Genomic DNA, 144179 nt, shown 5'->3' with positions numbered 1-144179 from the left:
TTCCACAAAATTTTTCACCGTTGAGAAAATTCACAAAGAAAAGCCGGAAAAACTATGTCCGAACTCGTGGAAAATTGAAAAAAAAATTTTTTGAGAAGGTAATTTCATAAGCTACGATCGCTGAAATTTTTGGAATGCACTTAATTTTCGTTCCTAAGTTATGGCAGATTTTGTGAAAAATGACCAATATAGGCTTACATGGTCATGTGTGTATGTGTGTGTGTATGTGTTCAAAAAGGTCACCTCATTTTTAGATAGTAAATGTGAACCAATTTCAACAACCGATGGTTCATTCGATGGGGTATATGGTCCCATTGTTTCCTATTGAAAATGGTTCATATCGGTCCAGCCGTTCCGGAGTTATGGCCTTTTAGATGTTCCGGACCAGTACCCCAGGATGGGGCCAGATATGAAATTGCAACAAACTCATGCATGCAACCCTTCAAACCGCGGCATTTTCGATTATCCAATGAACGGTAAGCAGGAAAATAGTCGCAGACTATATCTGAACCGGTAGTGTTCAAGAACCGGTTCCGGGTGTCCTGCCGGAAGTGGCCAAATATAAAAGTGAACCAAACTCATACATGCGACACATCAAATCGTGGCCTTTTCGATAACCTAATTGTACGGTTAGCAAGAAAATAAGCTAAGCCCACATTAGAAACTGGTAGTGTTCCGGAATCGGTTCCAGGTGTCTCGCCGAAAGTGGCCGAATGTAAAAGAGAACCAAACTAATACTCACGACACATCAAATGGCTTTTACTTGGGAAAACTAGTAGTGTCCCGGAATCGGTTCTCACAAATCGGTTTGATGTGGTCAAATGTAGAGGGGAACCGAACCCCATGCATGCGACACATCAAATCGAGGTTTTTTTTTCCAAAGGAGCGGAACCATTGTCACGAGGTCGCATATGCTCTTGGGCTTCGCGGATGATATCGACATCATCGGGATTGACCGTCGGGCTGTGGAAGAGGCGTTCATACCTTTTAAAAGGTAGATGGCGAGGATAGGACTAACGATTAACATCACAAAGACCAAGTACATGACTGCTGGTGGTCAACGTGTCGGTCTAGCCGTGGTAGTGATGACAAAGTGGTGCTAGGTGGTGAAAAGTTTGATGTTGATGAATCACTAATTGTACCAAGTATATAAAGTGATGAATATAGTGAAGCGAATAAAACACGGCTGGCTGCGATGGGCTGGGCACGTAGCTCGTATGCCGGAGGAACGATAAACTAAAACCATATACAGCAGAGAACCAGGTGGCTTTTGCAGTTGAGGAGGGCCTAAGGGCTCTAAACGATCAGGGTGACTAGAAGCGATTGGACCGAGACCAATGGAGGCGAATGCTTCATTCGGCGTAGGCTCACTGAGGTTAACTGAGGTAGGTTAACTGAGAGAACTGATACTTTCAGCTTTGCCTATACGTTGAACATAACGTCGGAATAAGTGCCCCAATTCGATGATGACCTTGATACAATTCTTGCTTTTCTAAATAAAGTATTCTCAAGATTCAGAAATTCGTAGGTGGTACAGTCCCAGTTCGCTGTTATGAGAATTTCCTCCTTCTCGTCCGTTACCAAAGCACAGAGATTTTCGGCTGATCACTGACATGTCTGTGGCATATCTGGCATGTCTGATTACGTTGACGGAAAGATCATGAGTACATATTCGACGTGAAAGGCACTATCATCACTAGGTGGATTAATCTGGTTTTTTTTTTTTCAATTTATAATGGGACGTTTAATTGGCTGCCATTTTGTAATAACCCGCGAAGAAATTTTTGTCGGAATTAAGAGTGGATTTTTTGAAAAAAAAAATCCCAAGAAGTCCCTGCAGGAATTTTCAAAGGATTTTTTTTAATTTTCTGAAGAAATCTCTGAAGTATTTTCTAAAAGATTCTCAGCAGAATTTTCTGAATAAATATTCCGGGAAATATCTGCAAGAAAACTTGCTAGGTATTCGTCTTCGACGGACTTATCAAATGGTCTCAATCATTTGAACAAAATACGTGAAATGATTTTGTACGCCGAATTGGGTAGTGACATTTTTCGGAAATTGACGTCCTCCAGTCTGTGTTCCTCTTTGTAGAAAGGACAAATGACTCAGGCCCTTCAGTCATGAGCTGTTTGAAAAGTTCAGCTGGTTGCTCCATTTCAGCAGCATCACTGTTCTTCAGTGCTTTCGAAACCTTCTTCACCGAATCAAGCTTCGAGTGTTCCACAGCTTTCACATTGCCAATGCTGCTTAACCTTAACATTACCAGGTGCCAACACCAATTTTTAAAACATCTGTAAATTTGTCATAGTTTTTTCCGATTTTGATGAAAATTGAGCATAAGCATGAGTATGAGTATAGATGACCGTACAATTCGTAGTTGCTACTCTGTGATTTACCAGAACAATCGAATTTGCACAAGTAACCAACAAACGCAGCTTGGGAATAGCTACCTTTCTCAATGTGCATTTTCGAGAATTCTAAACTTTATTAAGTGAATACCGGCACCGGCCACGTTCTTACGATTCATCGAGGAAAGGGAGGAATGTTAATGTGAAGTACGTTGCTACTAGAAACCGAGGAAACCTCATCTTCTCCACGACTGTCATTTTGTTAGTGGGGAGGGGGGAAAGTTACATGATTCATGCAACCTTTATTTGAATCAAAACACGTATTCATTCAGACCAAAACATTACACATGCCGATACCGAAGATGACGTACCATTCAAATTATTTTGTGAATGCATGTATGAAAGAAAAATATTTAATAAAAAAGGTGATTTGTAAACTTGTGCCGACACTTGACGTGACGAACCCTTCGACACGTATTGGTTAAATACACGAATAGTTTGGTTTTATAAATCATCAAATAACAAATAGCTATTTTAATATGGCACGAACTCACCGATAAAATTCCATCTTTGGCTCCAGTTTTGATTGCTCCTAATTGGACGTGGCGAGCCTAAAATCCACACACAAGTCGGCACCCATCCGCAATTTTTACGATCGGCAAGCCCGAACCATCACTTTTTACTCATTTGATTTTTTTTCTCTGTAATGTAGGAATAACTGAATCAACTCCCAAGATTCAGTTATTCTTGTGAAAAATAATTGATATTTGCTTTGTGAATTTCTTAAGTAATGCTTTTGAAAATTGTTCAACAATTCTTTTGGGAATTTAGAAATATTTTCGGAATTTCCTTCGATACTGCTTCGGAATTTTCTTCAGTTTGGCAATTTCTTTGAGGATTCCTTTGGCATTTCTTTTTTAATTTCTTCAGTGGTTCCATTTGAATTTGATCAATTTGTTTTGAAATTTCAATGGCAAATTCCATCGGCATTGCGAATTTCTTTGTAAATTTTATTATGATTGCTGCAGTTACTCGCTGTATTACTGAAGAAATTTTGAAAGCTTTTGGAAGCAGTTGGTCAAATTATGGGGTTCAATAAATTGCCAAAAAATATGTCAAAGGAGTAGCTGAATAAATTCTCAAAGAACCAAAAGATTTTCGGAAGCAATTCCCAAAAAAAGGGATTAAAAAACGACTTCCCAAAGACCATGCAGAGTCATTTTTATAGGAATTCTTGGAGAAATCTGGACGAACATTTGAAAAGGGCCTATCTGCTTTTTGTAAACAAACATGTTTCTGTCTCTGCAGGGCCCATCTGCATCCACCCACGCACATCAACACCCTTATCAGAAAGAGTGTTCTTCAAGCTATCTCTTAAGGGTGTTGATGTGCGTGGGTGGATGCAGATGGGCCCTGCAGAGACAGAAACATGTTTGTTTACAAAAAGCAGATAGGCCCTTTTCAAATGTTCGTCTAGAAATCATTCATGGAAGTTCAGAAAGAACTCCAAAATGAATAGCCGAAGAAATTTACAAGCCAATTCTGAAGGAATACCCGAAAGAATTAAAAAAACTACGGTAATTTTTTTTCGACAAAAAAATCTCGAAGAAACCTATTTTACTGAAGATGTGCATGTCTTTTGACTGTGCCATGACAGTGAAAATGTTAAATCAATACAACGTTTCAAATTAAAAAAAAAACTGTCCATTCCAGTATCATTTTCCTAAGAAATTGAGGACGGATCGATATTTATTTACACAATATAATAAACTGGATGCCACTCCCGAGCAGAAAGGAATAGCAACAGCATAATAAAATGTGTTATTTTGGAAAAATAACTGAGTAACGGAAAGAGTTATCTTCATGTTATTTACATAACATATCCTGTTATAAACTTGTCTGTCATAAGCGGCAAAATAACAAAAATTATAACAAAAAAATGTTCCTGGAAGACCTGTTTAATAACATGTTTTGTTAGTTTCAAAAACAACTTAATAACAGCGAATTTTTAGAAAAATTCAATAACAAATTTTGATATGAATAAGTTATTGATAACAATCTGAAAACAAAATTTGCTTTTTTTCTTTTGCGAATAGGAACTACTCCAAAGTCCCATATGAATTAAAATGGGATACGCAACAATAGGATCTATTGTTAAATGTTTCATTCAAAATTGGGACGGTATTGATGTCGCAAGCGATTTATTATCGAAAACAGAGAGAAACAATAGTTTTCGTTTATTTTCCAAACAACTTAAGATGAAAAACTACCGACGTTTTGAAGCCCTTTAATAGGTGGTTCATTGTTTTTAAGATTAATTTTCATTATTACCTCATTGATTGGCACATTTAACTAAATGAATCTAAGTGGGCTCGATGCAGTGAAATCAATAAAAATAAAATGTCTAAAAATAATCAATGGAGTTCTTCTTCTTGATGACTTATTTTTTTTACATTTTTGTCGAAAATGTGTTGTTCGTCCTTGAATTCCACCAGTTGATCCAAAATGTTTCATAAAATGGCTAACACTCTATTACACTCTCTATATTCGTATTCATACGACAGACAAAAAAACAGGTATACTTTTCAAAGTGCTTATAAAACAAAAGGCTGATAAGTTGGCTTGGTCACAGTTCATACGTAATGTCAGAAAGAAGAGGAACTGATGACAAAATAATATTTTCTCTTACAGTTCCTCACGGAATGCTATGAACAACGGAAATCTCGAATGGTGTAGTTTTGATTGCAAAGCTAGTTATGTTGTAATATTAATGATCAAATATTTGTACAGTCTCAATGACACAATAATAACTGAACTTGTACTACAACAAAACATGTTATTGAAATGTAATTTGAAGAAAATAATCCAAGAGCACGATCATAACAAAATAAGATTGCCCAACAGAACATGTTATGGAACGGTGATGACTTAATAAGTTAATAATAACAAACCGAGATATAAAACAGGTTTTATGATTCCGTTGTTATTATTTTGATATTTTCCTCTGCTCGGGCTAAAACTGCTTCCTTCTGGGCACCCCCTAGGAAAAAATCCTAGATACGCCAATGAATATCAGGTTCTTTTCCGTCACGTAGGTCGTTAGCATTTGATCTGGTTTCTTTTTTCCTTTCCGAGCAACGTTCGATAAAATATAATACTCTTTTTTTATCTAACATAGTGTATTTAAAACTATTTTCTCAAAGTTGATAGCTAATCACGTTCCATTCGCAGGCTGAAAAAAGTCCCTAAATCCTTTCAGCCTAATTCAAACAAATGCTCAATTCCAATCAAACACATCCAATAACCCATTCCCAATATCCCAAATCACCCTCATCAGCACCAACCGTCGAGAGAGTATCCATCCCGATCATCAATAACACACTACTCTAGTACATGGCAAACCGGTGACCAGCAACAGCTGGTACGAAACGGAACTTTTTGCTGTAATTTCACACCAGAAAGCATCCCAAACATGGCAGCCTAACGAAGCCCGGCTTCGGATGAAATTGCTCGAATTAAAGTGAATAGCTTCATCGTTAGGATCCAACTAGTGGCTGGCTGGCCGACTGTTGGGTGGTTGCTCAATCCACTCGACTTGAACCACCACCGTCCGTCGACATTGAAAAATGGGTAATTAATGGCACTTTTTCGCTGTTGTAAACCGATTTTGTTGTTCTTGCTGTCATTCTGGCTTTTGTTTTACGTCACTGACTGGATCGAGCCACGCGCGACTGCCTCCGTTTGGGCTCGTGGGAAGATAAACAAATTATTCCAAATTTGTCAGAGAGGACAGATGCTCAAGCGGTGGAGTCCATATTGTAGAGTTACTCATCAAGGATATACTGGGTTCGATTCACATAATTCTCATATAGCAGTTTGCTTTTCTTTCTAGAGAATAGCGTGACATTAAGTCTGCCACATAACGAAAAAATAATAAAAGAAAGCTGTCAAATAATAACTGTGGCAGTACTTAGCTATAGGACACTTCTGAGAAGCAGACTGTGTTCCAATGAGGACGTTACATAAGATGAATATAAAAGATAGCTGAAAAATATCATTTAGACCACAAATAACACCGATTTTTATTGACTTAGCGAACGGTTTTACTTGAACATTCTCACATTCAACTCGTATGCATCACATTAATTTTATCTAGATATCCAGTTTATATTACCAGTCCCGACTCATTTTTCATCTGTCAGGATTACCCCACGCTCATTTCAATTTATTGCGGTAATAAATTTCTAATCCACCTCAATTTTCCTACCAACCATCGTCGTTGTCCTGGGTGATAATCCTTATCTTCATCAAGCGCAACAGCTCCTGTTGTCTGGTTCATTCAATTGCCAAAATCAAAACACGACGTCATCTCGTTTTTCCCATCACGAGGCATTTCCCACGGTAACCCCAAGAAAAACAACCCAATTCAAACTCCGCTCCCTCCACCCCCTCCAGCGCAGCACGCCTCACGGAACCTCTCATGATGCTAATCAGATATTCTGTTTCTGCACCCGTTCTTTCTCTGCTGCTAAAGGATCTTCGGGTGATTATCCCCATCCTGATGGAGGGGAACAAAAGACCGAAAAACACATCCAGCACCGTGAAAATTTAATGGTTTAGCAATGTTGGCGTGATTTAAGATGCGCCGGAGCTTCAGACGTCTTCGCTCTCTCTCGCTTTTATTTGTGGCACCATTGAGAAAGAGGTGAAATAACATTAGCACCATTTTGGTTGCTGTTGTTGTTGTGGATCTGTGAAATATTTAGCAATTGGACCATGTGGAGTGGGTGATCTCCTAGCTGCCATGGTAAATGAGAGGACAATCTGTTCAACAGACACCCGGACAGTAGGCTCAGGTAGTGTGGAGTTGGGGGCCGCCTCCACTAGCTAACGAAAGGTTAAGACTACATCCCCGACCCACTAAACCATTTCCATTGCCGCCAAGCCCTATGTCTCTCTGGGACCACCAAGAAGGCGTTACATTGGAGAGAGGCTATTGCACATCACACCCTCGAGGTTAGTTGCGTAGCCTTGCAGCAGTAAACATCATGACGCGCTCCTTTAGAAGGATACAAACGCAATGTGCTGGCGCATAGCCAGTATCTAGGGTGACCTTTTCACTCCCTTTGTCCTCAGATTGGGGATGGTCGACACCATGCCTGCTTCCAACCCCTCTTTAAGTATCAATAACTGATACCACGCCTCCCTAAATACTCCATCGTCGAAGTATGATGTCTTCCACCTGCGAGTGCTTGTCCTTGGCCTAGCCGCCTATTCCTCTACCCACTGGCTGCTGTTGTTGTAGTCGATACTGTAGCGAACCGCCAGGTGATCACTGTCAGTAACGTCAATGATCGACTCTGCACCGTTCCGACTAGAGGTACTCTTGGTACCGACATTAGCCAGGTCGACATCTAGTATGGCCAGTATTTCTAGCAGGATCTGACCCCGCTGATTCGTGATGTGGATTCCCCATGCCACGGCTCAGGCATTGAAGTTACCCGCCGGCCTGCGCCCTGTCAGCACGGTCATCATACAGTTCAGCATCTGTCACGGTGCTTCATTTACCGTTATTATCAAAAAAAATATACCATCAAAACCTGAAACGCCATTCTCTTTCTTCATCATTCCTACACCTCTGGACAAATTTAAAAAAAAATCGTTAGACGACATTTTGAGTTACGCCCTTTTAAACGGCCTAACCCCTAAAAAATGAGGGTTTCTATAGAAAAACATCATATTTCATAACAGAAGCATGTTTCTGCCATCAAAATTTGTAACGCCATTCTCTTTCTTTATCATTTCAACACCTCTGGACAAGTTTTGAAAATAATCGTTAGACGAATTTTTGAGTTACGTCCTTTTAAAGGGCCCAACCCCTAAAAAATGAGGGTTTCTATAGAAAAACATCATATTTCATAACAGAAGCATGTTTCTGCCAACACAATTTGAAACGCCATTCTCTTTTTTATCATTCCTACACCTCTGGATAAATTTTTAAAATAATCGTTAGACGAAATTTTGAGTTACGCCCTTTTAAAGGGCCTTACCCCTAAAAAAATAGGGGTTTCTATAGAATACCATCATATTTCATAACAGAAGCATGCCTTGAAGTCCGTTACCAAAGTACTCTTGTAGGTCAGACTGCTTTTCTTCACGGCCTCCATCGGGGTAGCCGACTGGTGCTCAAGATTGTTCGTTGGTGCGCTCATTTCGTCCGGGAAACCGTCCCACCGAGCCAGCCGCCAGTAATTGTTTCCGCCTACTGAAGTTCTTCCTGCTGGAGTGGTGTCTTCTCTGAAGGATAATTTGCCGCCCCACCTTGGATCAGCTGCCACTACTTCGCTGTAGCCCCTGTCGTCACTATCGGTTCTCCACTACGCTTTCTCCGGCAGTTGATGATAAAACGTACTACGTCCAACGAGAAATTTGGCCTACGTCTATCACTTGGCTATCAATTGGTGAAACAGCACGACATCTCTGACTTCTTCGTTGGTTTCTTCCGGGATCGTCTTTTGGGTTGGCCACTGACTGCGCTCTTACGGTCGATACAGGAACGTCGATGCGTTGTACTAAGCATCGTCACTCTGCAATGGCGGACCTTGTCTCCACTTTATCAGTGCTTCGGCTTTGTTCAGTTTTCTAGGAGCCATCGCCGATTCGCCACCTTTGTCAGCTCTTGCATTTCGCGAACTGGTGGAGAACGCGATTTGGTATTTGAATCCCAGATCAGTCACAGGACTTTCTCCTTCGCCGTCTGCTTGTCACGGCTGAAAGGCATCGGTGTCGCTGGCTTCGTCTCTTCCAGATTTCACAGAACTTCCAACGTGTTGGATACCAAGTTGTGGATATCTAAACCCCCTTTTTGGTCGAACCGGATTTCACTTCCTCTTCATCGTCGACACTGTTGAATCGATGCAATGGCGACGTATTTTGACCACTGACCCCACCGACACTTCGGGATCGCGGCGAACTCTTCGGCGTTCTAGGTTTCGACGTATTGACCCAAACAGGAGAAGCTAGGTTCGCGGGTCTGTTCGGAAGACGAAACGTTGCTTTTGCCTGTCCTCGGTGGGAATCTGCAGCTGGTTGAACATCTCCACTGTCGACCGACAAAGCTACCAGTCAGTGTTTGGTCGAATCTCGTTTGGAAAGTTTTACGTTGAACACTAAACAGCCTCAGTTTTTAACTTTACCAAATGGACTCAAATTTCGGACGGCTCAGTAAATTCCAGTAATTTTTTAACTATTTTTAACACGATGTATTTGAAAGTATATCCCTCGAATTCCACTCTTTTTCTTCTTCTTCTTCTTCTTTATGGCTCGGGGTTTTCTCGATAGGGCGATGGAAGTGCGAGTGAAAAATCCGGGTTCAGAATCGCGCTACAATATTCGTTGGTCAGTCGGTTTTCTCGGTAGAGCCATGCAAGCGCGAGTGTGGAATGCGGAATCAGATTAGCTTGAGAAATTTCGAATGGCAGACAATTTTCAGGTAAGAGTGATGGGGGTGCGAGTGAAAAATCCGGAATCAGAATTGCACTACAATATTCGTTGGTCAGTCGGTTTTCTCGATAGGGCAATGGAAGTGCGAGTGAAAAATCCGGGTTCAGAATCGCGCTACAATAATCGTAGATCAGTCGGTTTGCACGGTAGGGCGATGGAAACGCGAGCACGAAATCCGGGATCAGTGGTCATCGTGATCAAATAAATCATAATCGTGATGAAGACCGCGACGTGTATTTCCATATAACTAGTGGATCATATCACCTAACAGAGGTGGCTCCTAGATCCACACCTTACCCTACCCTACTAACCACCATTCCTTCCCGTGACAACTGTGGGGATGCTGTGGATTCCACGGTTTCTAGTAGCAACGGTTGTCGAACTAACATTCCTTCCCTTTCCTGATGACCGTAAGGACGTGGCCAGCGCCGTTATTGACTTTAAATAGCTGAACTCTCGAATTGTGCACATTGAGAATGGTTAGCTAGTCCCAAGCTTTCACATTCATTGGCTCTCTGTGCAACTTCGATTGTTCTGGTCAATCACGGAGTAGCAACTACGATGTGTACGGTTATCTTTGCTTTGCTTTTGCTTTGCTTTGCTTCTTCTTCTTCTTTATGGCTCGACGTTCGCATTGGAACTTGGCCTGCCTCTTGGAGCACTTCCACAGTTATTAATTGAAGGGCTTTCTTTGCCTGCCATTGCATGAATTTGTACATTGTGTGGCAAGCCACTATACCCAGGAAGTCGTAAAAATTGTCCCAACTGGAATGGGAATCGAACCCGCCGTCCCCGGATTGGCGATCGATAGCCTTAACCACTAGGCTAACTGGAGACCCCTCTGACTGAATTCCACTTAAATAGGACGCAATTAGTGAAGTACTAATGAGCTGAATTTTTGTGTGGTGAGAGGCAAATTCTCCGTTTCTGTAATAAAATGGTGCAAAAAGCGTGGGTATTATGATTCCTTGTCTAATTTAATGCTGTTTGAGCAAATCTGTGAGTAACTGTGTTGTTGTTTTCTTTATTTTATTCGGTTGTTAAAGAGCCGTTATCTCTTAAACAATAAGTTTCCCAAAGTTCTGCTCAAATTGCATCGAATTAGGCAAGGAATCATAATACGCACGCTTTTGCATCATTTTATTGCAGAAACTGAGAGTTTGCCTTGTCACCATACAACAACTTTGCTCATTTCCTCAAATCTAGTACTTCACTGATTGCGTCCTATGGGGCACGTTCGGTGTAGTACTAGATTTATAGTAATGAGCTGAATTTTTGTATGGTGAGAAGGTCGATTCTCCGTTTCTGCAATGAAATGGTTCAAAAGGCGTGGGTATTATGATTCCTTGCCTAATTTGATGCTGTTTGAGCAAAACTTTGGATAACTATGTTGTTTATGTTGCAAGAAATGGAGAAAACAACAACACTGTTGCCCAAAGTTTTGCTCAAACAGCATCAAATTAGGCAAGGAATCATAATACCCACGCTTTTTGCACCATTTCATTGCAGAAACGGAGAATTGATCTTCTCACCATACTAAAATTCTGCTCATTACTACAAATCTAGTACTTCACTGATCTGTCCTATTCCCTAATTACATATACAGCATTAGTCAAGACATCTTAACGATCTTTATATTTGTTTCCCATTTCAGTTTGCAGAGCACGTGTTCCGAACGTTCGACGCCAACGGCGACGGCACGATCGACTTCCGGGAATTCCTGTGTGCCCTGAGCGTCACCTCCCGAGGCAAGCTGGAACAGAAGCTGAAATGGGCCTTCTCGATGTACGACCTGGACGGCAACGGGTACATTTCCCGGCAGGAGATGCTCGAAATCGTGACCGTGAGTTGATTGGGAAGGGGGAAAATCTGGGGTCTGTTGTGGATGGTATTTCATGAAGCTTTTGATTGATTTCTGATTGTAGGCAATCTACAAGATGGTCGGCTCGGTGATGAAGATGCCAGAAGACGAGAGCACACCGGAGAAGCGAACGGACAAGATCTTCCGCCAGATGGACCGCAACAAGGACGGTAAGCTGAGTCTGGAGGAGTTCATCGAGGGCGCGAAAAGTGATCCGTCGATCGTGCGGCTGTTGCAATGTGATCCGCAGGCGCAGTGAGCAATTCCAAATCTTACACAACCTCCACCATCATCAACACCACCATCACTACCACCACCGCCATCACAACAACAACAACAGCAACAACAAAAACAACAGACACAAACACTACAACAGCAAACTCTTGTTCGGTGTCGGCGTCGCGGCGGCTGTCGCTGGCGTCGGCTTCGGGCCACCAATGCAAATACTTCTACCGCTATTACTACAACAGCAAAAGCAACAACAACAGCAAGTAACTCTAACGCTAATTATGCTAGTGAGGAGAAAGAGGAGGAAGATGAAGAGGATGTGGAAGAACAAAGCGAAGAAGAGCACGATTGGCTAATAATCGATAAGTCGAAAGCGAGTTCGAGTCGCTGTCGCCGCCGCCGCGTTAGCGAACTGAGACAAACTTTGCAAAACGCTAATAGTAACTCTGATAACAAGAAACCTAATAATTATAAAATTTTACTCTTATATAACAATATTTATTGCAAATCACAGTTTATAATTTACAAATTGAGAAAACTGATAAAAAATGTTAAAAAACAATATAAATAAGTATCACAAAAGTTTAAACACAAAACAAGTATAAACTAATAGTAAACAAAAAAAAAGAACTTTAAAGTAAGCCTAAATCGTTGAATCAGCTGAGGATTTTTGTTTTCTAGATATACAATACAAGAGCGCGAGTTTATATGTAAATATTTTTTAAATTGATATTTCTTTTCATCGCTTTTCAGTGTTCTCTCCTCCCCACCTCTTTTTTCCCATATTACGAATGTCATTGATTGTGTAAGTCACGACGCATCTTTCATCCAACACACATAGCCGTTCAATGCGTTATTAGTTGTAGTGTGTTGTCCATATTGATGAGAGAGAGAAAGAGAGAGGAAGAGAAAAACGTGTTATTAGGCGCACTGTTAATCGATTTCGAGATCTATCTTTAGTTTGTATAAATCCTTCGAGCAAAACAAAATAACGAATCGCTTCCTAATGAAATTCAACCGATCTACACAAACATACACAGAGTACACACAAACACATACACTTATTGTAACTAGTAAGACCCCTAGGCTGCTGTTGGTAATTTGATTCGATGCTCTACCCCTTTCCCAATGTAGTTTGAATCGGATTCGCGCGAGTACGTATTTTTAGGCTAAGCAGAGGTAGACAAAATCCGTATTCCCATCACCAGTCCTTTCCAGTTGTATGTTAACTGCTTTACCGGGAGACGTAGGAAAAGTGAGGATCATGATTGAGGAATGTTGATGAATTTTGATGCTCACTTTTATCCGTTCTCCTACTCTTAATGGAATGTTACAAATCGTGTGATACTACCACTATCGGCTTCGTAAATTGCTTTACAATGTTTTAAATGCCTCTCACTTCTTTTAAAACCTATCAGAACAAGAATCAATCAAAGGAGAATGCAATTCATAAGTGAAAAGCTTCCTATTGGTGATACGTCCGATGTAAGGTTGATGTTGAAATGCGTATCTAGAATATAGCATTCTCTTGGGAAATCATCCAAGGAGTCTTCACGATTTCCTCCAGCGGATTCTTCCAGTGATTTCTCCACGAATTTCTTTGGTAATCCCTTCAATAGTCTCCCCAGAGATTCTCCAAAAACTCCAGGGATAAATCTAAGAAATTTTTCAAAGATTTTTACAGGAACAGTTCTAGGAATTTCTTCTGAACTTTCTCCAAAATATCTCCAAATATTTTCTCAAGAACTCTTAAAGGGATTTCTTCATGAATTCCTCTGAAGATTCTCTCAGGGATTCTTTAAGAGATTCCTTCATTTCGAATATGGGTTTCTCTAGGAATTTCTTCACGGAGATCTCCAGAGAATCTTCAAGAAAATAATCCTAGGGGTTCTTCGAGTATCCTTTCCGAAGTTCATTAATTTCTTGAAGGATTTCTCCAGAAATTTCTTCCAAGATTCTTCCACATATTCGTCCAAGAATTTTTCCACAAATTTCCTCAAGAATTACTCCAGCGATTTCATTAGTTTTTCCTATCGATATTCCTTCTGGAATTCCCGAGAGATTCTTTAAAAAAGACTCCTCCAAAGATTACTCCAGGAAGCCCTACGGAGATTCCTTCAGGATTTTTTCAGAGATTTCTTCAGGAATTCTTTCAGAGATTTCTTCAAAAGTACCTTCGGAGGTTAATTCATGAATTTCTTCGGTGATTTCTTTGGAGGTTCCTTCCAGAATTCCTTTGGAGATTCCTTCCGGAATTCCTTCGGAGATACCTTCCGGAATTCCTTCCGGAATTCCTTCGGAGATTCCTTCCGGAATTCCTTCGGAGATTCCTTCCGGAATTCCTTCGGAGATTCCTTCCGGAATTCCTTCGGAGATTCCTTCCGGAATTCCTTCGGAGATTCCTTCCGGAATTCCTTCGGAGATTCCTTCCGGAATTCCTTCGGAGATTCCTTCCGGAATTCCTTCGGAGATTCCTTCCGGAATTCCTTCGGAGATTCCTTCCGGAATTCCTTCGGAGATTCCTTCCGGAATTCCTTCGGAGATTCCTTCCGGAATTCCTTCGGAGATTCCTTCCGGAATTCCTTCGGAGATTCCTTCCGGAATTCCTTCGGAGATTCCTTCCGGAATTCCTTCGGAGATTCCTTCCGGAATTCCTTCGGAGATTCCTTCCGGAATTCCTTCGGAGATTCCTTCCGGAATTCCTTCGGAGATTCCTTCCGGAATTCCTTCGGAGATTCCTTCCGGAATTCCTTCGGAGATTCCTTCCGGAATTCCTTCGGAGATTCCTTCCGGAATTCCTTCGGAGATTCCGGAATTCATCCAGAGATTGCTTCCAGAATTCCTCCGGAGATTCCTTCCGAAATTCCTTCGGAGACTCTTTCCAGTTTTACGTTTTTTAGATTCCTCCAGGAAGTCCTCCGGTGATTCCTTCCTTTTTTAAAGAATTCCAACAAGAATTGTTTCGAACTCTGATTATCAAAATTCCTGGCTCACTACAACGTCTTTAAAGCCCCGATAAAACTTGTAGTATACTAGTCAAATCGTCATTACAACAGAGTGTTACTTTGCAGGAAGCTTTTGGTCTGCTTTTGATTGATACTTGTCTTTTGTTTTTAAACAATAATCTCACAACCGTAGATGACATATCGTGCAGAAGATTGATCCCACTCGTTTATGGTTTTATCACGGTTTTAATTCATGTGATAAAACATGTCGCAAAATCTTCACGGTATGACATCTTTGGTGAAACATGAGTAACTCTACCACCACCCATGGAAACTCCAAGAAGACAGACTTATAGGCCTAAATGATTATCGTCGCGTCGCATCGTAAGAATTTTTCGCTGCCTCCGCAAAGTCACTTTTTGCAAACATTTCGCCCAATCACGATCACGGGAGTCACGATGTAAGCGTGTTGGTGCAACAGCAGCGAAGAAGCGTCAGCATCCGTCAACTCGATTACCCAAGTGCATCTCAATTCTTCTTTAGATGAAAGTTATCGACGATTGAGATGCACTTCTGAAATCAGAGCAAAGACGGTTCGTTGACCGAAGAAGAAGAAGACGGTTGAATTTAGAGATAAGTTTGAACAGTAGAGTCCCCAAAACCTAGATTTTAACGTGTGAGTGTGCTGATTCAATTCTAAAACAAAATCGAAGGATAGTGGCATGAAGGCAGTTTCCGAAATTGTACCGCAACCTCCAAACAAACGTAACACGATGGTGATCCATGTCTTTAATTTTTGTTTTGTTTGTTCTAAGATTGATAGAACCCCTCGAAGTATTTGACGATTCTTTATATATTTATTCAAGTGTATGAATTATCCTTCCCTATTTATTATGTTTTAACACTATACATTACTTATACTTAACAATCGAGAGTCGTCCCCAGACGGCCACATCTCATCGACAACCATTTGATTTCGCTCCCTAGCCATGTGATTGGTTTCAACACCAAAAAAAAATCGGAAGAATTTATATTCAAAATTTATCTCTTACGTAATCATTACCCACTCATTGACACTAAGTGAAACATTCATCTCAAAACCCCTTTGGTTTTCTCAGCTCTTTTTGTGATCACAAACACGCATACAAACATGAACGAACACATCACTATCTCACTAGACAACAGGTATAATAACATCATTAAATAGTTAGTGAACTCAGTGAAACAAATTTAGTTATGTTTTTGATTTCCCTTCCCTTCAATACTTACGTTCGTCATTTTCGAACGCCCGCACCCGCATACACATAAACAGTCCCAATTTTAGTTGCTAAGATAAGAATTAAACAGACGTTTGTACAGCCTTTTGAATAAAATTGATATAATATTTTTTCATTTTATTTATTTTTTCGATGGTGTTTTATTTTGGTTTTTTCAGCAGCATCACTTGAAAGAAATTTTAATCCTTGTTTGGTTTTTGAATTGAATTTCGTTGTTATTATTCTACTTATTAGTTTACATTTCTTAAAAACTCCACTTGTCGTGCTAAATCTTCGATGACAATTTATATCCACCAGCCCATGAGACAAAACCTGAAATTTCTTTGGGAAGCGTTGAAGACAGCCCAACAAATATTATTGCTGTACAACGATGCATAAGCCGCTCTTAAGCTAGATTTTGATAATTTTGACTAAATAAGCTGTTATTCAGCTGCCATTGTTACTTGGGAACTAATGAAATCTTTTGAAGAATATTCAGTAGAATCCTTGCAAAAGATTCCGATTATATGATGTAAAAACAATTCCAAACCTCAACTGTAACAGATCTTTGGATCCACCAAAAATCTGTCTAAGGATGACCCAAGCAATTCTTGAACATAGAGTTACTCTTAGTTGAATATCTTAAAAAAAATACTAAAAAACATCTGAGGTCGTGTTGATGTTATTAAGAGAATCGCAGGACATATTTGTGAATGATTACCTGAATTAACTTCGACAGCAGAGAACAATTTTTGTTTAAATCCTCTATACCAGGAAAAACTTCGGAGGGAATATCTAATATCTTGAAGTAAATAAATTCCTGGAGATATTTTTGGTGTTTGGCGTTATTCAATAATGATAAACCATTGTATAGAAACAATAGTGACTCTTTAATAAAAAAATAGTCACAGTGGAATTACATGGAATATTTTTAGGAAATTTCCGAAGAGGTCCAAACAATCTCCAAATACGGAACAAAAGAAATCCTCAAAAATATACTCCTAATGTTTATGTAGAACAATCTTCTAATTAAAAAAAAAGCCGTAAAAGGGTCGATGCATAAATATAAGAATTTCTTTGAGAATTTATTAAGAATATTTTAGAACACTCTGTAGGAAACTTAGTAGAAATCAATGAAGGCCCACTTAGAAGACCTTTTGAAAGATGCCGTGGAATCTGGGAATTTTGGGTAAAAAGTCCTTTTTTTGCCGAAATTTCAGCGGGACTTAATAAATGTTCCAATAATATTCAATATGTGACTTAAAAACTTTATGCCTAAAGATTGCTATACTGGTTTTGATTTTTTTTATTATAGTAATTCTCTTCGTGGAACCGTTCATTAAGTGTTTTAGAAAATGCAAAAAAAATCCAACTTGCTTGTTATCACCTAGAACCAGCGTTAGAAAGATTGAAATACCTACGAAACTTTCTGGAAATTTTTACAGAAAAATTATTTTAAGTCTCTAAAGCCAGGACACATTTCTGGATGCATGTCTAAATGATTTTGAAAGAGATTGATATAAAAAGTTGTTTGAGTTTTCAATGCCAGGATGAGATTTCTGGAGAATACTTTTCAGGAATCCCTGGTTAAACCTCCGGTATTTACAGAAGAAGCGTTTGAAAAACGATAAAAAAAATTAAGAAAGGTTTTTTAAATTTTTTTTCGTCGTATCAGGTTTTTATTTTACTTTCGATGATTTTTTCAAAATTTATTATAATTTCATAGAGTTATTAGCGCCTTGGAGATATTTCTGATGTTTTGTCTAGAGGTATTCAACGATAAACCCTTGTAAGATTTTAAGAACAATTGAAAATATTTGAATGGATTAAAAAAAAAACGGAAATTTACCTTTTGTCTCAAGAAAGTATTAGAATTTCTAAAAATATACTTTTCGATGTATTTTTATCCATGTATAGTTTTTGAGAATAATCAGGAACTTTTTGCGAAAAACTAGAATTTGATCTTTCGAAGAAAAATCTAAAAGAATTATTCGAAAGATTCTTAAAAAATTTATGGTAGAATTTTAAAAAATCTCATAATGTATACTTTGTAGAAATTCCATCTGTGACCACTCTAAACCCAGATAACCAGTCATCGTATAAGATGTTGCATAAGATGCTAAAGTGGAGGCCATATGCGTGCATGCCTCCATTTAGGCGCATGTAAAATGTACGCATATCGCCTCCACTTTATCATCTTATGCAACATCTTATACGATCACTGATTGACTGGGAAGATTTAATTTAAAAATTTCCCAGAGAAGTTTTTTTTCCAGAGATTCCTTCAGAATTCTTCACGAATCGTTCTAGGAATTTCTCTTCGTATTATTACTGAAATCCTCTTCAGTTTCTTTTGAGAATTTCGGTTTGAATTGCTCCAAGTAAGCTCCTGGGAGTTTACTGTCTTACTGAGTTTCTTCAAGCAAAACCTCCAGGAATTCCTGGAGGACTTCTAAAAGAAATAGAACAACAATAATTTCTAGAGGTAATGTCAGGGCAATTCTTGGATGAATCCTTGCAGAAACTTTTGGAGGAATTCTTGGAAAATCTCTGAAGAAACCGAAGGTTGAATGTTTGGAGGATTTTTGATAGCTATATCTGAAAGTTTTCTTGGAGACATCACTCAAGGAACTATTGAGGGAGTTTTTTGAAAAAAAAAAACATGGAAATTCAAGTGGACTTGAGAAGAACCCCTAGATAAATTCTTGGAGAAATTCTTGAAGGCATATCTTCAACAATCCCAGTAGAATGTTCTGAAAAATACCATCAGACATTCATTTGAGAAAATTTTCTTGGAATTCCTCAAAAAATGACAGCTGGGATTACTCTAAAGTCTAAATATTCTTGAGACTTCCTCAAAAAAGCTCATTGTCCAATTTCCAACAGAAATTACTGGGAACATTCTGAGAAAATTTCTGTAGACAACCTGGGATACCTGGAGGGATCACAGCATGATTTTTTGAGGAATCTCATCCGTAATTACTAGTGTTGGCAGCTTTATTTTCCTAATGACTCTCCTTAAGGAGAAACTTCATAGAATACTAATATGGCTGCCACAATGGCCGACTTGGACCCCTACTCACGTTTTCAAGAGCACCAATCTTGAAAATTCGAAAACAAATGCGCTCGATTTAGAAAAGCTGCCTCTTTTTGCAAGTGAGAAAAGCCAGGATAAACAAGTGCGACTTGATTCGAGGCCTCGTTCGTCAGATTTGTGCCTCTTAAGTTTGTATGCAAAATTGCAATGGGATTTGTTGATGTTTCACCTTAACAAACACGAGAAAGAGAAGGCTTTTGCACTCCCTCTGATCACGCTTTTTCTCGTGTTTCTCAAGAAGAATAAGTGAGAAAAAAGCAAAATTTGCCTACGCCAGTGGCTGCACTTGTATGAGGTATTCCAGAAATATTTCCTGCAAGAATCTTGGGTTCCCTCCAGGAATTTATCCATTAATTCTTTTTAGGATTAGATTTTTAGTTAGAAAGCAGGCTCTCTTTCACTGAGCGTTATTGGAACAAGAAAAAGTAGAAGGAGATGCATTTCATCCCCAGAAGCAACTTTGTGAAACATAAGAAAATACCTAGTATAAGTTATGACTAAAAACCTATTTAAAGGGGTCGTCCACAAAAAAAAAATGACATGTTACTCTTGAAACTGAGTATATAGCGATATTTTGTTCGGAAAGCTTTCCAACAATACCTTTTTGGAAACTTTGCTGAAGACACCAATATTCTATCTTCATTTTTATTATAAAAAAATAGTTTATTTCTGTTGCTCTTTTAGGTGTATTAATCATGGAGGTGAAAATTGCAAAATACAGAGCTACTTTACTCTGTACAAAGAACATTTTTTTTTCAAGACACCATACAGCCAAAGTTAAAAATATGTGAAGAACCAGTTCTAAGTTAGAATATGTGAAAAATATAACAAATTGTAGAAAGATCTTTACTGAAGCATCTCATAGCGGGATGAATGGTCAAAAACGTGAACTTTTTTCAGTAGCGTCTTTAAACGTGATTTTATTGACATGGTGTCTCCTGATGAAAATTTTCTAAAATTAGGACGCATTCCATGGCTTTTGACTTTAGTTCGCAACTTTGCCACAAGCGGCGCTGCAAAATCCAACTTTTTCATTTGATTGTTTTTCGATAAAGTTGAAGATGTACTCAATACAAATAATATCTTTGTCGAAGATACCAACTCTCTATCTATCCTCTCTATTCCCAGGTAACCACTAAGCACTGTTCTGAGCATTAAACAGCTTTCCAGTGCAAAAAAGCTCTATATAAGCATTCCTAATGCTTATAGGCACTATAAACTGTAAGAACTTTATAAAGCCTACAAGCTGTAAAGAAGTTTGCCAGTGCTGTCACAGGGCTTGAAGCACGTGACGTTATCATCAATCAAAAAAGATTTCGACTAAAACAGACTCAAGGCGGTCATGATCAATACATTTTGAACATCGATGTCGGTCGGGATCATTTTTGTTATTGGAATGCTGCTCGGAATGCTGTTGTTTAACTGATAATGGAATCTGGTTTCTTGATATTTTTTCAAGCAATTGTGGTGATTCTAGACACGAGTTGCATAGTTGCGGGCATAGTTTATTAGTTCTTGGACAAACTCCAGATCATTTTCCCATTCTTCTGAAACTCTTCCCGACCATTTATCTAAATATTGCTTCGCCTGCATCAATTCCTACATTCGTCACCACCAAGCTAAATCATCACCCTCCCATATCATTTTGAATCGTCGAAATGCCCAAACTGTTTTGTTTTTCATGGTTTAAATACCAGTTTGATCATACTGTTCCCATGGTGCATTGGTGGAGCAGATGGGAAAAACAACAGACTTGGACTTTCGATCAGGAACTTGGAGGACAACAGCTAGAATCTGGATGAAGTAGCAAAAAAGCAACTTTAATGGAAGCGAAATAAGTTAGAAAAGAACAGGAGATAAACATTTTTTTTCTTTTTTCTTTGTCTCACTTTTGACAACTTTTGTTCCAGAGACTTGGTACGATATTTTGAAGTTGGCCGTATATTAGACGAATAATTCACCAAAAGTGATTTTTAAGCAGCTCTGTAAGAGGATAAAGAATCAATTAGCTCTGTTAGCAAGGTTCTATATTCGACTATAGAGCCGACTTAATGCCAACTTTGCGGCTTAATGGTTACTTGGGTTGTTTCAAGTATTTTATGAATGTACATCAAAAAGTCGTTTAATTCGTATATTTCGAAAAAGTGAAGTTTTAAAAAAATTGAATCGTTCTACAAAGTTATGAAAAAATGTCAAAATAAAAACTATGTAGAAGTGATTAGGGCTCTAATTGCAAGTTGCAAATTTGCAAAGTTTTGCAAATATTTGATAAGAAATTTTGTAAAAGTGTATCTGAAAACTTCTCTGGAAGATTCTTTGAAAAAATATAAATGAAGATCCTTTATAAATATCTCCAAGAGTAGCGTTAGATATAAAAAATAAAAATCCTTGGCACATTGTGAAACTCTTGGCGGAATCTTTGGACGAATCGTTGCCACAAATGGAGTTTTTGGAAGCCATTGTGGTACACTGAAATAAATGTTGTTGTGGAAACTACCTATACATAGTAAAATGATTAAACTTTTTTTTTATGATTCTCAACCGACAACAAAATCTGTGAAGTTCACTGAAATATGATTGAAGTTACAATGCATTACAGTAAATTTGACAAATAGCGTAGCCGCCTTAACAAAAACATTGTTATTTTTTCCTGCACACGCATCTTACAACACTGTACGGTTTTTTTTTTTTTTTTTTTTTTTTACGGTTCAAATTACAATGTCCAATTGTTAATTTAAGATTATTTTTGGTAATGTTAACTATACTGCTAGTTCAATAGACAGTATGTTAGTGGACATAACCGAATTTTTTTTTATCTGCATTAACGAGATTTATAGCCACAGGCTAATTCATCTCGGGGCCCGCACTTTACTCCCCTTCCGTAGGAAGAACTGGAAATTGTTGTCGGTTGAGAATCATAGGTACGATAATATTAATTTTTACTCCGGACCCGAGGTTTCGACTACAAAATTTATTTCAATGTAAATTTTCTAGAGACACCTCGTTGCATCATATAGGGTAGACGCATCAGTTTTGGCCAGTCAGGTTGTAAACGGCCCGCGGGATGTTTTATGACCGGAGTCCGCGCGTCGACTCTAGTACGATCTCGCGGTGTTCACGCGATCTTATCGATAGCTGGTAAACGCCAATAGAGTTCGTTTCCCCAATCTTCCCCCTTCGGACTGACAGGCTGGGTGATCCAGTACCTGCTGGCGGAAGGTTTGACTAGAGAACCGTGTCTCTTTAACAGTTAAGCACTGATTCGTCGGAACGACAGTCGCCAGGCGAGTAGTCCGCAACCGAAGGAAGCGAGTGTTTAATTGTTGTTATGGCGGTTCGACAACAGAGGAGAACCGGTCGTGGATATTTCCTCTTGTCTTTCCCTTCAGACGGACAGGCTGATGTTTTAACCAGTACCTGACAGTGGAAGGTTCCAATAGGGAAGTCTTTCTCTTAACGATTGAAAGCTGACTCATCAGAACGACACCCGCCAGGCGAGTAGTCTGCAACCGAAGGAGTCGAGTTGTCAACCGTTGGTGATAACCTTAGTCTTGGACTTACCCGGAGTTCTTTCTAGAAGGACAAGTTGCCTGTTCCGAGTCTAAACGTAAGATCATGTATTTCGTGGTTGGTTCAGGGTTTTTATAGGCGACTTTCGTCGATCTGGGAGGCTTATTCTAAGAAGTGACAAATGCAGTTCTATCGGAGATCCTATCTAATTCTTAAGATTAGAAAGGGACAATTGTCGTAATTGACTAAATCTAATTTTCTCCCACGAGAAAGAAGCAAAGAGATTTCAACGTTTTAGGTATTTTCTCGTAGAGTATGTCTCTGAGTGCGTAGGTGATAAATTTCGCGCTTAATTAATTTGTTTCTTTCGTTGCGTGGGATGATTACTTTCTATGCGTGGGTTGACGCAGAGACATATTTGTTTTAAAGGGAAGCATTAGTTCGTATTGCGCCTTACCATTAAATCAATGCTTTCCCTTTCTCTTCGTTATGTATCCTGTGCGCGTACCACTCGAATGCGTCAGGCTCAGCAAGGGTCTGCGCTTCGTGCTTATGACGGTTTGGTCCTACGTGCTTGATATGGAAGGGAAAATTGTTAACGATCTTTTATTCTTATGGCCTTTCCCTGTGTCTTCTGAGTTGATGAGGCGGTGCGCCTTTACTTTCTAATGCTAATGTTACCATCTGTTTTTTGTGCTGTAGGGGAAGGGATCGGTAAGGTTCTAGTATGTTCCTTCGCATGGTAAATATGAGTTGCCTTCTTCTGTTTTTGGGTCGTAAATTATGTGCTTATTGGCTAGTTGTTTATTTTCGTTTCTTCTCTCTGTCATTGGTTCGCATCCGATCGCAAATTAATCGTCGCGAATTAACACAGGTGTTTGGCCATAGTGCGTTATTCAGCCTGTTGCGATGCAAATCGGAATACATTTTTTTTACGAGTAGATCCTAGAAGTTAATTATTGTGCCACTTTAGATTGATTGGCAAATCAGCTACAGTTATAGAAATGAAACCAAATTTTAACAGTAGTTTAGTATATGTATTTACTTTATTGATTGATTGATTTGTTTTTATTTAAGAGACTTTCAGTCCTAATATTTATTTCATCGTGGAGCGGACCTGGTGTGATGGTTAGAACACTTGATTATCACGCCGAGGGCCTGGGATCGAATCCAACTCCCGACAAACTCACAAAAGGTGGGTTCTTCCTTCGGAAGGGAAGTAAAACGTGGGTCCCGAGATGATTCAGCCAAGGGCTAAAATTCTCGTTATGCACCACCAATAAATTTAATCTTAAGTTTGGGTCCTTTGGTCTTTCATAGTTCACACTTCATTATTGCCCAGTAGGTTTCAAATGTACGGTGCTCAGGACAGTTTGGTGGGTTCATGTCTTTCGGCATGGTCGCATACCTTTCCAGCACGGTTATGAAGTAGTGACATGAAGCTGATAAACTAGTTGTGTATCAATGGTCCAAATTTGAGAAAGATCGGGCTATTCTACATGAAATTAGAAAGATTCTAGAAAAAGGCGTAATTATTTGATAGCCAACTTTGAACTGCTGCAATGAAATTTTGAGCGTTTATGACTTATATGATTAGCTTTGGAAAACTTTTGACATAACCTAAAATTATTAACACGGAAGAAAATTATAGCAATTTCATTTATTTTATGATTTTTTAGTAAATTGGTCTGATTTAAATTTGCTTCCCAATACTTTTTTTCAATTTATTGCCGGTTATTTAGTTACTTTCTTTCAAAACAAATTCATATTGAAGTCAACCAGAGGGAATTTAAATAAACTTTAATTGACATCTCGAATTTTGAAGCGATGTTGAAATTTTTGATAATCTGGTGTTAAAATAATCTAAATAACCTAAACGCTATAATTTTCTTCCATGTAAACAATTTGAGGTTATGCCAATTTTTTTCAAAGCTAAACACATAAGTCATTATTGCTCAAAATTTCATTGCATTTGGTTTATTGAATCCGGAGATATAACAGTTCAAAGTTAGCTATCGGATAATTATGACTTTTTCTAGAATCTTCCTAACTTCATGTAGAATAGCCGGATCTTTCCCAAATTTTGACCATTGATACACAACTAGTTTATCAACTAACAGTAAAAAATTTAGATTTTTGATGCACTTTTCAACAAGTTACATTTTTTTTTATTTGTGAATTTTAACTTAATGCTATTTCTTCACACTCAACAAGTTACAGCTATTTGACCATTTTTTGAAAAAAGGAAAATTTTGTCTATCCCTTGTATGAGCTTGATTTAAGCATTTTTCTTACAAAATATAGATTGAAACCTTTCTTTTAACATATCGGTAATTGTCATTAGATTATTAGCTATTTTTATAAAAGAATATTTTTCTTAGGCTGGCCAAAACCTGTACTGAATGAAAGTTTCTTAATATTATTAGCTTTATTAGGGAGATTTTCAGCCCGAGGCTGGTTCATCTCCAATGAAAGTTTCTTGAAATAATCTCAGTTGCATAAGATTTTTGATTCCAATTTTTGAAAATGAAAATCCAACAGGTAAATTTTTACCTAATATCACAGAACAGATGTGTATCTTCGAACGAATTTGAAGTTTCCAGGTGGAAGTCGTAAAATTTTCACTTGGAGAACTAGATTGCAATGAATTTACTTGGAGAAATAAAAAATCATCAAAGCGTGCGTCGCTCGCGCCCTATGCTCGCTGTACAAAAAAGCTTGCTTTCCACCACCAGGTTCGCTAGTGTCCAGCAATCAAACGAGCGGCTCGTTTCGCGATGAAGATTCACCCCCGTGCTATTATGGTAATTATTGAAAAAAAAATGGTTTAGTCTGTGGAATGGCTTTTCATATGGATTATAGAGGAGTTCTTTGAATTTCCAACCTCAAAGAAATAACAAAGTTCAAATACACCCGATTATTTTTTTGCACGGGTCTGGTTTTTGCTATAACTCAGTCATTTTTTCACCGATTCTCATGGAATTTTGTACACTCATAGTACTTACCGTTCCTACATGTGTACAAAATTTCACAAAAATCGGTTAAAAATTTACTGAGTTATAGCGAAAACCAGGCCCGTGCAAAAAAAGAATCGGGTGTACTGTTTAGGATATGTTATCTAAGAAATTCAGGAAGAATATCATGGATGGAGAGATAGGCCAACCCTGGCCTCAACCTGTTATACTACTGACAATTTGTCATTGACAAACGCAAACAACAAAAAAAAAGAATGTCATGAACGAACCAGATAAATCGGTGAAGATTTTATGAAGCTTACCCTTAACGGATTCTTACGAAGTATCGAATGTTTTTCTTATTATTATTATTATTTTTCTTTATTATCGAGATTTTCAGCCCTCGGCTGGTTCATCTCGATGTTTTTCTTCTTTTACTTCTTCGTTACGTCCCAAATGGGATAAAGTTCGTTTCTCAGATTAGTTTTCTATGAGCACTTTCATAGTCATTAAATGAGAGCTTTCTCTGCTCACTGTGGTCATTGGCTTTATACGTCGTGCGGTAGACATAAAGATGCGCAATTGCATACTTTTTTTTAACCAAATTCAGCATTTTGTCTGACGAAATTAGAACAGATGAATGTTTGGCCATCGTTTCGATAATTAAAACAAATGCAAGTCTAAAGTTTTTTTGAACAGTCAAAAAGTACCGAATAGTTTGTTAATGTGTGACGACCGTTCAGTACTTTTTTGAGGTTCATTAAGCAACAACATGAAGGTGACGTAGCTTGCCATCCGAGAATTAACGGGTTTTTCTATTAACAACATGTTTCAAACACTTTTATGTTGTCATTCCTTTGTTTTTTTTTTCTGATTTCGAAACAAAATTTTAAAATGTTACGATCGTTTTCCTGCCGTTCGAGAATATTATGTTCGCTGTTAATTCATCCTGCTGGTGTTGGTACCTTCGGTTACAAAGGCCCTTTCCCTTGAAGTTCTTATTATTTAACAACAGAATCTTTGTAGTAACGTTAAATCAACATTTCATGTTCTATTAAAAAAAGTCACACTTTTTATTTCATATGTCAACCATGGAGATCCAATCCCCTATCGTGTTCCCTTGCGCGAATCCAGTGTACAGTGTTCCATTCCGCACGCTATCCTCTCGATGTTATCAATTTTTCCATCAACCAGTTTCCAACTATGTATACATAACAAAACCCATCGTAAGTAAGGACTAGTAATAATTGTTGAAACCAATTATCCCAACCGTTCTAAATATATATACATTATAGTAGGAGTCCATAAGCGTATTTATTTACACGGCTCACTTCACCAAGTGATTACCTTTCAAGTACTAGCAAAACTATTCGTCGAAACTACTATCGAAAATTCCATCAATCCAATCCTGCTGGGATATCTTTAGTGAATTCCATTTTCTTCTCTTCTCGAGTAACCCACTACTACTACTACTACTACTAAGCCTTGGTAAAACTTGCGATATACCAACTCCCATACAACTTCGATATAGTCCAATGTCGAATTTTAAACAATCGTTTGCGAACGAGATTGGAGCAGTTCATCCGTACGAAAAGCAGTTCTGAACATCAAAACTCTTATCCACTAACACGAAGATTAAGATTAAGAACAAGGCCGAAAAGAAAATACAATTGAATTGAATGTACCTCTTGATTATTGGAAACAAAACGTAACAAACCAAAATAAACTTATAGTTAATATTATGTGAGAATACAAAAACAAAAAAACAAATGTGAAACAAATGCTAAGTCGAAAACAGTATGAAATAAGTTCACTATTATGGTACTACGTATGGAAAGAACTAAAACAAGGGAAAAATAATTCGAAAAAAGATACACTCAAAATTTGAAATAACACACTAGATAGTACTTTTGGAAAAGACAAAGAGAGAAACAAAATAACCATTATTAACGTAATCATGGAGTAAATTAAGTTAAAGTTGAAGTTGGTTACAGGAGCTACAAGAGAATGATTGAGACAGATGAGAATCAGAAACAGATAAGCGTGTCGGAATACCTGATCATTATTTTTTGACATGAATTTGCTTTGCCGCCCCACACGGTTATGAGACAAATTGTTAAAAAAAAGAGATCAAGATGAACCATCAAACTTCGAAATATTGTTTTTCCCACCGCTTTAATTTCTGGAGCTTCTCCCTGGTAAACTTATCCATTCGGACTAAATCTCACTCTCACATATCATTTAGCGCAAGTGGTCGATCATCTAGCTATGTCCCCTAACTCCAGTTGTTACAACCTACCTAGTTCTTCGATGATGAACAAATCGAAGCAGTGTTTGTATTGCTCTGTAGACATTGATCGATGCAGTTGAGTTACAACCTAGCACAAATGTTTTCTTTTGTAGGCTCTAGTTAGGTGGATGTAGTCGTATACAGTGCAGGACAATTTGAATGGGTGGTTCCTTATTCCTGATGATTGGAGATGTGCTGAGATTTCTCATGTAAGGAGTTCTGGGATGCAATGGAAGTCATTTCGAAATAATTCCTGTTCTGCACATAAAGTTCTGCAGATAAAAAAACATCAAAAAATGGAATAGTTTCTAGTAGAACCACTAGATAAAAAAAACATTGCAAGGAATAATTTTGAAAGAATGTGTTGAATTAAGCTAGATTGGTTCAATGGAATTCGTCGAATCTAAGAAAATATTCTAAAAGAAATTTCTGAAGATTCCAAATGAAATTTGTAAAGATCAAACAATGTAACAAGAAAAACAATCAGGGTTTTAAGCTGTCGCATATCGTAGGGGAGAGGGGTGGTTCGTAAGATGTATATGTTAAGAAAACGCTCAATTTCTCTTTTTTCAATTCATAGAAACAAAGTTTTTTGGAGAAAATGAAAGAAAGCTGTCTCAGGAATAAAAAAAAAATTGAAGAGGAAAAAGTTTTACGCGTATATTATATAGTCATTCTTCACATAATTGGCCATAACTCAGGAACAAAAAAAAAAGTGCATTCCAAAAACTTAACAAAGCTTATGAAATAACCTTCTCAAAAATATTATTTTTAAATTTTTGTGCGAGCTCGGGCATAGTTTTTCCGGCTTTTTTTTTAATTTTCTCAACGGTGGATAATTTTGTTTAAAACTTTTTCCATTTCGTATTTTTTTTGGATTTCTGAGAAAATTTGCTTTCGTTTTCATTAAAAAACTTTGTTTCTACGATGCTTCGTTCTTGATTTTTTAAAGAAAAGGCTTGTATGACACATTTGGACATTTTTCAACAAAATTGGCCATAACTCAAAAACGAGAAAAAAAGTGCATTCCAAAAATTTCAGCGATTAAAGCTTATGTAATAACCTTCTCGAAAATATTTTTTTGAAAATTTTCCACCAGTTTGGGCATTGTTTTTCGGCTTTTCTTTACGAATTTTCTAAACTGTGGAAAGTTTTGAGGAAAACTTTTTCCAGTTCATATTTTTTTTGATTTATGAGAAAATTTGCTTTCATTTTCTAAAAAAATGTTTCTATGATGCTTCGTTCTTGCGTTATGATTTTGTCAGGGGAAAACAAAAAAAAAATCCATCTGAGTTTTCCGGGAAAATAGGCGACCCTGAATTTTTCTCAATTTGTGGAAAAAGCTTCAAGAAAATCTGAAACCCTTCGGCCCAAACCCGTACGGGTAATAAAAAAAATGTCCTACTATTAATTCAACTAAGGTACTTTACAGCCTGCACACCGATTTTGCAATAAAATTTGATTTTCCATGACTTTCAGAGTGTTCTCCAAATTTGTGTTTTCCATTTATGTGGGTAAAATGGACCAGTAGGATAACCTGGAGAAATTTCGGAAGAAACCTTTCGAGGAATTCCTAGAGGATGCCGTATAGAAAACGGAAAAATTTATGGAAAAATCTCTGCAGGAATTCCTGGAGGATTCCCTGAACCAATTTCTGGAGGAACCTCAGGAGGAATGCCTGGAAAAACTTCTGGAGAAATCTCTAGAGGAAATATTGGAAAAAACCCGTGGAACTATCCCTGGTAGAATCCCTGGAGGAATCTCTAGATGAATTCCTCGAGGAATCCCTGGAGAAATTTCTGAAAAAAATCCTTGAAAAATTCCTCGAGGAATCACCAGAGGACTTTCTGGAGGAATTTCCAGAGGAGTTTCTGGAGGAATCATTGAAGGAATTCATGGAGGAATCGCTGGAAAAATTATTTTAAAAAATCCCTAAAATAATTCCTGGTAAATAACTGGAGGAATTCCTGGTGGAATCTCAGGAGAAATCCCTGAAATTATGTCTGAAGGAATCCCTGAAGAATATCCTGGAGAAATTCCTGAAGAAGTCACTGTAGAGCATACCGAAGAAATTCCTGGATCAATTCCTGGAGGAACTCCTGATGAAATACATGGGTAATTCCTGGAGAAGTCCCAGAAGAAATTTCTGGATGAAATCCTGGAGGAATGCCAGGCGGAACGCCTGTTGGAACTTCAGAAAGAACTCCTGGAAGAATGCCTGGAGAAATACCTGGATAAATTCGGGGAGGAATTCCTGGGGGAATTGCTGAAGAAATCCCTGGAAGATTTCCTGAAGAAATTGCCGTCGTAATTTCTGAAGGATGTCCTCGAGGTATTCCTGGATCAATTTCAGAGCAATTTCCGAAGAAATATCTGGCGTAACTCATGGTGGAATTCTTGAAGGTATTCCTGGAGGAATCCCAGAATGAATTCTTGGAGGAATGTATGGAGGAATCTCTGGGAGAATCCCTATAGAAATCCCTGGAGGAACTTTTGGAGGAATGCCTGGAGGTATTCCAAAAGGAATTCCTGGAATGATTCCTAGAGAATTGTCTAGAGGAATTCCTGGAGGAATGCCTGGAGGAACCCCTGAAGAAATTCCTGGAGACATGCCTGTAGTAATTCCTGAAGAAAGCTCTAGAGAAATTCCTTGAGAAATCTCTAGAGGAATTCCTGGAGGAATTTGCATGAATTCCATGAGGTATCCCTAGAGGAAATCCCTGGAAGAATTTCTGGAAGATTCTCTGTAGGAGCCCCTGGAGGAACCCCTGAATGAATCCCTGGAGGAGAAATTCTTGGAGAAAATCCTAGAAGAATTCCAGGAAGAACCACTGGAAAATTTCTGGTGGAATTCCTGAAGAAATTCCTGAAATTATTTCTAAAGGAATCCCTGGAGAATTTCTTTGAGAAATTCCTGGACCTTCCGAAGAAATTGGACAGTTGGACCTTCCGAAGAAATTGCTGGGTCGATTCCTGGACGAATTCCTGGAGAAATACCTGTGCTTATTCCTAGAGGAGTACCAGGAGAAATGCCTGGGTGAAATTCTGGAGGAACTCCTGGTGGATCTTCAGGAAGCGCTCCTGGGGAAATGTAATGCATAAATTCGGGAATTAAATAGCTGGAGAAATTACCGTAATAACTTCTGAAGGAATTCGCTGAGGTATTTCTGGATCAATTCCGGATGTATTTCTGAAAGAATTCCTCGAGGAATTTCCGAAGATATTCCTGGGGACACTCCTGGTGGAACTCTTAAACATATTCCTGGAGTCCCTGAAGGAAATCCTGGTAGAATGCATGGAGGAATCCCTGGGGAAATCCCTATAGAAATCCCTGGAGGAACTTTCGGAGGAATGCCTGGAGGTATTCCGAGAGGAATACCTGGAGGAATTCGTAGAGCGATCCCTTGAGGATTGCCTAGAGGAATTCCCGAAAGAATGCCTGGAGGAACTCTGGAATAAATTCCTGGATACATTGCTGCAGGAATTCCTGGAGGAATCTCTAGAGAAATTTCTTGAGAAATCTCAAGAGGAATTCCTAGAGGAATCTCTGCGAATATTGCATGAGGAATCCCTAGAGGAAATTCCTGGAAGAATTTCTGGAGGAATCTCTGGTGGAATTCCTGGAGGAATCGCTGAAGAAATCCCTGGCGGAGAAATTCTTGGAGAAAACTTGGATAAATCCCTGGAATATCCCTTGTGGAATTCCTGAAGAAATTACTGAAATTATTTCTGGAGAAATTCCTGAAGAAATACCTGAGGTAATTCCTGGAGGTGTCCCAGGAGAAAAGCCTGCATGAATTTCTGGTGGAACTTCAGGAACAACTCCTGGAGAAATACCTGGATTAATTCCTGGATAGATTAGGGAGGAATTTCTAAGGGATTTTTTTAAAGGAATTTCTGGAGGATTTCCTGGAGAAATTCCTGGAGAAATTGCCGTAGTAATTTCTGAAGGAGTTCCTGGAGGTATTCCTTAAGGAATTCTTGGAGGAATTCCTAGAGGATTGCCTAGATGATTTCCTAGAGAAATTCCTGAAGAAATTCCTGTGCACATGCCTGTACGAATACATTGAGGAGTTCCTGAAGAATCCCCAAGAGGAATCCCTTAGGGAATCTGTGAACAGTATCTAGAAGAAGTCTTGGTTTAATTTCTGGAGTAGTTTCAGAAATAATTCCAGAAGGAATTCCTGAAGGCACGCCAAGAAGAGTTCTTGGAGTCATTTTTAAAATAACCCCTGAAGTTGTTCCTGAAAGAATCACAAAAGTAATTCCCGGGTGAATACCTGGGAGAATTTCTGAAGCAACTCCACGAGGCATTGCTTTGTGAATCTCAGGAGAGTTTTCAGTAGCGATCCCTGGCTAAAAATCTTAAGAAATTCATGTCTGCAGTAATTTTTGGACGAATTATAGAAGGAATACTTAGATGGAGTCCTAAAGGAATTTTGGACATTTTTTTTCAAACAATTCCTGGATTAATTTTTCATTAATCTCTAGTGATGTTTTCTGAAAGAATTTCTGGAAGAAATTCCTGCAGAAATATTTCGAATAATACCAGATGGAATTTTATAGAGCAATCTCTAGCGGAATTGTGGAAGGAATATATGGAGAAATCCCTAAAGAAATCTTTGAGGGAATACCTACAGAAATACATTGAAAGATCTCTGGAGAAATTCCTGAAGGAAACCTCGAGAAAATCACTGGAACACTCACTGGAGGAACCTCTAAAGATATCCCAGGACAAATTCCCGAAGAAATGTCTGGTAAAATTCCTGGATGAATTCTTGAAGGAATCTATGATGGAATCACTGCAGCATGCTATGGAAAAATTCCTGGAGAAATTGTTCATACCCATATAGTTTACGAAACTAGGAACTATAAATCTAAACCAGTCATCAGTCATCAATCTGACATCAGGATGAACTACTCAATATTTTTGGGGCTATCCCTTTGGGATCCCAGGGAGAAAACTCAGCACATTATTTAAAACAAAAATCGACAGATCCAGCATTACCGAATCTTGTCTTTGCGTACTTATGAAGAAAATCGAAAGATTCGCTTATATTTTCACTAATTAAGCAGCATACAGGCATTTCCCTATACTTAGCACATTCCCTAGCACCAACTCACGTTCTAAACAAGCACAGCTCTTCCAAAGTGTTTACATCAAATTTAGATCAGAACTTGTTATCAAATGCGGGAAAAAGCCGTAGGAAAGCGTTGAAATCGTTCTATGCCTATTTGAGAGAATTAGACCTGTATACAACTTTTACTCAGTAGAATTGTGCTGGAAAACAAGATGACATCTAAACAATTCTACGAAGCGTAGTTTGTACATTTCTTACCTTTGTACACATGTAGAAAGAAAAGGCATTCTAGCAAAATTACCCGTCAACTTCCAAACTGTAACAACTTTTACACAGCAAACATTTAGCCACGTGCGACGAGACGTTAGTAGAATTGAAGCTGTTCACTTTTTCCCAACTTGTTTACTGAATCGACCAAATTGCAAAATCAAAAAACCAAAACTGTTGATCATAGACGCTGCACATCAGGCCCTAGAATAGGACTGGACGGCAGTCAAAGGCGTAATCTTTCCATTGAAAAGTGACGTTTAAGTGACAGCATCAGAGCCGAAAGTCGACGTAGCCGAATAGGTAGCCTTACTTAACAATTTTCAACATACATATGTCAGATCACGCAGATAGAACATCTTTGTAATCAATTTGTCAAAATAAGCTGTGGCCTACTTTACGATTGACGGCGGAAGTTGAAGACTTTCGCGAATGATCGTTCCCTTGAGCGGAGAGCCAAAGTGGTTCTCTGTCGGGAATGGCCTTTCTAGAAAGTTCAGCAAACTCTGATGTAAAACAGTTACGATTACTCTTCTTTAACTCGATCGAATCTACTGTTGTTCAACTCTGTAATTGATTGACTTACTCGATAAATAGTGTTAACTAAGCGTAAGCAACAGAAAGTTTTCTCAGAAAGTTCAATCAAGGTAAACACATTGATACTGATATTGAAACCAATAGGGCGTTACGCATACGATTGACAAACCTATAATTGTATAGAGTCTGTATCTGATTGCATGGAATTTTTGAAAAAGAAAACGCTCAATGACGTTAAAAGTAACATTCAACAAAAAGTTAATACATATACTAGAGATGATTTTACACATTTAGCATTAAGCAAATCATCAGTTGCAGTGAATTGGATATTCGACACCATAGGCAATAATTCAAAACAAAATCGAAGAGAAACTCAAACAGCCACACAGAATGAAAAACAATCAAAATAGGAAAATGAAAACACAAACCCAGTCCGTAATGCGATCAAACGATAACAACAAAATAGCAGCAAATACACATACTAAGCTAAGACAAATGGCTATATATCATCGATAAGAAACACATACACACAGCAGTATCCCGTTCAACGCTCATTCTCAAATCATTTCCAGCGTTTGTTTGTATTTTTCTTCTGAATAAAAAAAAACGCTGATGGTACTAACAAGTAATAACTAGAGAAATAGAGACAGCAAATGTCAAACCATCATCTTTCACAACACCTACGATACGGCGCTTGCCACCTATAAACACAAAACAACTAAAATGAAAAACGTAGATAAAAAAAATTAACAATTCCTTCTCCAATCTCTTATTATTCTTCGAAGAAAACAAACAAAAAAAAAACAAGAACGAATAAGGTAACGGAACAGCATTTAGAGTAAAAAGGTTAAACAGAGCATAAAACATCCAAAACAAAAAAAAAATGCAGTTTGAGTGTATCGTGAACCATGGACAGAGGAAGAGAAGAAGTTCAACAAAAAGATATCTAGAGGAAACCCGAAAGTAAATATTATAAAGAAAGTCAGACTAATGCATTCGATTGATGAGATGAAAAAAATGGAAAAATAAAATACAAAGAAAAAAAAACATACAGATCCAGCAGCGGTAGGTTAGCGCAAAAAGGATTGAGTGGAGTGAAAAGGACGAGAAAATGAAGAAAATCAAATAAAAATGAATAAAATAAGGTTTGAAAACTGTTAGTGGGGTGTTAGTTATTGTAAAGAAATGGCGCTTTTTACTTTTGATCTTGATTGCTGTAATGGCCGAAGATGCCAAAACCAAGGATTCTTGATCGCCTGATAGGTAGGGGATTGTACGAATCATGACAGATAAAAATCGTTCGGACAAAATCTATACCAAAATTTCCGCATGACCAGCTTGGTTAGAAAACCATGACCGAATCAACACTTGAAAGAGGTTCCATATGGACCGAAGCACCGGAAAAATCATAAACTTGCGTTTTTGTTTCACATAAAATACTGCAAAGCCAATACTCCGACGCAAAATCTTATCCCAACCAAGAAGCACTATTGTCAATTTCTCGATTTGAGCTTACGCTAACCAAGCCAAAATGAAATAACAACGATTGATAGCTTTAACATTCAAGCACACAACAGAAACAGGTGTTTGATGAACAAATTGAGATTTGAATTAAAAAAAAAAGACGACTTGATCCGGTGGGAATCGGACCCATGACTCCCAATTCGCTAGACGGGGGCTTCTTTCCTCCAAGCTACGGAGCCACTTGACCATCTCCGTTGCTGAAGGCACAGAACTTAATCGATTCCACTAATCCTATCCGATGACTTATCGATCCCGTCCCAAGTAACATTTCGATGACCATTTATTTATTTAGTATTACATCAAATTCAAGATAAAATAATCAACAATATTTCTCCATAACACACGGTTCGTGGCTGCCGTTCTCCATCCTCGGTCACGACCGATGCTCACGCTCCACTTGATCCGCCCATCGTTCTCTCTGCGCTCCACGCCTCCTTGTGCCAACCGGATCTGTCGCGAACACCAACTTTGCAGGATTGCTGTCCGGCATTCTTGCAACATACCCTGCCCATCGTATCCTTCCGGCTTTGGCCACCTTCTGGATGCTGGGTTCGCCGTAAAGTGCAGCGAACTCCTGGTTCATGCTTCTCCGCCACACACCGTTCTCCTGCACACCGCCGAAGATCGTCCTTAGAACGCGTCGCTCGAAAACTCCGAGTGATTACAGGTCCTCCTCGAGCATGGTCCATGTCTCGTGCCCGTAGAGGACCACCGGTCTTATTAGCGTTTTCGACCGCAGTTTCTTCTGGAGCCCCCCAGGTAACCACTAAGCATTTGAATAAGCCGTGTATCAGCCCGTATTATGCATTTAAACTGCTTGCTGCCCTATATAAGCAGTTCGAATGCATAACTGCCTTGAGTTAGCATAAGCTGTGCTACTCAAATGCTTTTGGCTGTTAATTAGCATTTCAACTGCTTGAAGTGTTTTCACTTGGGAGCATTCAGAATGCTTTTCAACTGCTCTTTAAATGCTAGGAGCAAAAAGGTTGGGAGATATGTTACGCATTTGGCAACACATATTGTCTCTCTCTTACAGAGCCTATTCTTCTGTTTACAAATTTGTGCATCTTATTTGTTTCTTCATTTTCCCCTACTCATCCAAAAGCACCAAAGAAAACATTACTGCTACTGGATTGGATTGAGAATTTGTCCATCAAAGAATCACCAATTATTTATCATTTCGTTGGAAAATGTGTGCCGAATAGGTGGATGCTTTGGTGGATCAGAGGATTGTTTGAAAGAGGGAAGAAAGAATAATAATATTCCACAGATATTTAAAAGAAGGGATCGCAATGCTCTACTACAATGAAACATCTCAATGAAAACAAGTTTTGGATGTTGAATCTGAAGCTCTTATTGAATCATTCTTTATATTGGCGATTAAATCAACGCACGCCACCGGAACAGCTTTAGCATCGTGGATCAGGAGCAACAGAATCAGAAGCAGATATGATTCATCAATCTCCGGATCGTAAGTTCAAACCTACATCACTACAAAAATCAACAAAAAAGGACCACATAGCACCGGCTGGAATACGGAAGGGCGATGAAGCGGGGAAGCAGGCCGAGAGAACGAGAAGCAGACGTCAATCTATTTTTGATTTTTTTTTTGCTCGACGAGGCGTTACGCTTCTTTGACATTTCGTCACGACGTTCCTGAAGGGATAGCACTAAGACAGCCCGTTATTTTGCCAAAACCTGCTGTGAGGTAGCACTATAGGCGCATGTACGGCTAATTAGCATTAAACGCCTTGTCGTAAAGGCTACTATAATGCTGAAGGAATGCTATTTTAAATGCTTACTGGTTACTTGGGCCGTAGTAGGCCCGACTTCCGCTGATGATGCGCCTTCGAATTTCACGGCTCACGTTGTTGCCAGCCGTCAGTAAGGATCCGAGGTAGATGAATTCCTCCACCACCTCGAAGGTATCCCCGTCTATCGTAACATTACTACCCAGACGGATCCGGTCGTGTGCAGTTCCGCCTACCAGCATGTACTTTGTTTTTGAGGCATTCACCACCAGTCCGACCTTTGCTGCTTCGCGTTTCAGGCGGGTGTACAGCTCTGCCACCATTTCAAATATTCTGGCAATAATTTCCATGTCGTCCGCAAAGCACACAAATTGTCCGGATTTTGTGGAAATCGTTCCCCGGCTGTTGAGCCCGGCTCGTCGCCTCACACCTTTCAGAGCGATGTTGAAGAGGCAGGCATGAGAGTCCGTGACCTTGTCGCAGTCCCCGGTGAGATTCGAATAAACTGGATAGTTTACCCGAAACTCTTAAACAGTTTTGCACACCGTCCATCGTTGCTTCAATCAGTCCAGTCAGCTTCCCAGGAAAGCCGTTTTCATCTATGATTCTCCATAGCTCTGCGCGGTCGATACTGTCGTATGCAGCTGTGAAGTCGATGAACAGGTGATGCGTTGGAACCTGGTATTTACGGTATTTCTGGAGGATTTGCCGTACGGTGAAGATCTGGTCCGTTGTCGACCGGCCGTCGATGAAGCCAGCTTGATAAGTTCCCACGAACTCATTCGTTTTAGGTGATAGACGACGGAAGATGATCTGGGATAGCACTTTGTAGGCAGCATTCAAAATAGTGATCGCTCTGAAGTTCTCACATTCAAAATGGTCGCCTTTCTTGTGAATGGGGCGGATTACCCCTTCTTTCCACTCCTCCGGTAACTGTTCAGTTTCCCAGATCCTGACTATCAGCTGGTGCGGACAGGTGGCCAGCTTTTCTGGGCCCATCTTGATGAGTTCAGCTGCGATACCATCCTTACCAGCTAGTTTTAAGCTAATGAATGGCATCCATAATTTCCATCAGCGTGGGAGTTGGTTCAATTCCGTCCTCCGCTGCACTGGTGTCGTCGTTTCCTCCGTTGCTTTGGTCTCCCGTGCCTATGTTCTCCACGCCATTCAGGTGCTGTTCGAAGTGTTTTCGATCACCTCACGTCCGTCCGTCAAGAGTTCTTAGTCCTTATTCCTGCACATTTCGGCTTGAGGAATGAAGCCGTTGCGGGATGCGTTGAGCTTCTGGTAAAACGTTCGTGTTTCTTGGGAACGGCACAACAGTTCCATTTCTTCGCACTCCTCTTGTTCCAGGTGGCGCTTTTTCTCCCGAAAGAGGCGCGTCTGCTGTTTCCGCTTCTGTTTGTAACGTTCCACGTTCTGATGGGTCCCTTGCTGCAGCATTACCGCCCTCGCTGCGTTCTTCTCCTCCAAAACCGTTCTGCACTCTTCGTCGAATCATTCGTTCCGTCGATTCCGTTTCACGTACCCGATGGTGCTCTCGGCTGCGTCGTTGATGGCTGCTTTCTCTACACTCCAGCAGTACACTAGAAGGGCCTCATCGAGCTCGCCCTCATCTGGCAACGCGGCCTCGAGATTCTACGCGTATGGTGAGGCGACATCCGGTTGTTTTAGTCGCTCTAGGTTGTACCGTGGCAGTCGTCGGTACCGTACATTGTTGATGACGAAAAGAGGTGGGCGCAGTTTGACCATCACCAGATAGTGGTCGGAGTCGATGTTGACGCCACCATTGGTCCTGACGTCGATAATGTCGGAGAAGTTCCGTCCGTCAATCAGAGCGTGCACTATGGGGAAAGTGGTGGCCAAAAATCGAAAAATTTACTTGCTTTGAATGACGTGTCTTATATACCATTTGATAGCCAGATAGTTCAAACCTAGATTCCCAAAATTTTAGCCCTCTGTGATGGAAACTCATTGCGCCACAGATATCAGACTTAGAAAAATAGTATCAGGTATCAGAAGGCCGGCTCCAGAGGCACGTTATCCTCCATTTGGGACATTTGTGCCATCGCCAAAATAACAGCCTATTTCATCATCTACCTGAGGGAAAAGGAAGGAAAAAGGATTTGGATGGGGATAGGGACAGGTAGGGAAATAGGAAAAATACCCTGGAAGAGGGTACTAACGCACAAGCGTACCACAAAGGGTTCAAACAGCGCCCTGAAAAGGGCACTGTAATAACGCATAAAGCGAAAGAGAGCCTATAGCTCTTTACCACAGCGGGTTAAGAACAACAGAATATCCTGAAGATTCAGGTTTCTGAAGTCAGTTTCACTTAATAAGTGTTTACCGAATACTCGGAAACGCAGTTGCGCGAAAACTGGACAGTTACATATCAAATGATACGAAGTTCCATAATCGGATTCACAGCTATCACAAGCAAATGAATCAGCTTGCTGAATATTCGCCATGTGATAGCTGAGTCGGCAGTGGCCAGTCAATGCTTTGACCAGCATGCTGCAATTCTGCTTAGACAGATTAGTTAGATACTTCGCCACCCGTAGAGATGGCTCAGCACTATACAATTTGGTTTGACGACATGACTCCAAACTATTCCAATATTGTCTGTGTTGAGTGACAGCCCAGGTGTGAATCTGAAGCTTAATCCAACACTTCGATATCGGAATAGCTGGCTCAGGGCCAATGAAGTCATGTGATGCTCCAGAGCGAGCTAACTCATCTGCCAATTCATTTCCAGCGATGGAAGAATGACCAGGTACCCATAGAAGGTGAACAGCGTTTGCTGAATTCAGCTCCTCGATTTGAGTTCGACAAGCGATAACTATCTTCGACCTGGAGTTGGCCGAAGCAAGTGCTTTAATAGCAGCCTGGCTATCTGAACAGAAGTATATTACTTTGCCCATTACGTGCTGCTGAAGTGCTGATTGCACTCCGCACATAAGAGCAAAGATTTCGGCCTGAAAAACGGTACAGTGTCTACCAAGTGAATAAGACTGATACAGCCTTAGCTCACGAGAATAAACACCAGCACCTGCTCGACCTTCGAGAAGGGAGCCATCAGTGTAACATACGATGCCGTCTGAAATACTTCTCTCCAGATAACCAGATGTCCACTCTTCCCGGGAAGGGAATTTCGTGGAAAATGTCCTATATGGAAAATTACAAGCAATTGTAAGATCACTTGGAGCAAGGACAATTTCGTCCCAATTCACCAAAAGTGGAAACAACGAGGTGTGTGTTGAACTGCGGTTCACAGGAGTTTCCTCTAGTAGACCGAGTACCCGTAACCGGTAAGTGCAAGAAAGGGCTTCTTGTTTGAGATGAATGTGTAGTGGGGCAACGTCAAAGAGAACTTCTAGCGCTGCCGTAGGAGTTGAAGAGAACGCTCCAGACATCGCCATTAAGCACATCCTTTGGAGATGGCCTAATTTTGATTGGACCGTTCTCACTTCACCCTTTTGCCACCACACAAGACATCCATAAGCCAATATTGGCCGAACCACAGTTGTGTAAATCCATTTGATATACTTGGGTTTTAGACCCCAAGTTGTACCAAAAGTACGCCGGCATTGCCCGAAGGCCATACAAGCTTTCTTGATTCTGAACTCAATGTGAGGTGTCCAGGAAAGCTTGGAATCAAGAATGACTCCAACGTACTTTACCTGTTCAGTCACATCGATTTCAGAATCAAAGAGACGCAAAGGTCGAACACCATTACGGTTTCGCCTTTCCGTGAAAAGAACAATAGATGTTTTACTCGGATTAACCGAAAGGCCATATTGGCGACACCAACCCTCAACTACCTGAAGGGCGTTTTGCATCAGGTCGAAAAGGGTGCTGATGCACATACCAACTAACAATGTTAGGTAGTCGTCGGCAAAACCATAAGTAGGAAAACCGCTATTATTGAGTTGCCTCAATAGCGTATCTGCTACGAGATTCCACAAAAGCGGTGATAAGACTCCCCCTTGGGGGCATCCACAAACACTCAATTTCCTAATCCCTGCTAGACGCAATGTCGAGAAGAGATATCGGTTTTTGAGCATTTGGTGAATCCAATTGGAAATCATTGGAGATATACCATGACCCCGTGCGGCTTCCAATATGGCATCGAAAGGCACGTTGTCAAAGGCACCCTCGATATCTAAGAAAACACCCAAACAAGATTGCTTTTGAGCGAATGCTTTCTCGATATCGTAAACAACTTTGTGTAAAAGAGTCACAGTGGACTTACCAGATTGGTAGGCATGTTGGTTCACATGAAGAGGCACGTTGGCCAGATGAACATCACGGATATGATGATCCACAATGCGTTCTAAGCATTTCAGAAGAAAAGAGGTCAAACTGATAGGTCTGAAACTCTTTGCTTCTTCATACGACGCACGACCCACTTTCGGAATAAACTTTACAGTAATATCCCTCCAGGATTTGGGAATATACCCTGTAGCAAAACTGCAAACAAGTAGTTTTTTCAAAACATGTTTGAAATAATCAAATCCCTTCTGAAGCAAAATAGGATAAATTCCATCTGCCCCAGGAGATTTGAAAGGAGCAAAGCTATTAAGAGCCCACTCAATCGATTCTATAGTTACAATACTCCGAGCCGAAGCTAAAGAATCATAACTACAAGAAAAGACATCAGGATCATCCGAAGATGTAATATCCACACATCCAGGGAAGTGTGTGCTGAATAAGCATTCCAGAACTTCCTCATCAGAGGAAGTCAGATCGCCATTTGGCAAACGAAGTTCGTTCACCCGGAAATCCTTAGATTTCGCAAGGATTTTGTTTAACCGACTGACTTCACTCAAGCTCGAAACATTTGTACAAAGGTTTTTCCAGCCGGATCGTTCAGCAGACCGGAGAGCTTTCCTGTAGGCCTTGCGAGCCGACCTGAAAGCCTCCGAACCAGCCGAACGTCGTCTGTTCCAACTCTTTCTACATTGTTTCCTGAGTTTCGCCAGATCAGAGTTCCACCAAGGGGTTCCTCTTGTGATCTTCACAGACCGTAGAGGGCATGCTTCTTCAAAAGCTTCCATGATGAAGGTCGTTGTAGTATCAACGGCATCATCTAAATCACTTGGAGTGTCAATGGATGGTGAATATCCATGAAATTTGGCTGCAACCAAATCAGTATAAAGATCCCAGTTTGTTGACCGAGGATTCCTGAAACGCAATGTTTGCGAAGTAACATTTAAATGTTCAAAAAAGATATAGCGATGGTCAGATAAAGATTCTTCATCTGACACATGCCAATTGGTCAGCTCGTGACTAATTCTGCTAGAGCAAAGCGTTATATCTAACACTTCCTCTCTAGCAGATACCATGAAGGTTGGGCGGTTGCCTATGTTAAGTAATGCAAGATCTGTACTACTTAAGTACTCCATCAAACTGGAGCCTCTCAAGTTAATGTCTGAGCTGCCCCAGATGATATGGTGAGCATTAGCATCACTGCCAACAATTAGCGGAAGGCCTTTTGAAGTGCAGTATGCGATGACTTGTTTGAAAGCATCCGTAGGGGATGGTTCATCATGTGGTAAATACACAGAACAATAGACGTATTTCCTGTTGAGGTTTCCAACAGATACATCAATTGTGATAGCACATACATCTCTGGTGGTTAGTTCAGAGATGAGTGTAGCAACTATTGCGTTGTTGACAAGCACACAGGCTCGAGGCATGACACGCGAGTTTGCCATTTCATGTTTACTGAAAGTGGCAAACACCGGGTTCACAAGGTTTCCTAGATAGAAATTTCCCTTACGAAAGTAAGGTTCTTGTACCAAGGCCACTTGGGCTGTACCATTTTGCATAAGTCTGCAAAGATTGATCGTTGCTGTTCTTTTATGCTGAAGATTGATCTGAGCTATCCTAACCGTAGCCACTACCCAAACTAGGTAAGATTAAACTCTTCGCAACAGCAGCACAACAAAGAACAGCAACAATAAAACCAAATCGGTATCGATTGGAAAACGCCAAAGGCGAGGATACACAGAATACACTGTGTAAATCGCATAATGCGAAACCATATAGGTGAAAATTTAAACTAATTAACAACATCTTCATAATCCCGCCCTTATTTAGCCTCAAGTGAGACTAAAGAAGGGCAGCTGATTGTCTCGGAGAAACACAAGGTCCACTGCACCATTGCTCCGGTTAGCGCAGTAAGGGCTACATACTGTGGAGGGCGCCCTGGTACTCCACAGGCTCCGTTAGCGGTTAGGTTTTTATTAGACCCCCCTAGCCATTCATTCCTAGGCACGGTAAGCATAAAGCCGCATCACACCATGAATTAGGGGTCACCTGTTGGTGGATTCTTACCACCGGAACAGGCGGTCCGTAGTGTTATTCTTAGCCAATTGAGACAATCGCTACCGACACTACACAGCTATCTAGGCTGATCGAGAAAAGAAGTTAATATTGATGATCAACTTCATACGGACTCGAACAGCCGTTAAAAGGCGACATCCGGTTGTTTTAGTCGCTCTAGGTTGTACCGTGGCAGTCGTCGGTACCGTACATTGTTGATGACGAAAAGAGGTGGGCGCAGTTTGACCATCACCAGATAGTGGTCGGAGTCGATGTTGACGCCACCATTGGTCCTGACGTCGATAATGTCGGAGAAGTTCCGTCCGTCAATCAGAGCGTGCACTATGGGGAAAGTGGTGGCCAAAAATCGAAAAATTTACTTGCTTTGAATGACGTGTCTTATATACCATTTGATAGCCAGATAGTTCAAACCTAGATTCCCAAAATTTTAGCCCTCTGTGATGGAAACTCATTGCGCCACAGATATCAGACTTAGAAAAATAGTGAAAATTGTAGAAAAAATGCATTTTAAACAAATACAATTTTCTCAGTGAAAAAACGGTTTAATTTTGGAATTTAATCCACCGTTGGAAATGCTATTGTCTGAACTTTAAAATGGGTGTGTTATTGGTGTTACACGGTTAATGACTAAAAAATGGGTAATAATTGACAAAAACAACATTTTTTGGCTAAGTTGGTCTATATCTAACAAGCAGGGTCGAGCAGTCTCAAGAGACCGCCTCCACAGTTTAGTTTGGGGTCCATACTATCTGCAGAACGCGAATCCAGCTGCGGATAGCTGCGGATGAGCATCACTTTGACACAAGCCTGAAAAATGGATTTTTTCTATTTTTTTTTTGTTAATTACGATCATTGATTATGCGAGCACATACAAAAAAGTCGTACAAATTAAGCAGTGCTTCAAAGGTGGAACTGTTAATTGTCAAATTAAGTCTTTAAAATGTTATACACTTAATTATTTTTATGTTAAAAATGGGTAAAAGCTGACCGAAAACTATCTTTCCATACACAAACTGTATTAACTCATCTGGACTGAAATGCTTCTTTTGTTCACGAAAATCTTGTTTATATTTTGAATACATATTTACCAACGGGGGAAGAAAAACCACATCTTATATATTTGTTTTACTAAAAATACCTACTTGTATTTAAAAGACGAGGGCAATATTTTCAAATCATAAGTTTGTTTTGAACTTAAACGCTAGCAACCTGAACATCGCACAGTAGTTAATTAATCGTAAACAAATCTGAAAATAATTGTTTGTGGTAATATTGAACATAGGAACATCGTGTTACCACAGACAAACAGACGTATCACTTGGAACAAAATGCGATAAAAATCATCGCCACGAAAAGATAATCGCCCAATGCCTATTACGTTAAAAAGGGAAACGATCTGAGTACAGTGGGACGTCTGTTTGTCTGCGATATTACTTTAGATCTAAAAAAAATCTCAAATAGTCAATGCAACAAAAGCATTTGAATATATCAAGGCAAAATATAATTTTGATCTTCCTAAAGAAGAACGACTACAGTAGACGATCGCTCGGTGCAAACGCTTTAACTGCAATGCTTTTTAAGTCCGCTAAGTGCAACAATTTTGCAGTTATTGCACCGCTATCCGTCATAATGGAATGTCAACATGCACATTGGCTGCATTCTGCAGCAACTGACTGTTCTATGACATCTACTAGTTTTTGCAGTTATTGAATTTTATTCGTTAAGTGAAACGTAAACATGTTGCAATTATCGAACGTCTACTGTACTTCAAAAGTTGAAGTACGTAGCACAATATTTTAACAATGCATAGAAAAAGGCTCACGCAAAAAAAAAGCTTCGAAAAATACAATAACGATTGGCGCGACGCTTATTCGGAACTTGGAAACGATGTTATGTTTGGTGGTAATGTGGGCACTTTACAAAAATAGCATATAGACATAACGATTCGAATATGGTGAATTTGATTGACCATGTTCTCAAAAATCGTGAAATTGATATTGCTTGTGAATTTGATTAAGTTTCTAGAGACAGTGAAAATTATGTTCTATTTAGCACTTAGCAGTATATTCATTCCTGCAGTATAAAAAATGGAGACATATCATCAACTTTGTGAATGATGTTGATATGTGTTCAGTAAAATAATAGAAGCATATTAAAAAAATATCCAATCGACGAGTTTGAGCTTATATTACTGCCTATTGGACGCAGTGGCTTAATTTCCCCAACAGGTGAGGAAAAAAGGGGGGGGGGGGGGGGGGGGTGGCAGGCAAATTGGAGAGGGGGGGGGGGGGCTTCTGGTTGATAAACAATTCTTTACCATTATACCTGATTAACATTAAAAACATGGGGGGCAGATTTACCTCGAAGGGGGGGGGGGAGTGCTTCCACCTCCGTCTCTCCTTATTTTATCTTATGCATGGCAATCTTATTCTAGTTTTGATTTGCCTTTAACTGTCTTAAAAATTAAAAACAAACGTTTAAGTTTATGTTCACGAATAAGTAGTTCCTAACTGGGTTAAATACTAGTTACACCTTCCAGATGTGATGAAAATACATAATTTCGACTAATTTTATGCTAATCTTACTAGAATACTTACTAGAAATGCGGAAAAACCAAAAACATATTTTTGGCCACCACTTTGTATGGAGCCCCCCCTAGTGGCGTGGTCGATTTGAGATTCTGTCTGCTGTGGTGATCTCCAGGTGTAACGATAAGGGAGGCTGTGTTGGAAAAAGGTGCTACATATGGCCATATTTTTGGAGGCGGCGAAATCAATGAGTCGTTGGCCGTTTTCGGTCGTCTGCTGGTGGGCGCTGAACTTACCAATCGTCGGTCTGAATTCCTCCTCCTGGCCTACCTGAGCGTTCAAATCTCCTATGATGATCTTGACGTCGTGCCTTGGGCAGCGATCGTACTCGCGTTCGAGCTGCGCGTAAACTGCGTCCTTGTCATCATCAGTACTTCCGGAGTGGGGGCTGTGCACGTTTATTATGCTGAAGTTGAAGAATCGGCCCTTGATCCTCAACCTGCACATTCTTTCGTCGATCGGCCACCAACCGATCACGCGCCTCTGCATATCACCATCACGATGAAAGCTGTTCCCAGCTCACGTGTGTTGCCGCAGCTCTGGTAGATGGTATGATTACCTCTCTATTACGTTTGCACCATGGATCCTGTCCAACACACCTCCTGCAGCACAACGATGCCGAACCCGCGGTCCTTCAGTAGATCGGCGAGTATGCGGGTGCTCCCAATGAAGTTGAGAGATCGGCAGTTCCACGTACCAAGTTTCCAATCGCAAGTCCTTTTTGTTCGCTTGGGTCGTTGCCGTTGGTCTCGGTTCGTATTATTCTGTTGCTGATTTTCCGCTACAATGGTTTTTTTACGGCTGGCTCGTAGGGCCTGACACCAACCCCCTACTTTCCGGAGGACCATAGTGCACAGTTGAGCTTAGAGTCCTTCCCTGGCACTCGGACGTAAATCAGCCGCCCCTAACATGGGGATCAGACGCTGTTGTGAGCCGCTCCTCCTGGAGAACAGACGCACAGGTTTGCCGAAGCAAACCCCCCTTCCCTGTCAGCCTACGACCAAAGTTCCCACCGGGGTTGGTTACCCGATCTTCCCTTAGGTTGCTCATAGTTTCTGGCCGGTACCACGAGGAGGTAAGGATAGGAGTTGCTGGGCAGAGGCTAGTGGATCACAATGGGATCTGAATTGCGCAGCATACCCAGCCTTTACCGTGCCGCTGCCTGGACGTAGTACTGAAATTAAAGTTTATATTGGACCTGCAGTTTCCGGAGAGCAGCGAGCTATTCTGGGCGTTCATCAGTGGATATTTCTACGATATCTAGTACACTCAAAAATCTAAAAACACTCAAATATTGCAGTTGATTGCTTACCTGAAGTGCAAAATGAAGTGTTTTCTCTGAATGGATTTGACGTCTTCATCAGAAACTGTTAGATCATCTTATCGTTCTCCATAGAACACCTCCCAACTTCAATTACAAATGCACGGCGTCACGAACGAACTTTATAGTTTAAAGTGACGTTAATAAAAATGGCCAAATGGCCGAGGTGAAAATAAACAATACGAATAAATGTAAAGATGAAGAGAAACATCAAGAAGAACTCGTACTGGATTACGATGAGATACTAGATTTAAGGAAAAGTTTACACAGCGAAACATTATTTTGTCTCGAAAATGAACTTACACTCCCGTTCAAAAGTTTGGGGTCACCCCTTCAAAAACATGTCATTTTTTTAGGCCCATATCTCCGCCAATTTGCGTCCGATTTCAAAACCCTAGGTTTCATTCAAAAGATAATAAGTCAAAGAAACTTTGAACATGATTTAAAAGGAACTTTTTCAAAAAAATTTGTATGTAAACTTAACCCAAAGTTGCCAAATTTTCTAAAAAAATGAATATAAACTTACGGCAGTGTTGCTGGAAGTTGGGTCGACCAAATTTTAAGATGAGAGCGGTAATGTGACCCATTTTCTATTAGCTTTCAACTGCTTTTTACAGAACTTAGCTAAAAAATCTAGAAAAAAAGTTATTAAGTAAATTAATCCTTGATGTCATCGACCAAAAGTTTGGGGTCACCACTCAATATGATGTATCGGCCAAAAGTTTGGGGTCATTTTCGTAAAACATGGAAAAGTGATTTGGTGATAGAAAATGGGTGATTATGGTGATAGAAAATGGGTCATATTACCGCTCTCATCTTAAAATTTGGTCGACCCAACTTCCAGCGACACTGCCATAAGTTTATATTCATTTTTTAGAAAATTTGGCAACTTTGGGTTAAGTTTACATACAAAATTTTTTGAAAAAGTTCCTTTTAAATCATGTTCAAAGTTTCTTTGACTTATTATCTTTTGAATGAAACCTAGGGTTTTGAAATCGGACGCAAATTGGCGGAGATATAGGCCTAAAAAAATGACATGTTTTTGAGGGGCTGGCCCCAAACTTTTGAACGGGAGTGTATGTGTCTCTGACAGATTTTGGGTCGCTTAATCCGAATCCGGGCTCAAATTTGCTCCAGCACGTCAGAATTTTGAGCTACAATATTTGCCATACAAGTCAGCCTCCGAAACTTGCATGCAAGTTCAGAACCCAACTTAAAATGCTTAAAACTATGAAATGAAATTTGGTAAAACGAAATATTTGGCGTTAATGGTTAATTTAGATGTTAATTGACCAATTATTACTTTAATTGCTTTAGAAAATAATTTCCATTAATGGCTTGCAGCCAAAAAAGCCCAAAATCACACATTTCGTCCTATAAATTGAGGTATAGCTCAAAATTGTGACGTGCTGGTGCAAATCTTAGCCCGGATTCGGATTCAGCGACCCAAAATCTGTCAGAGACACATAAATGTGCTTTTGAGACAGGCCAAAAGTTGAATTTTGTTTCGCTGTGTTTCCTAAGATGCATCTCTATGGCATAAAGCATAATAAATAATAATAATTTCACTTTTTCGTTCTCTTCGTCATGTTTTTTAATGCTGTTGGACTCAGAGTTGGTCTCAAATCCTTCCCAACCAAGCTGAATTATACGACCAAGTTTCAGGAAATTTGACCAACAAAAACCTGCCATGACGAAGTGAACAAACCTGCCGATAATAGGGTAATTCATGTATTTTGGACAGGCTGAGGACAACGTTGAAAAAATCGTCCCCTAGCTTTCTTAGAAAGCAATTGATTATTTTGCAAAGTTACCAATACGCTTATAATATGATTGTGCTTTGCGTTCCTGGTGACAAAAACCTTAACGAAAGCATTTTAAGCTGAGAAAATCGCAATTTCCGATCGCCTGTAAGAATTGCATTTTGGACACCGAATATATGTTTTGGACACCCTCAGGTATATATAATTTGGACAGGCAATTATTTCAATGTTTAGCCATGAATACTGCTAAATCATGGAAGTAGCATAAATTAACAAATATTTTCTTACAAATAATCAAATTTCTCCGCTTAACAGGCATCTATTTTGATAACTATTACAGTTTTTGTTAAAATCGAGGAAATATCGCCAGACCCACAGAATACGCCTCTAAGTATGCAATCGCACAGCATCTCCTGCAGTTCGTCAGATGACCAAAATATATTTACAGTAGAAAACTTGTAATGTATTTTGGACACCACCTATTTTAGGCGTTCTAGATGAATGTTAAGAGATTGGCTGCCTAATGCTTCTTTATTGAACAGTTTTCATTGCAATAAGGCATTTAAATTTTTTACAATTATTAATTCAACGATTTTGAGGTGAATATTGTATGTGACCGTGATGTGTATGTCGTCTTGCATACCTGTGCATTTGAGGGGTTTTAGAGAAACATTTTACAATTTCGATAATTTTGAAGTAAATTCTTAATTTTTAAGCAAATTTTCAACGTAAGTCATCAGAATAGGGTCTGTTTGATCCAATAATCGATATTCAGAAGTATCAACTTTTATTAGCTCTTCAGAACAAGACATACATCGCAGTGCATGTCCAAATTATATACATGTCCAAATTATATTTTTTACCCTATAGCGCCCAGCGGGTCTCGAGCCCTGATCGAGTGATTGTCGGTCGCAGCCGATAGCCCCTATATCAGGGCGACTCAGTGAGAGAGAGAGAGAGAGTGGTTGAAGGCTACGCTTTCTTACTGCTGTCGCATTGAAGCGGAAAGCGGAATCTATTTTTACATTCGAGGTTCATCAGACTTTTGGGAAAGCTTTGATATATGCGTGTGGAAACTGATAACATATTTTGTTATCATTGAGTGTTTTTATGTTATCGCAATAGATCAAAATTATCGTTTACTAAATTTGTTATCATATGGTTATCATCAATTTGAAAAGATGATAACAAAAATAACAAAATGATAACACTGATAACACATTTTATTATCAAAGTGAATCAAAGTGATATCACTTTGTTATCCGCCTTTGCTCGGGACCATAAACCCTTTCAGAGTCTCCTTGCTTTCCCTCTTGAACTATATGTATCACAAAAACCTCTACCCGACTAGATGGGAAAAACAAAATTATAATTGATTGTGTTATTTTGTTACAATGATTTTTGTAACTACGGTTGTTATAAAACATGTACCGTTAGTAGTTAAAAAAAAAACAAAAATTCTAACAAACTTCGTTCCAAGTGAAACAAAAATATAACAAGTTGATATATAATCATAACACGATTGTTTCAAATTTTTTTAGACTAAACTTGCTAGATAATAACAGAATTATAACATAAATTATAAGTTTTGTTATATATTTAAGAACAAAATTGTTGCAAGTTTTGTTATAAATCTCTTGGCTTGAGTGACCAAAATAACAAAAATTATTAATCTTTTTCGCAACAACACAAAAAACCTTGAAAATTTTGAAATGATTTTGTTACAAAAAATTTAACAAAAAATGCAATAATCGTGTTGCGAAAAAATGTTAGAGGCAATTATATTATAATGCATAATATAACAAATGTTGTTATACATCTGTTTGAATAAAAAAAAACAAGTTTAGTTGCAATTTAGTTATTAAAACTATAACAAATGGTAATATAATTTTCGTATGGATATTTACATGGGATTTTTTTAATATCTTTTTATTTGTGAATTTTAACTTAGGCTAATTCTTCACATACATGGAAAAATCCTTATGACAGAGTATAGCAATAATTACACGTCTTGCTGTTTCAGTGGTTTATTACATTCTAAGCCAGTCTAATGTCAAACCTAATCTGTATCCTAAGTCAATGCCTACTATAGCCTACTACATCTCGGGCATCCTGACATTATCGATGTCCTCATCGATATCATTTTCTTCAGATATGTGATCACTCATCCATTTCCTCATATTTTGAGGAGAACAAACCGAATTAAACGGAATATTTGCAATTTGAAATCCATCAATATCAGTTACGACGTACCTATCATTTGGCAAAACTTTATGAATTTTGTACGGTCCTTTATACTTTGGGGCCAATTTATGTTTTTCATCAGTTTTCAATACTATGAAATCACCTTCAGTATAGACCGTGCACTTAATTCTTTTCCGGTCGGTATTTCTTTTATTGTATACTTGGTTTTTAAAATTTTGATTACGAGCATTTTCGCGAGCATCCGAAATGTTAATTGGTTCAGACAATGTTTGTTTATTGGCAACAAAATTTGCAATATTATGGTTCTCACTATCCAAGTTGTTCTGTTGAACTCCAAACAATAATACACTAGGGAAATTACCAATTGACCTATTATAGGTATTATTAAACACAAACTCGACTTTTGGTAACAACTGATTCCATTTTTTCGATGATTCGTGACACAATTTTGCAAGCATGGGAGTTAAAGTCTTATTTACCCGCTCAACTTGGCCATTTGCCTCAGGAGTATAAGCTGCTGTTTTTACATGTTCAATGTGATTGATGTTCATAAAATCATTAAATTTTTTCGATGTAAAACATTTGCCTCTATCCGTTATAATTCTATTCGGTTTACTGTAAAAGTTCATAAAATTTGTTAAATGAACAATAGTTTCATCTGAGCTAACGGTTTTTGTAGGGAATAACTTTGTAAATTTTGTAAATGCATCTATGATTACCAAAACATATTTAGCTCTGTTTGAAGATTGTAACTGAATTGGTCCATAATAGTCTAAATGAATAGTATTGAAAGGTTTATCACCTTTATCAATAATTTTGACAAATCCTTCTTTCCTTTCAGATGGACTATAAAAAATACAAGTTAAACAATTGCTAATATAACTTTTAACTAATTTCTTCATTCTACTAAACCAAAATTGTTTTTTAATCTCATGTATAGTTTTTTCTATTCCAATATGACCACAGTTGTCATGATTTAACTTGATTACATTATCGATCATAAGTTTTGGAACAACCAATAATCGTTTGATGCCATCTTTTTTAAAAAGCACTCCATTCATAAGTTCAAATTCTGGAAATGAAGATCTTTCTAACAATTGTTTTATTTTAACTATTTTCTGATCTTGTTCTTGTGCTATTATTATGTTTTGTTCTATATCGTTTTCATTAAGCACATTTATAGTGTTGTCTTTGCTATTTTCTTCTATTGAACCAATTCGTTGAATTTCGTCATCAACTGATTGATATTTTTCAATTGGATTTTGACGACTAAGAGCATCAACATGTTGCATTTTTGAGCCATCTCTATATTGTAAATCAAAATTATAGTTTTCTAGAAACATTACCCATCTACAAATTTTTGGGTTAACATCTTTTTTTGATAAAGTTTGCACCAAAGCATTACAATCCGTAAAAATTTTAAAGTGAATTCCTGACAAATAAATGTGAAATCTTTTGATGGCATAAACTACTGCCAGTGTCTCAAGCTCAAAACTGTGTAATTTCGATTCAAGTTCATCTGTTTTTCTGCTAAAATATGAAACTGGATGAAAATTATTATCATTTTGTTTTTGTAGTAGAATGGCTCCAAATCCAAGAGAACTTGCGTCACAGTGAAGTTGTGTTTCAGCATGTGGATCATAAATTGCAAGAATTGGTGAAGAAATCAATCTATTTTTCAACGTATTAAACGCTTCCAATGCTACATCATCAAATACAAATTTTGTGTCTTTCCTCAAAAGGTTATACAAAGGTCTCGCTATAGTTGCAAAGTTTTTGACAAATTTTCTGAAATAGCTAGTGAGGCCTAAAAATCTCTGTACTTCTTTACTATTTTTAGGAACAGGAAAATTTGAAATATTTTCAATATGGCTATTATTAAGCTTTTTGCCAAATTTATTTATTGTGTAACCTAAGTATTCTATTTCGTCAAACAAAAAATAACATTTACTTACATTTATTTCCAATAAATTATCATTTAAAATTTGAAAAACTTTTGCCAACGTTTCAAAATGTTCATCAAAATTTTTACTTGCAATTAAAATGTCATCAATATAAACAATAATTTTACCATCATCAATTAATTCTTTAAAAATTTTGTTTATAAATCGTTGAAATACTGCAGGAGCATTGCATAATCCAAATGGCACACGCAGATATTCATATTGGCCTTTTGGTGTTACAAACGATGTATATTTAGTGGATTCCTCAGCTATTCTTATTTGATGAAATCCGGATTTCAGATCAATAATTGAAAAAACAGTTTTACCTCTCAAAGAATCAATCAAATCATCTATAATAGGCAATGGGTAATTATCTCTAACGGTATTTTTATTCAATTTTCTATAATCTACGCATAGTCTGAAATCATTATCCTTTTTGGGAATTAATACAATTGGACTCGCATAAGGTGAATTGCTTTCTTTAATGATTCCTTCTTTCAAAAGCTCTTCGATTTTTTCATCAACTTTATTTTTCTGAGCAAAGGATAATCTTCTAGGTTTAAAATGGAAATATTCTTCTTTTTTAAGACTTATGGTCATTTCATAGTTTGTAACTGGTTTTGAAGGTTTTTTATTAAAGTAATAATAAGTTTTGAAATATTCTAAAAATTTTGCCTTTTGGTCATCAGTTACTTTTCCAATATTCTTAATCAAAGTTTTATACGTATCTGAACTGATGTTACATATGTTGTTTCTATTTACCTTTATCATTGATGGATTTTCAATCTGCAAATACCTTTTATCATCCTCATACATTCGGATTCCATTTTGAATAATCGTTCGAACATCTGGACGCATGATCACATCTCGTCCGATTATGCCATCGACGAGTCCCATAAACTTATCCGCGATTACATGGAATTCAACTCTGAAACGAATATTTTGGATAATTATTTCAGTTCTAAAAATGCCTAGTATTTTAAGTCTATTTCCACTAATACTCCGGTAATATTTACTGTTATTAAATTTAGAAATTTTGAATTTTTCAACCAAACCCCGGCGTATTAGTGAAATTGGACTTCCAGTATCGAATAAAGCTTTTAGTCTACTGTTATGATCAGCTAACTGAAAATCTACAATGCCATGTCGTCCATCTCCTAGTGCTAAGTCATTTTCTGCAACAGCATTCACTCGTTTTGATGCAGCAATTCCATTACCAGGATTTCTCCGATATCGTTCCGGTTGTCCAAAATTTTCACGCGTCTTCCAGCAACAAGCAGCAACATGTCCATACTGATTACAGGTGTAGCACTTGACTGAATTTCTCAATGGGGCTTGATATCTTGAATCATTTCCAATCATGCGAAAAGCTTGAACTATTTCTGTAACGGTTTTAAAGTTTGACATTCTGGCTTGATTTTTAAGAACGGGATCCAAAATGCCTTCCACAATGTAGTCTACTAATTCTTGATCCGGCATCTTCAATTTTTGGGCAAGAACTTTCTTAGCTTGACAGTAATCGGCAAAGGTTTCAAATAGTCCAGACCATGTTTTCTTCTCCAAGCGCTTCCTAATCTCAAACGTATTGATTGGGCGGTCGAAAAACACCTTCAGACTTCTAATTATTTCAGCATAATCCTTCGTCATAAAGTCCGCTTGAGAGTGTAACCAAGATAGAGCATTAGCTTTCAGATTACGAATGACAACCAGCTTCATAATGAAATCATCGATATTCAAAGCTTGTTTCGTGTTTTCAAGTATAGCAACAAAATGGTTGACATCTTCTTCAGCACTTCCAGAATACGACGGCAGCATCAGTGAAATTTCTTCTGGTTTGAAATGAACTGGTTGACCAACAGGACTTGCGTTGATCCCTGAGATTTCTACTTGAGCCGACAAATTTCCACGATTATTGTTACGCACATCACAAATATTGTCTCCGCCACCGTTTCCAATGCAATTCGACACGGATCCGGCAGTCGGTTGGACAGCGGCAGCTGCAGCATTCATTGCGCTTGACACGACGATACCTGCAGCAAATTGTCCGCCTTCTTCAAGTGAACTTCTCCTCATTTCAAAATGCATATCATCCTCCACTCTCCTGGATAGCGAATCGACAGAATTAACAGCACTGCCAGCAGCATTTGAGTAACTTGGGTAGACGGTTTCGGCAGAATTTTCGAGATATCCCTGATTCTCCATTTCTCCAATACTCGGTGTAGCATTTTTCTCCAGTTCAGCGGAAGTTTTTTGGCTTCGAAGGAACATGGTGTTATCCCACTTCTGAATTATAGCAATAATTACACGTCTTGCTGTTTCAGTGGTTTATTACATTCTAAGCCAGTCTAATGTCAAACCTAATCTGTATCCTAAGTCAATGCCTACTATAGCCTACTACACAGAGTTATATCAACATTTGTTATTTCTAATAACAGTTGTTATAATTTTGTTATAATCCTGTTATGTGCTTCTGGTCGGGTACTCATTATCCTAGTCGGAAACTCGCCGGAACCCACATCAAATCTCGACAAATATTGATCTGGTTTGCATTAGATCTCTCCTCTCGAACTCCAATGTAATTCTTCTACCCATGCCAATAAAAACTACATTCCCACTGAATTTTCTTAAGTCATACCTAATCGACGGCAAATTCTTGAAATTGATCAATCGTGGAGTAGATTGTAATACCATTCTAACAATCTGGGAGTTACGGTGGGCGGGTCACGTAATTAGGTTGTCAGACAGCAACCCGGCTAAAATGGTTCTCGAGAGTCATCCGACCGGCACAAGAAGCCGTGGAACGTATCGAACTAGGTAGGTCGATTAAAAAAAAAGACAATTTCACCGTCTTCGTCCTTGCGGCCTCTACAGACTGAACACTACAAACATTCGACAACGGACAACATATATTACACCCAGTGGCCCAGTGAAGAATTTTCCGTTTGACGAAAAGTTTTCCCCGACTGGAGCGGGAATCGAACCCACCCGAGCAGAGGAGAATAGCAAGTTAATAACTACGAAATCACATAACCTGTTTTTATATCTTGTTTTGTTATTATTAAATTATCAAGGCATAGCTTTACCATAACAAATTTTGTTGGACAATCTCATTTTGTTATAATCAAGCTATTGATATACATTAACTAAATTACATTAAAATAACATGTTTTGTTGAAGTACAAGTTTAGTTATTGTTGTACTATTGATCAACCTATCAGCAATAGCACAACAGTAACAAGTTTTGAAATCACAGCAACAATTCGACAATTATGACCTGTCCCTTTGTGTTGTTTCATTTTTATATTCAGTTAAAAGGGAAATTCCTGAACGACTCCTTTTAAGAATTCCTTAAATAATTTTCGGATAAGTTCTTGGAAGTTCTGGAGGAACCTTTCGATAAATCCCTGGAAAAGTCTTCAAGAGAACTGCGGGCGCAATTTTATTAGAAATTCCGAAGTAAATTCTGAGCAATTATTAGGATTCTTGGCAGAATCCTTTGAAAAACTCCTGGTGAATTCTTAGGAAAAACTCATGGTGAAATCCTCAAAGAAATTTTCAGAGAAATCTTAAGATGAACTTCAGGACTAATGATCACAGGAAATTCTGAAGAAACCCTTGAAGGGATTCTATTCAGGATTCTGGAGGAATTTCTAGAAGAGTCTTTAAAAATCAATGAAAGATCCCGTCAAAGAACTCTCGGAAAAATTTCTGGAAGATTTTTGGAGACATTTATGGAAAAGTTTATGATCAAATCAGTCGACAAATTTTTGGAAGAATTTTATGACAAAGTCATTTGATAAACATAAAAGGAGTTTTTGACGGAATCCTTAGTGAAATAAATAGAGAAATTTTAGAACAAAAAAATGCAAAAATTTCTGGTGAAAGCCTGTAGGAGGAAGTTAAGGAGAAATTATAGCAAAATTTTTGGAGGAATTCTTGCAGAATCCAGGAGGAATATTCGACATAATTCTTGAATCCAGGAAAAATCGGAGGATTTAAAACAATCTTTCCAGGAAAATTGTAATAATCTGTACAATATTTCCAATATCCCAAAAAAAATTCTGCAAAACCTTTGAGCAGTCTAAAAAATACTTCAGTTTCTATGCTGAAAAAAAAAACAAAGGTCACACGTGCTCCGAAAACAATTAAAGTATAGCAGTTTATAAATTAAAGGTGGAAATCGAAGCTCGTCCTATTTGATAATATAGAAATTACTAAAGTTCGATTATCTTGCTACTTCAAATCTCTTAGAATTAATTTAAAGCTAAATATAGTATTTTTCGATCATTTGAAAATATTTCTTGCGTCAGAGTGATGAACCTCATGTTATTGGCGGGTTTGTGAGACAAAGCGAATGAATTTATATAATAAGTATTATAAGTTTTTTTGTAACGAGTTTGATATCATAGCAAATTCTGCTCTCCGATTATTATCAATAACATATTAATATCAAAATTCGTTATTGAAATATGTTCCGAATTCACTGTTATTAAGTTGTTATTGAAACTAACAAAACAAGTTATTGAAATGGTTTTCCAGGAACATTTTTTTGTTATGGAATTTGTTATTTTGCCGCTTATGACAGACAAATTTATAACACAATATGTTATGGAAATAACTTAAAAATAATCAATTTTATTATTCAGTTATTTTTCCTAAATAACACAGCTCCTTATGCTGTTGTTATTCCCTTCTGCTCGGGCACACTCCGAGGCTTACGAGACACTTAAACGACTGACGCCGCTAACCGCTCGGCCACGGAAGCCCACATTAAGTGGAAGGCGATTTGCGGACTCTTTGCAAAGTGCGAGACTGGAGTGGAGACCCAGTCCATGCATGGACCGAGTCGAAAGGAGACGATTCCTTCGTACAGCAGGGGACACTCAGGCCTGCATCTAACCAGTAAGGTAAGTATGAATTATTAAATGATGATTTTACAATATCCTAGTAATGACGATTAAAACACAAAAAAGATGTTTTTCTCTCTTCATCGGTTACTTTATTTTTCTCAGTTTATCTTGCGCAATTAAAGTAAACTATAAACTCTTGCCAGTAAATATATTCAAAAAAAAAATGACGGATTTCTAGGGTGTTTCTTTATTTGGTAAAATAGTTTCATTGGGTATCAAATACAAAATAAAAGAAAAAAATATGATAGATATAACATAAGTTCCAAGGTTTACAGTGCGGGACGCAGAGTCCCATAAACATAAATTGCAATATAAAGATCAATGGCTTTTTGGTCAATTATCTATACCTAAAGTATGTGGATGATTAAAGTTGACATCGCTGTTTGCTGCGTTTCCATGGTCAAAACTGTCTCTTGCCGTTCGGGAGCGGGGAAAATGACGATTTTTCCTGATGTTGATGTTGTTGTTGTTGTTATTGGTGATGTTCAGGTCTTGATGTTCTAGACGCTGTTGGTTAAGCACATGGTGATCGCCATTTTCTCTACCACCAAACTCGGTAGACGGTGTAAGATCTTAGAGGTTGTCTTCTACCTACAAGAGTTGCATTTGTTTTTTTTTGTTCAAAGAAACGACAATCCTATAAGTATTGATTACGTAACACTAGCGGTTAACTCTTTCTAAAAGTGGTTTCAAGTCAAACAGGATTATAAGCGATTAAATATGTGGGGTTAAAATCAAACGAATTAAGCGATTATCTATATAGTTTTTGCTGAAAGATTGCTTCAAAAATCGTTTCTTAAAGGTTACAGTGCGCGCTTAAAAAATAAAAAGGGGTTGTGTGAAAAAAATCAAAATAATTTTTCGAAATCCCGAAGGATCCGCAAAGTGTCTCTCTCTAAGCGTCTATGAGGTCTAAGATATGCAAAAGCTACATGGGATTGGGTATTCTGGAGTCTCCGCTCGACAACAAACGGGACAAAATGGGTCCTACTGAAACAACGAGGTCGTTTTGCCCCCTGTGCTCGACTAAACTAAAAGGATTGGTTTTTTTTTTCTTCTACTAAGGTTGTCGTTTGCATGTTTTCGTTGTGTTGTAGTCTCTCTGTTAATTCCATTATTTTGTTGCGTGAAAGCTTCTTAGCGTTAGTAAAATTAAAGTTTGAAAGTTCTTCTTGTTTTCTAGGAATGGGGAATTTGGGAAAAAATGAGGAATGGGGAAAATGGGTTTCATTTTTTTTTGTTATGTGGGAGAAATAGCGGGAAAATAGTTTTTCATTTTGCTATTTTTTTGCAGGCAGTTTCAAGGGCGCCGGTTGCTGCGAATATAAGCACATTCTGAAAGTCGAGTTGCCTACTTCGGTCTGCCTTTTGGTAGTTTAGAAAGCGTTCGAATTAAAAGCGGTTAACGAAATTTCCAGTTCTGTTTTTTTTTGTCGCGACTCGATGCCTTGTTAGAAGATTTAGTTGGCGTTTACAAAATCCTGGAGTATTTGCTGTTAAGATAGCGCTTCGAGTGGAAGTTGTACGACTTGATCTGATTACTTAGAGTGTACATAAGCTTCTTGTCATCCCGCTTCAATCCGATGTTGGTGTAGTTGTACATTTCGTCGATGCTCTTCGGCGTTCTGGAATGGGATTATAGTCATTAGAATTTTTGGTATCGATATTTGGGATATAAACACAAAATATTAAACATAGGGTCTGGGACCATTTGGGATAGGTGCTCCATATTTTGGGTACTTGCTACTATAACTTAATCAATTTTGAACCGATTGACTTGAGACACGATAAGATACGCACAGTATCTAGCCATGTGCAATTCAAGTCAATCGGTTTGAAATTGACTGAATTATGGCAGCAAGTGCCTAAGATAGGTGCTCCTGCCCAAATGGTCCCAGACCCTATGTATTGCGTAAAGCTCATAGGCACACATTGTGTTGAAAAATGGACAAATCGAGACAAACTTGAGATGAAAAAATACATATAATTCCAGTATCAGTAGGTCGGCTCTAGAGGCACGTTCTCCTCCATTCGGGAAATTTGTGCCATCGCCATGAACACGAGCCTATTCATCATTTACCTGACGGAGAAGGGAAGGAAAGAGGATAGGACATGGGAAAGGACAGGTAAGGGAATAGGATCGTCATACTCGCAAAAGCGTACCACAATGGGTTCACATAGCGTCCTGAAAAGGACACTGTAATAACGCATAAGCGTGCCACAATGGGTTCGAACAGCGCCCTGAGAAGGGCACTGTGATAATGCATAAAGCGTAAAGAGAGCCTATAGCTCTTTACCACAGCGGGTCAAGAACAACAGAACATCCTGAAGATTCAGGTTTCTGAAGTCAGTTTCACTTAATAAGTGTTTCCCGAGTACTCGGAAACGCAATTGCGCAAAAACTGGACAGTTACATATTAAATGATACGAAGTTCCATAATCGGATTCACAGCTATCACATGCAAATGAATCAGCTTGCTGAATATTCGCCATGTGATAACTGAGTCGGCAATGGCCAGTCAATGCTTTGACCAGCATGCTGCAATTCTGCTTTGACAGATTTGTTAGATACTTTGCCACCCCTAGAGATGGCTCAGTACAATACAATTTTGTTTGACGACATGACTCCAAACTATTCCAGTATTGTTTGTGCTGAGTGGCAGCCCAGGTGTCAATCTGAAGCTTCACCCAACACTTGGATACCGGAATAGCTGGCTCAGGGCCAATGAAGTCATGTGATGCTCCAGTGCGAGCTAACTCATCAGCCAATTCATTTCCAGCGATGGAAGAATGGCCAGGTACCCATACAAGGTGAACAGCGTTCGCTGAATTCAGCTCCTCAATTTGAGTTCGACAAGCGATAACTATCTTCGACCTGGAGTTGGCCGAAGCAAGTGCTTTAATAGCAGCCTGGCTATCTGAACAGAAGTATATTACTTTGCCCATTACGTACTGCTGAAGTGCTGATTGCACTCCGCACATAAGAGCAAAGATTTCGGCCTGAAAAACGGTGCAGTGTCTGCCAAGTGAATAAGACTGATACAGCCTTAGCTCACGAGAATAAACACCAGCACCTGCTCGACCTTCGAGCAGGGAGCCATCAGTGTAACATACGATGCCGTCTGAAATACTTCTCTCCAGATAACCAGATGTCCACTCTTCCCGGGAAGGGAATTTCGTGGAAAATGTCCTATATGGAAAATTACAAGCAATTGTAAGATCACTTGGAGCAAGGACAACTTTGTCCCAATTCACCAAAAGTGGAAACAACGAGGTGTGTGTTGAACTGCGGTTCACAGGAGTTTCCTCTAGTAAACCGAGTACCCATAGGCGGTAAGTGCAAGAAAGTGCTTCTTGTTTGAGATGAATGTGTAGTGGGGCAACGTCAAAGAGAACTTCGAGCGCTGCCGTGGGAGTTGAAGAGAACGCTCCAGACATTGCCATTAAGCACATCCTTTCAAAGGGCCCATATAGCCGTGGCGGTAAACGCACGGGTATTCAGCATGACCATGCTGAGGGTGACGGGTTCGATTCCCGGTCGGTCCAGGATCTTTTCGTAAAGGAAATTCCCTTGACTTCCTTGGGCATAGAGTATCTTCGTGCCTGCCACACGATATACACATGCAAAATGGTCATTGGCAGAGGAAGCTCTCAGTTAATAACTGTGGAAGTGCTCATAGAACACTAAGCTGAGAAGCAGGCTTTGTCCCAGTGAGGACGTTACGCCAAGAAGAAGAAGAAGAAGATCCTTTGGAGATGGCCCAACTTTGATTGGACCGTTCTCACTTCGCCCTTTTGCCACCACACAAGACATCCATAGGCCAATATTGGCCGAACAACAGTTGTGTAGATCCATTTGATATACTTGGGTTTTAGACCCCAAGTTGTACCAAAGGTTCGCCGGCATTGCCCGAAGGCCATACAAGCTTTCTTGATTCTGAACTCAACATGAGGTGTCCATGAAAGCTTGGAATCAAGAATGACTCCAACGTACTTTACCTGTTCAGTCACATTGATTTCAGAATCAAAGAGACGTAAAGTTCGAACACCATTACGGTTTCGCTTTTCCGTGAAAAGAACAATAGATGTTTTACTCGGATTTACCGAAAGGCCATATTGGCGACACCAACCCTCAACTACCTGAAGAGCGTTTTGCATCAGGTCGAAAAGGGTGCTGATGCACATACCGACTAACAATGTTAGGTAGTCGTCGGCAAAACCATAAGTAGGAAAACCGCTATTATTGAGTTGCCTCAATAGCGTATCTGCTACGAGATTCCATAAAAGTGGTGATAAGACTCCCCCTTGGGGGCATCCACAAACACTCAATTTCCTAATCGCCGCTTGACGCAATGTCGAGAAAAGATGTCGGTTTTTGAGCATTTGGTGAATCCAATTGGAAATCATTGGAGATATACCATGACCCCGTGCGGCTTCCAATATGGCATCGAAAGGCACGTTGTCAAAGGCACCCTCGATATCTAAGAAAACACCCAAGCAGGATTGCTTTTGAGCGAATGCCTTCTCGATATCGTAAACAACTTTGTGTAAAAGAGTCACAGTGGACTTTCCAGATTGGTAAGCATGTTGGTTCACATGAAGAGGCACATTGGCCAGATGAACATCACGGATGTGATGATCGACTATGCGTTCTAAGCATTTCAGAAGAAAAGAGGTCAAACTGATAGGTCTGAAGCTCTTTGCTTCTGCATACGACGCGCGACCCACTTTCGGAATAAACTTCACAGTAATATCCCGCCAGGATTTGGGAATATACCCTGTAGCAAAACTGCAAACAAGTAGTTGTTTCAAAACATGTTTGAAATGATCAAATTCCTTCTGAAGCAAAATAGGATAAATCCCATCTGCCCCAGGAGATTTGAAAGGAGCAGAATTTTTGGTATCGATATTTGGGATATAAACACAAAATATTAAACATAGGGTCTGGGACCATTTGGGATAGGTGCTCCATATTTTGAGTACTTGCTACTATAACTTAATCAATTTTCGGTTTGAAATTGACTGAATTATGGCAGCAAGTGCCTAAGATAGGTGCTCCTGCCCAAATGGTCCCAGACCCTATGTATTGCGTAAAGCTCATAGGCACACATTGTGTTGAAAAATGGACAAATCGAGACAAACTTGAGATGAAAAAATACATATAATTCCAGTAAGGTTTGAACCCACGTCTTCTCCCACGCTAGAACAGGAAATGATTCCACTGAGTAGAAAGCCAACCTGAAGCTTACGTCCACCCACGTTCGTATTCGCATCTCTCCATCTCTTTCGGTCTTTAGGTGTCCACTTTCAACACTCTCTGAGAGTGCCTAAGAATAAGAGCGTAGCCAGCTTTTTGGTCGAGCACTCTAAGCAAATTTATACCTGCTAACTCCTTTATAACTAAACGCAACACAAAGAAATTGAACATTTCAGATGGAATCCCTTAGTAAACTCTTGAAGAAACTGGGAATTCCTTGACGAATTTTTGGAAGAATCGCTGAAGGACTTTCTAATGGAACATTCTCAAAACATTCTAGAGTAAAAACTCCTAGTAGTATTTCTGGAGGAATTCCTGAAAAACAAAACAATGGAAACTTTTCGAAAGGATTCTTGGATGAAAAAAAAAAGGTTTTTTATTTCGACAGAATTCCTTACTGATTTTTGGAGAATTTCCTGACTCCTGCATGCATTCCTCTTAAATTATCTTAAAGAATTCCGATACAAATCGCAGGAGGAATCCCTCGAGAAATCCTTGAAGTTCTTAAAAAATATTCAAGTAATCCTGGAGAAAATCTTGGGTACATCTCTGGAAAAGATGCAGAAAGAATTTTCGAAATTTCTCACAGAATCCCTGAATAAACTTTGGAAGAGATCCCGAGGAATCTCAAGAGGAATTCCTTAGGCAATCCCTGGAAGGGTTTCCGGAGAAATCTTTGGAGGAATTCCTGCAGAAATCCCCGGAAAAATTCCCGGAGGAGTTCCCGGAGAAACTTCTGGAGGAACTGTTGAAAGAAAAAAAACCGTGGCGGAATTTCTAGATGAATTCCTGGAGCAATCCCTGGAAGAATTCACAAAGGAATCCCTGGATGAGGATATCCTGGAGGAATTCCTGGAGAAATCTCTTTGAGGAATTCTTGGAGCAATCCCTGGAGTGATTTTTGAAGAAATATCTGGAGAACTTCCTACAGCTATTCCTGGATTAATTCATGGAGAAATCTCTGGAGGAATTCAGGAAGAAACCCTTGAAAAAAAAATCTGAAAAAATCCCTCGAGAAAGTCCTGAAGAAATTCCTTGAGGAATTTATGGAGGAGTTTATGGAGAAATTCCTAGAGGAATTCCAGGAGGAATTCCAGGAGGAATCCCTGAAGCAATTCTCAGAGGAATTTCTGCAGGAATCCCTAGAGCAATCATTGAAATCCATGGAGGAATTCCTGAAAAAAAAAACCTGGGGGAAATTCCAGGGAAATTTCTGGAGGAATTTTGGAGGAATCCCTAAAGCAATTACTGGAGGAATCTTGGAGAAATGCCTGAAGAAATTCTGAAAGAAATGCATGGAGTAATTCCTCGAGAAATGCCTGGAGGAATTACTAGAGGAATCTCTAGAAGAATCCCTGGAAGAATTCCTGGAGGAATCCCTGGTGGTAATATTCCTGGATAAATTTCTAATACTGGAAGAATTTCTGAAGGAATTCCTGGAGGAATGGATGGAGTAATTCCTGGAGAAATGCCTTTAGGAATTTTTGGAGGAATCCCTAGAGGAATCTCTAAAAAAATTCCTTGAGAAATTCCTGGAGGAATATCTGAAGGAGAAATTTCTCATTCCTAGAGGAATCCCTTGAGAAATTGCTGTTGATATTCCTTAATAAATTACTGTAGGAATTTCTAAAGGAATTCCTGAAGAAATTCCTGAAACAATTCCTGAAGAAATCCTTGCTGGAATTTTTCCACGAAATACTCCAGAGATTTCTTCAGAAATTCTAGAGGAATGCCTCTAGAGGACATTCCTGAAGGAATGCTTGGAGGAATGCCTGGAATAATGCGTAAAGAAATTCCTGTAGAAATTCCTATAGGAGTTCCTGGAGGAATCCCTGAAGGAATTCCTGGATATTTTTTTGGAAGTTTCCCTGCGGGAATTTCTGAAGGAATCCCTGGAGAATTTCTTGGAGAACTACCTGGAGAAATTTCTTTATGAAATTTCTGAAATAGGTCCTTAAGAAATTCATGGATTAATTCTTGGAGGAATTTCTGAAAGAGTTCCTGGGAAAATTCCAGAAACAATTCCTGGATTAATTCGTGGAGGAATGGCTGAAGAAATTTCATGGGGAGTTCCTAGAGGAGTTTCTGGAGTAATCCCTGGAGGAGTTCCTTGGGGAATTCCTGGAGCAACTCTTGGAGGAATGCCTGGAGGAATACCTGTAGAATCGCGTGGAGGAATTCCTGTAGGTGTTCCTTTTAGGAATTACCGTAGAATCTCTCGGATGAGTTTCCGTTGAAACTCCTGGAGGAATTCCGGGATGAATCTCTGGAGAAGTTTTTGGAAGAATTCCTAAAGGAACAACTAGAAGAATCGCTGGATAAATTCCAGGAGGAATTTCTGAAAGAATCCCTGAAGAACCTTGGATGATTACCTGGAAAGAATCTATGACAAAAGGTCGAAAGACATAAGGTCGAAGGACAAAAGGTCGAAGGACAAAAGGTCGAATGGACAAAAGGTCGAATGGACAAAAGGTCGAATGGACAAAAGGTCGAATGGACAAAAGGTCGAATGGACAAAAGGTCGAATGGACAAAAGGTCGAAGGGACAAAAGGTCGAATGGACAAAAGGTCGAATGGGACAGAAGGTCGAATGGACAAAAGGTCGAATAGAACAAAAGGTATAATTGACAGTAGACAATTTGGAAGACATGATAAAGTGGTCAGTATTTGACAGAAAAACGACAATTAGCTTATATGCAGCTATTTACTACCGCATTGCAATCCGAAATAGATGCCTAGAATGATAGAAAATAGAAGACAATAGAAGGATATAAAGTAATGTTATTCATGAAAGTGAAATCCGCCGAAAATGCTTTGAAGCTCTTTGGAATGCCCCCCAAAATCCCCCTTAAAACCCCAGAAACCCCATGTAACGCACCTCAGACCTTCCGAAACCCCTGAGTACGCTATGTAACGCTTCCGTAACGTTTGTGAAATCCGCCGAATATTCTCTGAAGCTCTTTGGTATGCCTCCAAAATCCCCCTTAAACCCCCAGAAACCCCATGTAACGCACCTCAGACCCTCCGAAACCCCAGAAAACGGCTTGTAACGCCTCCGTAACGTTTCTGAAATCCGCCGAAAATGCTCTGAAGCTCTTTGGAATGCCTCCAAAATCCCCCTTAAACCCCCGGAAGCCCCATGTAACGCACCTCAGACCTTCCGAAACCCCTGAAAACGCTATGTAACGCTTCCGTAACGTTTGTGAAATCCGCCGAAAATTCTCTGAAGCTCTTTGGAATGCCTCCAAAATCCCCCTTAAACCCCCGGAAACCCCATGTAACGCACCTCAGACCCTCCTAAACCCCAGAAAACGGCATGTAACGCCTTCGTAACGTTTCTGAAATCCGTCGAAAAATGCTCTGAAGCTCTTTTGAATACCTCCAAAATCCCCCTAATACCCCCAGAAACTCCATGTAACGCACCTCAGGCCCTCCGAAACCCCTGAAAACGCCATATAACGCCTCCGTAACGTTTGTGAAATTCGCCGAAAAATGCTCTGAAGCTCTTTGGAATGCCTCCAAAATCCGATAATGAAAAAATGTACTATACGGTTCACGGGTTGGGAGGCTTTCAATCCTTGGAGGAATAATTTATGAAAGCTTAAGAATCCGTTGTTGAGTTATTCTTGCAAAGACTGAACGCCATTCCTCCCAACATAATCATCAGCAGTCGAAATTCGAAGAAATTATTTATACTTATACAGTGTAATTCGTCGGAACTACCTATAAATCCAAGAGGGGGTGAATCATATCGGATGATCACTAATCACAAGTAGTATTTTTTATGCAGTAGAGATAGGAAGAACAGCTATTGAATTAAAGAAGGCAAAATTTCTGATTGAATTATAAGTACCTAAATAGTCGATAATTAATTCAGTAACAAAACTTAAAAGAACAGCCTATAAATTTAAGAAGGAAAAATTACTGAACAATACATCAAACTAAATGGCCATTAAATACTACATCAACACAACTTGGAAGAATAGCCTATAAACAAAAGAAGGAAAAAATTCCTATAGAAATGTTAGTGACTGAAATACATATGATTACTATAAAAGCACCATAATGTTTCTCTCAATGAGCAACAACATGAACCATTCGACCTTTTGTCCCATTCGACCTTTTGTCCCTTCGACCTTTTGTCCATTCGACCTTTTGTCCATTCGACCTTTTGTTCATTCGACCTTTTGTCCATTCGACCTTTTGTCCATTCGACCTTTTGTCCATTCGACCTTTTGTCCATTCGACCTTTTGTCCATTCGACCTTTTGTCCATTCGACCTTTTGTCCATTCGACCTTTTGTCCATTCGACCTTTTGTCCATTCGACCTTTTGTCCATTCGACCTTTTGTCCATTCGACCTTTTGTCCTTCGACCTTATGTCCTTCGACCATTTGTCCTTCGACCTTCTGTCCTAAAGCCCCTGGAAAAAAATCTGGAGAAATTGCTTCGTGAATATCTGGAGGAATTCCTGGAAGAGTTCCTGGATCAATTCCTGGAAGAGATTCTCAAGGAATTCCTGGAGGAGTGCCAGTAAAAATCTTGGAGGAATCTCTAGACGAATTCCTTGAGGAACTTCTGGGGAATTCCTGGAGGAAACTCTAGACGAAATCCTAAAGGAATATCAAGAAAGAATAATGGAGGAATCCCTGCGAGAGTTCCTGGAGAACAGAAAAAAAAATTAGAAGAATCCCCGCAAGAATTCCCAGAGCAACCCTGGAAAATTTTCTGGAGGAATCCCTCAAGATATTCCTGGAGGAACTCCTGGTATAATCCTAGGAAGAATATCCGAAGTAATCACAGGAGGAATTCCTGAGGGAATCCCAAGAGAAGTTTTGAAGAAATTTTAGTAGGAAATTAAGGAAGAAGGTCTCAAAAAATCGCGGACGAAATTCATGGAGAAATCCAGAAGGAATCTTAAGAAAAGTTAAAGAAGTTACTCTTGGAGGAATCCCTGAAGCAGATCCTGGAGGAATTCGTGAAGAAACCCTATGAGGAATCCTGGAAGCAATCCCAAGAGGAATTCCTAAAGGATTCCCAAAGCTATTCCTGATGGAAGTCCTAGATTAGTTCCAGGAGGGATTCCTGAAAGAATTTCAGTAAGAATTCCCGAAGGAATCCCAAGAAGTGTTGCAGGAGAAATCCTTGGTTTAATTTTCAAAATTATCACTGGAGTTGTTCCTTAAAGAATCACAGAAAAAATTTCTGAGTGAATCCCAAAAGAAATTCTAGGAAAAACATCTGGAGGAATTCAGGAAAAGCAACCCCATGAAGAATCTTGGAATTATTCCCATGAGAAATTCCCTAGGAAATGCCGTGGAAGAATTTTTATACTCCCTGAAAAAAAATCTGAAGGAATCGATTTCTGCAGAAATAACTGCACGAATTATTGAAGGAATCCTTCAATAGAAGGGTTCCGAAGGGATTTACGTTGGATTGAGGGGGAGCCCATGAAATCCCCTGAAATATCCTGTAGGGTCATACAACCCCCTGAGACATATTAGGAACGGCCCTGAAATTTCCCGGAACACCATTCAACATCCCTGGAACTCCACTGAAAGCGCTTGAAATCCTTCATATCCTATATCACCCCTAAAACTTGTTGAAAATCCTGAAACTCTTTGAAACCTTTGGAACACCTCTGAAATCCTCTGAAACCTAATGTAATGTCCCTGAAGCACTCTGGGACACCCCTGGAACCCATTGAAATCCTCCTTAATGCCCTACAAAACCCCGGAACGCCACTGAAAACTCTTGTAACGCTCTTGATTACAACTATGATGTTCCCTTTAATGTGGTCAAACCAAGTCGCTATATTTGGGATTCTGGTGGGCCAAGTTTACGTCCAGGTTATATTGTGCTTTATACTGGTGGGTCTAAGATACCTCCGGAACGACCCCAAAATCCCTTGAAAACGTCTGTAAAGCTCTTAAACCCACTGGAACGCCCCTGAAAACACCTGGATCGCCTTTGAAGTCCCCTGGAACCCCCCGTAAAGCCCCTGAAGTCTCCAGTAACTTCCTGAAACTCTTTGGATATCACTGAAATACATAATCACCAGAATCGGTGCACTATCGTGGTACTCGAGAATATAGATTTTCCAGCCCAAAACAAGAACAAAATTTCCTTTTTAACACGATTTTTTTTTCAATTTGAATGAGATTTTGTGAACCATTAATCTTTGTATCATCACATAAGCATTTTTCTCCACCTAACTATTGAAAAAGGCGTATGAAAAATTTTCGTTTTTGAAAAAATATCACTTGAAAATGGATTGCTGCGTTGAAATGATATCTACGAAAATGTTTGAAGATATTTGAAGAGTATCGTCGCTGTCTCATGTTCATCCAGTCTTCCAGCCCCATAATTTTTAACTGTTTTTCCTTGAATTCTTATTTTCATTTAATTTTAAAGCAAGCAAAATGAAACAATTTTTGAAATTTTACAGTTTGGAGTTCAAGTTGGGATGATTCATTTGTCTAAATAAATGTAATACAAAAATTGAGATTGTACATAGAACCATCTCTGGAGGAATTCCTGAACAAAAATCAGACTGAACATTCACTAACATTAGGCAACGGACAACACGGGACAACCAGTGGACCAGTGGAGGATTTTTCGTTTGACGAAAAGTTTCCTCCGGCTGGAGCGGGAATCGAACCCTCACTCCGTGGCACTCACAATACGCTTAAACGACTGACGCCGCTAACCGCACGGCCACGAAGCCCACCAATATTCTGGAAGGAATCTTAAAGGAGTCCCTGGATGAACTCCTGGAGGATTTCCTAGAGGAAATCTAGGAGGAATTCATGGAGAAATCCTAAGAGAAATGTCGGGAGAAATTGTTTTAAGAACTCCTGGAGGATATTTCTGAAAAATCGCTGGAGGAATCCCTGAAGTAACTTCTAGAGGAACCTCAGGAGGAATTCCTTGGAGGATTTTCTGGACAAATTCCTGGCGGAATCCCAGGTGGAACTCCTGGAGAAATCCCTAAAGGAATTCTTGAAGAAATCCCTGAATATATCCCTTTAGGAATCTCTAGAGGAAATCTGGGAGGAATTCTTGGAGAAATTTCTGAAGAAATGCCTAGAGGAATTCCCCGAGAACATTTCTAGAGGAATTTTTGGAGAAATCGTCGGAGAAATTCCTGGAGGAATCTCTGGAAGAATCCTAAGAGGAGCCGCAGAGAAATTTCTGAATGAATTCGTAGAGGAGTTCCCAGAGGAATTCCTGGAGGAAACCCTGGAAAAAATCTCTGAGGAATCCCTGGAAAAATTCCTAGAGGAACTCCTGAATAAATCTCTGAAAGAATTTCTGAAAGAATCCATGCAGGATTTCCTGGAGAAATTCCTGACGAAAAACCTAGGGTAATTCCTGGAGAAATTCTTGGTGAAATTCTCGGAGAAGTCCCTGGACAAATGCCTGGATGAAACCCTAGAGAAATGCCTAGAGGATTACCAGGAATAATTCCTGGATGAACTCTGGGAGAATTTCTGGGAGCATTTCTAAAGGAATCCCTGGAGGAATCCTGAAGAAATCCTTCAAGGAATTCCTAGAAGAATCTTAGAAGGAATTGATGCAGGAATCGCTGGAGAAATTCTTGGAATAATTTGTGGATAACCTCCGGGAGGAATCTCTAGAGAAATTTCTTGGGAAATCTCTAGAGGAATTCCTGGAGGGATCCCTGTATACATATATTGTGAATCCATGGAGAAATCCTTAGAGAAGTCTTTGGAGGAATTCCTGGAGGATTTCCTTAAAGAACTACTGAAGCGCTTTCTGGAAAAAATCCTGGAGGAATCTTTAGAAGAATTTTTTCAGATATCTCAAGATGACTACCTATAAGAATTTCTGGATGAATTCCTAGAGGAATCTTTAGAGAAATCGCTGGAGGAATTTCTGGACGAATCCCTGTAAGATTTTTAGAGTAATCCATGTAGGAATTCCCCGAGGAATCCGGGGGGATTTTTTGGAGGAATCCCAGGAAGAATTTCTGAGAAAAATCAGGGATCAACTTCTTAGGAAATTTAAATAGGAGTTTCTGAAAAAATCCCAGGAGGACGTACTGAAGAAATTGCTGAAATTCCAGAGGAAATCCTTAAGGAATACTAAAAATGTACGCAGAGGAACTTTTGGAGCAATCCCTGAAGCAGTTCCTGAAGGAATCCCAAGAAGAGTTCTCGGAAGGCATTTTCAAAATAATGCTGGAAGTAGAGGTGTGCGCCGATTTGAAATCGGTCGGCGGCGGCTTTTTGCATTTTCGGCGGCGGCGGCGGCGTGAAACGGCGTGGCCATAGTTTTTAATTTTTTGTTAATTCCGTTAATCAATATTAGTGTTTTATTTTTTTTTTTTGTAACTCATCATGTTGATGTTGCAATGACATGTTTATAGTTACGATTAAGCTATATATTTTTTATTTTCACATTTTTTTAAATTTTTTGAAATAATTGTTATGGTGAATCATCTATCAGCTGCGCAAAAATTAATCCAGAATGGCCTCCTAAAGAAATTCCCGGAAGAAATTGTAGAGAAATTTCGGTGGAACTTCTAGAGGATTTTCCGCATAAACTTAAAAAAAAAATCCCGGAGGATCTCGTACAGGCATTCCCATAGGTACACTTAGAGGAATTCCCGGATTAACTCCTAAACGAATTTGCAAAAAAAACATCCTAATGGAACGTTTGGATAAACTCCTGGAAGAATTCCGGAAACAAATTTTAGAAGAACTCTTAGATAAATTGCCGGAGGAACTTTCAGTGGAATTCACGGAATACCTCCTATGGGAATTTCCTGAGGAATTCTTAGAGGAATTACCGGAGGAACTCATAGAGGAATTTTCGGAGAAAACTCTGGTCATTCCTTGTGCAAATCTCAGAAATACTTTTAGAGCAACTATTTAATAAATTGCCGGAGGAGCTTTCAGAGTTACTCCTAGAGAAATTGCTGAAAAAATTCGGACAGGAATTCAAAGAAGAACTCGTACAAAAACTAGCAGAGGTATTCCTAGATGAGTTCCCGGACGAACTCTTGAAAGAATTCTCGGAAGAATTCCTTGAGGAATTCCCGAAGAAATTCGTAAAGAAATTCCCCGAGGAACTCATAGAGGAGGTCGTAGAGAAACTCGTAGAGGAGTTCCCGGAGGTACTCCTAAAAAATTCCCGGATGAATTCCCACATAAATTCCTGAGAGAAGTTGTAGAGAAATTCTCGATGGAACTCCTAGAAGAATTCCCAGGAAATTCATGAAGAAATTCCAGGAAGAACTCGTAGAGGAACTCCCGGATGAACTCATAAAGGGTTTCCCGGAAGAACTTCTAGAGAAATTCCCCGAGATACTTATAAAGAAATTGCTGGAAGAACTCCTAGAGGAGCGTTTGAGGAATCTCCTGGATGTATTCCCGGAAGATATCTTGAAAAAACTCCTTAGAAGAGTTCTCGGAGGAACTCCTAAAGGAATTACTGAAGGAACTTTACAGGAATTTCCGGAAGAACTTCTAGAGGAACTTCCGGAGAATTCTCAAAGGAATTCTCGGAGGAAACTTCGGCATACCCAGTGCAACTGCTAGATAAAACTTATAGAGCAACTCGTAGTGAACTTGCCTGGGGAACTTCTTCCCGGTGAAACTCGTAAAGGTGTTCCCGAAAATGTTCGAATTCCCAGAAGTACTCCCAGACGAATTCCCGGAAGAACTTTTAGAGACAGTCACGGTGAAACTTTTTGTGTAATTCCCGAAAAAAGAATCGGTAAGGAATCCCTGATGGAACTCGTGGAGGAATTAGTGGAGGAATTCCTGGAGGAAATGCTAGAGGAACTCCCACAGGAACTTCTAGAACATTCCGGAGAAACCTCTGGAAGAATTTCAGGAAGAAATCTTAAAGAAACTTCTGGAAGATTTCAAGAAGGAACTACTTCAGAAAATACAGGAAGAACTCTCAGAAGAAAACCCGGAAGAACTTGTAGAGTAAACTTCTGGTATTACCAGTGCAATTTGTATGAACTCTTAAAGGAATTCCCGTAGAAATTCGTAAAGAAATTCCCGGATGAACTCGTTGATGAACTCGAGGAGGAATTACCGGGGATGCTCCTTGAGGAATTCCCAGGAAGAACTTCTAGAGGAATTGCCGGAGGATCTTCTAAAAGAATACCCGGAGTAACTTTTAGAGGAATTTCTAGAGGAAGTACTAGAAAAAGTCCCAGTGAAACTTCTGTAGCTAGCAATGCCCGGAGAAACTCCTAGGGGATGTCTCGGAGGAAACTCTCGGAATTCCAGAAGAACCTTCTAAAGTTTCAGGAGGAACTCCTAGCGGAGTTCTTGGCGAAACTGCTGGAAGAATCTTCAAAAGAGTAGCTGGAGAAATTTTATCTCTTTTGGAGATAAACACGACAAAAACATGTTTTTAGAATCACTAGCATTTTCTTCAATCTTCGGAGTCCGTAGATTCTTTCTACAGCCATCAGTTATCTTCAGGAACCCCCGATATCTTTGTATACTCGATTTACTTCAAAGAACAAACTTTTTCACTTTCAAAACATCGTTGATGCGACATGCGTTTCAAATTTAAAACAACTACAGGTGAAACTGAGCGTAATTTGATCTATTTTTAGCGTTCCAAATTTTTAGAACTGTTATAAATTTGGACCATAAAATGGACCACCACTGAAAACGAAATAATATAATTTTTCAATGCATTTTTGAAATCGGCGTAGAAAATTGGAGTTCGGCGGCGTAAGCGGCGGCACGCCGAAAAATAATCGGCGGCGGCGGCGTGAACCAAAAATCGGCGGCGGCGCCGGCGTGGCGTGGCGGCGCACACCTCTATTTAGAGCTTGTTCTAGATGAAGGCCTGCCAAAGCTTTCGAAGGAATCCTAACAGGAATCCTAGAAGAACGATTTCCAGAGCAATTGATCCATGAACCTTTTTAAGCGATTTGTTTTAGATATTGGGACGTTGTGCCAATAAAATGCAGGTTGGGTTCAATCTACACAAAACTTGTTATTTTTCATTCTGACTTAAACACATATTTCCCCAAATTCAGTAAAATTCCATTTAGAGGTCAATTTACACATATTAGACATACAGAATGTTTATTACACATACATATGTTTCTACAACTTACTTCCTCTCAGTTCGCAGTACGCGCTCGGCCCAGTACTGTGGACGTGGGATATCTCCAGGCATTCCGCGGGCCCTTCTGTCCAGGTAGTCTATGACGTCATCATAGTAGTTCTGGCGGTAGTTGTACATGTAGTTGTACTGGAGGAATTTCGGGCTGAAAGAAGGTTTATTAGTTGGTTATATCCGCTCGAGTCCCCATCACCCACTCACCGAACCCAGTGCTTGTTCAGCACCAGCTTGCGTCGCTGGAAGTCATCGACAATGTCCAGCGGCTCCGCTCCGCGGGTGTTTTTCACCACCACTCTGGCTGATGCTTTCTCATCATCCATGGCTACGGAGTCTTCGTTTCACGAGCGCTTATTTCTGAAAACGTAAAGCAAAGAAAAGCCAAGCAATTAATCATACAATACTGTCGGTAAAATTCAAGTTGCCGCGCTCGTAGATCCCATTCAAGAATAAATCAATCAACCGAAGCAAGGAGGAGGCGTCTCACCGCAACTATGGTCGATCGCAGATTAGAAGTGACACTACTACTGGCTGCTAGTGAGACAACGACGACGACGACGCCACGATGCAATCACAGAAAACCGACGTAAATTTAGAATTGGAAAGAGGACATTCGCGCCGCATTCCTCCTCCTTTTGTAGCTAGATCGTGAGCTTCGTCTATGGCTGGCGGCCACTTCTAGTGTGACTTGCGACTGACTATATCTGGGCAACGGTTCAAAATTGTGAGTAATGAGGAAAACAATCGACGAGCCGTCGCTCTTTTTGCTGAATGGTGTTGTAGATATTCACGAAAATGCACGAGTGAGCTCACGACCGAGTTTGGCTCGGTTTTGTTTTATGCGCAACAGGTGAGTAGTAGTAGTAGATGGGATAAGATGCCGTTTTTAAAACTTCAATATATATATACTTATATGTTAGGCGTTAAAAGTGGTAACAGCAACGAAAGAATACATGTTTGATACTTCAGCAGATGCATTTTGATCGATGTTTAGCGATTGTGAGTTGGTTCATGAAACGAAAATGATGCGAAAAGGCCATTTACCATGGGGTAAGATGCCACTTGATGACAACATTAAAAAATGTCCTACTTAATTTTTTGGGCTTTTCTGTAACACTTTTTCGTATACTCAATAAATGGGGTGTTACACTTTTACAGATGCCTTCCCCGCTATCTATTAACATGGATAGCGTAGACATCAACAACCATGCGCCTTCATGTGTTTCTCAGTCTCCTAGGATGCACATGTTCTTCTTCTTCTTTATGACTCTACGTTCCCGCTGGAACTTGGCCTGCCTCGTTTCAACTTAGTGTTCTTTGAGCACTTCCACAGTTATTGACTGAAGGGCTTTCTTTGCCAGCCATTACATGTATTAGTGTATTGTGGGGCAAGGACAGTGATACACTATGCCCAGGGAGTAGAGAAAAATCGTTAGTCTTAACTACTAGGCTAACTGGAGGATGCACATTAGAATGGGTCAACGTTGTATGGAGAATCTTTTAATTTGATCGTATCAACCCGGAACAAAGATTTTTCAATCTATATTAGCGTCAAAAACAACTGTGCAAAATTTGGAAGCGATTGGTTGCGTCCCCGTATTCCGCATTGCGATTGAAATTTGTATGGAATTTAGTATGGGAAAACGTATTTTTTTTGCATTTTACTCATGAGTTGAATTCTTATGGCTAATACCATGTAACTAATGACGTTAATATAGCCTAGGATATGCCCAAAAACTTTGCCGAAGACCGCAAAGTGATCCGACGCTTGTGAAAAAAGTTAATCGCCTGGCAACTTAGGCCAAAAATTGAGATTTTATTATTGATGTTATTATGTTTATTATATTATTCCATTTTTACATGTTGAATGTTAAGCACCACTGGGCAATCTGTACGTTATAACTTTTTTCACAAGTGTCGGATCACTTTGCGGTCTTCGACAAAGTTTTTCGGCATCTCCCAAGATATACTTCAACGTCATTAGTTAGATCGTTTTAGACGAAAAATTTCAATTTATGAGAAAATTTGCAAAAAAAGCACGTTTTCCCATACTAAGTTTCATACAAATTTCAATCGCAATGCGGAGTACGGGGAAGCAACCAAACGCTCCCAAATTTTGCACAGTTGTTTTGGACACTAAAAGGAATCGGAAAAGCTTTGTTCCCAAAAATCGACTTCGTGACCCAGTCTAATGCACATGTATGATAATATAAAATCACCAGAAAACATAAATTGCATGTAAGATTTCAACAAATTTTCTGTTGGTTTTCTTGCCTGGCTTCTAGTAGGATGTTTAATGCAAGCATGTTTTGGCACAATTCACCTATAGTAATGATCAAATTACGTTCAGTAATGATTTTATAAGTTGGGCCATTTTACCCCATCAGTGCATTTTGAGCCGGATTACCCTACTCGCTGAGTACGTACCTCAGGCAAGAAAATCCCGGTCATGTGAGAATCTTGAGTGATTGAATCACATCAAGTGTTTACTGTTATATCAATTCCAAATTTACAATGGTATCCGGAAAATATGGTTTGGAATTATTCTTTCAGTTTAACATAAAATGTTCAACATATTATGTTGACCTGATTATGTTCCAGTAGACCTGTTCTCTTCATTTTTTCTCACATTCTCCGTGCCACATCAAATACATAAGCCAAATGCAAAAAAAATACGAAGATACTCTATGCCCAAGGAAGTCGAGATATTTTTCTTTACGAAAAGTTGCCGTACTGATCGGGAATCGCACCCGTCACTTTCAGTATGGTCATGCTGCATATCCATGCTTTTACAGTTGGGGCCCTGCGTATTTCAAAGTGATTCCATCCCAAAATATTTCTTAGAGAAGTCCTTGGAAAAAAAATACAAGAAAGAATCACAGAGGAAAGGATTCTAAGGCTCCTACATAAATAAGGCCGTTACAAATATTTATTTCACTTTTTGTCCCACAAATCTTTGGATCAGCCTAGATTTCAGCGGATAAACCTCCGAAAATTGATATTGTGATTGTTCTAGAGATTTCTTCAAAATTTCTTGCTGTGATTCTTCAGGGGTTTTTACAAGGACTCTTCCAGAAATTCCTTGTAACTTTTTCGAGAATTGGAAATCCACTTGAGATTCCTTTGGGATTTATTTATGGGATTTCTTCGGGAATTAGTAATTGGTCCCAGTAACCCAAGTAGCACACAATCACAAAGAAGTGTCGACAGCGCAGGTTTTTGGTTGTTCTGGAGCTACATTTATGTAAATCCAAATTCAAGGCAGAATAACTCGAAAATGACTCACGTCCAACCAAATCCTGCGCTGTCGACACTACTTTGTCACTTGTGTGCTGCTTCGGAGGTAGTGTTGCTGTGATTCCTGAGGCAATCACTGCTGGAAATCATTCAGGAATTCTAAAAGGACTCCCAAAAGTTTACTGAACAAGTCCCAGCTAGAAATATTTGAGAAATCTTAGCGAAGAATTCCTGAAGAAGTTCTAGCAAGATTTTCTACTGGAGTTGCAAGAAAAGCTCCTAAAGGAATCTTTGGAGTAACCTTTATAGCAATTTTAGCAAAATTGCTACATAGGTTACTGGAGGCATTTCAATCAGATTTTTACAAAGATTTCTTCCTGTATTCCTCATGGAATTCCTACAGGAATTCCTGATCGATGAATTTAGACATTCCTACTTGGGATTGCTTATGATTTTTTTCCAATGCTTTTTCCAGAAATTATTCCAAGGATTTCTCCAAGAATTCCTCTTGGGACACTTATTATTATTATTATTGGCTCTTTATTATGGGGATTTTCAGCCTGAGGCTGATTCATCCCCGTATTGGGATGAAGCTACTCCGATGCTTTCTTCTTGGGGACTTTTTTCAAAATTTCCGTCATAATTTCTCTTGTGATCTCTCCAAGGATCCCTCCAGTATTGGCTGCTGGAATTGAGCATGAGCATAGATGACCGTATAATTCGTGAGAATGCCTGCTGGAATTCTCAAGAAAGTGTTCTCTTGACTCCTGAAGGGATTTCTCCATAGTTACCTGTAAGAATTCCTCCTGGTATGTCTCTGTGGATTTCTCCAAGAGTTCCATCAGGAATTCCCCTAGGAGTTCCTCTAATAATGCACGCTGGAATACCTGATGAAATCCTTTTTGTTTAAAGGGTTTCTCCAGAAAGTGCTCCTATGGTTCCTCCACGGTTAAAAAAAAAAAAAGAAATCCATCAAAAAATTATGTTTGTAGTTCGCTTGAGATTTTCCAAGGATTCCTACAGAATTTCCTCTAGGCTAACCCAGCCTGCAATTTGGTTTGCAACTAGGCACTCATATATAGCGCAAATAAAAATCATTATCAATGTATGAAATGTCTATGTTAGAGTGGGTCATCGTTTATATGAAAACATGAAAAATTCTATGGTATCCCATCAGATCAAAGCTTTTTTGATCCCACTTCAGGACCCAAATAAGTGTACAAAATTTGGGCAGGATCGGTGATGTCTACGTTTTGCGCATCGCGTTTGAAGTTTGTATGGAGTTTTACATAGGAAAACACCCTTTTTTGCATTTCTTCCATAACAAGCTCATTTTTTTCTAAAACCATGTAACCGATAAAGTGAAAACATAGCCTAGGGTGTCCTGGAAAACTTTGTCGAAGACCGCAAAGTGATCTGATGCTTATGAAAAAGTTATAGCGTTGACATTGCTTGCCGAAACAGCATGATTTTGTTGTTATTGTTATTCCTTTACATGTTAAAACATAAACACATGTATGCGGTTCGTTGGTTATAACTATTTTCACAAGCATTGGATCGCTTTGTGGTCTTCAACGAAGTTTTTCAGAACATCCTAGGCTATCATTTTACAGTATCGGTTATAAAGTTTCTGACAAACTTTTTCAACTTATGACAAAAATGCAAAAAATGTATGTTTTCCCATACGAAATCCCATACAAATTTTAATTGCAATGCGCGAAGTGTAGACGCAACCAATCGTGCTCAAATTTTGCACAGATACTCAGGACCCGAAACGGAACCAAAAAAGCTTTGATCTGAGAAAACGGTTCCGATGACCCATGCTAGTCTATATACATAATAAAGTGGAGGCCATATCGAAACATATTACCAATAAAAGCGTATGCATCCAACATAATTAATTATTTCTAGAATTATTTCCAAGATTTCGCGGATTTTCTCTGCTTAATTAAAGTGACCAGATGATCAGAGCTTCAACGCGGGACATTAATTTGGAAAGATGCGTAATAAGGTGAATTCATGAACTCGCACACCTCATTTTTATTATTTCATTTATTTTTGTTAACTGAAAAGTTTGTAGTATACGAAACACTCGTTTTTGCTATCAAGCATATTTTTCTGCGCTGCGAACTTTCCGTAAAAGTGGGATATACTCATAAACATTTTCCTACAGTATTCAAAAGAATCCTGATAATTAAATCTAGCTAGCAAAAATGCTTTCATTATTTTAAAACTCTAGCTAGGGTATAAGTGCCATCAGTAATCTCACGCTCCCATATTAATCCTATTCGACAACAAGCGATTACGGCACCGATTGATTCATGCGTGCGCACTACTAACACAGAATACAAAAAAAAGAAACGAAACAAACAGCGCTTCTATCATTTGTTTTTTTTTTTTTGTAATATAAAAATGGGAGCCACATGTTTAATAAGGGAATCAATATCTTCTGCTTGTCCAATCTTATCCATATTTGCATATTACTTCATTGAGTAGCTCTGATGCTTCATGAGGTTTTTGAGATGCACCTATATGAAACAATTAACATAGTCAAAATACATTTTCGCTAAAAGTTTACCATACTGGCTGGGAAAGATTTTATCTTCAATAATTTGTAATTGTACTCTTGTCACTCTCTATTTTCTTCGCCGAACTGTGAAATAATACTGCCTGATTGGCATAAAAATCAACATTTTTGTTTTTTTTTTCTTCAAAAATAAAAAAAAAATCTGGAACTGCTGTTGTTCGATAAAAAAAGCTTTCAAACATTTCAATAGTCGGCATCAAGGAATGCCACCTAATCTTACTGTAACCCAGAATCTTCATGTACATTCTCGCAAAAAAATTAAGTTTTTGAATTCGGACGTTGAAAGTATGGAAATATCCATTAATATGTTTGATGTTATTTATGCTTTGTACAAAAACGGTTTGACAATTTTAGCACTAAAGTGAGTACAATATTTTGTATGCTTGTTGGGATTTTTACAAACGCGGCACATTTTACGATTTGAGACAAACGCGGGACATTTCGCAGGACATAGTTTTTCGCGGGACATTTGGTCAAAACGCGGGACTGTCCCGCGAAATGCGGGACGTCTGGTCACTTTAGTCTAAGGGGGCGTCCATAAATGACGTAGCCTTTTTCAAGCGATTTTTAACACCCCCCTCCCCCCTCGTAGCATTTCGTCACAAATTTGGATACCCTCCTCTAGAAATGACGTAGCTTTCTGAACAACCCCCCCCCCTTACTCACCAAAATTAAAAAAAAGACTCAAAACTTAGTTCTGATTTCAATTTCAACTTAATTTTTTAAAGAATATTATGGAAAACCAAGAATAAAACATATTTATGCCGTTCTTCTTCCACCGTTTACACCGTACCACTTTCACCACACCATCTCAATTCGTGCATCTAGCGTGAGTACCGGACAGCATTCTTCACTCATAAGTTAACCCGTAACCATCAACTCTTCCAAGTCATCGATCTCAAGCCATTAATACATTGCTGACTGCCGGGTACAGATCACCGACATCAGATGCAACCAGTGAAGATTATCACAAAGCTAAGAACCTAATAAACCACCCATCTTTCTGCTTAATGGCGAAGAACAGAAAGTTGATGCTCCCAATACAGATAAAATTTATCTGTACTAATATCTACCATATTTACCTACCCAGACAACCAGTAATCGTATAAGATGTTGCATAAGATGATAAAGTGGAGGCCATATACGTGCATGCCTCCATTTAGGCGCATGCAAAATGTACGCATATCGCCTCCACTTTAACATCTTATATAACATGTTATACGATCACTGGTTGACTGGGTAGGAACTTAATAGATTAGTTTTCTCATTAATGAATATGTATCAAATAGGTTTCATTCAAATGAGATGCACAATTGACACATTCTACCGTGACGTTACAACGTTTGGACGCCTTTTCTGCAGGGATGTTTCCGATCACCTGGCAATCGTTTGACTCTTTTGTCCATAACTTAATTCAGAAAGCTCACTGGAAACATTATACGTGTCCGTGTCTTTTAAAATGCTATCATACGCCCTTTTAATCTCTAGGAACGCCCTTTAAATGCTCCTGAAACCCCCTGGAGTTCTCTGAAATTACTCAGAAATGCCGTCAAACGCCCCTCAAACCTCTTGTAATGCCTTTGAAAGACTCATTAAAACCCAAACTTTATTTATGCACAAATTTCCCTCATTTTATCCCTTTATTACTTTAGACACATTTTTAATTTATGCACCCCCAGCCATATTTGTGCATAAATTGAGGTTTTAGTGTATAATGCCTACGAGTTATGCAATCATGCGAACTGTGCCGCATTATCTTCAGGGAAATAAATGTACTAATCTATCTCAGCATTCACGTACCAATGTGTGAACCCATTGACAACCATATCCCACCAACACTCCGACATCCGCATGACTTAGTGCAGACGCAGAGGTATATTCGGTCTGCTGTGGATACAAACGATTGCAATCGTCACTTCCTTCCCCTTCCCCACACTGACCTGCAACCTGATGTGTCGTCTAAAAATAGAAGATCACCAACACTCACACACAGATTGAACAAAACATTTGTCTTGATAGCGACATTTCCATCGAAAATCCTGCTACTGGTTTCATTGTCAGTGTTCAGTGAAAATTGAGTCAGGTTCTATACTTACAAGCTCTTACAAGTTTATTTGGGTCACCATTAGATAACGAGGCTGATATGCTCTCCCCATTTCATCGAAACCTAACCACCAAACTCAGCACTTTGTTATCAATTCCATATTTTCTCCGCTTTTATGGTTCAATCGGAGATCGTCCCTAATTGGTCGTACGATTCCCCCCAAAAACATCTCAGACACTTGATACTGCTGGAGCTGGATACTCCCCACATTGTTCATTCGACCCACCCCCACTAGATCTCACAAAGACAAATCTGTGAATCTTCATGTGAGCTGATGACAACACAACCGCTCACATATGAAAGTCCGACCCCGACGACAATGTCTTTCTGTCTGTCTGAAAGGAACAAACTCATTTCCAAATTGGTATCAAATTCATCAGAAACATCTGCCAACAGCCGGCAGACAAATGGGCATCCAGTCAGTCAGTGCTAGCGGCGGCGACGCGGTCGCGATCTGCGGTAGCGTGCGATGATGCTTCACGATTATTATGTTTTTATATGCTGAGCGCTGCAAGCATAAATTATACTTCTTCTGTGTGTTGGGAGAGGGGGAGGGCCGGAGTTGTTTCAGGTTTCGGGAAATCGATATGCTTTTCTGGGTTCGAATGTGCTTGCTAGAGGTTCGACGACGGCCTCTAGAGTGAACCATGGCGGATAAAGAGAACTGAAGGGAGGGGAGATGAAAGACGATTTTTGATGTTTTTCGACCCACCAATGAAGAAGAGCTGAAAATAATATCGCGTGTCAGCTGGTTAAGGATAAAGACCACAACGGACTGGATGAGTATCGGTTGCAGATGTAATACGGTTTCTCGCCTCTTTGGGGGAACTGGATTTGCGGCATACGTGAAAAAGCGGAGATATTGTAGAACTTAAGACAGTTTAATTTAAAAATTAAAAAAAAAATAAATTAAAATAATTTTTTGATACAATTTCTGTTTTATGTATTTCAAAGTATACCTTTATAACATGATGAAGTTTCAAAGCATTTGTTATTTTTTGAAGAATGTTTTGATTTGATTTCAAATCTTTAAACATTACGTATCTTATCGTGGAATTGGCATCTACTTAGTATTTAATATATTTTTTCTCTCTCTTTTTTAGGTAATTCCTGGAGCAAAATACTGGATCAAATATATTGTGTATATCCTATCCTAACCTATTATATCCTGCATATTAAATCACCGGACTCGATTGGCTTCTATTCAGTTGATGGGCCTTTTAATAATGCTTTGTTATTATGGTATAATCAGAGCTAGTTACTCTAGGTTTTCAAATTTCAGCACACCTATACAAGTACGACCTTATGGAAATAGTTTCAGTGTTTCGCCTAACGAATATTGTTTGGATGATTTGTTTAATGTGGGTTATGATACCTTGGTAAAAAAAATGAAATAAAACATCCAGTGAAATTTTGTGACATTTTGTGAGTTTGTCGGAAGTGGGGTTCGATCCCAGGTCCTCGGCGTGATAGCCAAGTGTTCTAACCATCACTCCCGATCCGCTCTAATTCGTGTTATAGCCTATTTATTTTATTTTTTAAGGCTTTCCAGGAATTAAACCTGAAAAAAATGGAAATCTTTCCATGGAATTTCTAGATGAATCGCTTGAGAAATCTTTAGAAAAAGTACTAGAAATATCTCTGAAAAATTTTTTTTAGAGGTTTTATGATAGAATTCCTGGAAGAATGAGTGAACGTATTTCTGAAGAAATCCTCGGAGAAATATCCGGAAAAAATACCTGGATGCTTAAAAATTCTATTGAGAAGTTTTGAAAAGAGCATCTGCAGAAACAGAGGAACATACGTATTTTCGACAGTTATGTTCTCATCGTCAGAGGGGGTTTTTTAAAACATGGTAAACTAAAAGTCGGCCACAAATCTTTTCCAACCAAGCTGAATAATACTACTAAGTTTCAGGCAATTTGGCCGACTAAAACCTCCATTGACGAATAGAACAAACCTGCCGATAATACTTTGTCAAGACTGGTGAGCCATCCTTCTAGAGGATAATCTCAAAGTCACTCTATATCAGGAGAAATCTCGGAATAAATACCCAAGAGAGTTTGCGAAGAAATTGTTAAAACTAAATTTTGAGAAAATGATAGAGGAAGAAGAAATCCCTGAAAGAATTTCTTAAAATTCGCTTGAAGAATTTCGGGACGAGTCCCTGGAAAAATTTGGGAATGGAACCCTGGAGAAATATCTTAAAGAACCCCTGGTAGATTTTCTAAAGAAGGCATTCCAGAAGGTGTTTTGAAGCAATAGGAGGCTGTCCAGAAATTTTTTTTGGGGCAAGCAAGCAAGATTTTCTTGGGGTTAACTATAAAGGACTCTCTGGAGGAATTTCTTAACGAATTCGAGTAAGAATTTTCTAAGAAACTGCTGGAAAAGTTTAGGAAATAATTCTTGAAACAATTTATGGAGGCATTCCTGGTATAGGTTTTAAAGGAATCCATGAAGCAAATTTGAAAGGATTTCATTTTCTGAAAGCAATCCATAGAAAAAAGACTGGAAATATCTAAGTGAATCCTTAGATGTTCTGAAGAAAAAAAAATAGAGCAAATTCCATTTAGAACTTCTGAAAGAAACTTAAGAGGAATTTTGGGAGAATTCTGTGAAGAAATATTTGAAAAAAAAAATCTGATTTTCTAATTTTCTTAAGATTTGCTGTTAGAATTTCTAAAACATCTGTTGAGCATTGCCCGTAAGTATGACCGTATGAATTTCAGAAAAATATCTATCGAATATCTGCTAAAGCCCATGGAAAGTTTCAAGGGAATCCTAAGATAATTGTCCGGGAAAATTTTCGTGAGGATTTTCTGAAGGAAACTCTGAAATAATAAAAAAAAAAAACGCATGGATACTTCTTCTAAAATTCCCAAGTTTCTATTTGGATTTGGACTTCTAAACAAATTCATGGATTTTTCTTGCGCAATGCATGGACAATTTTCTGAAAGAATCCTTGGAGAAATTTTCGAAGAAATCTATGGAATATTTTCCGAAGGTTATGATTTATTGGAGTTCTTGGACATTTTGCCCTGAGGAAATCCATGTAAAATTTTCTTAAAGAACCCATAGCTTAATCTCTGAAGGAATGCCTGAAGGATTTGCTGATGCAATCTTTGGAGAAATTTCTGGAGGATTTTTTTGAGAAATAACATAATGTAACTCTGAATGAATTTCTGTAGCGATCCATGGAAGATTTCCAAAAAGAATCTGAAAAAAAATAAAGAAATTGCTAGAGAAAGTTTTCGAATGAATTCCTGAAATATTTTTTGGAAGATTCCCAGAAAAATTTCTAAAAAATCGCGGGAAATTTATGGAAGGTTCACTAATTAAATTTTTGGAGATTTTTTTGAAGTAATTATTAAATTAACTTCTGAACTTCCTTAAAGTTGCACTGACACAATTTTTTGAACAAAATCACTAAAGGATTTTTCAGTGACATGAATTTACTTAAGAAACCCATGGATAATTTCCAAAAGGAATCCTTGGAAAAGTTTCTGCAGGAATCCTGGAATCGTTGAAGAAATGTCTGGAGCAAATTCTGTAGGGATAACTTGAGAATTTTCTGGAGGAAACTTCAAAGAAATTTCTGTTAGTAATTTTGATAGACTTTTTCAAGGATTCCTTGGAGAAACTCCTGAAGAAATAATAGAGATATGTGTCATTGACTCCTAGGAAGAATTTGAGAGAGTATATTCAAGAATTATTAAATTAGTTTCTTTAATAATTCTTGAAAGAATTTTTGAAAAAATCTTGGTTGATTTTAAGAAGGGATCTCTGAAATAATTTTGAAAGATGTTCTAAAAAAATCCGTAGAGGAATTCAGATAGGATTCAATGAAGTTATTTTGAGAAGAAATACAAGGAAGATTTTCTAAAACAAGATTTTTTAGGAGAATTTCGGATGGAATACATGGAAAAATGTCTGAACAAACTCAGTATTTTTGAATTGTTATAATGCGGGGGACTTTCTCAAGAAATCCGTGCAAGATTTTCTGAAGGGCTCCTGAAATAATTTCTGGAAGAAAGTCTGGGAATATAATATTTGGAGAAATTTCAAGCGGAACTTCTTGAGAAATTTCTGAACAAGAAAAGAGATGAATTTTGTTGAGGAATCCATGGAAGATTTTCCAAAGAACTGCTGGATAAATTTCTGAAGGAATCCGTGGGGGATCTTCTGAAAAGAACCCTTGAAGGATTTTCCACAGACGTTCATAAAGCAAATTCGGAAGGAATGCATAGAAGAATCTTGAATAAAGTTTTTGAAGGAGTTTACCAGAGGTATTTCTGATGGAATCCCCGGAGTAATTTCGAATTGAATCTTCAGAAGAAACTCTGAAGGATTCTGTGGCGAATTTTATAAAGAAATCGATGGAAATTTTTTGATGGAACTCAAGGAAAAATTTCCGAAAATTTGTAGTTTTTCGGAAAAATCAATACAGAAAATCTGAAGGAATTAGAGAAAGATTTTCCGAGAGAGTTCGCAGATTTCTTACGGATTCTTTGGAGATTTTTTGAGGGAATCCATAAAAAAAAATAAAAAATATGGATGCCTTTCTGAAGGAATCCCTCAAGAAATATCTGGAAGATTTTCTAAAGCAATTTTTGAAATAAAAAAAGAGACTTAGATTTTTTTTCTCGAATTAGTGAGTAAACAAAAATTTTAAGAATTAAATTGGCAATTTGGCAGAGTGTAAGAAAAATGATCAAATTTAAAACAATAAGGAAAAAAGTTTTTCTCATATTTTTGAGGGCGCAAAAATGATGCAAATGTTACGAAGGGGATATTTTTTATGCTTTAGGAGGGTGGCGAAAACTTTCTAATTTTTTTTTTGTAAAAAAAACAAGTGGTTTTTTTCTCATATTTTTGCATAAGCGCAAACAAAACAAAATATTTTAAAAACTTATTTTATTGAATAAAATTATCAAAATCTTGATAGAAATTTCCCTAACACTTATGATGGCAAAAGCTCTAAAAATCAAGGTTGTCTTCACTGCAGTTCCGGAAGCATACCCAAGTAACCAAAAGTTCAGATAAAAGGGTACTTTAGAAGCTAAGCAGCTTGTTCAAGGTTGCTCATTAGCCTTCTAAGCAGCTTCATTTTTAAGTAATTTTGGAACTTGAAAGTTCACATAATCACGCTGGATAGCCTTCTAAGCAGCTTCTGAGAGAGCTTTGACAAAATTCATGCAGAAACAAAAATGTGTTTCTCGGAATCATGTCTGGAAATTGCTTCTGATAATTATATTTTCACACATGTCGCTGCTATGTAGATTCGAACTGGATCCTCCTGCGTGATAGCCTGCCGACTTACCGCTACGCTGCTGAATACACATGTCGAAGTCAAGCTAACTTCACTACTGTACAAATGTGCAAAACTTGCTGCCGACAGAAAATCGATTCAAGTTAGACTTTACCTGCTGTTCTTCCATTCGCAACTGTAGTACTGTGGTAGCACGTAGGGTTCTCACGCAGCGACTATCGGTTCGAATCCGATGGGCGCCAATTTTTTTTTTGCTCACGCCTAGTATTCATTGATTTGATAAATTCATATTTGTCTTTTATTCGTGTATGCTTAAACAGTTGTTTTCTGTGGAAGAAATAAATTTAATCTTCATTGAAACACTATGCTACTGAACTGAACTTCTATGAGCTTGAAAGTTCCGACATAGTTCGAAGTAGTATCTTAAGCAGCTTTAAAGTTGTACGAAGTTAAGATAAAGTTCCGAATGGAACTTTCTGGCTGCTTAAGAGGCTAACAATGAGCCTTGCCGGAACTCGTGACCGAAGTTCCAGCAAGGCTCATCGTTAGCCTCTTAAGCAGCCAGAAAGTTCCATTTGGAACTTTATTTGAACTTCGCGGAACTTGAAAGTGTATTTTGTCATGGGAAGCGAAACTTTTGGTTACTTGGGTAATTATTTCATTTAATCATGTACAGTGTATCAAACAATTGTCCGTATAGCAATTTTTTGGTCAAAATAATTTTTATTCAAATATTCATAACTTTTATACGTCAATCAAAAACGCTGAAATTTTGACCAATCATGAATCATATATTATAGCTCCATTGGTAAAATTTTGAGCGAGATTGGATAAGTTTTCTGAAAGTTATAGAATTTTTAGAAAAACTTGTAAGATTTTTGAACACATATTTAAAAAATTATATCTCAGTATGTACTCGACGAAACTTTTTCAATTTTTTTGTGTTACAGCTGATACCTAAGGCTTTCATATGCAGCTTTGTTTGAGGTTTTATATTCACTACAAAAAATATGAAAAATGTGCTTATGCAGATGACGACATTTAAAAATTTGCCATATTTTGCACATATAATCAGCCAAACGTTTTCCACGGAGATCGCAGTGTGCCGCGCGCGAAGACGGATGGAAAATTTTTACGTGCTGCGTTTTTGTCGTGCTGATTGTCAAAACTTTTATTCAATTCGCAGGATAGTGAAAATTTTTGTTTGGAGAATTTCTTTTTTTTTAGTTCTATAACTAATTGTGTCGGTCTTGTTGGCTTGGGTAGCGTGTTTATTTCGCAAAGGTCGTCGTGTAATCGGATGATAACGTTAACGGAAGTCGAATCGGCCGGGAGTGATGGTGTGTGCGAGGAGGGAAACTTTCACAAAAGATAGATTGTGGGTGCTGGTGCGACTAGGAGTGCCTTGATGGTTCTGGAAAGTTGAAGTGCTGATGTGTTCCATGACAGTGATGCCAATTCCAGCAAATGGGTGAGATCTGACCATTTTTTAATACATCATTATCGACCATTGACATTTAGCGCCCGCTTCGGGTTCGTGCAATGGATGTACTGGGCTGATAACTAATTCGAATCAATCTAATAATGGTGTATCTGAATGTTGGAGGATTGCGTCAGTCTTGTCGAGAAGTCAGAGATAAGTCTCCAATCTTTGTGTTTTGGTATCCGACAATCCTCATAAGTGTGGTCTAGGGCTGTACTATCTACGAAATCTGTGTGACTTGCTTAATGCTTATGTTTTCTTTTTCAGTGGTAACCAGGTAAATGATTAAACCATAACAATTTCTCATACGCTTTTTCGCCAAGGAAAGCACCCCAATAAACCCTATCCAATTTCCAACTCCAGATATCTATGAAGTGGGCCAAGTTCTTGGACATATTCTGAGTAGATATCTAATCAACATTTCCTCCCCATCCCCGCTGATCGTAAGGACCTGGCCAGGTGTCGAGAGTTCGTTAAATGAAAGGTTTGTCAAGTCCCAGGCAACTTTTCTGGCGCATTAAACGTCTCTATCGACAGCCACCCCAGGATGTGTACGGTCGGCTATGCTATGCTATGCTATGCTATGCTATAATCAGCCAAACGTTTTCCACCAATAAAAGTGCATTAACTAAATGAAAAATACATAGGACCTACTATTCATATGTATTTCAGTAGGTCCTGTATAAAAATATTACATTAAGAGAGTTTAAAAACGCTGAAAACACTTGTCACTTTTATTGATCAAAATATGGTAAATTTCCAAATGACACTCTGAACATATACAGATTTTTCATATTTTTTGTAGTGAATATAAAACCTCAAACGAAGCTGCATATGAAAGCCTTAGGTTTAAGCTGTATCACAAAAAAAAATGAAAAAGTTTCATCGAGTACATACTGAGATATAATGTTTTAAAAATGTATTCAAAAATCTTATAAGTTTTACTGAAAGTTCTATAACTTCCAGAAAACTAATCCGATCTCGCTCAAAATTTTACCAATAAAGCTTTGATATATGGTCCATGATTGATAAAAATTTCAGCGTATTTGATTGATGTATAAAAAAGTTATGATCATTTGAATGAAAAATTATTTTGACCAGAAAATTGCTGTACGGACAATTGTTTGATACACTGTAGGTGTTTTTCTCGTATTTCAAGAAAATGTTATTCCCAATATTTGAATGGAGACTTTTTCGTATGTACGGGGGCGCGAGAAATTAAAAATTCAAAATGGATATTTGTTGTGTTTATGAGGGCTCAAAAAATCAAAGAATTTGAGTAAGTTATGAATTAATCGAAAATAGCCCTTTTTAGCTTTTCCAAAGAAGCATATTCACATTCTGGGGGTTGAAAAGAACATATTTTTTTATTCAAAGCGTTGGTTTTTTGTTTTTCCTCCCCTGTTGGGGAAATTAAGCCACTGGGTCCAATAGGCTGAACTTTTGTGGCATAGCGTTGGTTACTCAGTACGTAATTTGGAGTGACCTCGATGACACCTTTGTGTAAAGGAATGCACTGTGATCGAAAATATGCAAACGGATCCATTAAACACCTCCTCTGGCAACACGCTGTTTTGGAAATGGCATTTCATCCGTGGCACTCCGACCGATCCATCTGCTCCACATTAACTCGTGCATTACCGAATCACGACCAGTTTGCATATTAGGGCAAACCACTACAAAAGACGACAATCACAAAAGGCCCCATTTCACCCACGGCGACACGACCCAAGTCCAGACATGACAATGTAGAGAGCTTGAGGTACATATGCAGCAGCAGCATCACTACTAACCACATCATCAAGATCTCCCACGAAGAAGTGAAACCCGATATTGGAAGTGCAATTCGTGGCCGTCGTCGTCGTCGTCATCCTTCGTCACCATCATCCAGCGTGCTGGATCGAACTCCAACCGCAATGAACCCCAAATGTGTGATGCTGACTACCTACCTACCAACTGCAAGCATCAAACATAGTGTTCGCTGTTCACCCATATGGAACCATAAAGGAGGAGGTATTCAAGCGTGAATAAGCCACGCCAAGACGACAGCCAGCGGATTCCGGTAGCCGCTGAATCCACTGATCGCTACACAGTAGCCGAACATTGAAATGAAGAAGCCTAACATTGAAAGCCTAACACAGAAGCCTAACATTGAAATGAAGCGTTCGACAAAGTTATAGATTAGTAGTTTTCCTATAATTATCAATAAGGAAGTCATATTCAAACTCTCATATATACGGCGCCAGAGCGCTAGTACTACCTACTCCTACTAAACGATCGAAAAATCCGATCGTTTAGTAGGAGTAGGTGGTACTTACACTTTTACGCCGTAAATATTAGAGTTAGAATATGGCATCCTTGGTGATAATTATAGGAAAAACACTAATCTACAACTTTGCCGAACACAACATTTCAATATTAGGCTTCTGAAATGAGGTATAGACAAATGAGTCAAACGATTGCCAGGTGATCGAAAACCTCCTTGCTTTTCTGTCAGATTTCCACTATAACTCGTAAGTTCGACCGTAAACCCTCAAATATTTTTGCATATTCGGAACGTTGTAACGTCACGCTACTAATTTCCATTTCTAACATACATTTCCAATGAAAATTAAATGTTTAACAGATTAAACTTTTTGGAAGTTTTACAAGGAATCCGAATAAGCAAAAATACAGGGGATGGCCAAAATGTTTGGGATAGGCAACTTTTTTTTCTATCACAAAAAAGTCCAACATGCTATAACTTTTCATAGAGTGCATCAAAAAATCTCAAATTTTGACTGTTTGTCAACCTGTTATATGTGCATCGTTGGTACAAATTTGGGCTCGATTGATTAATCTTTCGCAAAGTTAGAACCGTTCGGGTAAAACACTATTTTTTAGACAACTCATTTTTGAGCGGTCATATCTCGGAAACCAGCGAACCGAATTGAATGAAAATTTGAACGTACACTAACAATATACAAATGCTTCACAAACTATTAAAACATAGATACTTTTTGAACGTTGAAAAAAGTTATCATGGATTGACACTTTTTGGATTTTTCTCGAAAAAGTGTAATTTTTTTACGTCAATGTCAATAAATTTAAGTGTTGATGTCCAAAGATTTTCCACTTCTGTTCTCAAGTTATCTTTAATCAGATATATTAGAGCCTATTTAGATTAAAAAAAGAACACATTTAGTAATTTTTGTATGGTATTGTAAATTTGATTTATTTTCCTCTATATGTGTAAAAATTTCAACCCGGTAAAACTTAATTCGCCGTGAGAAAATATTACATTATATAACGTTGTATTAAGTATCAATATATTGTTGATAAACGTTAAAAAATTCATTCAATTCGGTTCACTGGTTTCCGAGATATGACAGCTCAAAAATGAGCTGTCTAAAAAATAGTGTTTTACCCGAACGGTTATAACTTTGCGAAAAATTATTCAATCCAGCCCAAATTTGTACCAATAATGCTCATATAACAGGTTGATAAACAGTCAAAATTTGAGATTTTTTGATGCACTCTATGAAAAGTTACAGCATGTTGAATTTTTTTTGTGGGAAAAAAAAAGTTGCCTATCCCAAACATTTTGGCCATCCCCTGTATTTGAGGGTTCACGGTCGAATTTACGAGTTATAGTGGAAAACCTAACAGAAAAGGTGTCGAAACGTTGTAACCTCACGGTATAATGTGTCCATTACATTTGGAGAACCCTGCAGGAGTTTATTCTGGAATTCCTACAACAGTTCATTCTGAGATTCTTCAAGGAGTTCCTTTTGAGATTCCCATTTTTGAGATTTCTCCAGAACTTCCTTCTAGGATTTCTCCAAAAATTCCCTTTAGGATTCCATTTGAGAATTCTTCCTTCTTGTATTTTTTCTACGAGTTAACCTGTGGTTTTTTCAAGGGTTTGTTTTCCTTTATTTCACCAGGAGTTTGATATCTCTCCCGGGGGTTCCGGAATATCTTGTCCATCGGAACTTCTTTAAGAGGTTACCTAAACAAGTTCCTTCCGGGATTCCTCCAGGATTTCCTTTTGGGTTTGCTTCATAAATTCGTTCCAGAATTCACTCAGATACTCATACCGAGATTTTTGCAGGAATTCCCGGAATTCTTTCAAAACCCCCTCAGGAGTTGTTTCTGGGATTCCTCCAAGAGTTCTTTTTCAAATTCCTTCCTGGATTCTTTTAGAAGTTTTTCTGGGATTCCTCTCCTTTGAAGTCCCAGGATTTTCCCCAGAACTCCTCTAGGAATTTCTTCCGGCATCCTTTCTTTCACTTCTTCCAGGATTTCTCCAGAATCTCTTAGAATTTCGCTAGGAACGCCTTCACGAGTTCCTCCTATAGGTCCATCTGGAATTCCTCCGGGATTTTCTTTCTTAGATTTCACCAGGAATGTTATCTGGATATTTCCGGAATTCTCTAAAAGTTGTTTTCGGTATTTCTTCAGAAATTTCTTCCGGGATTCAAACATTTGTTTCGTGTTTTCTTCAGAAATTATACTGGGATTTCTCCACGACTTCCTTCTAAGACTCCATGAATAGCTCCTTCTGAGATTCTTCCAAGAGTTTATTCAAGATTTCTCCAAAAGTTCCATCTTGAATTGCTCCAGGAACTCCTCACGAGATTTCTTTTGGGATTTCTCTATGATTTCCTGTTAAGTTTCCAGGAGTTCCAGGAGAAGTTTTTCCTGTGATTCTCAGATGTGGAAGTGTTATCCTTCTCCTGTTAGGAACTGTTTGGGGAATCCCAGAGGAAACACCATGAAAAGTTCCTTAAAAAGTTGCTGGAGGAACTCCTTTAGAAATTGTTGGAGACATTCTTTAAGGCAGCCTTTAATTATTTACGAAATACTTTTTTTCATTAGGCTTAGTAGAAAGCTACGTAGCATATCATAAACCCCTACCCCCCTATCGTCACACTTCGTCACAAAATCACAAACACCCCCCCTCCCCCCAAAAAGCTACGTCATTTATGGACGACCCCTAAATATACAATACTGCAGGAGTTTTCAGATTGTGCACCGCAGTGCACTTGGTGCACCGCGAAGCCTTGACAAGTGCACCACAACAGTTTCAAAATCCTGCTTTCATATACAAATTCATTACCTCTTTAATGAAAATCGAATGAATGAGAACAAGGGAAGCCTACTGTTGAAATAGAAGGGTCATCAAGAGGCGGAGAATAATTTACAAAATGTATGGATTTAAAAGATAATCCAGCAAGAGCCCTACATGGCATTCGCGAATAATGATGGACCAACACTCTCGATGGAAATATCATATCGTCGTTTTTCTTGAGAGTTTGCTATGGATATCTACAATACCAAACTTCGCTAACAATCTCAGAAGCAATATTACTACATAGTATACTTGTAGTTTTGCGCAGGACCTGAGGTGTAGGATCGTGTCCGTCCACCAGTGCCACTCACAACATAATGTCCGTTTGTTTTGATCATAGCTGTCAGTCCGTTGTCATGAAGCACAAGGTGCCTGCCATTATCATCTGCATGAGTTGAGATTTTGACTTTTTCTGCGAGCACTGTGTTCAAAATTCCTGTAAGAGTGAGCAGGACAGCACCAAAACAGAGCTCGTAGTAAAAGTCAAAGAACAAAAGCATTTTGTCAACATACTCAGGCTTATGATAGGTGTGCGTCGATAAGTGGGGATGCCAAACATAGCAAAATACGAATGCCTAGGTATGCAATACACTACATGAGGCCAAAGCTTGAAAAATGAAGCGTTTTTCCACAAAAATTTAAGTTATGAGCATCAAATAAAGCCACTGAATCATTTCCGCATCTTCACACTCGCCGTAGAAAGTGAGCATAAATGATCACCAGTCAGTTTGCTACACAAGCCAACTGACCGATGAAGAGCAGTAGTCACAGTTGGCAAGGTTTTTCTTCGCGTGTTACTTTGTAGGGGTTGCTGGCGCTGATAACTGGTCGTATTTTTCGTATTCACTCAGATTCAAGCACAGCCTGAGGCCGTTATCAGTTTTTCATCAGAATTTCACGAATGCATCGTGTTAATCATTTCGAGGGAATTTTCTTCTGATTTCATGAGTTGACCAGGAATAAATTTATCAAATACCCTGTCAGAAATATGCCAACATTTTGAAAGTGAAGCTTTGGATAATCTTATTTGGGGTTTAGGTATTTATTTCTCCAGAAACCCTGCAATGGTCTCAGAAAAACGTATTGAAAAAACCACAAGAGTTTCACTGTATATGCACCTGAGAACGCATTTTTTTTAACAATTACTAAATAGCATTTTTTGGCAATAATAACCAGGTGCACCGCGTAGAGATTTATTTCCAAAAAGTGCATCGAGAGCCAAAAGGTTTGAAAACCCTGAATAATGCATAATCTTATAACGATTGAGTGCACAAGATTTTGTAATTAATAAAAATAAATGGTTTTCAGTGGGTCCATGTCCTCTGATGGGCTGCAAAGTATGAAATGCTCCTCCACCGGAGGCTATACCTAAGGTGACAGTCCCACCACGGTGGATAGGGGACCTTAGGCCAACAACCTACTGTTTCCAAAACCAAAAAAAAAAACGTTACAGAAACCGAAAATGAAAGATTACGAACTGATGCAACGGCAACGACTTTTAGCGCGAAACAACGGACAAGAATTGGAACTTGGAATGTATTAACCCTAGCCCGGCAGGGTAAACTGGCACAACTAGCTAATGAGGCATGCCGTATGAAGCTTGAGATCCTAGAAAAAAGCAAAAAGTTTGTTGGACACATAACGGTTAATAAAGAAAATAGAAATACACTAGAACTCCAATGGCGCTGTAGTCAATAATTTACTATTTTAAAATGTCCATCTTGTAGAGGACCTTTTGTTATGGTAAACAAAATTAACTTGACACTTCTAGTACCGCTGCCGACGCTGTAAGGGCGTGGCAAACTAGATGTTAGTCACACGAACAGTTACGACATTGGACTTCTGTGGCTAGTTATTCTACTATAAAGAAAGACCAATATACAGAAATTTATAATGATTTCAAAGCATCATTGGTACAAATTTGAGCCGGATTGGTTATTCTTTCGCGAAATTAGAACCGTTCGCGCAAAACACTATTTTTTGGACAACTTATCTTTGAACTGTTGGAGTTCTAGTACAAAAGGTAGGCACTTTGAAAAACGACATGAGATTGACATGCGAAGAAGGGTGTCTTGGTGCAAGAGAATGAAATATGGGAATTTCACGTGTAATTTGGAAAACCTAAAGTTGAGAATGGAGAATCTTTAATAACTTTCCAAATTGATGCATGACGGATTATTTACCTAATTATTGACCAAAGAATCGAACATTTGCTGTCAAATGATTACGATTATTCTATGTTTTAAATTATGCACCAATTTTTTGCCTCTTCAAAAACTTTTCAAACATTATTTTCCCATCATATATATTTTGGATTTTTCTCCTAGAAAAAAAAATGTATTAACCAGTGTAATATTTTTTCAACAAAGTTTTATCAATCCCTATAATTTGTTCTCAGACAGTTTTTCCATATCACTATCAGAACCTAAGCTACAATTTTTTTAAATAATATGTGTGCAATAACACACACAATTGTTTTTTGGCGAAAACTTTTCGTTTCCTATTTTGAAAAGAAGTAGGTACAAAGATTCATTCGAATAGTAAACCATCAAGTTTAACTCATCGGTGAGTTGAACAGTCTACAGTCCTCTTGAGGGTCTGAGATGAACAACCATGCGGCCCCATTGCAGTATGCCAAAGTAATAAATCCATAAAAGTTGCGACTCGCATAATGTTTTTAAGATCTGTAACTCGTTGACACTTTTATAAACTGATCATTTGCAATTATTATACAAGTGAATCTTCTTTTATTTATTATGTTCCTTCTCTTGATCTTCAGACAGAGCAAACTTCATAGCATAGTGTTCCATGATCACTTCAGCACACCACTTCCATGCGAGCAGTGCGCTTCCTTTCTCAAAGATATTATTATTGCTCCAGGAATCCCATATGATAATCAAGAGAGCGCTTCATGATCATTGTGTTGCTTTATAACTTACTAAAGCTAGGAACGGCTTAGAGCCTAACAATGCTTCACATTAATCCAACAATTGATGGAATTTTTCCCATGACTGCACCATCAACGTTTTTGTAGTGACATTGTGATAGATTTCCTGGATTTGGTTCGACAGTAGTTTCCTATACTCTAGGATTTTATCAGCAAGTAAGAAATACTACGGACAAATATGAAGTAAAGTCGATCACTTATATAACGGATACAATTATGTAACTATCTCTTACACTGCAAAACCACTGAAAACTCAAATAATCAAACCAACCAAGTATCACTAATTTCTATCACTTTCTTGGTAATCAGTCCATAAGTGCACTACATCTGCACCATTAAAAAGTCCATATTTTCACTCATTCATCACCATTTCTTATGAGCCACATTCCGCTAACCGATCAATCATTCTTATAGTTTTGATAAGCACTTCCCACATAACACCCAACACAGAATTCCTTCAAGTGTCCACCGTCTTCCGTACCTGAGCGGATAAGCTGTTGATCCGGTGGAATGAACAAAGAGACTAACTTTATTTCGCGCAAATCATTATTAAATTGGCGCTGGGACAACCGGCTGAGCGAGACGGCACTAGATCGTCGCTCTGCGCCTCTGTGCCGATCCCCAAAGGAATTCCTCCGAGCAAAAAAAAAAAAAAATCCGTTCGATTTGCGTGATTTCGAATGACGATTTTATGTGTCTTCGGTCGATTTGCGTGTCGCTTGGTGCACACGTTTGGTCAAACGGCACGGGAGGCAGCACATCCACTTACCATCCATCGAGATCCTAGCAGTAGACGCGCGATGCGTACGCGTGGGGAAATTATCACACCGAACATCATCGGGAGCGGTGTTTCTTTCTTCGCAAGGATAGGTTGTTGCACAGTGGGAAAACATTGCAAAATCGATAGAGATTATCAAAAGATATTAACCTTGACAGTTACAGAGTAGCTTCACTCTTGCGCCAAGTGCATAACAAAGCCGAATAATCGTGGGTCTTAGACAATGTTCCTCCAGCTTCCGCAAACTCTTAGGTCTCTCAGAACTACTGTATGGCATGTTTTGTTCGTTTCATAATTTTCGTTTCTCTGTACACTTGATATACACTCCCGATCAAAAGTTTGGGGTCACCCTCTCAAAAACATGTCATTTTTTAAGGCCATATCTCCGCCAATTTGCGTCCGATTTCAAAACCCTAGGTTTCATTCAAAAGATAATAAATCAAAGAAACTTTGAACATGATTTAAAAGAAGCATTTTCAAAAAAAAAAAAAAAAAATGGTGTGTAAACTTAACCTAAAGTTGCCAAATTTTCTAAAAAATGAATATAAACTTACGACAGTGTAGCTGGAAATTGGGTCGACCACATTTTAAGATGAGAGCGGTAATATAACCTATTTTCTATTAGCTTTCAACTGCTTTTTATAGAACTTAGCAAACAAATTTGAAAAAAAAAAGTTATTAAGTAAATTAACCCTTGATTAACTTGATTAACTTCTTGAACAAAAGTTTGGGGTCACCCCTCAAAAAGATGAATCGGCCTAAAGTTTTGGGTCACTATCGTAAAACATGGAAAATTGATTTGTAGATATCTTTGTCATCTTTCATCCAATTTTAATTCTTCTTTGCTTATTTGAAACATAATGAATGGTACTTACTGCATAGACATTGAACCATACATATATGTTGAAATTTAAGGACTGTTCAATTTATAAAACGGACAACTTGCTTGTACGATATCTTTTTTTATTTTTCAGTAAAATCATTATCAGTTTTTTGCATAACTTTCTATAGCTATTCTCAAATGTAGGAAAAATATAACATTAAGCAAAATGTTCTTTATTGTGTAACTGAAGCGGTTTTCGTAAAACATCAATAAAAACCCATTTCTCAAAATTCGACATAACTTTCCACATACTTAATATGTACATTTTCATGAAATTTTCAATTTATTGGAATCTTATACTATTCTACTAAAGGTAAAGCTTAATAGTTGGTCAGTAATAATGTACCAAGCAGTCTCCGGCTTGATATGGTTAATTACCATATTTTCATAGAAATTATGAAAAAATGTTCATTTAAGTCCTGTGCTGCAATAACATCACGGATTCGACTAAAAATTTGTCCAGAATAGTAGAATATTGCTCTGTGAATGATACAGAAGAAAAATTTTCTTATAATTGCATTTTTCATCAAAAATTCAATCCATAAAGATGGCCATATAAAAAATTTCATACTTTTTGCTCCATTGATGCAGATTTTCGACTCTAGCCAATCTTGTTATTATTTTTTTTTTCTGCAAAGTTGGTCCTTTGTTATTGTATACACCTTATAATAGTCCGGTGACTAGCCAACCAGATGCAGCACGCGGGGAAATTCACACAAAAAATAAAATTTTGGCTCTTCAATTCTTGATCATATATCAGATGCAGAGAACAAAACCAGTGACAACAGGTGACAACCATAGACAACCAGACACAACATTTGATGGAAAAATCACAGACAACAGACGTTGAAAATTTTGTTTTTTTTTAAATATTTGACTTTTTACTGTCAGATGTAGAAAACAAAACCTGTGACAACCACAGACAACCAGACACAGCATTTGATGGAAAAAATCACAGACAACAGACGTTGAAAATTTTGATTTTTTTAATATTTGACACTTTAAGATGCTTTTTACTGTCAGATGTAGAAAACAAAACCTGTGACAACCATAGACAACCAGACACAACATTTGATGGAAAAAATCACAGACAACAGACGTTGAAAATGTTGTTTTTTTTAATATTTGACTCTTTAAAATGCTTTTTACTGTCAGATGCAGAAAACAAAACCTGTGACAACCATAGTCAACCAGACACAACATTTGATGGAAAAAATCACAGACAACAGACGTTGAAAATTTTGATTTTTTTAATATTTGACACTTTAAAATGCTTTTTACTGTCAGATGTAGAAAACAAAACCTGTGACAACCATAGACAACCAGACACAACATTTGATGGAAAAAATCACAGACAACAGACGTTGAAAATGTTGATTTTTTTTAATATTTGACTTTTTACTGTCAGATGTAGAAAACAAAACCTGTGACAACCATAGACAACCAGACACAGCATTTGATGGAAAAAATCACAGACAACAGACGTTGAAAATTTTGAATTTTTTAATATTTGACACTTTAAAATGCTTTTTACTGTCAGATGTAGAAAACAAAAGCTGTGACAACCATAGACAACCAGACACAACATTTGATGGAAAAAATCACAGACAACAGACGTTGAAAATGTTGATTTTTTTTTTAATATTTGACTCTTTAAAATGCTTTTTACTGTCAGATGCAGAAAACAAAACCTGTGACAACCATAGTCAACCAGACACAACATTTGATGGAAAAAATCACAGACAACAGACGTTGAAAATTTTGATTTTTTTAAATATTTGACTCTTTAAAATGCTTTTTACTGTCAGATGCAGAAAACAAAACCTGTGACAACCATAGACAACCAGACACAACATTTGATGAAAAAATCACAGACAACAGACGTTGAAAATTTTGATTTTTTTTCAATATTTGACTTCATAAAATGCTTTTATACTGTCAAATGCAGAAAATAAAACCAGTGACAACCATAGACAACCAAGCAGAGCATTTTATGAAAAAAAAAACACACACACAGACAACAGACACTGAAAATTTTGATTATTTTAAGGTGAATATATAACGAAGCCACACTTCGAATTTCCAAAAGCACAAATCTGAAGAACGGAAGGTTGTTTTGCGCTGAAAAGTTGATCGATTGGTCACCACCAGCGGGTCACCAATCGATCAACTTTTCAGCACAACCCGTCTTTTGGTTTCTCAGATTTGTGCTCTTGAAAATTTGAGGTGTGGCTTCGTTATATATTCACCTTAATGCAGAAATAAATCTGTCACTCTTAGACAACCGAATGAAGCAGTTGCTGGAAATAACACAGATAGCCCTGTTTGTCTGTCCGGTGACTTCACCGAAGTATTTTTAGATGTAAATATAAGCTGCATTTGAATTCACCAAAAAAAAACTATTCAAAACGTAGAAAAATGTAATGCTTCTCTTATTTAAAATCTACAAGCGTGAATAACACATGAACCGTTTATATTGAAAAAAAAACTTGCCACGGGCGCTACTGCGTCCACAAATAAACTAGTTTAATAATAATCGGATGCAAAGTTTTCATTTCCAACATTATTGTTATGCAAAGTTTGCATTAGGTTGCATTGTTATTTGTAAGAAACTTCAAAGAACGAAACCGTTTTGATTACTGTGTCTGCAGTAGCGCACAGTAACCAAACCAGCAATGCTATTAAGAAGCAGTTTTCTGCATTTAAAACCACATTATTCCCACTTTCGACTGTATCCATAAAAAAAATTGAATATTTAATATTTTTAAGCCATTTTTGCTTTACCATTGAATTTTATAGAAAAAAATCGAATCTTACTTGAGACTTTAATATCTCAACACTTAATTTTCCGATTGAGTTTAAATTTTGCCAGAATGTTTATTACTCATGCTGCTGCAGCATGGTACATACTTTTCTGGTATTAAAAACAATATACCATATGTGAACAGTAATTTTATATATTTTTTCAATTTTCAGTAATCGAAAAATTCACCTTATTTAACACCTGGCCGATTTTCTATAAAATAAAATTATTTTTATTCGATTCAAAAATGATCACTATAATGACAGATGATGTACTGAACATCGAAGCAAAGGTGGTTAAATTTGAACTACGTGTCTTCTTTTTATAGCCTTATAAAGTTGTCCGTTTTATAAATTGAACAGTCCTTACATACTTAAACTTAACGTAAAGTTGCCTCATTTTTTTAAATGTGGGAAATGTGTTAACTTTACACAACATTTTTATATACAAAAATCGTTAAATATGTTATGTTAAAGACATCAAACGTAATTTAGTTAATTATCTTTGAAATGAGCCAAAAAGAATTAAAATTGAACTATAGATGACGAAGATATCACCAAATCACTTTTCCATGTTTAACGATTGTGAGTGTTTGGTTTGTTAATTGGTTGTGTTGAAGTGATTTTGTGTTTTATTTTCGAAAAATGAATGACAGGTAGACTTCGTGTTAGATATAAGTAAGTCCCCCCAGTAGTCCTCCACTTTACATGCAGCTAGGGCAGTAGTAGGCAAACCACCTTAAACGCTGCATACCTCCCACCCAGCTTCCATAACCCACCACCAGAGGTCGAAAACGATGCAGTTATGGGCGGCCATTAGGGGTGGCGTAATGGGGCCATTACGAAGGATGCACTCTGAAAAGGCAATGACCAAAAGCCGAGGTTATGCACCTTGAAGCCTTATGAAAAAGCTTAACTCTTTCACTTACCCGGTGAACGTTGACCAAACTAGTTTCAAGTCCAACCAACGGAAAAGTTTGAAAATCAAAACCGATAGTTTGAAGTGAGCTAAGTTGAAGAGCTAGAAGAGGAGTTAAGTGGTGTGAAAGTGCTGGAAGAGGACATTAGGTAACGAAACTCAACCATCCGTGGTCAACCTGTTCCTTACATCGACATTTGTCCATCTTTTTCACCAGGACCCCGCAGTTTTAGTGTGAAGCCTGCAAAGGTTTCCCATTCGCCAAACCACGTCCTAGTGTTTCAACCGGGTAGATTCCGGCAGCGTTGTTGGCCGAAGGCCGATCCGTCCAAATATCGGCAGCCTAGGACGTGTAGGCGGGTCCATCCAGCTGCAGCTGTACCCCAAAGCCACTCCGAGGCTAGAGACGCGGCCAGACGTGGCCTGAAGAACCTGAGGTACCACGAACGCCGAAGAAAGGAACGCCGCCGACCGGCGAGGAGGAGGAAAGGACAGGGCAGGCGATGTGGCGCTGAAGGTCATAAGGCCCAAAGCTGAACGAGTCCAGACATCTGCATGATCTGTACCGGGAAATCCGCGAACAACAGACATCCAAAGGGTGGTCCAAGGTGCCCGGCCTTCAAGAAAGACGCAGTGAACAACAAATCACAGTGCAGGAAACGCAGCTGAACCTGAACCACTGTGACGCGGCTCAGCAACTGCTTTGTCAGGCGGTTTCTGAGTGGGAGACGGATATCGCCATCATAGTGGACCCATACCGAGTACCTGTCCGCAACGACAACTGTGCGGATGGATCCAAAGAAGGAAGCAATATGGACGACGGGTTAATACCCCATCCAGGAGTTGGTGTCTACTACCTATGAGGGCTTCGTGGTCGCCAAAGTAAACGGGGTTCTGTTATGCGCCTCCGTGGTGGCCGATCGAACAGTTCACGCAAATGCTGGACCGCATAACGACCGTGCTAACAGGGCGAAGGCCGGTGGTAATAGCGGGTGACTTTAATGCCTGGGCCGTGGAATGGGGAAGCCGTTTCACGAACCAGCGGGGTCAGATCCTGCTAGAAACACTGGCCATCTTAGATGTCGACTTGGCTAATGTCGGTACCAAGAGTACCTTTAGTCGAAACGGAGCGGAGTCAATTATTGACGTGACCTTTTGTAGTCCTGGCCTAACAAGTAGTTCGAACTGGAGAGTAGATGATGGCTACACTCACAGCGACCACCTGGCGGTTCGCTACAGTATCGACTACAATAACAGCAGACAGCGGATAGAAGAAGAGGCGGCTAGGCCAAGGCCAAGCCCTCGCAGGTGGAAGACATCATACTTCGACGAAGGGGTATTTAGGGAGGCGCTCTGCCGTGAGCGAAACTTAATCGGTTTAGACGGCGACGAGCTGGTAGCGGTGCTCTCACGTGCGTGTGATGCGACCATGCCTAGGCGAGTCCACCCTAGAAATGGGAGGCCACCGGCTTACTGGTGGACCGACGCGATTGCGGACCTGCGGGCTACGCGGCGGATGCAGCGAGCGTGATCAGAGGAAGAGCGAAACGAACGGCGGGTAGTGTTCACCGCTGCAAAAGCCGCGCTCAAGACCGAGATAAGAGCAAGCAAAAAGGCCTGCTTTGAGGGTCTCTGTCAGAGTGCCAATACGAACCCGTGGGGTGACGCCTACAGGATCGTTATGGCCAAGACGAGAGGTGTGATGGCTCCTACAGAGCAATCTCCAGAGATGTTGGAGGGGATCATTGGAGGACTTTTTCCGCGTCATGATCCTAATCCTTGGCTTCCTTTCGTAGGACAGCCGGGGACTGGGGCTGGCGATGAGGAGAGAGTCACCGATGTGGAACTTGCGGGGATAGCTAAGTCCCTTAGCGTAGGTAAGGCCCCAGGTCCGGACGGAGTTCCGAACCTGGCCTTAAAAGTAGCTATTGCAAATGCTCCCGAGATGTTCAGGTCTGCTATGCAGAAATGCCTGGACGAGGGAGTTATCCCAGAAGCTTGGAAGAGGCAGAGCCTGGTACTATTGCCAAAGGCGGGGAAACCACCCGGAGACCCGTCGGCATATGACCAATATGCTTGATTGACACGGCAGGGAAGGTGCTCGAAAAGATCATCCCCAATAGAATGTTGAGGTTCACTGAGGTTGAAAATGGTCTTTCGAGCAACCAGTACGGCTTCCGGAAGGGGAGGTCCACCGTAGACGCTATCTTGTTGGTTACAAAAACCGCCGAGAAAGCACTCGAGCAATACCGGAGTACTTGTACAAGATTCTCGAAAGCTACTTTCAGAATCGCGTACTAGTTTACGACACGGAGGTGGGTCGGAAGTGCTTTCACATAACTTCAGGAATCCCGCAAGGTTCCATCCTGGGTCCGGTGTTATGGAATGTCATGTACGACGAGGTGTTGAGGTTAGAGTACCCAGTGGGAGTGGAGATTGTCGGATTTGCCGACGACATTACGCTTGAAGTCTACGGTGAAACGACCGAGGATGTGAAGTTGACTACCGACCACTCGATCAAGGTTGTGGAGGCGTGGATGCGGTCCAGGAAACTGGAGCTGGCTCACCACAAGACAGAGGTGACGGTTGTTAACAACATGCAGTCGGCGCAGCAGACGGAGATCAGTGTAGGAGACTGTACTATCCTGTCGAAGCGCTCTGTCAAGCACTTGGGCGTGATGATCGACGATAAGCTTACCTTCGGTAGCCACGTCGATTTTGCCTGTAAAAGAGCCTCCACAGCTATTGCGGCACTGTCCCGGATGATGTCCAATAGCTCTGCGGTGTACGCCAGTAAGCGCATGCTTCTGGCTAGTCCATACTTAGGTATGGCGGCCCGGCGTGGGGCACCGCGCTAAGTACTAAATGCTACCGACGGAAGCTGGAAAGTACTTACAGGCTTATGTGCCTGAGGGTTGCGAGCGCGTACCGTACCGTGTCACACGACGCTCTCTGCGTCATTACTGGTTTGGTGTCTATCAGCATCCTTATCAGTGAGGACATGGAGTGCTTCGAAATGCGCGGCACAAGAGGCATACGCAGGACTGCCAGGATGGCCTCTATGGTCAAATGGCAGCGCGCGTGGGACAGTTCCACCAAAGGAAGGTGGACTCATAGGTTGATACCGAGGGTAGATAGTTGGATTAATAGGCGCCATGGGGAAGTTACATTCCACCTGCCATAGGTCCTTACAGGCCATGGTTGCTTCCGACAGTATCTACACCGTTTCGGGCATGCGGATTCTCCCGAATGCCCAGTATGCAATGGTTTAGAGGAAACGGCGGAACACGTTTTGTTCGTGTGCCCGCGTTTTCGCACAATGCGTGACCGCATGCTTGCCACATGCGGGGAGGACACAACTCCGGACAACTTGGTCCAGAGAATGTGTAGGGATGAGATTAGCTGGAATGCCGTTTCAACGGCTATCACCCATATCGTCTGGGAGCTACAGAGGAGGTGGCGCGTGGACTCGGAGAATGGCTAGTCCAGATGCAGTACAAGAGGTAGTCCAGGGGTTCGAAGTCGGCTTCGTTGGTCATACCGGTGCCCTGCGGTCGAGATCGACCCTTACAGCGATTAAGTGGCCGCGGAGAGGAAGTCCCGGTAGCGGTGCTATCGTAGCTTCGGTCTACTGGGTTGGCTCCGAGCCCGCGGTTGGAAAGGGGTCCCCGGCAAGTCGGGTACAGCTGATAGGGCCTGGAGGATAGTGATACCCTTGCCTTCAGCAGGTCAGATCGGGTTGCACGTGGGCATCAGTTCTTGATGTCTGCAAAGCAGTTGGACGCGGGCGGGGTTGACCCTGCCCGCCTTCCGAGGACAAAGGGAGTGGCGAGGACCACTCGGGAAACTGGCTAAGCGCCAGCATGTTACCGTGATGGACTCTCCAGGGCGAGTCATCGATGTTCGTTGCTGCAAGCTACGCAGCTAACCTGAGGGTGCGATGTGGACTAGCTCCTCTCTGAATCAATGGTGGTTCTTGGTGGTTACGTAGAGACGAAGGGTTCGGCGACTATAGGAATGTGTTTAGGATGTCGAGAAGATAGTAGTCCTGGTCTTTACTTTTGTTGTAGAAGACAGCGTTAACCCCACACTACCCGAACCTTCCTGTTCCGGTGGTGTTCTGGGTGGCGGTAGCGAGCGAACGTCAAATAGGAGCATAAACGACGCGAGCGCCGGGAATAATTAATCGACCAACTACCGAATATTTGAAGAGTAGTAGACTGTATTTTAGTCACCTCAGAACCCACTGTGGCAAACCTCGAAACGAGACACCTTTCTTTGCTCTTCGTCTTTAGTCACATTGCCCATCTATAGTTATACCTACATATATGCTTGAATTTGCACACACTTGATGACACAAGAACTGCTACCACAAGCAGCCGCGCCAAAGTGGATCCAATGCCATGTCTGTCGTTAGTTAGAAGCTGAGACGAATCTTTTGGTAATTGTTTCGTACACCTTCGAGCCACATGCTACGTCGGCATTCTCTTTTGTTCTAATGCTGTGTGTTTCTAAGAATGAGAGACGGATGGTGGTACATATCTGTTTTCTTATTTTGCTAATTTGCAATGAACTTAACGCTATTTCCAACCTGTAACAAGAGAATGTTGGGTCATTATTTTTAGCACTCTGTCTTTTGACAACAATTTCTCTAAAATATGCATGCCTATTTAGTAGTTTCGGTTGTAATTCAAGCATCGAAAAATAGCCAAAAATTTAGTCTTGTTCTGCGTTAATGCCAACCCATGTTTTCTAAAGTGTCGAAATTCATCGCACTGTATATTGACGACGATATTCATCTACACTACCCGCCATAAATATGGAATCGCGTATTGCAACACTCATACTGAATATTGCAGCACCCAAAAAAGTTTGGCATCACCCTGAAATGAGATTATTTCAGGTCTTTGAGGCACAAATCATTTATGACCCTCCTAATTCTCTTTCAAAATGCAACTCGTACCCACAACCTAATTGGTTCTAGGTTTACTCTATTTTTCCTCTTTATTTTGGGTGATGCCAAACTTTTTGGGTTCTGCAATACTGAGTATTGCAACGATTCCATATTATTGGCGGGTAGTGTATGTCCCTGTGCGCGCGCTCTGGGTGACATAAGCCACCGAGCAATTCGAATAATCCCTGTGCCAAAAGGGCGACCGTTCGAGCCCTAGTAACACAGATTAGCTGTAGGTTGCATGCCGTACTAGCTTCAAGGATCGAAGTCAAATTTAAACTTTTATCAATGCAAAACTTATCGAGGGCGAGGGAAAGTGGCCCACCGTCGTCGGTTTGCTTTCAAGATTAGCGATTGCTTTTCATCGGTTCTCAATTGAACCGAATCGAACTGAGCCGAATGGGCCTATGGGAGGACGACAACAACGGGTGGTATAGTGTGAAGTGATCCTGAGCTGATGCCAAGTCTGAGAATATATAGCTGTCTTGTTCGCGCTGCATGGTTCTACCGCCGAAAGCATCGGTTTATTTTATTTCATTTTTTTTTTTCAAGCAGACTTGCGAACCTAAATGAAGTGTGAGGCAGCAACTGTTGTTTCTGTTGGCGGCAGGCTATTTTTCACAATAATTAGGGGACTAACTTACAGCCGACAGAGATCTTGGTGACACAATGTTGGACATGGATGGATTTAGAGGTTATTATCCGTAAGAGCAAGTGCACGTGAGATATATATCTATAAAGACATAGGCGTGGTTAAGACTAGTTAAATTCTGTATGAAATTTTTCCATCAGATGGCATATTACATGAGTAAAGTGTTGCGTCTCAATTATATATCTCTGTGAGTTACAACATGTTATGCTAATTTGTACCAAGTGTCCAGCTATAAGCTCTGGTAGAAGAAGCGCAGCTGTTCATCAATGAAACACTGGCACAGTGAGACTCTCTGGGTTTCAATCCCAGTCCGGTCAGGAATCATGCAGAATTGATTTTTCTTTTAATTTATTTAAATTGTTTATTGTAAAACACACTTAATTTAAGTTCCGAACACCTATGGTGCTACAGACGGTCGCTGTGGAAAATCTCTACCTTGGGCGATTGACCGCTGAAGTTTTGAGGGGATAATCTGCTCAACAGACATCTGAACAGTAAGGTCCAGCCCAAGCAGAGGAGAATAGCAAATTGAGAACAACAGAATCACACAGCCTGTGTTTATATCATAATTTGTTATTGTTAACTTATCAAAATATATCTTCTTAAAAACATGTTTTGTTGGGCAATCTTTTGTTGTTATATTTAAGTTATTGGGATATAGCCAAAAGATAACATTTCAAATATATATTTTGTTGTAGAACAAGTTTAGTTATTATTCTACTATAGAGAATGTTCAAATATGTGATGAACAATAACTAAACAATAACAAGTTCACAAATTGCCTGTTATTATGTTGTAATTGATCTAACAAAACATGTCATTAAATTAGTCTTCCAGGAACATTTTTTTGTTATGATTTTTGTTTTTTTGCCGCTTATGACAGACAAGTTTATAACATACTATGTTATGCTAATATCATAAAAATTACTGATTCCATTATTCAGTTATTAAACCAAAATAACACATTTTATTATGCTGTTGATATTTTCTTTTGCTCGGGAGGTAGTGTGGAGGTAGAGACCGTCTTATACAATCAAAACAGAAGTCAGGACTACGATTTCCGCAACACACTAATCAACATCCCAATTGCCGCCAAGCCCTTCGTCTCTCTGGAACCACAAAGAAGGTATTGCCTCAAAGATGGGGCTATTAGCCACTTTGGGGAGTCCACTAAGGTAGCATGCTATGCTGGCGGCGTTCAACCAGTTTCCCGAGTGGTCCTCACCACTCCCTTTGCCCTCGGAAGGCAGGTAGGGTCGACACCACGCCTGCTCCCAACTGCACAGCTAGTCTCAAGAACTAATTCTGCCTGCACATCGATTTGGCCTTCTCACAAGTAAGGCCCTATCAACCAGCATACAGAAGGACGTATCGACAGGGGATCTCCATATGCCCGGACGTTAACGAGGGTCGCTTTCCAATCGCTGGCTCGGATCCAACTCAGCAGACCGATGCCACGACATTAACGTAACCAGAATGTTCTCCCACCCCTACAAAGCCGACCCCGAGCCCCTTGACCACCTCTTGTATCGTGTCTGATTTCTCCTAGTCCACTTCCTCTGTAGCTCCAAGACGTGGATGGTAGCTCCAGCCAATCTCGTCATTCCATATCCTTTGGACAAAATTGTCCAGGGCTGAGTCCTCCCCGCACGTGGCAAGCATGCGGTCACGCATTGTGTGAAAACTCGGACACACGAGCAAAACGTGTTCCACCGTTTCCTCTTAACCGTACAAACTAGACATTCGGAAGAACCCGCATGGTCTAAACAATGTAGATTGTGGATACTGTCGGAAGCAACCATGGCCTGAAAGGACCTGAGTCAGATAGAATGTTTTTTTTTATTCCTGTTCGGGTTTGTCACTGCGACCAGTTTTTAGATCTATTGTGACATTACCCGTATCCTTAGTGTAGTGCATGTCGCATTACTCAATTGCCATTGAGGGGCAATAAAGTATCGATTTTGATACAGTTTTTGTTTTGTTTTCTTAGAAAACAAAACAAGAGTACTGATATTGGCCATGCATTGGAAACCTAGCATCACCCTTGTTTTACTGCTAAATTCTCCCCAGTAGGAAGTTTAGGACCCGGGTTTTAACATTGGCAGCAATATCATTCCAATAATGGAACATGTGTTCAGCAATAAGGATTCTAGTATGTTCCTTGCGTACTGGCACTTTCCAGTCTTCGAAGAGTTAGTACATACATGGATCCCTAGCCCAATTTGATTTCCTTTGCATTGAGTTTAGCCTCAGATGGTGAGGTTTTTAACTATATGCAAAGTTAAGTTGGTAAACTCAGTTTTATTCAAAAACTGGAAGTCACCAAAACACCAGTAGTAAGGACTAAATACTATTATTCCTTGAATTAACACATATTCCAAAATTGAAAAATAGGACGACACTAGATTTCGGTTTGGTAGATCTATCACCGCAACGCAACCCAAAAAGGCGATCTACCCACGCTACGGGCTCCGTTAAAGATTGAGCATCTTTTAAACCCCCTCAACCATTCATCCCTCAGCACGGGTCGCCTGACACCTTGGATTGGGGTTACCTGTTTGGTGGACTTTTACCGCCGGAACAGGTGGTCCGTAGTGCTATTCTAAGCCGGCAGCTACACAGGTAGAATGTTACTTCCCCATGGCGCCTGTTAACCCAACTATATATCCTAGGGATCAACCTGCGGCTCCACCTTCCACTTGTGGAACTGTCCCACGCACACTGTCACTTGACCATGGAGACCAATCTGGCAGTCCTACGTAAGCCTCTTGTGCCACGCATTTCGAAGCACTCTGTCCTCCCCGTTAAGGATACCGATAGGACCCACTCAATACATAGTCATGACGCACAGCGTATCGTGTGACACGGTACGGTACGTGCTCACAATTCTCAGGCACAGTAGCCTATCAGTACTATACAGCTTACCACGGTATCTTTTGGTACTTAGCGCCGTACCCCAAGCCGGGGTGCCATACCTTAGTATGGACGAGGTGACAATCAACGTGGCCACCGAAGGTAAGCTTATCGTCGATCATCTCACCCAAGTGATTGACGAAGCGCTTCGAAATGATTGTGCAATCGCCTACACTGATCACCGCTTGCTGCTCAGAATCTCGGTTGTTTACAACCACCACCTCAGTTTTGTGGTGAGCCAACTCCTGTGTTCTGGATCTCATCCACTCCTCCACAACTGCGGTCGAGTAGGCAGCAGTCAATACCACTTCTTCAACCGATTTATCGTAGACTTCCAGCGTAATGTCGTCAGCAAAGCCGAAGATCTCCATCCCCACCGAGAGCTCTAACCTCAACACCTCGTCGTACACGATATTCCATAACACCGGACCCAGGATGGAATCATGCGGGACTCCTGAGGTTATGTAAAAGCACTTCCGACCCACCTCTGTGTCGTAAACTAGTACTCGATTCTGAAAGTAACTTCCGAGAATCTTGTACAGATACCCGGGTATCCCCAGACGCAGGAGCGGATCAGCAATAGCCGGAAAATTGGCGCTATTGAACGCGTTCCTCACATCCAGAGTCACTACTGCACAGTAGCGAATCTTCTTTTTCTTATATCTTATGAAGAACTTAGGAATACTTCCTTTTCTATGGGAAAAATGGCTCGCGTAGATAATGTAAATGCAAAGGTACAAGCAACAATCAATACGAAACTGGAAATTCGCCCGTGACTCCAGTTTCATCAAATTTCAATGACCCCAATCCCCCACTACATCTTTTTTGAATGACCATAAGTAAGCGGCGCTTCTATCATTTTTTCTGTCAATCAATTTACCCATATTTGTAAAAAAATAAATATAAAAACGTTACAACCTAGGGGGACGCCGGTTGACCCAAAGCTAAATGATCAATCCCATTCAGGTATACGTTGGAACGCTGGATCTGGCCGCAATGCACACTGTCACCCAGCAGATCGAGGTTATTCATGAGGATGATAAGTACATGCGGGTGACGAACTTCGTGACCAACATAGCAGGACTCAATGACAAGGTCATCATCTTTTGCGGCCGGAAAACAAGAGCCGATGTTCTGACGAGCGAGTTTGTTCTTCTTCTTCTTCTTGGCGTAACGTCCTCATTGGGACAAAGCCTGCTTCTCAGCTTAGTGTTCTATGAGCACTTCCACAGTTATTAACTGAGAGCTTCCTCTGCCAATGACCATTTTGCATGTGTATATCGTGTGGCAGGCACGAAGATACTCTATGCCCAAGGAAGTCAAGGAAATTTCCTTTACGAAAAGATCCTGGACCGACCGGGAATCGAACCCGTCACCCTCAGCATGGTCATGCTGAATACCCGTGCGTTTACCGCCTCGGCTATATGGGCCCTACCCGAGTTTGTTCTGTCCGGCATAAATAAATTGTACCAGCTTGCATAGCGACCGGGAACAGGCTGACCGTGAGCAGGCCCTGGAGAACATCAAATCCGGCGATGTGTCCTTATCCTTATCCTTATCACGAGGGCAAGACATCTAGGGATTTTCACACGGCAATTGAGAAGTACGTGCACCGGGTGGAACGGACGGGTCACGCCAACTGAAGTGGAGTTTCCCTGAGTTTCTTCACGCGGGGCGACTTGGCTGGTAGCTTAAGACCTGATGAAAAATTCTGGAGGAAACCGACCAGGAAGTGCCAATATTCACTTGGATAAATATAATTCGGTTCAGACAAACATCGAAATTACAAACAAAAAAAAAATAGAAGCTTCGCCTGTGTTTCATTTCCTTTCCAAAAAAAAACTTATTCTTTATATACATTTATACATATATATATTTCAGTAGCGTCTGAATCTCCACGTAGATTAGTTGTCTCTTTCCGCGGTTTGGCAATGCGTCCTTTGAATTCTCCGCCGACGGAACTGATGCCAAAGATGCATTGTAGCGACAAAACATTAATGTTAAAAGAAGTGTAAAATACGTTGTAAAATATTGCCGGAAGAAACACAGTGCAGTAAAAATTACTGTGGGCTTCTTAATTATTATTTTTGTTATTTATTTTGCTTGTATTACAGGCAAAATAATTAGTTTTTGTCATGTATTTAAACCACCTTTCCCACTATTGCCCACGAAGGTTTCCACCCCCAAGTGATTGTAAAAAGTCCAATCTTTCAACTACCGACTGAGCCATCTGCGCCATTTTGCGCCGGAAATAGTTACTTAAGGTGAAAGTACACATTAAAATATGATAAATTTGCCTATAACTTTTTTGTTTTAAGATATAATGACTTGACATCTTCGGAAGAAATGTGTAATTCGACGTCCTGAACAAGTTTGTAGAAGGTCACAAAACTGTAGGATTTCATCTGTTGAAACTACACTGAAAAACCCAGATTAATCCACCTAGTGGTGATAGTGCCTTTCTCGTTGAATAAGTAATCAGTATTTTTCCGTCGACGTTAGCCAAAGTGTTCCTGAATCCTGAGGATACTCTGGAACAGAACAAATCCCTTTCTCTTTCTTTTGTCACAGTGCTCGTTGACTCGCCAATGATAAATAACCTTCACATACCCGACCCCCGACAACTCATTTTAAAAATGCTGGCATTTCGTCAATTTTCATCCGATTTTTTGAAGTCGCCCTTAATCGATCATAAATTGGTGCAAGTTTGTTACACTCAAGTGGTCATGAAATATCCGGAACCATTCCGGAGATATTCTGGATTGTACTGGGGTCAGGGGGTGGGGGAGTGGTCTGATTTACCAAATGGAAATGACCAAAAGTGGTTATTTCGTGTGTTATTGTGTTTGAGTTTGATTTGGAAACTTATTATACTCTCAGTTGACTGCTTGACCGCCTTCACTAGCACTGGATGCCAATCATTTTCAAGACAGATCGATAATTTTTTTTCTGCACACTTCAGTCTATATTTTATTATTGTTGAATATAAGATTCATATAAAATTTGTCGAAAAAAAATGCAAACAAGTGAATGAAACCCATTCCATTTAACAGAGCGCGAGGGCTCAACCAGTTGCATCAAAATTGGGCGCAGCAATTTTAAACGCAAAAGGGGATTGATGCGATAAAATTTAAATTTTCACTTTCGTAATTTCAGCGAAGCAATCAGGATTGCCGATAATCTTAGGTATGGTCAGAGACTATTTTCTTGCTGACCGTTTATCTCCAGGACACCTGGAGCCGGTTCCGGAACACAACCGGTGATACGCAAAGATGCGTAGCCTCAAATTTGAACCCAACATTATTGAAAATATGAACACCCCTTTAAATCATATCAGTGACATTATTGTGCAGTAGTTCAGTAAAGACATTTAGTAGCTAGCGAGGAGGTACCTTCAGTACATGAGCAAATCGTGCTCCCTAATTTTATCAACGAATTTGTAAGTTAATTATTGTATATTTGAACTTATAATTTAATAAATATGAGTTTGCAGCTTTGTAGCTTTCAAAATTGCGAAAATCACTCAAAGGGGTTTTTCCTAATAATAATAATAATAATAATAAGCTTTGTAGCTGATCATGACAAATACCTGTTTAATTTCTACTGAAAAAGCCGGTGGTATCGAGCACCTCTCGCAACAACCGGTTCAGATATCTTATTATCTGGATTTATTGGCAATTATCGGTGACAAATAACGGAAGCAGCTTGTTTGGCGTGACGCTTTTCGACCTGCTATTCTTCGGTCTTCATCAGATGCCTTCAGTTGGATTCACCACTTCGACTCCGTCAGTATAAGCGGTTCAGATATGATCTGAAACTATTTTCCTGCTAAAAGCCCAGTTTCATGTTCGAAAGGAATCGCTCAAGAAATGTCTTGACCGAATGCGATCGAAGAAAAACGATTTCTTGAGTGATTCAGGCAAGGAATTTCCCATGCATCAAGATAGACTGAGAAATTCCTTCCGAACTGCAAACAGCTCTTTACCGTTCATCTGGCTATCGAAAAAGCCGCTATTTGATGTGTCACATGCATGGGTTTGGTTCACTTTTTTAATTGGCCACTTCTGGCGGGACCCCTGGAACCGGTTCTGGAACACAATCGGTTCAGATATGGTCTGAAACTACTGGACGGGATATTTACCCGTCGTCCCGTCGCCGCAAATTTGTCAGACCCAACCGCGACCCAACTGTCATTACCGGTGGGTATTCGGTATGGGTTTACTATGATGGCGATATCTGTCTCCCAGTCAGATGCTACCTGACGAAGCAGTTGCTGGGCTGCGTCTCATTGGTTCAGGTTCAGCTACGTTTCCGGCACTGTGATTTTTCAGTTGTGGCTCATCTGAACACCGGGCACCTTGGATCTATCGTTGAGTATTTGTTGTTCGCGGATTTCCTGGAACAAATCATACACGGGGGTGGATTCGTGCAGGTTTATGCTTTGTGGCCTTAACCGCCACATCGCCTACACTGATTGCTTCTGGCAGGGTCTTCGCAGTTCTATGAATTGTGTCCTGGTCTGAATAAAGCCTTTGGTGGCTCGTGGAAGGTCAGGGTGCATACTGATCAGCTCACCTTGACGGACTTGTTAGCGTCCACCACAGGTAGCTGTATCAAGACCATCAGAGCCCCTGCCGAGTCCTTACCTTGGTTCGCTCTATTCTGTGCTTGCTGAGGGCCTAACAATGGTCCAACCCCCTGTTCCCTACCATCCGGGACGGGACAGCTTTTCAGGCACACTTTCCCAGCTTTCCGGGACGCCTGGCTGGGGTCTGACATGCCGGCATTACTGCCGACCTTCGGGATTAGTATTCGCCTAGCCTTGCGGGCACCGCCAGACAGCTCCTATACTAACGGTTGCCTCATCCGCTTCTGCGAGTGCTTATCAAAAACAATCGCATTCGCCACTCCTTTTGGGGTTTCTGCGAAAGCGAAGGCATCCGTCTATGGAGATTTCTCAACTTTGCTTTCGCCGGTTATGCCGCTGCTGCAGTTTTCACGAGTTTCTCGTGTTCTTTCTTGGCATCGTCCATCAACTTATGAAGTCGAAACAGGGCCGTTTTGAGGGTCCTTGCTTATGTTGGACTTCGTGGACGCAAAGTCGTTGATCTTGCCAAGCTGCTGCTCAGCCACCTCTATTGCAGACAGCACATCTCTTTTTTGGTTGATGACCCTCATCAACTATCTATGCTGCCCTGGTAGCTACTCACGTGACGGCTGCCTCACACGCATCCACTGCACTTTCTGGGCTACCCACGAAAGCAAAGGCATCCGTCTTGGTAGGCTTCGGAATCTTCAACTTCACGGGTCCTGCCGTTGCCGTTGCCATGAGTTTCATGGAGTCCTGCCTGGCCACTATAATTGATTTACGAAGTCTAATTAGGGCCTGCTTGAGGTTCTTGCCAATATTAAACTACAAAGACGCAAAGTCGATGAAGCGCTTAGACGCTTAGAACCAATCTCTGTTTTTGTCGAGTGCCCTCATCAACCACGGACACTAGCCGGAGCGGAAATGGGGTTTTCCACGCTGACAATACGTGCACAGCTGCCTTCTACCGTCGCAGAAGACCTCGCTAATCCACTAGAACCGAAGGTGTGAGGATGAAGTGTGTCGTGTCTTTTGAAGGATATGGAGTCCAAAACAGCCGTATTTACTTTTCAGCGAACCACATTTTTCGAGACGCATCTTATCTACGATGCAACAATCATCCGCAAAATTCATTATAAGACTGGCTCAGGTTCATCGGTGCGATGCCGAGTCTTCTTTCTCCTTTTTTCCGAAACTTCTTGATGCCGATGTTATTAAATGCATGACGGCCACGTTATCTCTTCAAATATCTCTCTATAATTTCTGATGGCGCTGCTTATTAACACATTTAATGTAAATATATGATTATACCCTAACAACTAACACAGATCACACTCATTCCCTACAAAGTGAAAGGGTTTTTTTAGATTCTACACCTCAGGGAGTACTGATCACAATGTAGTTGTATTGCAAAAATCAGTGGTTCCCAATCTGAAGTCACGGGCCAAAAGAATTTCTCAAGCATCGAAAGTGCAATAGAAGTGCAAATGATTTTCGGATTAGTCATCTCAATGATCAGGAGCTCTAATATAGATATGTTGAAAAAAAATCACCGGTCTCCAATCTGGGTTCTGGCCACAAAAACTTCACAAGAATCAAATCGCTAGGAAGAAGTGCACATGCATTTCGGATTGGTCATCTCAAGGAGGAACTGAGAGTATTAGAACGAAATGAAATTATTTTTCGGAGCTTTTGGGAGATATCGAGTGGTTTCAGGGGTTCTCAAGGGGTCTCAGGGGGCTTCAAAGAGGCCTCGAAGGCGTTTCAGGGTGTCTCAGTGTCATTTTAAAGGTTCTCAGGGGGTTCCAGAGAGCCCCATAGGCGTTTCAGGCGGCCTTAGGGGCGTTTCAGAGGTTCTAAGGGGGGTTTTAACAGAGGCTTCGAGGGTTTCAGGGGCGTTTCAGAGATTTTTCGGGAATTGGGTTTTTAAATTAAGAAAAATGTATTGAGTTTTTGATTTTTTACAAAAGAGCACCTTTTTCTGAACCACCATGATTTTTTTCAGATTTTTAGAACTTCATTTTGGTACCTAAAATCGCTTTCGAAGAGATTTTTCGAAATCACCTTTTGACAGCTGGCCAACTGCTTGACAGCTCCGCCCAGTACAAAATGCGACGAGGGGTGATTCGACAAATCGCTCCCATACAAACTTCAAATTGATTTATAAATAGGTTCCCGGGCACCAAAATTCATGAAAATCTGGATTTCGGCTCAGTTTTGCATGCAGATTCTGAATATGGAATTATCTCAACACCGCTAAAGAAGCCAATTTCTGGGCTTATTCGGGGGTATCAGGAAGATTGATAAAGGGATCCAGAGGGAGTATCAGGAGGCCCCAGGGGGATTATAGGAGGTCTCAGGGGACTTGCCGAGGTCTTCATGAGGTTCCGGGGGGTCAAGAGGGCTCTTGAGCGGTTCAGGGGTATCAGGGGCATCTGAATGGTTTAAATTTCGATGTACAGAAGGCTAGTGTCATTACCAATAAAGCAACTTGTAAAAGAACATACATTCACCAATAAAAAAAATACACACTCCCGGAAGAAAAACACACAAATCAAGACCATCAAAAACAAACCAGCTTGACCTTCCGAGCGGGCGACGGTTGCAGTTCGGCTCCACTTGCTGCAAATAATTCAAATAAAACTGACGGCGGTCAATGTCGTCATGATTTGCAGCAGATTGCCATCGTGGAATTTCATGTTCATGGCGCTCGCCAGTAGAATTTCTTTGCAGAAGTTTCGATGTTCGATCACCACCACAATCTCGTGGCCATCGTAAATGTATCAGCAACGGACTCCACCGAATTCGCAAGTTTTCTCGCTCACCTGTAATTTGGTGTACGACGTCAACACCGATGAAGCGATGTCATTTATGAAATGTTAATGGCTTTATCTCTACACTGCGCTATGTGTTTCGAACGATTTATGACTAGGGAAACTGTGTAGATTATGAAAAAAAAAAAACATGGAAATTGCCCCGTACAGTCAAGGGGAAAAAATGCCTTCGAATCGGCAAACCGATCCCAAGTATTTTAAAGTATATTTTAATGCATGTTTTCGAAAACAGTCATCCAACCTGTACCATCTCTCGAGTAAACTGATAGCTTTTTCACCTGTGTCAAATCCACGCAAATTCGTTTCATGTCTGCGCGTGAGAAAAATTACTTTTGGCAGCCAGTAGCGAAGATGGCATGTTTCCTTTCTGTTAGTATATAATGCGGGATGAAAATTCACTGCCAATGATACGGCGCGCTAAGAACCTGTTGTTTTCACTACGACAGTTGTTTATTTTTAATCCGCCCTGACGGAGAGTGATTCCATGATGACTTTACTTTAACTGATCGCAGAGTATCAGGAATACTTTCTGTTTTGGCTCTACACTATGCCGGTGGTGGTGGGCGGATCGGGTCCGGTCAACGGTCATCTTTTCAGCTTAACCCTCTAATACCCAATCCCGCCTTTAGACGGGGTATAGTTTGAGCATTTTTGTAATTTTTGTTTTGTGGAAAATCAATTTTTTTAGATTTTTGGCTGATATTTAGGACTGTTCTGTATATCTCAAAATGGTTTTTGGTGTATTTTAAAGCGTATTTACATTTTTGAAAAATCATTGAAAAATTGATGTTTTAGTCACCTTTTAGAAGTCATTGTTTATTTTGTATTGAATCGCTACAATTAACATATTTTAAATTTTTCCCAAATCATTCCATCCTTGTTTAACAGTTTAAGGGAATCGAATACACTCTAAAATTATTTTCCTTAAAATTACACGGAAAATAAAATTTTCTGTGAAAATAAATTTAAAATAATAATATTTCAACAATAGTCATAAAATCTCAAAATGTTTTCATCTCAAAAAATCCGTTCCCCAAATTGGTTTCCAGGAAAAATATAAAAGTGTGGGGATGTTCAAAAATAAAAATTAGAAAAATCAAAAACTGAAATTCACGAAATCGAGAATTGAAAAGAATCATCTTCCAAAACATGTTTAAATCGATTTTAGATGACGAAAAATGATATTTAGATCAAAATCAAAAATTTGGGTATTAGAGGGTTAACATATGATTTTGAGTGGGATGGAACAGATGAGTATTTGTCCGTTGTGTCTCGTCAGATCAAGGAATGATTATGGCCGTGTAAACTTATTTTGCTGGCTATCACGCTTCCGGAAATTGTGGAAAATGTAATAAATGCATTAAAAAACATTACATCACATTTGAAGGTGTCAATTGTATGGAGTATTACAGTCAGGTTTTTTTTTACGCGGGGGATACGTACCGCGTAAAAAAAAAACTCAGTTCAAAATCCAAAAAAACCGCGTAAAAAAGTCTCACCATTTCTCGACGAATCATGCAAAAATAAGACGATGAAATTTTTTTTTGTATGGAGTTTTCATTTACGCGGCCGCGTAAATGAAAACCGCGTAAAAAAAACCTGACTGTACAATTGATACTTGATACGTGATGCGCTACAACTCGTAGTGGTGAGTCTACGCCGAATAAAACATTCGCCTCCACTGGTCTCGGTCTTGGGCCATTCGCTTCCAGTCTCCCTGAACGCTTAAAGTCATTAGGTCCTTAACTGAAAAAGCCGACGTGTGCATGGCCTACCCCGAAACTGGTTCTCGGCTTGATATGCTTTTCGCTCTTTATAACCCGACTAGATGGACATAACAAAATTATAACAAACTGTGTTATTTTGTTACAATAAATTTTTATAACAGGGGTTGTTATAAAACATGTACCGTTAGTAGTTAAAATAACAGAAATTCTAACAAAGTTGCCATATGAAAAGAACAAAAATGTAACAACTTTTGTTATGATCATAACAAAAATATTACAGGACTTGTTCCATAAAATATGGTAGAATTTAACAAAATTATAACAAATTGTGTTTTAATTCCTTGGCAACCTTTTAGAGTAAAAACTAATTTTCTATACTCATTTTTTGGGTAAATATTTTTTGTGTGTTATTTTATTTTTAGAAAAAGTAGGAGACATAAAAAAAGTTTCCAGTACGTTATAAAATTTTTGGATCCGAACGGGATTTGAACCAAGACACCTACCATCGGTAGCAATCTGACACCTCTGGCAATGAGGCCATCACAACACTTGAAGAGGGCGGTGATAGAAGCTTTACTGGTTCTACGTATTGCCAGTTTTCTCATTCAAATCCTTGTTTGTCAGACGCACACGAGCGGAGTAGTATGACGTCACATTGAACTCGTTGACGTATAATAGACTTGATTTGTCGTTAGTGATTTTGTTATAATCTATCACAATTATATCATATGCAGATATGGTAACAGCTGTAGATTTTTTTTTTTTTTTTTTTTGGGGAGTTATAACTACTGCGTCCAATAAATAAAACTTTTGTAGTATATCCCTGTTTACTCTACATGTCACGCCAACCGATCACCATTAATAAGATGATCAGCTACTTGCATTGACATGTTTCCAATCAGGTATGATATGGTTTATGAAACCAATCACTTTTCCAGGATCAGCAGACCAGATCTCACTGGGCTGTAAGCAGCCGCTACCGAGAAACTTCATTCTGCGCCTGTATAACGCATCACAGCTGCACAGTAGATATTCCGAGGTCTCACTTTCGATATTACAAAAGCGACAGATATCATTCTGTACTTGGCCAATGTTTTTCAAATGATATCTGCTCGGACAGTGCCCAGTTACTAGGCCAGTGTATGTACATAGAGCTCTCTTGTTGAGCTCTAAAAGCTTTTTAGTTTTATTTGCATTTGGGTTTATAAATCTTTTTGATTGGGTACACTTTTTGACAGCCATCCAGTTGGTCATCACCTTTTGTTCTTCCCAGCATTCAAGTTCCATTTTTATTGCACAGTTAGGTATACCACAGAATGGTTCCGGGCCAATAAACTGTGAATTAGAACCCCGTTTTGCAAGATCATCTGCCTTTTCATTCCCTTCAATGCCACAGTGTCCTGGAACCCAGTACAAGTTTACCGAATTTGATTGACACAGCTGTCGCAAAGAGAGAATACATTCGCAGACGATTTTTGAGGTACATTTATATGCGCCTAATGCATTTAGAGCAGCTTGACTGTCAGAAAAAATACATATATTTGCATATCTGTATTTCCTTTTCAGGCAAACATTCACACATTCAAGTATTGCAAAGATCTCTGCTTGAAACACTACTGTTGGCCAGTGTCCCATTGCTATTGAAGTGTTTACTCCAGGCCCAGAGATCCCTGCACCTGTATTTGTTCCAATTTTTGAGCCATCTGTAAAGAATATTATCGAGCCTTGACGAACCTTTGGGCCTCCGGCTTCCCAACTTGTACGCGACGTTGCGCGGACCTTGTAGGGATAGTCGTAGTTGTCTTCGGGTCTCATCCAGTCTCCGTTCATACTCATTACTGGCCCTCTTTTAAAGTAATCCAAAATGCTCAAGTGACCAACAAGGTCACCTGACAGGACATTATTAAATCTTTTAATTCTTAGAGCACTTCTGTCTGCTTCTAATTGCACATATTCGTGTAACGGCAGCAGATTAAGAATAGCATCTAATGCTTTGGATGGAGTGCTGTACATCGCTCCTGTTATAGCAACACACGCAAGTCTTTGAAGCTTAGCTAGCTTCGCTCCTGTAGTAGCCTCCTTAGTTTTTGCCCACCACACTAACGAAGCGTAGGTCAGTTTTGGTCGTATTATAGATGTGTAAATCCACATAATCATTTTTGGTTTCAAGCCCCATTTCCTCCCGACGGTCTTGGAGCATAACCATAACGCGTTAATCGCTTTATTTATCACGTAGTCAAGATGAGCATTCCAGTTCAGCTTAGCATCAAGGATTACACCTAAGTATTTTACCTGATTACTAACTTGAATTTCAACTCCTCCTATCTTGAAGGGTTTTAAATTTACCTTCCTCTTTTTAGTGAATGGTATTACAGGTATGTTCCGTTTTTGTCACTATCCGTTTTAATCACTATCCGTTTTTGTCACTATCCGATTTCGTCAACATTTCATTCCGTTTTTGTCAACACTAAATTTTTTATCAAATTTGTTCCCTCGAACACGAGTTATTTAAAGCTTAACATTAATCTTGAGGCAATGCACCGATGAATGAAATTGAAACAACTACCAATAATGACATAGAAGACGTATACGCCACAGTAGCTTTCAACACATTTCAAAATCAGCTATAAATAATGATAACTCATGCTTTCTCTCAAGCATAATTTTACTTCTTATTTGAAATTGAGAAAAATTAAACCAATTTAAGCTTCCTTCTGAAGATCTTTCTTCTCCTTTATTCTTCATCTTATTATTCTTCTTCTCTTCTTCTGGAACTGGAACTGGACTGCTACTTCAAGTGTCCTTCGAGAACTTAAACAGTTTAGGGCTTTCTTTGCCTGTCCTTGCCTGAATATTTACACTACAATCACAGACAAACAGACGTAACACTCTTCAAAGCGGCTAGGCACATGCATTTAACGATCAATTCAAATTTCATTCGATTTGCGCGATCGTTCCACCAGATGCGCTAGTGTTCGATCGCTTTGACGTTTGCCAGTGTACACGTCGCTGAATGATGCAAACGAAAATTACAGGCAATTTGTGTAATAGTGTGCGTGTCAGCAAAACGTCAAATCGAAATCCATCATGGCCGACAGTGTCGCGCGCGGTTCTACCAACAGGTGGCAGTGTGCGCATTAAAAAGACAACGGGCAATTTTTTTGATAAATTTCTTCTGAGAGTTACGTCTGTTTGTCTGTGCTACAATCTTTTTTACAGGACTTTTTTTAAGTGAAATAAATTTCACGTGATTTTGTGCACGTTTTCTTGAGGGACGAACCAGCCAAGGGCTGGAAGTCTCTTAAATGAAGACAAATCAATCAATCAATGTTTTCTTGAAATTATGCGATGTGATGAATTCTTCTCTCCTGGTCGCTATTTCTTTCCGACGGGGCTCAAACTTCTACCAGAGATCTCTCTTGTCATCCTTGATACCCTGTCCAAATTTTCCAGATAAAAAACAGCTATATTTACTAGCCTAACAGGGCATTACTATAGAATTTTATCCGAGATTTCATCTTTCGCTTGCTCCAAAAATGCAATTTTGATTTTCTTCAGTAATTCCTACTAGCGATTCTTGTATTCCTCCAGATTCCTTAATGGATTTCTTCTGAGAAATCGTCAGGAAATAATTCAGAAGCTCCTTTAGGTTAAGTAGGAGTTAAATCTTTCAGAAATAAGTTTCTCAAAGAAGCAGGAGTCTATGTAGGATCTTGGAAACGATTTCTCCAGCAACTCCTGAAGGATTCCAAGAAGAAATAAAAGATTCCCAAAAAATCCTACAGAAATCCCTTTAATTCTGAAAGTATCCCTCTAGGAACAATTGGATGATTTCTTGAAAGAATTTATACAGGATTCCTAGAAGGAATTTCTCAAGGATTCCCACAAGGAACTTCTGGAGGATTCTCAGGAATAACTCCCCGGAGATTTCTATACAGAACATCATCCCTGAAGAAACTTCTGAGGGATTTTAGGTAAGAACTCCTGGAAGATTACTAGACTAAACATCTGGGAGATTCCCAGAAAACGCAGTAAGAAATCGGGGATAATTATTTTTGCAATATTATTTTTATTAACGAGCTTTTCAGCCCAAGGCTGGTTTATGTAGTAATCATGAGGAAATAACAAAGATGAAAAATAGAATCGTATTGGAAAATCTCTGAATGTTCCAGTAGGCGTGAATGTTTCTACTGCGCATAAATACCAAAACAAAGTCAAAAAATATCATAAAAAAAACCTTTAAAGAATCCAAGATAGAACTTCTGATGAAACCCCTGGAGAAATATCAGGGAAAAAACCTGGAAGGATTTCAGAAAGCAGTCTTGGAAGAATTCCCGTAGGAAATTTTGAAGAAACGGAGAAACTCCTATCTTTCAAAAGTAAAATCTTGATGAATTTCCAAAGCAACTCTTGGATGAATTGATGAACTAGGACCTAGGTCAAATCCCAGAATGATTTTCTTAGCCCACCTTATGCATTAGGGCCATTCCAGACCCAAATCGTACACAACGTCAGCGAGCTGTTCCCAACATAATGCATAGGTATGGTTAATAAATTCCAATTCCTGGTGGAATATTTGAAGGGATTCCCAAAGAAACTCCAGGAGAAATTTAAAAAGAGACATCTAGGTTGATCCGAGAAGAAATTTCTGAAGAAATCATAAGAGGCAGAACCTCTTTTCTCTAAAAATGTTTAGGGGCCGTCCATAAATGACGTAGCATTTTAGGAGAGAGGGGGGAGCCTCTGCTTATGCTACGAACCATGTTTTAGGTATGGGAAAATAGGCTACGAGGGGAACGGGTGTCAAGAATCGTCTAAAATATGCTACGTCATTTACGGACAACCCTTATCGAATTCCAAAAGATAAACAAGCAGCATGGTACAAGGTAACCTACAAGAATTCTGGAGAAACTTCTTGGAGAATCCAATATTTTGGAGAAAATACAAGTGTTTGCTTAGAAAATTTCCTGAAGATTTTCTAAAAGTATCCTAGTGAAGCGAATAAAACACGACAGGCTGCGGTGGGCTGAGCACGTAGCTCGTATGCCGAAGGAACGACAAGCTATAACCATATTCAGCAGAGAACCAGGTAGGGGCCGTCGGCTTCGTGGTAGGCCGCGCACACGGTGGCTTTTTGCAGTTGAGGAGAACCTAAGGGCTCTAAACGTTGAGGGTGACTGGAAGCGATTGGCCCAGGGCCGAGACTAGTGGAGGCGAATGCTTCATTCGGCGTAGACTCACCGCTAGGAGTTGTAGCCCATGAATTTTCAAGTAGTATCCTAGTTGAATCTTTCAAAGGAATCTGTTAAGATGGTGGTGAAAACCTCTTGTCGACATCACAGTCAGAAAACTGTAATTTGAATTGTGCAACCAAGATGCTAAAAGACATCAAAAACAATTAAATTTCATTATAAACTGCATATTTTTACTTTTGGAATGTGTTCTACAGGAAATCGTCCAATTTGTATAAAAATGTTGCAAAATATTTTGTCAAAGAAAATTATTCCGTTTTTGTCAACTGAAAATCGCGGACCGTGTTGATAAAAACGGAACATACCTGTATTACGATTTTTGACGGGTTGATGCTTAGACCCTCATTTGTACACCAAGATTGCGTATGCTTTAGGGCCTGCTGCATTCTTTCTGAAACTATGTGGTCAAACTTCCCTCTTACCAAAATGACTATATCATCCGCAAAGCCTACAACCTCGAAACCTTTAGCTTCTAAGCTCCTGAGAAGATCGTCTGCAACCAAAGACCACAAAAGTGGAGAGAGTACTCCTCCTTGCGGACATCCTTTCGTAGCTTTTACGGTTACAGACGAACCACCTAGCTCTGAAGTGATTTCTCTTTTTGCAAGCATAGAATGAATCCAGTCAATAATGAAAGTGTTGAAATTTCGTTTCTTCATGGCAATAGCCATTGAAGAATAGGACGTATTGTCAAAATCCCCTTCAATGTCCAAGAAAGAACAGAGCGCAATTTCCCTCACTGAAAGAGATCTTTCGACTTTCTTTACCAGCGTATGAAGCGCTGTGACGGTTGACTTACCAGATTGATAAGCGTACTGATATTTAGACAATGAATATGCCTGCATGTAAGTTGATTTAACGTATTCCTTCAAAACCTTTTCCATGGTTTTCAGCAGTACTGATGACAGACTGATAGGCCTAAAAGATTTTGGATTCGTTTTATCTCGTTTACCAGGTTTAGGTATGAAAATAACTCTTACCAACCTCCAATTCGATGGAATATAGTTCAATCTCAAGCTTGCCTTAAAAATCTTCATAAGGGACGGAATCAGAACCACTTCTCCATTTTGAAGCAGTGCTGGAAATATTCCGTCCACACCTGCAGATTTGTAAGGCTGGAAAGATCTCACTGCATTTGCCACTCTCGAAAATGTGAAGATTTCATCAGCTATGTCTGGTGTATGATTCTCTGTACTACAGGCCTCCGATGTGATCTGCATAGTACAACTTTGTACACCAGTACTCTGAGTATCCCCACATAAATCCGAGCCTGGAAAATGAGTTTCCATCATCAGATCTAGTGTCTCATTATTAGTTTTGGTAAACATCCCATCTTGACGCTTAAGGTTGCCAAGTTCAGATGAATGGTTTTTAGCAAGAGTTTTCTGTAATCTAGCAACAGTTGGAGTATTATCTATACTCTCGCACATTTGAATCCAAGACCTTCTCTTTGATTTTCTTATTTCATTGTTGTATTCGGTAAGAGCTTTCCTATATTGAGCCCAATTTGAGGTACGTTTTGCCTTATTAAACATTTTTCGAGATGTTTTCCTGAGGCGTTCCAATTTCGAGTTCCACCAAGGCACGTCTCTACTAGAAGAAGATTGCCTGATGGGACAGCTACTGTTATATGCATTTAGAATCACCTTGCTTACCTCTAGTGAAAATGATTCAAGTTGTTGTATTGTCTTGATACTAGTATCATTTGTTAAAGTGTCAGAATTCAAGTGTTCAGCATAATGACCCCAGTTCGTTTTTTTGGGGTCTCTATATGCTGTTGGTGGTAAGTCGCCTCCACCCCACTCAAAAACTATATGTTTGTGGTCTGATAATGAAGTTTCATCTGAGACATGCCAATTCCGAATTTTCTCAGAAATTGCAGAGTTGCACAAAGTCAAATCTAAAACCTCTTCTCTGATGGCATTTGAAAATGTTGGTTTATTGCCTTTGTTACATATATCTATACTATTAGAAGATAGGAATTCTAATAGACACTCACCTCGACCGTTGATGTCGGTGCTTCCCCACACCGTGTGATGAGCGTTGGCATCACAGCCGATGATGAAAGACTTTTTGACATCACGGCAGTATTGAATGAGTGATGACAGCTCAGGAGGAGGTACCGCAGGAACATCACCAGGAAAATACGCTGAAGCCACGACGACCTCCGTCTTTCCCTTGGTGGTTGGTACCTCAGCCACGACCGCCACGATGTCACGTTTGATGAATTCTGTAATAGGGTACAGCTGTAGATATAATTTAGTTATACATATTCCACATTTTTTTTTAATTTTAGGCAATGAAATGGAATCTAGCATATAAGGAGTCATCAAGTTTATCGTCACGTTTGGAGAAGGCAGGGAGGGTTGAAAATTTCCAATTTTAGCGTGACGCTCCCTAAGGTCTAAACAAAATAGCAGAATAAACAAATTCCATGTTATAAAAATTTAGTTCCACTTTTGCTTTGTCCATGTTCAATAACATTCACTACTTGGTATACTTTCTGGCGAAAATAGAACAGCAGTACTGTTTTGGTATTTATTGTGATCTAATGTTTTCGCGTGTGAAGATACGTCATTTGTGTAAAATTCAACTCAAAAGTATTGGAAGGCATACAAACCGTAGTTCCATGTAATGTAAACATTGTTCGTCCGGTCGCAAATTGCAGCACATGCAATATCCGCCGTTTAAGAAGACTTTGGGTATTATCGTCAGGTTTGTTCTCTTCGTCTTGAGGGTTTTATCGGCCAAAAATGCCTGAAACATCCCGGTCAACCAATGAGAGATTTTCGATATCGATCGATATCGATTTGTATCAAATCGATGGCGATCGCTATCGTCAGATTAAGCACTATAAAGGAAATCCAAATCTGGTTGATACGGATGCCCACGCAGATATGACGCTTGTTTAAAACAATAAACGAACTGAGAATTTACTTTTTCCAAAATTGTATTTCTTTGTTCATACTTAGAGTTTATCGATAAAAAACAACCCATTATCATCATTTAACGTTAGAAACTTCATTTGTTTCTGCGAAATAAAGTTCACAATCTTCCCATAACTTTCAAACCGTTCTTCCAATCAAGTGAGTGATTGTTTTTGGGATATATTGGGATGTGTTGGAAATAACATAATGTTGTTGATGGAGCATCGAATAACTTATGAAAATAGCGCATTTTCTAACATATTGAGAGACTCATGAAGTTAAATTCCGAATATCTCGGAAACGGTTACTTTCAGAAAGGTTATTACAGTAGACGTTCGGTCAGTGCAAGCGGTTACAATGCAATGCTTTTGAACTGCAAGTCCGGTAAGTGCAACAAATTTACAGTTATCGCACCGCCAAAAATGTCAAAATGGTGCGCCATGTTTGCCCAAATGAACGGATGAAGTTCACGTTTATTTAACGTTAGTTGATGGTTTGTTGATACTGTCAGGTGTTCCATTTATCGAATTTGTGTTCGCTAAGTGAAACGTAAACATGTTGCAGTTATCGTTTTTCACGTTGTTTACCCGACTATCTATCGCGTAAGATTGCAAAACAGAGAAGGAAGAAAACCTAATGATCTGACGAAGGGGAAGTTTGTCAATGTACTTGTTTTGTTTCACATCAGACAAGACATTACAATTGTGCCACAAAACTAACCCAACATCATCTAGAAAATACTGTGCTGTTGCGTCAACAGGTTCTTCGCCACAGCTTCCAGCAGAAATAATGTTCTTTAAAACGCTACAAAGCGCTATAACAGTACCAAAACGTACTCTATGAAAGCAGCTGTTTTATTGGTGAGGATTCTTATTCGATTGGCACATCATCCGTCAACTATTCCGGTTTTGGATTAGAGTGCAATAAAAGAACCCCAAAAAATATAAAAAGATAGCTATAAAGTATTTGATTACAGATTACAGTTTGAATCGATAATAATGTTTACATCCGACAAGCCATGGTGATATTCCAACAGTTTTTTTTAATACACTTCCAGCTGTAATGATATCGCATAACGATAGTAGCTTCAAAGCACTGCTGGTTTGGGAAGAATTTGGCAGATTATAATTAAATGATAACAAGTTGTGTTGCATTTTTTTTAAACAAATATGACGCCGTCCCCAAATTACGCGTCGCTCAAGTGATAGGGGAAAGTGCAATCGAGCGCTACGGTCCATACAAAAATTTTAGGACTTTCATACAAAAAAGCGTAACGGAAGAGGAGGGGGTGTTAAAACATGACGATTTTAGCGTTGCGTTCTAAATAAATGCTATAAGTTTTGTTTTATGGCTTTTGGCTCGAGTGGTCAATATTACAAAAATGATCAAACTATTTCGCGTCAGTACAAAAAACCCAACTAATTTTGAAATTATTTTGTTACAAAAATGTTGCAAATACAACAATAAATGTGTTACGAAATTTTGTTATAGGCAATTATTTTAATATGCACAGTGTAACAAATGCTGTTATATATCTGATTAAATAAATAATACAAGTTTTGTTATAATTTTGTTTTTAAAATAATAACAAATTTTGTTACAATTTTGTTATGGTTATTATACGAACCCTTACGAACCCTTACAACAAAATTATATGAAATTGTGTTATTTCTAACAACGGTTGTAATAATTTTGTTATAATCTTGTTAGGAGCTTCTGGTCGGGAAGCTTGGTAAAGGGCGAACACGATGAAATTGCCACACAGAAAATATTGTATAACTTTTGATTGCGTCCGCCAAAATAGCTCATTTTTTACCATGAATAGTATATTATGTGTAGCTAATATCATAAAATTTTCATTAAAATCGGTTGAGTAATGGGGGAGATATCGTTGAAACAAGGAAATTGCCACTTGAGAATCTTGTACAAACAAACATTTTGGAAAATATCACTTTTTTGCCGTTTCAACGCTGGCGCCAAAAATACTGAACCGATTTCAATGAAAAATTTTTTGTGCGTAAAGTATGTATGTAGAAGTAGTTTGTCAAAATTTCATTCAATTTGATCATACCGTTAAAAAGTTATAGCCATATATGTCGCACTATGTCACAATAAGCAGATGTGGTTTTTGGTATAGTGAAATTCAAACTGCTCTTACTTTGAAAGTACTCAACAAAAATGGCTGAAATTTTCACTGTAAACAGTTTAACACAACAATTTTACACTGTCAAAGCTTTATAAAAATCGGGACAGTGTTACCAGTTCTACAGTCAAAATAGTGCACGCGGAACTGAAAATGGTCAAAAAGTACCTAAAATTTACCTTGAAGCAATTTGAGTTTTGGATATTTACTAGAAAAAGTACTGAACCGATTTTGGTCAAATTTTTACCACTTAATTGATACTATGTTATGAATATCGAGTGAAATTTTCAAACGTGTTGATGAGGTAACAAAAAAGTTATAGCCTAAGTAATTTTTTGAAATGGGTGTACAAGTTTTCTAAAATCTCATTTTATGATATCATATTGTCGATATGCGCCAATACTCAACCGATTTTAATGAAAATTTTATGGTATTAGCTACACATAATATACTATTCATGGTCAAAAAATTAGATATTTTGACGAACGCAATCAAAAGTTATACAATACTAGCTGTCCCGGCAAACTTTGTTTTGCCGTCTTGTGGTGGCTTGACAACTGTTGAGCTCAAAATAGCACCGCACTCTAGATTGATTTTATTTCGGTCGTATTGATTTCCTTCCCAGCTCATGGAATTTCAGTTCTTTATCAGTTTTGTTACTTTTCTAGTTGATTTTCCTAACTTTTTTTACATATAAACACAGCCACCATGAATACGAATTTAACCATGCAAGAGTCATCCTGATAGGTTCAGCCGTTCGTGAGTTTTGTTGCCTCAAAGGGACTTCAAACTCATTTTTATATATATATAGATTTTCTGTGTGGCAATTTCATCGTGTTCGCCCTTTACTGTATTCGTAGCACCCCAAATCGGGAAAACCCTTCCTGTATTATTATTTTACGATTTGTTTCTGTAATCATCGCGATAAGGGTATTCTTACTTGATTTTCCTTCGTGAGATTTGCAATATTCTAGAAAATTCTGCAGATTACTTGTAGCGAGGTTAATTCCTTTGAAGATTTTTTTAGTACTTTTCTAACAGTTTCTGTAATATTTACAGAAAGATGATTGTTACAGGGTATCTGAGAATGACTTTAACAAGAATTTCTTAGAATATTCTTCTAAGTTTCCTTTGAAATGGATCCCCTGCATCTATCTTCGCCTGGGTTTCCTTAAGGGATTTAATTGGAGATTCATTCAAGCATTGCTACATAAGTACGTGAATGATTTTTTCATGTATTACTTCAATCATTTCTGAAGCAATTCCTTCAAAAATATTGTTAAAATTTCTTCCAGGAGTTTTCTTTGGAATTTGGGGAAAATGTTTTCACGCATTTCTCAAGAGTTTCTACTAGGATTTTCTCCAATCGTTTCTTTGAAAGATGCAATTTCAGGAGATTTTATTTTCACAAAGATTTGGATATTCTTCCAGAAAATTCTCTAGTGATTTATTTTAGAAATTCAGAATTTGTTTCAGGAACTTCTTCAGAAATTATGTCTCAATTTTTTTTGTAGTAGTTCCTTCAGGCATTACTCCATTTATTCAATGTATTTTGCAATTCCACTAGAAAATTAGCAAGAGATTCTTCTGGAAGTTCCTCCAAGGGTTTTCATAATAGTTCCTCCAGGTATTCATCCAAGAGTTTCTTAAAGACTTCCTTTAAGGATTCGCTTAATTTTTTTTTTATTTTTTTTTTTAATTCTAAGATTTTTTTTTACATTTCATTCACAAATTTCTTCATGACCAATTCCTAAGCATTTTTCGTGGAATTTAGAAAAGTGCATCAAATGTCCACAAATTTTTACTTTAAGTTGATCAACTAGTTGTGTATCAGTGGCCAAAATTTGGAAAAGATCGGACTATTCTGTACGATGTTATAAATATTCTAGATAAAGGTAGAATTATCCGATAGCCAACTTTGAGCTGTTATATCTCCGGATGCAATGAAATTTTGAGCATTTCTGACTTATATAATAAGTTATAAAAAACGTTTGACGAAACTTAAAATTATTATCACGGAAGAAAATTATAACGATTAGATTATTTTTATAATAAAACACCAAATTATCCAAAATTTCTCTAATTGACTTGAATATAAATATGTTTGAAGGGAAGTAACTACATTACCGGTAATAAATTGAAAAAGTATTGGGATGAATATTAAAAATAGACCAATTTGCCAAAAAATCATAAAATAAAGGAAATCGCTTTAACTTTTTCTCTTGATAAGTCAATCGTTTTTTAGAGCTCATTATATAAGCCATAAGTGCTCAAAATTTCATAGCATTCGGTTCATTGAATTCGGAGATATGACAGCTCAAAGTTGGATATCGAATGATTCTACCTTTTTCTAGAATCTTCATAACTTCGTGCAGGATAGCCCGAACGTTTTCAAATTTTGACCACTAATACACAACTAGTTGGTCAACTTACAGTGAAAATTTGAGAATTTTTGATGCACTTTTCGAAAAGTTATAGTTAGTTTAACATTTTTTTAAAAGTGAAAGTTTTACCTGTCCCGATCATTTTGTCTATTCCCTGTATAGCATTCATAAAGCTACCCATAAACCCTTAATTCAAGAGCTACCAAAACTCCTCAAAATGGAAATTTTATGGTCAACACAGTTTTATTAGTCCTCTTCGAGAATGGTCCATTTAGTCGGAAGATGCTCATAAAGAGGTGACCAAGAGGTTTTGATTTCATTGGAAGTAAAAAAAAGTGTTACGAAAATTTATTGTAGAGCAGAATAAAATTTAAAATATTACTCAGGTTCTCCAATTCTTTCAGGTATTATTTCAAAGATTCCTTTCAAAAATATTTTTTCAATGACAAAGGTATCTCCAAGAGTTTTTTTACGGATGTCTTGAGACAATCCTTTAGGAATTTCTTAGAAACTCCTTCAGGGATTTCTTAAAGAGTTCTTCAGTCATTTTTGTGCAATTTCTGGAAGAACTTCTAAAAAATCCCTTTAGGGATATCTGAACAGATTCTGCAGGGATCTCATCTAAAGACATTCGGGGGTGCTTCTGATGGAACCGAAAAAGTAATTTCGGAAAAAAATCTTCTAGGAATTTCTGCAGAAATCACTGAAGGATTTTTTTTTTCAAACAATTCTTGGTGAAACCCTTGATAGAATTTCCGAAGCAATCCTACCTGAAATGTTTGGAAGAATTTCTGAAAGACTCCTTTAGGAAATGGTTATATGAAATTTCTTAGGAAATCCCTAAACTTCTGAAGCGTTCTCTGGAGATAAAAATATCTCCTCCAAGGAATTTCAGAAGCAATCCCAGCTAGAATTTCTTAAAGAATCCTTGAGGAGTGCCGTGATCGAAAGGCGGACTCTCCACACAGAAGTGTCAGCTTGAACCTTTCATTACATGAACGTATGAGTACACTTCAGCGGAACTTCACATTTGATTGTAAGGATTGTTGGTAGTGACGAAATCTTCAGTAAAATTCCCGTATAAATTTTAGGAAGTACTTTTGAATGAATCTCTGGGGGATAAAGCCTAGAGAAGGATGAATTTCTTCAGAATCTTCTGGTGAAACTTTTCGCAAAATTCCTTAGTAGAATTCCTGGAACAATATAGTGGAATAAGCAGGAATAGTCCAGTAGAAATCATTTAATAATTTGCCGTAGAAGTTCCTTGGAAATATCTTAGAATAAGTGTTTTAATGAATCTATGGAGAAATTATGATTTCTCATATGATTTTTCACGAAATTACCTGTGTTACTTTTTTAAATGTTGTGCTTCCTCAATTTTTTTTATTCCTTTGAAGATTCCTGCAAGAGTTCATCCAGAGATTCCTTTAGAATCCCCTACACGTAGAAAAACATAAAGTCATATCAATCATATTACGGTCCTAAACAAGCATATTTGTGCATTGACTTTTATATAATGCTATTTTGAGATTGTATCACGCATAAAACAATAGATCGAACAATAATGGAAGCTTGAATTAACCAGAATTAAAGCATTGATGTGAGCAAGAAATATGGTTTATTCAACCATATTATGTTTACATCAACAATATTTATGTTTGACGGTTTGACAGCTCAAATATTTTCATGGTGAATTCAAGCATGTTTATGTTTGAACTGACCCTCAACTTGAGGGTTGAACTAACTATATCGGATGGTTAGTTTAAATATACACTGAGCATCGTTCAAATTATGTTTTTTTTTATTTTGAAAATCATTTAAAGTCTTATGTTTAGGATAAACACGAGGATAAATTTATCGTTTCTATAGTACCTATTACGGATAGAGCTCTATTGGCCTGTGATACTCATCAAAGTCCGAGGCAATTCGTTTTCCACTGCAATGCCTGTGTTTTCTTGACGTGCTAGAGGCAGTTCTTCGCGCTCAATTTTAAGTCATTAAATGTCATTCACGTTGGCTGAAAACGAAATTCATTGAAATACGATCATAGAAGTATAACTTTAGTTTTATACATACCCATAGATTTCGAATGAACTCGATAGAATTGAAGTCGCCTCTTAGAACTGAAGCTGCCATGATGAACAAATTTATCAACTTCTTTGTGACTGAGTAGACATCAGCCAAAATTGTTCAAGTAATGACATATATTCTTGGCTTAAGCTTTAGATGGTTGATCTTCAGAGAGGTGGATTCAAACCAAATATATGCCTGGTGCAAACATCAAATTATTGTGAAACAACCATTTAAAGCAATTACATCAATAATATATTTGAAGCATGGTAGAACTATAGAAAAAGATATATCAACCTGACAACATTTCTGTCCGTGTATATGTGAAAAATAAAATTATATTCGGAAGCCTCTATTGACTTGGAATTCTAGTATATTCGACGATAAAATGTGTCAAATAATTATCATTTTAGTACAAAGCATGAAAAGGGGGATGAAGTCTCCCCATTTTGAAAATACGGCATATCCTTTAAAATTAAAGGAAATCTTACAATTTCAAATACACCATATTCAATATTCATCGAAAATACAAGAAAACTTGAAAATAAAATGAATAGGAAGCCTCTGGAGTTATTTTCCTTTTTAATAAACCATGTGCTCAAAGGGGGATCAAGTGTCACCCATTTTTGAAAAATACATCATATGACATGCCTACATAAAAACACAGTTTTGGGAATTTTAACAATAATGTAAAGGCCTTCTGTTGTGTATAAACTTGCAATAGATGTTAACCTGCCATTCTGTACGAAAACCGGATCTAGTTTTGTGTTTTCCTTAAAGTTACAGGTAAATTAAGAAAAAGGGATCAAGTCTACCCAGTCTCCCCTACTTTGAGTATTATCGACAGATTTGTTCTCTTCGTCATGATGTGTTCTATCTTAGCGAATGATTTGAGGCAAATTTTGAATTCAACATGCTTCAAAAACTGTCCATGCCGAAGAAAACAAAACTGTCGAAAATACATAAGTTCTCCTATTTCAGGGCGCCCAGCTCGTACCCTAAGGAAAAGGTTTTCAGGGTTAAATCCTTCCCATTACTCAAGTTCCATATAGTAGGCGTCCCTCCGCCTTTTACTTTCAGAAAAATCTTTACGAAAATGCCGCCTATTCTGTGCATGGACTTGAAGGGCGCAAAAATATCGAAAAAAAAAATCAGCAACGCATCAGCAATTTTCTTATATTCAGTAGGTGGAAACAATTCCTAATTCACTGAGAAGTTATTATATAACATGTATGGGAGCACAAAAGTTAAGAAAAAAACATAGATTGTTCTTTTTATATTCTCGAGGGAGCTTATACTGGGAGTTGAATTTTTTGTCAAAGCGTAAAAAAATCTAATACCGCAATAAATATTTTTCATACAAGTATGGGAGAAAAACAATTAGATTGCAGCTTTTTTTCACACATATGAGAGCGCCAAGCTCGTGTCCAAGGGAGGGTTTTTTTGAGTTAATCCCCTCTCATTACCTAAGCTTCATATACTAGGCGCCTTTTACTGAAAATACGAAAATGCCCCCCATACCGCCTTTTTTGTATATTGAAGAGCGCAAAACTATTGAAAAAAAAAAACACCTGGGCGATTTTATTATATCAAGTAGGGCGAAAACTATTCTTAATTAGGCTATTTTCTTACATGTATGTAAGCGTAAAAAATACATAGGTTATTATATTTTCGAGGGCGCTCAAAATATTTTTTTTTAAATCTAAAGAGCTGATTACTCAGTGAGTAACCTGGAGTAACCACGATGACAGCACTGGATCATACGACGCTGCCATTTACCGTCCTCCAGTTTTGGCGACGGGATACACCGTCCTGAATTTACGATCATCAGACTCCGCACTTTCAACCACGCACATACCGACATTCTGCAATTCACGAGCCAAACTGTTTATTCATCCAGGTTCATTTAAGGTCCTCACGTTTCAGGTACCGAGTTTCCAATTATAGTCCGTATTTTGTTGTCATGATATGATTATGTTTACGAAACTCAATTTTCATGGATATTATGTTATTTAGAAGAAAACAACTTCAAATAACAAAACATCAGTGGCGTCTCGTCCATAGGTCCACTGCGTTCACTACACAGTTGATAAAAACTAAAATAAATCATTATAATGCCAACATTTTGCTACAAACGATATAAACTACTCATTCGATCCTTTTGATGTTCACAACTTCAAGTGAACAAACCACTATGAAATACTAGTGCGTATCCAATAGGAATCAAGTAAATTTTCCATTAATCTCACTATGCCACCACCCTGCCGCAGCCGGAATGCTCCCCGCCGAAGCATGCGAAACATCCATGTGACAGCATCGCCAAAAATCTCTCGCCTCAGTTCACTTCCAGAAGTACACGGGAGCGCTGTATATGCATGCAAGAACTGTGTTTACTTGTGTTCGACTGCTCTGTGCTGCTTTGGCAATGTATTAGTAAAATTTTTGTGCACTTCTTCCATCGCCTTGACGGAGGCTCTCTGAGAGAATTGCGCTGTGCGTGAAATCATTTTTTTTTAACATGGGAAAGGATAGGAGCTGCATTTTCAAATGCTTTTAAAACATTTTAGGGACTTCAGATTGAAAAAAGTGTTAATGTTTTGCAATATACTTTCAATTAGCTACATTATAACTGGTTTTAGACAAAAGTTTTTAAATCACAATGTTATGTCTATAATATAGCGTATCAAAATCTCATTCGATAACATTAAGAACGTTTTGCTTGAAAAAATTTCTATAAAGAATTAGAAGCATTTGAAAATGCAGCTCTTATCCTTTCCCATGTTAAAAAAAATTGTTTTCACGCAAGCGCAATTCTCTCAGAGAGCCTCCGTCAAGGCGAATGGACGTGGGCCTCGGCGGTGGCGGAGGAAAGGAAAGTTTGTTTGCTTACACCAAGCTTGCGCTCGCGGGGAAGCTGCTAAGTTTGGCAACGTCGCATTTGAGCTAATGCATGCTTCAGCAAGAGAGCGAGGCGAAAGAGCAAAGCGAGAGAACTTGTACCATTCAACGGAGGCCGCCCATTCACTCTTTTGGCATGCGTGCATGCCTTTGGGTGGACCTGAATGGGTGGCATTTTCATTCCCTACAAGTTGCACGTCGCGTAAGGTTTCATTTTCTAGCAACATTCGAAGGAAAATGGAGCGCGATATCGTAGACAATCTACTCCCGCAATTCGTTTGCCAGGCGGTCGATTGAGGAAAAGCTTGTACCGCATCTCGAATCATCTAAGTAGAATACCCTCTTCGATTGAGTGTACTCAGATTTGTACTTTTAATTCCGCTCTCTAATGCTTACCCTTGGAGCCCTTAAACAGATACGCATGTTTCGACTACAGTCATAGCATAATCATGGGTTACTCACATGGGTCAATTTGATTGAAATTCTATTTGAATAGCATAGAGAACAGACTGACTAGTAATAGTTACAGAGTGACCCATAATTGTGCAATGGGTGTTTCACTTCTTCAGTGTCAGTTATCCACTTCTGAGTGGATTCTTCGAAGTTCAAAAGTTATTCCGAAAAAATCCCTTAACAATTGGTGGACAATGTCTACTCAAGCTTCCCAAATTTCGATAAAGTCCAGCTGACTATTGAGCTGAGGATGTTTTACACGAAAAAAGTCGCAGAGATAAAGGTGCTTACTAAGAACAATTTGGAAGACGTCTTCTCAGAAACGTATCTGCTTATTCCTCTGATAATAACACTTACGTCTAAAACTAATGCCGTTGGAAGGAGCTTTTCCATCTCAAAAGAATAAGAACCTATCTTCAGTTACAATGAGCGAGCAAAGACTAAAGAGGCTTAAACTGATGGCGGTAGAAAACCCTCTGTTTCATCAGTTGAAACAACAAGGCAGTTTCCTCGACGATATCTTCGATAGATTCGCTTGTCTAGCGGAGTTTAGGTTCCTGCTGTTTTCCATTCATACTACAGTCCCATGTGAAAACTTTTCAAGTGCACAGTCAGCTTTACGGGTCACGAGACGCCTCTGCAAAACATCATTTATTAGACGACACAAATTCAAAGGAAATATGTTAGTTTGAAGGTTTCATGAGATGGGCCAAGTCGGTTGATCTTTTTTTTTGGCTTGGCGTAACGTCCCCACTAGAAAACCAACACCAACGCTTGGACCAACCCGGAATGCTGAGGTTATTGATGAATTTCGCTACCCGACCACTCAACTGTGCGGATCTCGGTAAAATAATGGAAATTAACCGAGCTCAGTTGAGTGCGTACGCTAATTTAACTTAACAACTGTACATATGAGAAAATCGACTATTGTTGCACACTTCATGCTTTTCTTATAAGGAGTGCAAAAATGGCGACTTTTTAGCCGTGCAACAATCAGTGATTTACTCTATCGGAGATTCCGGCCGAGGTCTCCAAAGCTTTTCAGATCTCTCTCTCTCTTCTTGGCGTAACGTCCTCACTGGGACAAAGCCTGCTTCTCAGCTTAGTGTTCTATGAGCACTTCCACAGTTATTAACTGAGAGCTTCCTCTGCCAATGACCATTTTGCATGCGTACATCGTGTGGCAGGCACGAAGATACGCTATGCCCAAGGAAATCAAGGAAATTTCCTTTACGAAAAGATCCTGGACCGACCGGGAATCGAACCCGTCACCCTCAGCATGGTCATGCTGAATACCCGTGCTTTTTCGCCTCGGCTATATGGGCCCGAAGCTTTTCAGATATTTGTTGCAAATATGAATTTTCTAACATTAAATAAATTTTACATATTTTCGTAGCCTCACATTGATTTGATTCATTTTTCTAATTTTGAACTGTCCAAAATTGTAAACTTTGGGTTTGCCTAACAGACAACTAATCTAACCATTGGTGAATTAAAGCTTTGTCAACAATACCCACCACAACACCGTAAAGTAATACTTTTCGGATTTTAGTACAACCTCAATCGTCTAATACAATACTTCTGCAATCTGTTACAGAGCTTATTAGGCTTATGAAATCGCCTTCATTTATACTCACCTCCATTCATCATACATTGGCATTTACGAAAACTTCATGATTAAAGCTTTCATTTATTTATTGCTAAGTTTATTCTCATTCTTCTGTATGGTAGGGCTGCAAAACGGTGAGTCGAAAAGGAAAGCGTCCAACATAGCTCTGGTCCTCACAAGTTCCTACCTCATGCTTCCACGGGTCAAGCGATGACAAAGACTTCAGCTAGATTGAGGGAGGAACGTCTCGAGCGTCAGTTCGCCAAGGAGATGCGGCTCAAACAGCGTCTGTTCTGGCACCCAGCGGCTGAGTAAGAAATGCTGCATCATGCCCAGCTAGATCCAAGGTAGCTCCATCAGCGTGGTCGTCCCAGTGTTGGTTGGGACGTTAAACAAAACTGGAACGATGGCCCTCCGGCGAGACAGGAGTGTTGGCGTAGGCCCAATAAGCCACCCATAAAAATCCCCATTGCGAATAACATAGGAGAAAATACGACTCGATACAATCGGCAAAGACCCACGCGACGAAATAAGGAATACGATTGGAAACTTGGAACATGGAATTGCAAGTCACTAGGTTTCGCAGGATGTGACAGGATAATTTACGATGAACTACATCCCCGCAACTTCGACATCGTGGCGTTGCAGGAACTTTGTTGGACTGGACAGAAAGTGTGGAAAAGCGGGCATCGAGCGGCTACCTTCTACCAAAGCTGTGGCACCACCAATGAACTGGGAACAGGATTTATAGTGTTGGGCAAGATGCGACAACATGTGATCGGGTGGCAGCCGATCAACGCAAGGTGAGCGTGCCAGTTAAGGGCCGTTTCTTCAACTACAGCATCATCAACGTCCACTGCCCACACGAAGGCAGACCTGATGACGAGAAAGAAGCGTTCTACGCGCAGTTAGAGCAAACATACGATGGTTGCTCGCCGCGTGACGTGAAAATCGTTGTCGGCGACATGAACGCGCAGGTAGGAAGGGAGATAATGTACAAACCGGTAATCGGGCAAAACAGCCTGCACGCCGTCTCGAATGATAACGGCCAGCGATGCGTAAACTTTGCAGCCTCCCGTGGTATGGTAGTCTGAAGCACCTTCTTCCCCCGCGAAGATATCCACAAAGCCACCTGGAGATCACCCGACCATCAAACAGAAAACCAAATCGACCACGTTCTAATCGACGGTAAATTCTTCTCGGATATAACCAATGTCCGCGCATACCGCAGGGCAAATATAGATTCGGATCACTACTTAGTCGCTGTATGCATGCGCTCAAAACTTTCGACAGTTATCACCACGCGTCAAAGTCGAACGCCGCGGCTCAACATCGAGCAACTTCGTAACGTAGAAGTCGCTCAAGACTACGCGCAGCAGTTAGCAGTGGCCCTACCAACGGAAGAGCAGCTTGGCGCAGCTATACTTGAAGATGGCTGGAGGGACATCCGATCCGCCATAGGTAGTACCTCGGCTACAGCACTAGGCTTTGCGACTCCGAATCACAGGAACGACTGGTACGACGGCGAATGTGAACAGTTAAAAAACGAGAAGAATGCAGCATGGGCGAGAATGCTGCAACACCGTACGAGAGCGAATGAGGCACGTTACAGACAGGCGCGGAACAGGCAGAACTCAGTCTTCCGGATGAAGAAGCGCCAGCAGAAAGAACGAGATCGCGAAGCGATGGAAGAGATGTACCGTGCTAAGGGGCTGTCCATAAACCACGTGGTCATTTTTTTGGGACTTTTCAAAGAGCACATGCTCCGCGGTCTCGTCGCAATCTGCACACTCCGGACATGAAGGAGAACCAGCGTGTCCGAATCTGTGCAGATACCACCTAAAGCACCCATGGCCTGACAGAAATTGTGTCAAGTGAAAGTTCACCTCGCCATGGGGCCTGCTCGTCCACTTGGACACGCTCGGTATGAGCCTGTGTGTCCATCTACCCTTGTTGGAGTTTGACCAATCTCTCTGCCATTTCAACATCGACGATGTTCTGGCAATCCGTCTCGCGCCTCTTGTGCCTCGTCTCGCGAAGCACTCCTCATCCTCTGACACCACAAGTGCTATGGGCATCATACCCGCCAGCACGCATACCGCGTCCTTTGACACCGTACGGTATGCGCTGATGACCCTAAGGGCCATCAACCTGTGTGTACTTTCGAGCCTCTCTACGTTTCGCTTGGCCACTAGCGCGCTCGACCATGCAGCGGCACCATACCGTAGTATGGAGACCGCTACTGTCGCGAGAAGTCTACGCTTACTCGAGACAATTGCCGAGCTATTTGACATTATCTTCGATAATGCCGCAATCGCCATGCTCGCCCTCTTGCAAGCATATTCCACGTGACTACTAAAGTTCAGCTTATCATCGATCATGACTCCGAGTTGCCTCAATGAGCGCTTGGAGTTGATCTCACACCCGCCTGTGGTGACCACCGCCTGTTGTTCCGACTGACGGTTGTTCACCAACACCACTTCCGTCTTGTGGTGTGCGAGTGCCAGCTGACGTGACCTCATCCAGTCCTCTATTACGCCAATTGCATGCTCCGCTGTCAGTTCCACTTCCTCTATCGACTCGCCGCATACCGTGAGGGTAATGTCATCAGCGAAGCCGACCAGCTTTACGCCCGGTGGAAGTGTGAGCCTCAATACACCATCGTACGCCGCGTTCCATAGTACCGGACCCAGGATTGACCCTTGTGGTACTCCCGCGGTGATGTTGTACCTCTTTTCGCCCTCATCTGTGTCATAGAGTAGCACCCTATTCTGGAAATAACTCTCCAGTATCCGGCGTAAACTATTCGGGACACCTAGGTGTTGAATGGCACATTCAATAGCCGCCCAACTGACGCTATTGAAAGCATTCTTCACATCCAACGTGACTACCGCGCAGTAACGAATTCCTCTACGGTTATTCTGGAACGCTATCTCGGCCGCTTTAGTTACGGCCTTAATAGCGTCCACCGTCGATCGACCCTTACGGAAGCCAAACTGGTTATCCGAGAGCCCAGAGTCATCTGGTTTCTCGGTGTAGACCAGTAGCCTCGACAGGATGATTCGTTCCAACAGTTTCCCGGAGGTGTCTAGTAGGCAGATAGGTCTGTATGCCGACGGGTCGCCGGGTGGCTTCCCGTGCTTTGGCAACAGAACCAATCTTTGCCTTTTCCACCTCTCCGGAAATTCGCCTCTATCCAGGCACATCTGCATAGCCATTCTGAACATATCAGGGCATGCCTCGATGGCCGACTTGATGGCTACCGTTGGGATACCGTCCGGACCCGGAGCCTTGTTCAACTTGAGCGACTTCGCAATTACGATGAGCTCATCGTTCGTCACTGGGGCTACCTCCCCCTGGTCTATTCGGCCAGGGGGGATGGCAGCCCATGGTCTTGTATCGTGGCGTGGAAACAGCGTTTCCACGATCCTCTGTAGCATCACGGGTGAACGTTCCGGGGGCGCAGACGCCCCTTTCGTTTTGACCATGACTACCCTGTAGGCATCGCCCCAAGGTGTCGTGTTGGCTGCCTGGCAGAGATTTTCGAAACACGCTCGTTTTCGTGCCTTAATCTCTTTGCTCAGTGCCAGTTTAGCCGCCCTATAGACCTCGCCTCTTTCCGCTCTACCCTCATCGGTACGAGCTCTTTGCATCCTCCTCCTCGCTCTTAGGCAGGACGCTCTGAGCTCTGCGATTTCAGGACACCACCAGTATACCGGTTTTCGTCCATTCCTGGGTAGCGCGCGTCTAGGCATCGCGGCATCGCATGCACGGCTTAGAGATCCGACTAGATCATCACTGGACAGATCGTCGATGTTAGGCTCCATACGCAACCTTTCGACGAATGACGCCTTATCGAAGCGCGAAGTCAGCCATCCTCGATGGTTGTCTATGACCTTCGGCTGCGTCCTCCTACCACCATGTTCCACCCTATATCGTACCGCTAGATGGTCACTGTGCGTGTACCCATCATCGACCCTCCAATCTGAGCTAGGGCTTAAACCCGGGCTCCAGAAGGTCACGTCAATGATGGACTCTC

The 144179-nt window shown here is 39.5% G+C and overlaps 2 protein-coding genes across 6 annotated transcripts in view; one reads left to right on the top strand and one right to left on the bottom strand.

Moving 5' to 3' along the window:
* LOC115270114 (neurocalcin homolog) overlaps positions 1-16283 on the top strand; it is a 579846-nt gene extending 563563 nt beyond the window's left edge. For all 3 annotated transcript variants that reach the window (XM_029879160.2, XM_029879158.2, XM_029879159.2), the window contains exons 4-5: positions 11507-11695; positions 11778-16283. In XM_029879160.2, coding sequence (XP_029735020.1) covers positions 11507-11695; positions 11778-11972 — 384 coding nt within the window. In that variant the 3' untranslated portion in view covers positions 11973-16283. The remainder of the gene's footprint in view (positions 1-11506; positions 11696-11777) is intronic.
* Positions 16284-58298: 42015 nt separating this feature from the next.
* Positions 58299-97994, bottom strand: LOC115270128 (flightin). Of its 3 annotated transcripts, none has more exons than XR_003899058.2 (5): positions 97836-97994; positions 74819-74971; positions 74610-74762; positions 59590-59859; positions 58299-58825 (listed from the first exon to the last, which is right to left on the bottom strand). XR_003899058.2 is itself a non-coding variant. In XM_029879217.2 (5 exons), exons 2-5 carry the CDS (start codon positions 74935-74937, stop codon positions 58776-58778), a joined length of 405 nt encoding a protein of 134 aa, XP_029735077.1. In that variant the 5' UTR covers positions 74938-74971; positions 97836-97994; the 3' UTR covers positions 58299-58775. The 3 variants fall into 3 exon arrangements, 2 of the variants coding, with proteins under 2 accessions (XP_029735077.1, XP_029735075.1); XM_029879217.2 differs by having other exon boundaries at positions 59777-59859; XM_029879215.2 differs by having other exon boundaries at positions 58299-59859.
* Positions 97995-144179: the final 46185 nt, after the last annotated feature.

Source organism: Aedes albopictus, chromosome 2 (genome assembly GCF_035046485.1).
Source record: "Aedes albopictus strain Foshan chromosome 2, AalbF5, whole genome shotgun sequence".
NCBI classification, from domain to species: domain Eukaryota; kingdom Metazoa; phylum Arthropoda; class Insecta; order Diptera; family Culicidae; genus Aedes; species Aedes albopictus.
Note: the sequence above shows the minus strand (reverse complement) of the source record. Positions and strands in the feature narration are given on the sequence as shown.

Excerpts from the sequence above, each read along its gene's own strand:
- LOC115270128 (XM_029879215.2), bottom strand. The coding sequence starts at position 74,937 with ATGGATGATGAGAAAGCATCAGCCAGAGTGGTGGTGAAAAACACCCGC. Across the intron at positions 74,763-74,818 it reads CTGAACAAGCACTGGGTTCG|CCCGAAATTCCTCCAGTACA; the intron begins GTGAGTGGGTGA and ends ACCTTCTTTCAG. Across the intron at positions 59,860-74,609 it reads GTACTGCGAACTGAGAGGAA|AACGCCGAAGAGCATCGACG; the intron begins GTAAGTTGTAGA and ends ATCCCATTCCAG.